The sequence below is a fragment of the Equus przewalskii genome, chromosome 3, assembly GCF_037783145.1.
Source record: "Equus przewalskii isolate Varuska chromosome 3, EquPr2, whole genome shotgun sequence".
NCBI classification, from domain to species: domain Eukaryota; kingdom Metazoa; phylum Chordata; class Mammalia; order Perissodactyla; family Equidae; genus Equus; species Equus przewalskii.
In genome coordinates this window covers 93,289,370-93,433,548 of record NC_091833.1, presented here as the reverse complement: position 1 = coordinate 93,433,548, position 144,179 = coordinate 93,289,370, and positions in this window count along the sequence as shown.

Below are 144,179 nucleotides of genomic sequence, written 5' to 3'. Positions count from 1 at the left end.
TCATTCACCATTTTGTTGGTTTTATTTAGCTTTTAATTTCTATGAATACCTTTCTAGATTGTCAGGACACTGATGCATTTTGAAAAAGAGGAAAGCAGTCTCTGATGGCCAAGAATTGTCTTAGCATTGTCAGTTAGATGTTTCTAGGGGTTGCCTAGTCTCTCTCAGCAAGGCCAGTGTTTCTCCTGTGGAACATAAACGATTTCACAGAAGACCATCAGGTGGGTTCTCTCTACGATCATAATGGATCAACAGAAGGTCATGTCCATAGTTTAATATTTTATGAACTTAACAAAAAAGAGACACTTACCAAACCACGAAAATGATAAAATATCCTTCTAAGCTGGCTAATATGAATGACTTGCTACTTCTTTACCAATTATAGCTTTAGACTTGCTTCATTCCTCCCACCATCTAGATAATATTTACTAAGATGCCCAATCATAGAATCATCCTCATATTCTGACAGCATATAATTTAGAGCAAACATATTTAAATTGTCAATGCCCTCCTATATATATGTGTGTATATGTATATATGTGTGTGTATACACACACATATATATATATATATATACATGTGTATATATTATATAATATATATAAAATTTGGTCATTTGACTATTTCTAGACACTTTGGATGTTGTGGCCTTCTACCTTATCCTAAAGCTGTTTATGAATATGTCTTATTTCCTCTAATAATATTTAAGCTTCCAGAAAGCCCCAGAAATTTTAAAAATTTATGTCATTTTTAGTATATTGCATTTACATGTCTGTGGATTTTTTCATTCATTCACCAAATACTAATTAAGTGCTTTTATGTTTAGGGGTATCATACAATCAATATTTGATGAATAAATGAAAGTAGTCCTGAGTAAATTAGTGCTTAGATTTTGGGTGAGAGATGAGCTCTATCATCTGTCTTCTTTTGCTTAATTCTTCCAGACACCAGTGGCACATATGATAAGTGATGGGATAGTGACCAGGAAAGAATATTTTTCTTTCTGCAAAAACCATTGCCACGTGTCATATACAAACTCTTAAATTTTGACAAAATTAAAGCCTTTTCTACCCAATTTCACCAAAATGATCTGGTTTGGATGATATGTTTTAAAAAGGAGGTTACCGATTTATTCACATTCGGGAAGCCATGAGCTCTAAATCTCTCACCCTCTTGAACTGGAAGATGTTCCAGGTGACTGCCATCTACTCCACAATGACAGCTCCTATATGATTTGCTAGTCAGTGGTGTCAGGAGATCCGTACCTAGACTTGGCACAAACGGATTGTGTGATGGGAGTCCTGGGGAACATTTATGACGCTTGTGCTATTGCAACTGCTGTTCTGGGTTTTCTTTTTCCTGTTTCAAAGACTGGCCGTGACAGTGGCAGAGACAGCCAGTGATTTAAGAGTGAAGGATAGTGCTGCTGTAATAGCTGTGGTGTCTGTGATGAATGGAGGCGTAGCAAGCAAGAAGGAAAGAAGATGTGAAATAAGAGAAGAGGGATAGAAAACGACAGATTTAAAGCCTTTCTCCAAAACAGCAGCCAGTTTACCTTGTGAGGTAAAACTACACAATTTTAATTTTGAGAGATTTTATGGACTGTCATGCTAAATTTGTTTGAATTACGGTTTTAAATATAAATCACCATCTACTTAACAATTACACTAGCCTGGGAGGAAATTCTATTTATTCTCTGTTTTTGGACTTCTTGAAATTTTGATTTTTGCTGAAAGAGTGCACAAAATGTTGTTTTTAATAAAGTATGAGGTGCGATATAACACAACATTGTAAACGTTAGCTTTATTGCTCAGTTAAATAAAAATTTGGTACCATATTTTGCTATCATTTAGAAAAATCTTATAAAATGTTGATAAGACAACCATGGATTTTCTAAAATTTGATTATTTAAACAATCAAACATTTACAGAACATATTCTATGTAATCTCTAGAGTGGTGGCTGCTATCAGAAACAAACAAAAAAGAAGCATAAAATATACTTTCACTTCATTAAAATTTTAAAATATTGTTTCAAATCTGAAATTTGGATGCATAACACAAATTATGAACAAAGCAAAGTCAGCATGACATATGGGCCAACAGGGAACACTCATCTGGGATTTCGGTCTAATCAGAAAGGGAAAGAACAATCTAAGCAGCTTTATCATGAATGCTTTAATAAAACACATGGGTCTTCTGATGGGCCAAGAGGATAATTATGAGGATTCCAATTTTCACTCTATGCTGTGTTTACCTAGAATTTAGTCACCTCACATCATGTGTGTAGGATTGGTGGAATGAGTTGCAGAGGATGCAATGTGCATAAGGTATGGGGAATTCCCTAAGAATGAACTCATTCTGGGAAGGATGGACAACAAGGCACCCATGTCTGCTCTGAAAGCGATATCACAGGGTGAAGGGGGAGAGACAATTTTGAATATGGCTGACCTCTCACCTAGATATGATAGATTTGTACTTCTCCGTAAGTAAAATCACAAGATTTCTGTGATACATGAGAGGTACAAAGCAGCACTATTTGGGCTGAGGTGTAAGAGGGTGAGGCACCCTAGAAGCTCTGTGTAGGTGATCGTCTCTTTTTTCATCAGGGAACACAGAACATTAACTAAATCCACAACCTGGGTTACATCTGCAGTGTGGACACTCCAGAGGGAGCAATTTCTGCACAGTGCAGCATCAGCATCAGCAGGAGATGGTACCAGAGCCACTGCCGTGAGTGTGTCACGTTAGCCAGTGTGGGAGCAGGAGCACACAGCTGCAGTGAGTTTGTGGACCTGCACAGTGCTTACAGGCATGGGATGACAATAAGGCAAGGAGCTTAAGTCGCTAAAGAAAGAAAACGTGAATGGCGTATTGGAGCTGAAAACACTATTTTGGGAAATATATACACACATGCAACTTCTTCTAGATAATCTGAGAAATAATTTTTTGGGGAATGTTGAAAGATAAGCGCATGGAAGGACCACATCAGTAGATGCCTTGGTCTGTTCAGGCTGCTATAACAAAATACCTTAAACAGAGTGGCTTATAAACAACAGAAATTTATTTCTCATACTTCTGGAGGCTGGAGAATCCAAGATCTTGGTGCCGGTAGATTCAGTGTCCAGTGAAGACCCACTTCCTGGTTCATAGATGACCATCTTTTTCCTGTGTCCTCACATGACAGAAGGGGTTCTCTAGGGTCTCTTTTATAGGGATACTGATCCCATTTATGAGGACTCTTCCCTCTGTTCCTAATCACTCCCAAAGGCCCCATCTTCTAATACCATCACATTGGGGATTAGGTTTCAACAGATAAATTTGGAGGAGACAGAAATATTCAGCCTAGGGGCCAGCCCAGTGGCACGGCAGTTAAGTGCGCATGTTCCATTTCCACGGCCTGGGGTTCCCCGGTTCGGATCCCAGGTGTGGCCATGGCACCGCTTATCAAGCCATGCTATGACAGGACTCTCATATATAAAACAGAAGAAGATGTTAGCTCAGGACCAATCTTCTTCAGCAAAAAGCGGAGGATTGGTGGCAGATATTAGCTCAGGGCTAATCTTCCTCAAAAAAAAAAAAAAAAGACAGCAAAAGAAATATTCAGCCTATAGTAGTAGAACATGGCAAATCCAGAGAAATACTGTTTTAATAATCACAGAGATTCCATCCTCTCCCTCTGAGAATTGAGACTTTGAGGTCACATGTACAGGAGGGTTTTGTATGGGCAGAAGAGGGTCTTTCCTCTTTTTCGCATAGGCCAGGAAAACATTGTGATTATTGCTCTGAGGAAGAGAATACAGCAAACAGGAAAATCACTTTAAGCCATACATACACTGGATTATTATGAATTCTAATCAGGATTGCTTTTTATAATCCATACATTTGATCAAGTTTTGCCAAAAAGGCTGGTTAGGAGTTTATAGATTCTTAGTTGAAGTTTTAACAGTCCAAAATAATGCCACGTGATAAAGTTTTATTATTTATTTTTTGGTTAAGTTGTTTCCCACAGCTTGTCTTGTGAAGCAAGTAATATGCTTGGTGAGAACAGATGTGTATTTGTAGCAACAGAGTGTTTAGTGCTTAAGAAAATGAACTCTAGAATTGAATCTTGGTTTTTCAGCTTGCAAGTTATGTAACTTTAGGCAAAACTGTCGACCTGTAAGAACCTCCGTTGCCACGCGTAAAAATATAATGAATAATAATGAGTAATAATAATAATGCCATCTATTTCTCATTGTTGCTGGAGGATTAAATGTGTAATATCTGTAAAGAACTTGGCAGAGTGTTTTCTGCATATTAACTATTTACTAAATGCAAACTCCACGGGTGTGCACTTGGGGCCATTTGAAACATATTTCCTGCTGATCTAATTTGATGACAGAGAAATCTTCAATGTAGCTCTATAACTTAACATCATTTATAATTAAAATTTACCCACAAGTAGTATTTATATTTTAGCTTACTTAATAAAAATAACAAATCTGGTTAAAAAAGAAAATATTTGCACATAACTCTAAAAGTTCAATAGTACTCGTAAATCCTGACTCTGAAATTATAAAATGTAAACACTTTCACGTATTAGTTATTTAATATATCAACATAAAAAGTTACAGAAATAGGGGCTGGGCTGGTGGCGTAGCAGTTAAGTTTATGCGCTCTGCTTTGGTGGTCCAGGTTTCGCCGGTTTGGATACCAGGTGCAGACCTAACACTACTTATCAAGCCATGATGTGGCAGGCACCCCACATATAAAATAGAGGAAGATCTATTAGGGCCAATCTTCCTCAAAAAAAAAATCAGAAATAACTAAAAACTACAATGAGCCTCTACATAAGTTTTAAAAGTCAAAGCTATGTGTTTGGAAAAATAAAATCTCTACCATTCCAGGATTTTAGTCTAAAAAGCCTCTTGTGGATGTCAATGATCTATAAAAAGATTTTCAGATATTCATGGAATTCATCCAGAATCTGCCAGGAAATCAAGAAGATAAATTCAGATTTGATCATTTGTGCTGTGTATATGCATATTGAAGGGATGCACAATTGTTGGCCAATACTTGTAGCAAAGCAAATGAGGTTTCTCTTGTAAAATAACTGAGCAAAGTAAAAACTATGTGAAGTTAATATTATCAATGTAGAGAGCCATATGATTTCTTTTTAAATCCCTAGTATATAAGCACTCATTGTTTTAATCAATTACTTATTACGACTACTGTGGGCAAATTACTCTGGAAGTGGGAGTATATAAATATCACTTAATAGTTTTAAAATTTAAAATAACCTAGAAAAAAGTTACTATGGGCTGAATTACGTCCTTCCAAAATTAATATGTTGAAGCCCTAGGCCCCAGTACCTCAGAATATGCCTGTATTTGAAGATAGGGCCTTTTGTTTGTTTGTTTGTTTCAAAGATTGGCACCTGAGCTAACAACTATTGCCAATCTTCTTCTATTTTTTTTCTGCTTTATTTCCCCAAATCCCCCCTCATACATAGTTGTATATCTTAGTTGCATGTCCTTCTAGTTGTGGCATGTGGGATGCTGCCTCAAGTGGTCTGACGAGCGGTGCCATGTCCGCACCCAGGATCCAAACCAGCGAAACCCTGGGCCGTGGCAGCAGAGCGTGTGAACTTAACCCCTCGGCCCTGGGGCCGGCCCCAGATAGGGCCTTTAAAGAGGTGATTAAGTTAAAAATGAGGCCATTAGGGCATGCCCTAATCCAATCTGACTGATGTCCTTATAAGAAGAGGAAATACAGACATGTAAAAAGACACCAGGGGCATGTGGGACAGAGGAAAGACCAAAGGAGGACACAGGATAAGGTAGTTATCTGTAAGGCAAGGAGAGAGGCCTCATAAGAAACCAAATCTGCCAACACCTTGCTCTTGGACTTCCAGCCTCCAGAACTGGGAAAAACTAAGTTTCTGTTGTTTGAGCTAACTAGTCTATGATACGGTTTTGTCATGGCAGCCCCAGCAAACTAATACAAAAGTATACCCCCTTCTAAAATAGTTTAGGGACTAGAATTAATAGACTTCTTCATCTCTGAGTCCTTACCATAAACTGTGGTTAATATCTGTAAAACATTTCATAATACATTGCATTTTTCAGTGTTATAATTGTTTAATCTACCTAACTTTCCAAGTAGATTATAGACTACTTGAGGACAAAAAATAATATATTATGCATTTCCATACTTTACATATGTGGCATAGATTTATGCTTCATTGTAGGAGATAGACAACTGCCTGTTAAGTGAATGTTTGGCTTAGTTCTAGAGGGGAAACCATAAAAGAATTATATAGATGCATCTAGATATTATTATTATTATATATTATTATTATATTATATATTATTATATATTATAATATATTATTATATTATAATTATATATATTAATTATATAGATGCTATAATGTATCATCATTAAGATGTTAATAAAAGCAAAGAAAACTTTGAAAGGGGTACGAGTTTGGGCTAATTCATTGAGTTGAGTTTGGGTATATTAAGTAAGAGTTCTTGGTGCGCATATACATTAAAAATTATTTAATGCAAGAAAAGTGGGATGAGGAGTCAAGAGAATAGAAATGGATGAGTAAAAATCAGAGTGACCAAGATTTACAAAAATAGTGAAATCATGTAAATAGATGGTATTTCATAGGAAATAAGGAATGAGGAGTAAGAACAGAACCTTGAGAATGATGCATATTAAAAAGTGGGTATAAGAGAACGTACCAGTGAAGAAGTTGAAAAGGAGCACAGAAGAAATACCTAGATAGAAAAACCCAATACCATAGAGAAAAAAACATTTAAGGAATAGATATTAAAACTTGTCAAATACTGAATAGAAAGTAACAGAGATGAAGATTGAAATAATAACAAATAATTATGAGGTGAAATAATAATAAAAATAGTAGTGAGACAGATATAAAAGTCTACAAACAAAAGGAGAAAGAGTATATGCTACTGTTGCTCATTGATATAGAGTTCTTCTCTTCCTCCAGGCAAACAAAAGTCTACCCTTTCCTGCGACTTATAAATGAATGAGATCAAGTGAATAATGCTGACTAAAGAAATGTGAGGGAAAATGAAATATTACATTTTGACTGATATATTTAATTACTGCAGAAAGCCACTCTATGTATTCTCCTACTGCATTGACAAGGAGAGCCACATGATCTAAGAAGGGGCTCTGAGTGACTTTGTGGACCAGGATTCCACTATCTTGATTGATACAATGAGCCATGAAGAAATTGAAATGGTTAACCTACTAATCTTTTAGGTGTTTTCTGATGGATGACTAGTAAAGAGGAGAATAGTAGTTTGCGAGGTAAGCAAAATGAATGCAATAGTTTTGAATTGAGTGGCATAACATTTTTATAGCTAAAGAGAATGGATAAGTGAAGCCACTGATTGAAAATATGAGAGGCTTAATGAATAAAAGAAATATTCAGAGAAGATGATACAAGATTCTCAGTTTCTTGGGAAATTGTATGTATAATACTCTTAGCTGAGTTTACCTCAGACTTCTGGATAAGGGTTAAGTACCAAGGTTGGCCAAGCGGTAAACTATGCAAAGAATAAGTGAAGAATGAAGGCATAGCTCAAATTGTACCTACTGCACCCAGGATGGGTAACAAGATTAATGTTGACACGGATGATAGTGGGGCAATATCGAAGTGTTGAGAATCTCTAAACATAATTAGCCATTCTTATTGTTAAGCTTAAGCAAAGTTTAGATGTAGCCCAGAAGGATTGGTTAATTTCCTCTGCGAATATCAGAGAAGGATGAAGGCTGGTGATAACATTCTCATAAGTATTTAGATGAGAAACAGGATTTTGATCAGGAGACCAATTTGGGAAGACATTTCAAGTAGAGAGGACCAACGTGGAAGCAATACATCATCAGGTGTTTCATAAATATAGGAAATATAGAATAATAAAGTAATGAAGAACTAAGGAAAATTAGGCAAATTCCAAATCTCTATTCTTTGTTTTCCTTGCTTAGGAGCTGTACTTCATGCTAGAGGGGAGATGATTCTGTTAGGTCTATTAAACAATATAGGACCATAATATATCTTCCATTCTAAGAAGATTATATCACCAAATGACTAATACAATTTATATTCCAGAGAAAAGAATCAAAGTCTGCATATCTTACAGACTGCTACATGGTTCAATTTTTTTATTTGTTTTGTGGGGTTGTAATAATAATTTGTGGAGTGCTATTGGTGTGCTAACATTGCAGTTTCAAAATTCCCAACCTTTTTGCTTGACCCGTCAAAGGCTCATTTAAGTGTTGTCATTGATCCGTCATGTCCATTCTGCAAAGTAGATACAAAAAGAACAATTGTTCTCAGTCTCTTTTGTGTGAAGGAAACAGGGATGTCAACAATTTAAATAAGGAAGAGACTATTTAAATAGAGCTACAAAAGTAACCAATGTGGAAAAACGACATATGTATCAGGCTTCAAACCATTTTTGATGTTTTCTACTAATTAAAGGGACCCATTCCAGCTACAGAGAAAAAATATTTCAATATGATCATATTTAAACTTTTGATACTTTACCTTTGTGCTTATCTTTAAAATTGTAATCATCTTTATGGTTCTACTTTGACTCTGCTCCAAATTTACTATAGCAACTTATTTTGTGATGCCTCAACTTTTGGCACAATGTTCTAAACAATTCTAAGGGATGACTAATGTAATCACTTCCAATAACTGCTCAAGTGACAAAATTCTGGCATTTGCTTAAGAAAACTTCCAAAATAAGCTCATTTGCCATTATGAGAGAAAGTTTCTACTTAGTCAACTCTGATTATGGTTGCTTCCTTATTTTTAATTTCACACTATCTTGGCATTAACTTAACCATCAATCATCTCTCATCTGTATTCCTACAGTGTTTTCTCTATCCCTTCATTACAGCAATTGTCTCACTGTTGTGATTATTCTATCTCCTCCAAGATGCTCCTCAAGGAGAATGATTATGTTTTAATCTCAATAACTATATTTAATAAGATTTCAATACATTTTATTTGAACAAAATTTCCATTAAGGGCAATAAAAGCGAAACTAATTTTCTAAAATGCTAAGCTGCCTAAATTGAGATACCAGTCAACAAAAGCTATTGTCATCGGTTATATCTAAAATATTTCTGGAAAAAATCCTAAAATTTCCTCTGTCGAGAGGGGTATAATCTTCAGCAGTGATCTTGGATTGTAGGGCAAATATTGTATTAGATAAGATGAAGATGTAAATATGAAAATAATGCTGTGTATGTGTAGAGAGCATTTTACAGTGTATACAAATTTTTCACACATTTGGTTTTTGAAACATCCATATATAGCAAGTAGGACTGGCATTATTATCCTCCTATTTCAGAGGAGAAAACTAAAAGACTAAAACTTTGTTATTTTTCCTAAGGATACCCAAAAACTAAATGGCACGGGGATATTAACTCAGGTTTCCTAGCTCCAAGTTTGCATTCTTTCTACTAAATCATTACATAAATTCAACAGGCAAAGACTCATACAGTGAAAAATATCCGTATTAAACCAGTAAAACTACAGTGAATAAAGGCAGAAACTATATATTAAGACGATTGATAAAATAACAAAAAGATAGTTTCTAAAGAGAATTTAAGTATGAAGCGAAATTTTAAATGAGCCAAGTAACAATCTTGTAATATGGAATAAAACTCTGCTTATATTGCTATGAAGAACTGAAGAAATCAAAATAATTACCTACAAATTTAATTTATGTAAACCACAAAATTTAAGAAATATCCCTATGTATAGTCATGAGATAAAATGCTATGTTCATTTATTTGAAATTATGATCAAGGGGGAAAAGGCACAGTCCACTGTTATCAAATGCACCTCTAACGCCTTTCAAGGTCTGAATTTTCTTTAGAAGAGAATGCAACACAGAGGTCAAGCATGGAAGGGTCAGAAATAACAGGAAAGTTAAACACCATTTACTTCCCTATGAAGAAAATTTGTAGCTAGACTAGTGATGCAGTACTTACATTATGCTGACATACAGGCTCTTAAGTCTTATGTTGAAAGCTGGGTACAGGAAAATAATAATGTGCAATTGTGCATAGTTTTGAAGGATGGTGGTAGCATCAGTGTTACATTGTCCTTGCTGACTAAATCACTCTTGTTTATTGGAATCCACTTTAGAGGCAAAATTTTTGCAGAACTCTGGAGTTGAACCTAATGGATGAAGTTTTTATATTGCCTTTGGGATGCTATTCTACAGAGGCAGCATTTGAGGTCTTGCATTTGTATCAAATTAATGTCAAGGTTGTTTGCAAAGTTCGTCCTGTTCTGAAAAATTCTGTTAACCAAAGCCAAAGAATTTCTTTACAATTCAACTTGCTTTTTTATTTCTCTTTAACTTTCATTTTTCTCATAAAAGCTGACAAAACAAAATAGATGCATATATTTGTATAATAACCAAGGTTTTCGATTCAGAAGACTAGACTTCAATCCAAATTTTGCCACTTACCATCTAAATAGCCATATGCAAGTTACTTATGCTACTTCATCTGTCAGTTTTCTAAAAGAATAAAAAATATGAAATTAAAACCTACTACTTAGGGTGAATACTAATTAGTATAATGGTTTCCAAGAAAACAAAGGCATGCCTGGTAAATATGTGGTACTGATTATACATTTGTGGAAGATTTTACTATTTGCTTCTCCAAAAATTATACCTCCTTTCTTCAGAAGGCTCTGCTTCACGAATTAGAATTGGACCCAATTATCAGCTCCATCCCTTTGTAGCCAGGGATGATCCATTAAATGAGTTACAGCAGAAGATAAGTCGTGTTTTCCTTATTATAGGCCATATCTTTTTTCCATGCTATGTCATTTTTACTTGGGATGGAAAACAGATCCATTGAGTGAAATAAAAAAGATAGAACGTGCTTAAGACATTAGGAGGTTCAGGTGATAATTAGAAAATATTTGGTTCTTTGACATCATTGCGTTTCTGCCCCTTCGGTCCTAAAATGCTTTTCTCTGGAGATTTTTATTACAAAACATAAGACAAATAAATGACTATTTGGTTAAGGCATTCTATCAGGTATTCTATAGCATGCAAATAAACACAATCCTCATTGAAGTAAGGTTTGATAGATACATTAATGCATTTTCTTAGAGTCAGTTCTGCTATTTAAGATTTTACCTTATATAATGTTATGACTATTATACTCTAATTGGATAAAGATGATTCATTTAAAGATTATTTTTGAAGTGACTTATTGACTTTATAAGAAACAATAAAAGCTAATTGGTAAATAAAATAGAAAATAGATTGAGTGCCCACTAAGTCCAAGGTGCACTGTACTTTAAATGAATGTCAACAAAGTTTTATGTAAATCTCATAGTGATCACAAGAAAAAATCTCTAGTAGATTCACAAAAGATAAAGAAGAGAGCATTAGACCATACCACTACAGAAAACCACAAATTCACAAAGGAAGGCAGCAACAGGGTCAAATAGGAACAAGGGAACTACAAAATAGCCAGGAAGCAGTTAAAAAATGGCATTAGTAAGTCCTTACCTATCAACAACTACTCTAAACGTAAATGGATTCAATTCTACAATCAAAAGGCATAAAGTGGCCAGAAGGATTAACAAAACAAGACCCAACTATATGCTGCCTACAAGTACCTCACTTCAGCTTTAATGAAACATATAGGCTTAAAGTGAAGGGGTGGAAAAAGATATCCCATGCAAGAGGAAATCAAAAAGGAGCAGAGGAAGCTATACTTATATCAGACTAAGTAGACTTTGAGCCAAAAACAGTAATAAGAGACAATGAAGGTCACTAATGATGATAAAGTGATCAATACATCAAGTAGATATAACAGTCATAAATATATACACATCCAACATTGGACCATCTAAATATATTAAACAAATACTAACAAATCTAAAGAAAGAAAAAGACAACAATACAATAATAGTAGGGGACTTCAAAACCACACTTTCAGCAATGAATAGAGCACCCAGATGAAAGATGAACAATAGAACATTGGACTTGAACCACTCTTTAGACCGAGTGGACCTAAAAGACAAATATAGAAAATTATATCCAACAGAGGCAGGATACACATTCCTCTCAAGTGCACACAGAACGTTCTCCAGAATAGATTATATGATAGGCCACAAAACGAGTCTTAGAAAATTTAAAGATTGAAATCATACCAAATACCTTTTCTGACCACAATGGTCTGAAACTAAAATTCAATAACTGGAGGAAAGCTAGAAAATTTATAAATATGCACTAATTAAACAGCATACTCCTGGGTCAAATGAGTCAAAGAAAAAATTCAAAAGAGAAATCAAAAAATATCTTGAAACAAATGAAAATGGAAAAACAACATACCAAGCTATGGTAAAACTGCAACTGCAAAAGTAGTTCTAAGCGGGAAGCGTATAGTGATCAATCACTATTAAAAACAGAGAAAGACTTCAAACAGCTTAACTTTACACTTCAAGGAATTAGAAAAAGAATAAAATAAGCCCAAAGCCAGCAGAAGGAAGGAAATAGCAAATATCAGAGCAGAAAGGAATGAAATAGAGACCAGAAAAATAATAGAAAAGATCAATAAAATGGTTCATATTCTGAAAAGATAAAATTGACAAGCATTTAGCCAGAATAAGAAAAAAGCCAAAATCAGAAATCAAAAAGAAGACATTAAAACTAATATCATAAAAATATATGGGATCATAAGAAGTGACTACAAACAATTAATGTAAACAAATTGGATAACCTAGAAAAAATAGATAGATTACTAGAAACATATAACTTATGCTGAATCATGAAAAAATAGAAAATATGAAGAGACCAATAATGAGTAAAAAGATTCAATTTGTAATCAAGAAGCTCCCAACAAAGTAAAGCCCAGGACCAGATGGTTTCACTAGTGAATTCTACCAAACATTTAAAGAAGAATTAATGCCAATTCTTCTCAAACTCTTCTAAAAAATTGAAGACAAAGAAATACTCCCAAACTCATTTTATGAAGCCAGCATTATCTGATATCAAAGTCACGTAAAGATACTACAAGATAAGAAAACTACAGATATATCCCTGATAAATATAGATGCAAAATTTCTAACATAATATTATCTAATGAAACTGAACAGCACACTAAAAGATCATACACTATGATCAAGTGGGTTTTCTCACTGAGATGCAAGGATAGTTCAACATACCCAAATCAATAAATGTGAAACACCACACTAGCAATCTGAAGGATAGAAATCATTTGATCTCAAAAGATGCAGAAAAAATGCTTCCTTTCATGATAAAAATTGTCAACAAATTCAGTATAGAAGGAACATATCACAACATAAAAAAGACGATATATGACAAACCTACAGCTAACATCAAACTCAACAGTGAAAGGCTGCAAGCTTCTCCTCTAAGATCAGAAACAAGACAAGTGTGACCATTCTCACCACTCTTGTTCAACATAATATTAGAAGTCCTAGCCAGAATAATCAAATAAGACAAAAAAATAAAATGTAAGAGGCATCCAAATGGGAAAAGAAAAGCTAAAATTGTCTTTGTTTGCAGGTGATATATTATATGTAGAAAATCCTGAAGACTCCACGAAAAAACTGCTAGAACTAATCAGCAAAGTCAATAAAGTGGCAGAATACAAAATCGACACTGAGAAGTCAGTTGTGTTCCTACACGCTAAAAATAAAATATCTGAAAAAGAAAGAAATAAAATAATCCCATTTACAACAGCATCAAAAACAATAAAATACTTAGGAATGAATTTAACCAAGGAGGTGAAATATCTGTACACGAAAATCTACAAGATTTTCATGAAAGAAATTGAATAAGATACAAACAAATTGAAAGATATCCTGTGTTCATGGAATGGGAGAGTTAATATTGTTAAAATGCCAACACTACCCAAAGCCATTTATAGATGCAGTGCAATCCCTACCAAAATTCTAATGGCATTTTTTACAGAAAGAGAAAAAACAATTCTAAAAGTTTTATGGAACCACAAAATACCCTGAATAGTCAAAGCAATCCTGAGAAAGAAGACAAAAGTCTGAAGCATCACACTTCAAGCTATACTACAAAGATATAGTAATCAAAATAGTATGGTACTGGCATAAAAACAAACACATAGACTGATGCAACAGAATGGAGAGCCCAGAAATAAACCCTCATATTATATGGTCAAATAATATTTGACAAAGGAGCCAAGGATGCTCAATTGGGAAAGCGTAGTCTCTTCAATAAATGGTGTTGAGAAAACTGGATAGCAACATGCAGAAACATGAAGTTGGATCTCCATCTTACAACACTCAGAAAAATTAACTGGAAGTGGATTAAAGAGTTAAACATAAGAACTGAAGCCATAAAACTCCTAGAAGCAAAAAGAAGGAAAAAACTCCTTGACATTGGTCTTGGCAACAATTTTTTGGATATGACACCACAAGCATAGCCATAAAAGCAAAGACCAATAAGAAGGACTACATCAAACTCAAAAGCTTCTTTACAACAAAAGAAACAATCAACAAAATGAAAAGGCAACCCACAGAATGGGAGAAAATATTTGCAAACCATGTATCTGATATGGGGTTAATATCTAAAATATACTAAAAAAAATTCAAAACTCAATAACGAAAACAGTAATAATTTGATATACTAAAAAAACTCAAAACTCAATAACAAAAACAGTAAGAATTTGATTAAAAATGGGCAGAGGAACTGAATAGACATTTTTCCACAGAAGACATACAAATTGCCAAACCGACACATAAAAAGGTGCTCGATATCACTAATCATCCTGGAAATGCATATCAAAACTACAATAAGGTATCACTTCATACCTATTAGAATGGCTGTTATCAAAACACAAGTGATAACCAGTGTTGTCGAGCGTGTAGAGAAAGGGCAATCCTTGGACATTGTTAGTGAGAAGATAAAATGATGCAGACACTATGAAAAATTGTATGGAGGTTTATTAAAAATTTAAAAATAAAACTACCATATGATCTAGCAATCCTACTTTTGGTTATATATCCACAGGAAATGAAGATAGTATATTGAAGAGATATATGAACTCCTATATTTTTTGCATCATTTGCAATAGCCAAGATATAGAAACAATGTAAGTTTTTGTTAACTAATGAATGGATTAAAAAGATGTGACACACACACACACACACACACACACACACTGGAATATTATTAAACCATGAGAAAAAAGGAAATCCTGCCATTTGTGACAACATGGATAGATCTTGAGAGCATTATGCTAAATAAAATGTCAGACAAAAAAAGACAGATACTGCATAGCATCACTTATAAGTGGAATCTAAAGAAGTCAGACTCATCGAAACAGTGTAGAATGGTGGTTGCCAGAGACTGGGAGATGGGGAAAATGGGGAGATGTTGGTCAAAGGGTACAAGCCTCCACTTAGAAGAAGAAGTTCTGGGGATCTAATGAACAAGATTATGATTATAATTAACAATAATGTGCTATAAACTTGAATGTTTCTTTTTTTTTTTCCTGAGGAAGATTAGCCCTGGACTAACATCTGTGCCCATCTTCCTCTGCTTTATATGTGGGATGCCTACCACAGCATGGCTTGCCACGTGGTGCCATGTCCGCACCTGGAATCCGAACCGGCGAACCCAAGACCACTGAGAAGTGGAATGTGCACACTTAACTGCTGTGCCACCGGGCCGGTCCCGAACTTGAACGTTTCTAAGAGAGTAGATCTTAAATGTTCTCACCACAAAAAAGAAATGGTAATTATATGACATGATGGAGATGTTAGCTAATGCTAAAGTAGTAATCATTTTGCAGTATATGTGTATCAAATCGACATGCTGTACGTCTTAAACTTACACAATGTTACATGTCAATTATATCTCAATAAAACTGGAAAAAAGAATGAATGCTGGGTAAAATAGGTAAGGCATTCAAGATAGTAAAACAATATGGCTTAAAAAGAAAAAAGAAAGAAAGAGACAATTGACTGTAAATAGAAAGAGGCTTTCACTACTGATTTCTCATTTGAATCATCTGAGGAATTTTTTCTTAAAAACATATCAGAATCTTAAAAAAAAATTATATCAGAATCTCTAGAGGTTTAGCCTGGACAACATCTTGAGAAACATTGCGCCTAGGGCTAGATACTCCTAATCAAATGTTAAATAGGAAAAAATTGTACTTTTCCAGTGTGAAACCTATGAAAAACGTAGAGTTCAGAGTTGTTAATTGTAGGCATTTTTATATTTTTGCAAAACATAATTAAAATTTTGTTTAATTTTCACATTTTTCCTAAGCATACTAATTCATTGAAGGACTAATTATTTTCTTCTGTTGATCTGTATTGCAAAAAACAATTATTTCAACGTCTACTGGTTTTCAGTTATCTGTTTCCACTAGAGGACATGAATGTGTGTGTGTGTGAGTGTTCTAATAGGCTGCATCTTTTGATGTCTAATATATGTGAAATTCTCTCTACATAGCAACAAAAATCTGGTTAATGGCAACTATTTTGTGTTAGTGTTTTAAATGTTATATAATCTATATAGTAAAAAATGTCTTTTATTTTAAATAAACAACCAGATAAATTCTGCAAGTAAAATTTCTACCATCTTAGTGTATCTCTTGAACAAACAGTGTGAAATATATGCAGGTCTATACATAAGTTTATATTGTTTAGTTTGGGTACTGCTCAATATAACTAAACCAATAACAAGTTTGCATACAAAGACTCTGCACCCTAAAATCCTAGGATATGCTGAGTACACATTTATATGGGTTTAGCTTGACACTGGTACGTCTAGTGAACTCCTAGCCCATTTCTCTGAGAAGCAGTAAAAGCAAGACAAGCTCGTGTGACCATTTATTACAAACAGGATTTGAATATAGGGATGGGAAAGGGCATCCAGACCAGCTTTTAAATCCATTTTAATACAAATCTGGGAAGTGTGGTTTTAGCCTGTATTCAGTAGAGATTCTTCAAAGAATTTTGAAGAATGGAATGAAATCTACATTTTAGCAAGATTAATTTGGCAGTGCTATACTAGATGAATTGGCAGGAATAACAATTTAGAGACAAAACAGCAGTTAGGAAGCTATTACTGAGGTTTGAGTTAAATGTAGTGGTAAAGAGTTAGAGAAAAAGCAATCAAATATTACAACTAAAGAAATACATTATATTTCAGTATGATTTCAGAAAAGACACGGACATCAAAAATTACTCTAAAGTTCTAATTCCAAGTAGTCAAGAGAATGTTGATGAATGTTAAAAAAGGAAGAACAGGGAAAAGATAAAACACTTGAATTTACAGTATAAGCCATTGAAGATGTATAGCAGAACTAGAATAAGCGGGGAACCTAGATAAAAAACCCATGTAAACAATTCTAAATTCCTCCTTAGAGACAGTAGTTCAATGGAAGATTTTCTAGAATAACACTGATTGCCATTTGTTAGTTGTTACAAAGGGCCTTTCTTAGTTAAACTGAAACCATCTCCCCAGCTAGACAATTTGCCAGGTTCAATTTGTTGCCTTTGTGTCCAAGAAGGACCGTTTGATGCATCATCAATGTACTCTTCACAGCCCCTTTCTGGTTCTCTCATTGATCTGGGATAATGCCAAGGAGAATCAAGAAATACTAAGATTTTTCTATGAATTATATTTTACTGTGGATCTTTTCATAAGAAAGGGCTGGGTATATCTACCTCACTCTTCCCTGAGATTGACCAACACAGACTTGATATTTCAATGATATGCTTTCTATGTGATTATTTTCTAGAAGTTTTTTGTTAATCTGTCCCTTATACTAAACTATTTACTTACTTAACCGATGAATAAGACGGATTTAGAAGACAAATGAGAATTATTCACCACAGTTATTTTGGCTCAACAGCATTAAAAAAAAGTTTACATTCTATTTGAAACTTATGGATAATTATTCATAGAATCATAGCTAAAATTTCAAGTAAAATAAAAGATTGTAAAATCCAGACCTCCTACTTTCAGAAATTCCAAATATGATTATTATTCTATTTTTGGATGAGTCTATTAACACACAGATAAGTTAAATCATTTATATACAGTTACATAGCCAGATTTTAGCAGAACGAGAACTAGATCCTTATGATTTAATTTTCCTTTTCACTGTTTCTTCCTTTATTCCAAATGCCCTTCAATAGTTATTGCAATAATTGTTGTAGACAGGAAATGCTATGTTTTGGATTTATAATGATAAGGGAGAATGATCAACATAAGGAACATAAATTGAATAATAATTAAAAGTTAGTCTTGTGTCCTTGGCAAGAAGCACCAAAAGAACACTATAATTAATCGCAGCTGTTTTCACATAGCAGTTGTGCAGTTTCCCTTTCTTACCAGGAGTTGCTGAATCAGGCTATGCAGCAAAGTTGATGTATACCTTCCGTGGAAATGAGACGTTTTAGATGCACTGTTCTAGGATGCCAGGATGGATGACAGTGTGAGATATAATCCTTTCCTGTTTAATGCAACCCAAACAAATCTACATTCTAGAAGTCATTTGATTTCTCCCTTCTATAGTGCTATTAGATAGCAACTAGCTCTCTGGGAACTCCACTCATGCTGAGATTGCACTAGCTAGTGATTACACTGCTGAATCAGTCTGTAATCAATCTTGCGTCCTACTGATCTTTGGAGTTTTTCTTTTGATCACCAACTAATGGGAAACACAGCATGCTAAAGAATAATATAGTTTCATCTAATTGTAGCTCCATTGAAAAGGCCTCTGGGTACACTTGTATTCACCTTTCAATGAAAGTGTTCATAATGCAGTCAATTTCTAAAGTCAAAACAGATAATTATTATAAAGTTAGCTTGATTTATTTGGAGTATGAATGCACCATTTAAAAAATTTATGAGTTCTCAAAACAAATGCAGTTTTATAAGATAAAAATGTGCTTTTCTTCTCTTCTATTTTTCTATTTATGGTCAATTCAGACACAGGCATAAATACTTTAATAAGTAGCCAGATGGACTTCATAATTAAGAGATGCTTTCTCAAACTTGTAGATGTAGTAAAGAAACATATACATAACATGAATTTAAAGGGCAATGAAAGTTCTTTTACCGGGCGCAGAGAATATTTCCTAATAGGCAGAGTTTGAGAGAAAAATATGATCAGAAATCTCAGTTTTCAGCTGCTAGCAAAAGATACATATGTGTGTACGTGAAGGTATGTGAAGCAATAATTCAGGCCACACAGAAACTGAAAAGATAGGTATTTGAAAACAGATGGAGGTAAACCCACAAGGTAAGAATTTGTATTCTTACAATATTGCCAATAAGTATTTCAAGAAGGCAGCTTGATTTTGACAGACTGCAAAATTACCCATATTTACATCTGCTTTAGTTTGTGTTTTGCAGAAAAGCAGAACCTGAGAAAGTGACTTGAATGCATAAGGTCATTTGAAGGTTTGTTCTAGAGAACTAGGGTGAAGATGAGGGAACATGGAGAGTGAGACACGGAATGAAGAAAAGAAAATATATTCAGCATCCACAAATCATCAATGTGATACACCCCATAAACAAAATGAAGGGTAAAAATAATATAATCATTTCAATAGATGCAGAAAAAGTATTTGGAAAAACTCAAAATTCATTATGATAAAAACTCTCAACAAGCCCAGGCTACATTCATAGTCAGTTGTGGAAAGTGGAAAGCTTCTCCTCAAAGATCAGGAACAAGACAAGGATTCCCACTCTCACTACCTTACTCAAATTGGTATTGGAATTCCTTGCCAGAGTAATTAGGCAAGAAAAAGAAATGAACAGCATCTAAATTGGAGAAAAAAAGTAAAACTTTCACTCTTTGCAGATGACATGATATTATGTATAAAAAACCCTAAAGACTCCACCCAAAAACTGTTAGAACTAATAAATGAATTCAGTAAAACTGCAGGATACAAAGTCAATATACAGACATCTGTTGCATTTCCATACACTAATAATAAACTATCAGAAAGAAAAATTAAGACAACAACTCCATTTACAACTGCATCAAACAGGGTAAAATACCTAGGAATAAATTTAACCAAGGAATTGAAAGACCTGTACACCAAAATCTATAAGACATTGATGAAAGAAATTGAGGACACAAGTAAGTGGAAAGATATTCTGTTCTCATGGATTGGAAGAATTAATATTGTTAAAATGTCCATACTACCCAAAGCAATCTACAGAGTCAATACAATCCCTATCAAAATTCCAATGACATTTTTCACAAAAACAGAACAAACAGTCCTAAAATTGGCATGGAACTACAAAAGACCCCAAATAGCTAAAGCAATATTGAAAGAAAAAACAGCTGTAGGCATCATACTTCCTGATTTCAAACTTTATTACAAAGCTATCATAATCAAAACAGTATGATATTGCCGTAAAAACAGACACATAGATCAATGGAACAGAATAGAGAGCCCAGTAATAATCCCACACATATATGGTCAATTAATTTATGACAGAGGAGCCAAGAACACACCATGGGGGAAGGATAGTCTCTTCAATAAATGATGCTGGGAAAACTAGACAGTCACATGCACAAGAATGGAACTAGGCCCCTATCTTGCACCATACACAACAAATAACTCAAAATGGATTAACAACTTGAATGTAAGACCTGAAACCATAAAAATCCTAGAAGAAAACATAGGTTGTAAGCTCTTTGACATTGGTCTTGGAAATGAATTTTTGGATTTGACACCAGAAACAAAGGCAACAAAAAGCAAAAAATAAGACTACGTCAAACAAAAATGCTTCTGCACAGCAAAAGAAACCATTGGCAAAATGAAAAGGCAACCTATGGAATGGAGGAAAATATTTGCAAATCATATATCTGATAATGGGTCAATATCCAAAATATATAAAGAACTCATACAACTCAATAGTAAAAAAGTCAAACAATTCAATTAAAAAATGGGTAGAGAAACTGAATAGACAATTTTCCAAAGAAGACATCCAGGTAGCCACAGAAACATGAAAAGATGCTCAACATCACTAATCATCAGGGAAATGCAAATCAAAACCACAATAAGCTATCACTTCACATCTCTCAGAATAGTTATTATCAAAAAGACAAGAAATAAACGTTAGTGAGATTGTGGAGAAAAGAGAACTCTTGTGCAGTGTTGGTGGAAAGGTAAATTGGTACAGTCCCTATGGAAAACAGTATTAAAGTTCCCCCCAAAATTAAAGAGGCCAGCCCAGTGGCATAGTGGTTAAGTTCATGTGCTCTGATTCGGCAGCCTGGGGTTCGCTGGTTCACATCCTGGGTGTGGACCTATGCACTGCTTATCAAGCCATGCTACGGCAGCAATCCACATATAAAACAGAAGATAGGCATGGATATTAGCTCAGGGCCAATATTCCTCAGGAAAAAGAGGAGGATTGGCAGTAGATGTTAGATCAGGCCTAATCTTCCTAAAAAATAAATAAATAGATCAATAAAAAATAGGGCCATCCCCACAGCCCAGTGGTAAATTTTGGTGTGCTCCACTTTGGCAGCCTGGGTTCAGTTCCCAGGTACAAACTTACACCACTCATCAGTGACCATGCTGTGGCAGTGACCCACATACAAATAGAGGAAGACTGGCACAGATGTTAGAGAAAATCTTCCTCAGCAAAAAAAATAAATAAATAAAAATAGAACTACCATATGATCCAGCAATTCCTCTTCTCAGTATTTATCTGAAGGAAATGAAAACACTAACTCAAAAAGATATATGTTCCTCTATGTTCACTACAGCATTATTTATAATAGCCAAGATATGGAAGCAACCTAAGTGCCCATCATGGATAAATATATGGTGTATAGATCTGATGCAATATTATTCAGTCATAATAAAAAAGGAAATCTTGCCACTTGCAACAACATGGATGGACCTTGAGAATTTTATACAAAATTAAATAAGTTACAAAGACAAATGTCATAGGATCTCACTTATATGTGGAATCTTAAGAAAAAAAGTCAAGACAAAAATGAACTCATAGATACAGAGAACAGATTAGTTCTATAGTTGCCAGAAGCACGAGGTGAGGGTAAGCAAAATGGGTGAAGGTGGTGAAAAGATAAAAATTTCCAGTTATAAAATAAATGTCATGGGGATGTAATGTACAGCATGGTGACTATAGTTAATAGTACTATACTGTATATATGAAAGTTGCTAAAGACTAAATCTTAAAAGTACTCACACAATACAAACAAAATTGTAATTACGTGTGGTGATGGTTGTTAACCAGACATTGTGGTGATCATTTCACAAAATATACAAATATTGAACCATTATGTTGTACACTTGAAACTAAAAAATAGAAAAGAAAACATTAAAGTTCTTAAACCAGTTACCGTTGGGAGCAGCTGAGTCTTTTCCAGCATGTTTTGATGAACCATCTAATGTGCCTCAGAATTCTTCTTTGAAGGATGAGAAACTAAGGCATTTACCTATTACTTCATGTCTTTCAGGAGAGGTTTTCCCAGGGTGTAACTGAAAAGCTCAGAGCTTTGACCAAATCTCTGGGTACAAAAGCTGAAAGAAGAGACAGAGGGTGCTTGAGAAGGGACACTGCTTCTCTACACAGGTTCTGTCAACCACAACTACAAAAGTACAGATGAGTCAAGTGAGTGTGGCACAGAACACCTAAAATTTTCTGACAAAATCTGATGGTTTTTAAATTTGTGAATTGGTCAGATATATTTTACTTCTCTCTGATCTTAAGACTCCCTTTCTGAGATAGAAATGGAGATCATGTGATTCAATTTCACAAGGCTCTGGGAAGAATTGGAATGAAATGATGCATGTGCATGTCTCTGGAGTCTGGAAAGCCCTAAGGCAGAGGGTAAGCACCATCTGCAAAGAGGTGGACGGTGGCTGTCTTGGTCCATTAGGGTTGCTATCTTACAATATCATAAACTAGGTGGCTTCTATACAATAGAAATTTATTTCTTATTCTTCTGGAAGCTGGGAAGTCCCAGATCAAGACACCAGCAGATTTTGTTTCTGGTGAGAGCCTGCTCCTGGTTCATAGATGGTGCCTTGCTGTATTTTCACATTGTGGAAGGGGCAAGAGAGCTCTTTTATAAGGGCATTAGTTTCATTCATGAAGGCTCCACCTACATGATCTAATCACCTCCAAAATATCTCATGTCCAGATACCATCACACTGGGCATTAAATTTCAATGGAAGAATTTGGAGGTGACACAAACACTCAGCTCATTGCAGAGATTTTCTTAGTGTAAATCTGAAAGCTGGTAAAATCTATATAGTTATTGTGATCGGGACACCGGAATGCAGATTGAAGTGGTAGCGGGATCATCAGTCACATGTTATTTCTGCCACCTACTATTATTTTTATAACAGCTTTATTGAGATATAATGTATACGCAATGAAATTTACCCTTTTAAAATGCAAATTCAGTGGTTTTTACTATATTCATAGAGTTGTGCAATCATTACCACTAATTTTAAAATATTTTCATCACCCCAAAAAGAAACCACATATCCGTTAGCAGTCACTCTCCATTTTTCCCTCCCTCCATCTCCTAGAAAATACTACTTTCTATATAGATTTGTCAGTTTGTGACATTTCATGTTAATGGAATAATTTAATGTGTGATCATTTTTTACTAGCTTCTTTTACTTAGCATAATGTTTTCCAGGCTTACCCATGCTGTAGCATTCATTTTCATTGACAAATAGTACTCTACGTTGTGTATGCACCAAATTTCATTTATCCATTCATCTATTCAATTAGACATATCCATTATCCATTGAATACAAATGGACATTTGCATTGTTTCTACTTTTTGGCTATTACAAAATGCTGCTATAAGCACCTGTGTAAAAGTTTTTCCATGGACGCATGTTTTAATTTCTCTTTGGTATATATCTAGAATTGAAATAACTGCATCATAGGACAACAATATGTTTAACATTTCGTGGAATGACTGAACTGTTTTTCAGAGTAGCTGCATCATTTTACAACCTCACTAGCAATGAATTATGGTTCTCATTTCTCCACATCCTTGAAAATAGTTGTTACTGTTCATCTTTTATGATTGTAATCATCTTAGTGGGGTAAAGTGGGCTTGTGAGTTTGATTTGTATTCCTCTATTAGCTCCTAATGTTAAGCATCTTTTGATGTGCTTAATGGTTATTTATATATAATCTTCGGTGAAATGTCTATTCGTTTTTTTACTTCTTTTTTATTATTGAGTTGTGAGGTTTTTTTTATATTGTATATACAAGCCCCTTATCAGATATATGATTTGAAACTATTTTCTCCCATTGTGTAGATTGTCTTTTTTTATTCTATCATTTTCAGCACAAAAATTTTTAATTTTGAAGAAGTCCAATTTATCTAGGTTTTTTTCTTGCCACTTGTGATTTTGGCATAATATCTCTGAAGTCATTGCCTAATCCAAGTTCCCACTAATTTCCTCCTGTTTTCTTCCAAGAATTTTTTGATTGTAGCACTTCAATTTAGATCTGTGATCCAATTTGAATTAATTACTTGTGTGCTATGAGGTAGGGCCCCAGCACCACTCATTTGCATGTGAATATCTAGGTATCCCAGCAACATTTTCCTAAAATGCTATTCTTTGTCCATTGGACTATCTTGGCATGCTCTGGAAAATGTGAGAGTTTATTTCTGGACTTTAGATTCTCTTCCATTGAGTTATATGTGTATCCTTATGTGAGCTCCACACAATCTTGTTTAGTTTAGCTCTGTAGTAAATGTTGAAGTAAAGAAGTATGAGAACTCAAAATTTGTTCCCCCTTTTCAAGATTGTTTTGGCTATTCTGGGTCCCTTGCATTTCCATATGCATTTTAGGATTGGCTTCCTAATTTCTGGAAAAAAAAATGGTAGCTGGTGTTCTGCCAGATTAAATTAAAAGTGAGGATCAATTTGAAGAATACTATCATAGTAACCAAATTATGTCCGGTAGATCTTTCCATTTATTTAGGTCTTCTAAATTTCTTTCAATAATATTTTGTAGTCTTTAAAGTATAAGTCTTTCCCTTTTTTCTAAAATATATTTATAAGTATTTTGTTGTTTTTAATATTATTGTATGTTCAATCGATTTCTTAATTTAATTTCAAATTGTACATTGCTAGTATACAGAAATGCAACTAAGTTTTGTATGTTCATCTTTTTATCTTGTAACCTACCTGAGCTTGTCTATTAGTTTGATTTTTTTGATATGTGAATTCTTTTAGAGTTTCTATATATAAGATCAGGTCACCGAAGAATAGAGAGAGTTTTACGTCTTCCCAATCTGGATATATTTTATTTTTCCTGCTTAATTGCAGTCCCTTTCAAGAAACTTCAGGCCAATGTTGAATGGAAGTGGTGTGAGTGGACAGCCTTATTCTGTTCCTGATCTCAGGGGGAAAGCTTTCTATCTTTCATCATTAAGTATGACATTAGCTATGAGTTTTTGTTAGATGCCTTCTATCTGCTTGAAGAATTTCCCTTGCATTTCTAGTTAGTTGAGTGTATTTATTATAAAAAGGTGTTAGATTTTGTCAAATGTTTGTCCATGGCTATCGAGACGATCATGTGTTTTTGACCTTTATTCTATTAATATGCATAGCACATTGGTGGTTTTCATATAATGAAACAACCTTGTATTCCTGGGATAAATCCCAGTAGGTCATTGTGTATGATCCTTTTTAAATGTTGCTGGGTTGGGTTTACTAGTATTATGTTGAGGATCTTGGCATTTATGTTTTCTTTACTTGTGATGTCTTTGTATGAGTTTGATATTGGGATATACTGGCCTCATGAATGAGTTGGGAAGTGTTTAATCTTATTCTATTTTCTAGAAGAGTTTGGTAAGGATTGGTGTTAATTCTTCTTTACATATATAGTACAATTCAGCAGTGAAGCCATCTGGTCCTGAGCTATTTTTTGTAGAAATTTTTTATTAGCAGTTCAATCTCTTTATTTGGTCTATTTATATTTTCTCTTTGTTTTTAGTCACTTTTGGTATTTTGTGTCCTAGTAATTTGTCCATTTCATTTAGCGCATATAATTTATAGACATAGAGTTACTTATGGTATTCTTTTATAATCCTTTTTATTTTTTTAAGGTTGGTAGTGATGTCCATTCTTTCACTCTTGATTTTAGCAATGTACGTATTCCTTTTTTTTTCATAGCCAGGGTAACAAAACATTTTTCAATATGGTTGCTCAATATTTTCAAGGGATCAATTGATTGATTCTTGTCATTTTATTCCTTATTTTATTTACTTCCCCTATAATATTTTTTATTTTCCCCCTTCTGCTTGTTTTGTGTTCAGGTAGCTTTTATTTTGCTATATTCTTAAGACAGAAGGTTAGGTTACTGATTTAAGACTCTTTTTCTTTTTAATTTAGACATGTAGAGCTATCAATTTCTCTCTAAACACTGTTTTAGCCACTTTTCGTAAGTTTTGGTATGTTATGTTTTTGTTCTCAAATTTTTAAAAATTTCTCAGGTAATTTTCTAATTTCCTCATGATATCTTCTGTGACCCATTTGTTATATTTGAGTGCATTATTTAATTCTCACATATTTATGACTATCCCAAATTTCCCTCTGTTACTGATTTGTAATTTTATTTCATTCTTTTCAGAGAACATGCTCTCATTCTCTCTTTTTTTTTTTTTTGCTAAAGAGGATTTGCCCTGAGCTAACATCTGTTGCCAATCCTCCTCTATTTTGTATGTGGGTCACCATCACTGTATGGCCACTGAGGAATGGTATAGGTCCACACCCAGGAACCAAACCTGGGCCATCAAAGCAGAGCACACCTAACTCAACCACTAGGCATGGGGCTGGCCCCCTGGAACATTCTTTTTATAATTTATAATTTTTATAATTTAAATTTATAGAGGCTTATGTTATAGTCATATTTGACCATACATGTTCTGGCATGTACAATGTCTCATGTACATTTTAGAACAACGTGTATTTTACTATTGTTGGGTGCAGTGCTCTATAGATGTTTATCAGGACTACTTTGTTTATTATGTTATAAAAGTCTTCTATTCATTTATTGAGCTTCTGCCTACTTGTTTTATCCATTATTGAAAATGGAGTGTTGAAGTGTCTGACTATTGTTGAATTATCTATTTCCTCCTTTAGTCAGCTTTACTTTATAAATTTTGGAACTCTGTTGTTGTATGCATACATATTTGTTATTGTCTCCCTGAGAGTTTGCCTCTTTTACCATTATAAAACATCCTTCTTTACCTCTAGTAACGTTTTTTTTCTCTCACTGCATTCTGTTTGATATTAGTATAACCAGTCCAGCTATTTTTTGGCTACTATATGCATGGTATACCTTTCATATTCTTTTGACTTATTTGATTCTTTGAATTTAGAGTATCTCCTATCCACAGTACATGGTTGAATCGTGTCTTTCTAATGCATTCTGCCAATCTCTATCTTTTGAAGTTGTACTTATATATATTTAATGTAATTACTGATAATGTAGGACCTATGTCTGCCATTTTGCTATTTGTTTTCAATACATTGGTGTTTTCCTATTGTTCTGTTGCTGCCTTATGTCTTAAGTAGATATATTCTATTTCACAATTTCCCTTGCCATTTATCTTATAGTTTGCTTATAATTATTTTCTTATTGGTTTCCTCAGAGACTACTATTAACACCTTAAAATAATCCAATATCCATTAATACGAACATAATTTCAATTATGATGATTTAATTATACCAAAAACTTCACTTCAATATAACTCTCCTCACGTCTTCCTCCTTTATGCTATAATCTTATACAAATTATATCTTTATACATTATAAACATTAACGTAGTTCTATAATGATTAATTTATGCCATTTTTCTTTTAAAATAAGATATGAAAATAAAAATGTTACCAACAAAAATAGATTTTACTGTTTTTCATATTTATCTATGTAGTTACCTTTATTTCTTCATATGGATTCAAGTTACTTCTGAAGTCCTTTCATTTCAGCCTGAAGAATTATCTTGACTATTGTATTTTTGTAGGGCAGGGTGATAGCAATGAATTTTTTCAGTTTTCTGATAATGTTTCTTTTATTTTTAAAGAATAATTGTGCTGGATATGGTCATCTAGGTTGACAGTCTTTTCCTTTCAGCACTTTGAATATGTTACCTATTGCCTTTGGCCTCAATGGTTTCTGATTAGAAGTCAGCTATTAATCTATTAAGAATTCCTTGCATGTGATGAGGTATTTTTCTCTTGCTACTTTCAAGAGAATCTCTTATTCTTTGGTTTTTGAAAATCTTACTATGATATGCCTGGATGTGGATGTTTTTGAGTTTATCCTACTTGGATTTTTTGTGCTTCTTGGATATGTAGATTAATGTTTCAGTTTGGGAAGTTTTCAACCACTAATTCTTCAAATATTCTTTCTGCTCCTTTCTCTTTCTCCTTTCCTTGTATGACTCCCATTATGCGCAGGTTGATATGCTTAATGATGTCCCCCAGGTCTCTGGAGCTCTGCTTATTTTTCTTCATTCTTTTCGTTCTGCTCCAAAACCAGAAAAATAACAATTGTTCTATCTTCAAGTTACCTGATGCTTTCTTCTGACTGCTCAAATCTGCTGTTGAGCCTCTCAAGTAAGTTTTACATTTCAATTACTTTCCATTTTAACTCCAGAATTTCTTATTGGTTCTTTATAATCTATTACTTTATTGATCTTCTCTACCTGGTATTGCATTGTTTATTAACTTTCCTTTGTTTATCCCTTTGGCCATGGTTTCCTTTACTTCTCTGAACACATTTATGATAGCTGATGTTAAGTTTTGCCTTTTAAAACTATATTTGAACTTTATGCATAAAAGTTTCCATTAACTGCTTTTTTCAGTCTTATGGGCTATTCTTTCCTTTCTCTTTGGGTGTTTCAATACATTTTAAATAATATAATGTGGCAACTCTGGACATAAAATTCACCATTCCCCTCAGAATTTGTTATTGCTTACTGTTTGTTCCTATTGTTATTATTGTTGCTGCTTCTGTTGGCTTATTTAGTGACTTTTCTAGACTAATTTTGTAATCTGTATTCTTTGTTATGTGTGACCACTAAAGTCCGTCTGCTTGGTTAGCTAAATGTTCACCTGACGATTGAAAATATATTTCTGTAATTGCCTTGAACCTGTAAGTCTCCCAATCTTTGCTGAGGAGGCTCCTTGTGTTTGTTTGTGTATGCCTTCAGTATTGGGCACTTTACCAGTCTGTCTTAACCTTTAGTTCCTGCTTTACTTGTGTCTCAAGTTCAGCCAGAGGTGACCGATTAGGACTTTTTCAGATCTGTACTGGGCATATGCACATCCCTGCACACATGGCCTTCTATCAAGGGATTTAGCAGAGATCTTCAAAGTACCCATAGACACTTATTGTCTAGCCTTTTAAAATTTTTGGCCAGCCTCATGCTTTCCCCAACAGGTATTGCTGCCTCAGCTAGCCATGTTAAGCAATTGCTGCTCGTTGTTTTCAGTAAATGCCTCAAGATAGGGATAGCTTAATGAGAAAATATTTAAATCAAGCTGAATTCAAACAATTCTTATGAATGGTACTGTTTCAAGGATCTGCCAACAGGTAAAGTCTTGACAATTTCCTGGGAATGGGGTTTTTGGAGAGCTCCAAAACTGTTCTTTCCTTCAGTCCTATGCCACTGGTTGTCTCAGCTATTGTGGTTCCAAGACTGCTGATTTTCATAGCTACCATAGAACTGAGGAGAGGGTTGGGAGTAGGGAAAGTTAAAACACCACATAGTCATTGTTCTAAGATTTGGCCATCTTACTTTAATAAATGCTGAAAGAATTACCACAAGCCTTCAGTTAATTTCCAGAATTGTGAAAAAGTTTGTTTTGACATTTTTGCTATTGTCCTCATTGCTTTTATGGATGAGCAGATTTTCAAAGGTCCTTATTCTGTCATTTCAGATGTGCTTCTCACTCATGTCACTTATAATTTATGTGACCTTAAAGTTTTTATATAGAATCTTGAAATTCAATTTATATGAAATCAGAATTGTACCACTTGTTTTACATTTTTTTCCATAGGATTATGAGGATAAAACTAATACTTGGCATTTTTCTGTGCCATAGTAAAATAAAAACAATAACTATATTACACACCATGTATTAGGTGCTATGCTAGGTGCTTCATATTTAATATTAAAACCTCCAAATAAACATACAAGGTAGGTATTTCCCCCATTTTAGATATAAGAAAATTTAGACTCAAAGCGATATGAACCATGCATCAAAATCATGCATCTAATAAGAGCCAAAAGCAAGAACACAAACTTATGACTAGTTACTTGCTTTTCAGGACAAGTTACTCTATAAAACACAATGTTAAATAAAACTGAAGAAGAGGAAAAGAAGGATGATGATAATCTATTATCCTTTCTTTCTACTATGAAAATTACATTAAAACAATAATCATTACATCTCAGTAAAGCATAGAGAGAATTTTATACAGTTCATTCTTTATAAATATCATTTGTTAACTAAAGGTAAGACACAGTAATCTTATAAAATGTTCACTAGTGACAAGGTGGTGACAGTTTAATTTGGAGCATTATTATAAATTGCATAATGTGTAATTCCTACAATTGTGCATAACAATTGTATTGTTCAGTGGAAACTTTTCAGAATAGCAGTATATTTTCTTTAACAAAAGTGGTTAAATTGTTACAATGTTTGTGCCACATTTATATAGTTTATCTTGCTAAGCAGCAGTGAATTTGATAGAAATATAGATTGGCGATAGCCAAATAGCCCAACCTTCTCTACTGGTGGTTGCTGTGCTCAATTCTCTGTGATTCTCTTCATAGCCGTGGTAGATGGAATGGCCTGCTACTTTTAAAGATCTTTGTTTCATTACCTTTTACTTGATTTTTGTATTACTGGTACCCACTTATCATTAGTTAATTAAGCAATCAAACAGTTATTGAGTACCTATTTTATGCCAGAGAAATTCTGGAAAAGTACAGAATACATTTTACCTCATGAAAAGCCTTGATAATTTAAAGATGGCAAATGTATGTATCATCAAACAAGATTTTTTTAAGCTAAAAATCTTCTCATTCTTTCAGTTTTTCCTTGTATAGGAGCATCTCCAGCCAGCTCACAGTCCTGGCTACCTGTTTGTTTCTGTATTTCTGTTTATCAAAGACTCTTATAATTTGGTGCTAATCACATCTTAATTTGTAGAGATTGCCACTAAGCCAGGAGAATTAGCTCTCTTTCAAATAGTTTTAGTTTTGTTTGTTTTGCTTTGCTTATATTTGAGGATATAAGATTTATTAGAGAATCAGATTTGGAAAATGAGACTCTGAATTCAGTGTACCTAGGTTCCATCCAATATCCGTCACTTACTAGTTCTGTGACCTTGGAGTGGTTACTTTACTGCCTGAGCATTTATTTGGAGAATGGAACTCAGAGAGATGAAGAGAGAGGCAAAGAAACAGTTATGATAATATGGCAAGAGTCCAAGGAGATAAGATGGGTGCCTTAATGAATGTAATGCTTTATTAAGCAAATAATAATAGCCACATTTTCTGCTAGGTGCCAATGACACAAAATTAGATAAGTCATGGTCCTTGCATGCATGTAATTCACAGTCTATGGTGGCAGAAAGATACATAAAAAACTACCTATAAGCCAAGTTGTTAATTGCCATAATACGGGTGTCCTAGGAACACAAAATTGATTCCATTATTCCATATGTGTCCTGACCAACACAGTCCAATGGGGATATTATTTCCCATTATCTAGGCAATTAACTTCTATTATGAATCTTAAGATTGTATTACCTTTGTTAACTACACTTCACTGATGGCTCTAATTAAGCAAAAGGAAAGAAGTGGATTGATTTGTGCCAATTACATTTTTATTATTTAAGTCTGTGGTAGCATTGGATGATTTTTATCTTTACTTAATACTTTGATGAATTTAGTTTTTCAGTGAGTATTTGCCATAAGTTTACATTAAATTTAACAACATGTACATATTTTTGGTAAGCTTTGGGATAGTTGGAAAATGTGTTCTGATAATTTTTGGCTTTCAAAGTCTCCTGCGGCCCTGTAAGAACATTATTGAGTCTGTTCTTTAATGACTTTTCTAATAGATGGTCTCGCGATCTGCTCTTTGGTGTTAGGGTTAATTCAATGCTTAGAGCAAATACAAGGAAACATATATGTAAATTCAGCAATCCTGAAAAGTTCTGAGACCCTTTAATTTAATTATCCTGGTAAAAGTATGGATTTTTCAATATAAAGTGAAAGAAAAAACAAGATTTGAAGTCAAACAAATATAAATTTGAATCTCAGAACTGACACTTATTATAGCAGGGTGTGAAAAAGTTATTTTTTAGGGTGTGAGTCTCTTCATGCATAAAATGATGTAATGCTTACTTTATAATGTTATTGTGAAGGTTAAATTTGAAAACATAAAAATCTTACACTTAGTTTCTGGTTTTTGATAAATGATCAGTAACTGTATATTATTAGTATTACTACCTTTACTGTCATATGTTATATAGGGTATTGTTTATTAATTGGCAATTAGTTTTAATTTCATAATATTTTTATTTGAACCATGTTTACTGCTACCATTATTAGCTTTAAAATGATATAGTTTCCAATATTATAAAACACATTTTTAAAATATAATATAAAACAAAATAGAGGATATTAGTAATAAGCAATAGAATATATTTAATATATATTTTCTACTGAAAGTTGCAAAGAGCTTTCTTATTTTTAGAAACAAATGTTTGTTGGCAAATTTATCTACAGAAAGAACAAATATACGGTAAGTCTAAAATAAATTATTTTTTGAAGTTCTAAATGCAAAGGGTGAAAATATGAAGCAATTCTATGGGAAAAGCATACGTAGAAAATCAATATAAATTGGTTACCCTTTGGGGTTTCAATTTCTTTATATGTTAATTGGATAACACCAGCTCAATTAATGGATCAAATTAAGCTTATCATGTAAAGGCTCTGCAAATGTCAGTTGTTGTATCTGAAGGCTTACTATAGAGAAACATGGAAAAAAGAAATTAATTCTTGATGTCACTTACTCTTTAGTAATTTTTAATTTTGAACTTAACTATTATATTAAAGACCCATAAGTTACAGCATTTGCAGGGCATATTTATTGCTTTATTTACCTCCTAAGCACCTTCTAGAAACTACACTTCTCAGCCTCATTATCCCAAAAGTATGCATACATCCACTATCCACATGGTGTTAGTGACAGCTGCCATGTTGGGGCAATGTGACCATCACTTTCAGTTGTTTGATCAAAGCCAGGTTTTCTGATACAAATTGGCCCTATGAGAGTGTATCCCTGGTAACTATAAGTGTGGATCTTGTATTTAGGAGCTGAGTCATGTTAATGACAATATTCCCAAAAGAGAATCCAACAACACCTACTATTTAGCTTGTCATACTCCTCCTTGTATGCCACGAGATAGTTCAGTATTCTTTTAATAATTTTCCCACTCTCACCCCATCCCCACTTTTCCTTGTTTGTTTCTTTTGTTTAGGCAAACTAGAGAAAGCTCTTGCTATTTGAAAACAAATAAACACTGAAGTGGATATATTAGGCAACTGTCAAGTCAACTTCTTAGGCTCCTTAATCCATACGTAAGGTTATTATCATAATCAAGGCCAAGTAGAATCCAGTGGAGAGTATTTTCTTTCAAGTCTATATCTGTAGCAGAAGCTGCAAAATGTAAGCCACCATCAGGCATGAACTCGATAGGCATGGTGATTCCTATCAACATCTGCAATCAATCATCAACAGTGCCAAAAGCCTAATAGGTGTTGAAGATTGATGGAGGATTGATCCCTCTAACTTCAATCTGATAATAAGTCCAATGCTACCTAACATTTCAGGTTGAGTTTCTGACACTATGACTGTGTTACTATCTTCTCTATAGCAATAGTAGTTGCTTTTGCGAGGGAGAACACATCCATGTAAATGTCAGGATGAACATTTCCTTGCTTCAGTATCTCCTCAGAGTATCTTTATAATTTATAATTCAATGTAATTATAATTTATATTTCAAAAGCAAATCAGAGTGATTGTATCACTTCTAAAACTTCCCACGGTGAGTTCACAAAATATATTCTGTATGTACCACAATTGCTGCTCCATGAGTAAGTAGTTAAGCCTCTCATAGAATATTTATGATAAATTTATAATGGCTCATACATTATTTTAACCTTCACTTATTGAGCTTTGAATATGTGAGAGGCATTATCCAAGGTTATTAACATATTATCTTATTTAATCATAATAACAATTCTATTATGAAAATATCCTTCCCATTTTACATTTACAAAGAGTGAGGCATAGAGAAGCTAAATACATTTCTTCTGTTTCTCACAACTACTCAGCGATTGACTATGGATTCAAATCTGGATTTTACAAAATCTATGCTGCATAATTAAAATGTTTTTTAAGGAAAAAGTAACATAAACTTCAAATACAGCAACTCAAAAAATAAGATATTATTTTTTAAAAACGAAAATAAGCCTAGACTCAGATAGTTTAGGGTTACTGCAAGGCCTACAAGTGCCATCCGGGTCTGAAGTACTCCTTCTGCTCACTTAGAACTTTGAGAAGCAGTTTAGTTAGAGCATGAGAGTACAGGTCTGGGGTCCGACCTCTTGGGTTCATTCTCCATCTCCATCACAAATTTGCTATATGACCTCGAGCAACTTACTTAATCTCCTTTTGATTTGTTTTTCTGCTCTCAATTATAGACATAATAACAGTACCTAACTTATAAGATTTTTAGGAGAATTAGAATACAGTCTAACTGTCGTGGACACTCTACAGAAATAGGATGGGCCCCTCCACCCAAAATTTGTTTCTGATGTCAATATTTATAATGCTTTACATCAAGAAAGTATGAAAATGTTTATTTCTCACATAATGATGCTCTCTGAGAGAACAGGGCAGACTCCAAAGCAGGTCCAAAAAGGATTTGAGAGAGCAGGAAAAGGAGATGGCTTGGATTTGACTATAGTTAGGGGGTGGGATCGTGACAAGAGTTCCTAGGCACAAAGAGGCAGTGGTTTACACGGTTTGAACTTCCTGTCAGCAACAAACGAAAGAATACCTGACTTTCTTATCAGCTATCGCAAGACGCGAGGCAGCAGGTGCAGAGGAACTGGTACAGCTTGAAAGCTGTCATCAGTCAAGCAGCAAAAGTGAAGTGAGATTTTCTATTACAATTCAGTCCTCATGTTTGACTAAGACAGAAGTATGCCATGTTTTATCTAATTGAATTTAAATTCATTTTTTTTTAATTTTTATTTTTTTCAGATGTACATCCTATTTCGAATTCTGTATACATTACATCATGTTCACCACCCGAACACTAATTATAGTGCATCCCCTCACATGAAACCCTAATCACCCCTTTTGCCCTCCCCCCACCCCCTTTCCCATGGTAACCACCAGTCCAATCTCCAATGCTATGTGTTTTTTTTTGTTGTTTTTATCTTCTACTTATGAGTGAGATCATATGGTATTTGACTTTCTCCCTCTGACTTATTTCACTCAGCATAATACCCTCAAGGTCCATCCGTATTGTCACAAATGGCCAGATTTCGTCATTTCTTATGGCTGAGTAGTAGTCCATCGTGTATAAATACCACATCTTCTTTATCCATTCGTCCCTTGATGGGCACCTAGGTTGCTTCCAAGTTTTGGCTATTGTGTATAATGCTACAATGAACATAGGGGTGCAAGTATCTTTATGCCTTTGTGTTTTCAAGTTCTTTGGATAAATACCCAGGAGTGGAATAGCTGGATCATATGGTAGATCTATCCTTAATTTTCTGAGGATACTCCAAACTGCTTTCCATAGTGGCTGCACCAGTTTGCACTGCCACCAGCAGAGAAAAAGGGTTCCCTTCTCTCCACACCCTCTCCAACATTTGTTGTTTCCTGTCTTGTTAATTATAGCCATTCTGACTGGAGTGAGGTGATACCTCATTGTGGTTTTGATTTGCATTTCCCTGATAGCTAATGATGTTGAGCATCTTTTCATATGACTGTTGGCCATTGAGTAAGCCATTATGGCATTCTTTGAGGCAAGTAGCTTGAGTCCACTAAAAGAAGTGAAAATGCTCTTGAATACCCTGTTTAAGAGATCTGCATTGTATATTTCTTGGACTGAAATGTGTGCCTCAGTCACTACTAATAATGCCTGGAACTCTGAAGTGGATAAGGAATATCTGGATGAGACCTTGTACTGTGTCTTTAGTATGTGTGGAAACATATATGACCTTGCTTTATATTTTGGGTAACCATGAGGTAAAAGATTCCCAGAAGTTCTTTATCCCAAAGGGTGAAACCTTGGATAAATAATTCTTGCCATCACTGACCAGATCAGGTGACCAGGCCATTGGCAATGTCCCATTATTCTAAGCGTGTGCAGATGGGGATGATTTTTAGCCAGGGTAAAATGTTAGAATGCTAAATGCTAAATGCTAAAATGACTATTTAAGGATGGGTTAATTTTGTTTACTCTTGAGTCCTGTCACCAATGAGTGATGTCCTAGTGGAGGGATGGAAAACAGCAACTCTCCAGCAAGCTTCATCGCATGCAATGGTGACACTATTGCCTGTAAAGCATATCAACTCTTTTTGCTGTTCACTGCAGGAGGAATGATAGGAAGTTGCTAAAGCCTCTCTTGTGAAGGAGTCTTGGGGCGCATTAATAGGAGTGTTCTTGTTGTCCTACAATTTGGACAGATTCTAATAATTTTTATCATTGGGAGCCCCATTTAGTCTGGACTAATTTGTGAGTAACATGATAACAGACTTAAGTAAAATTTGTAAACAAGGAATATTTTGCCTTCAGAAGCCAGAAAGGCTTAAAATATGCTTACCTTGCTTTAATGTTGTGGGTACTAAGAAGGTCAATAGCTGTGCCTTTACAGTGTCAGAGATGCAGGGGCCCCTGGTCGAAAAAACAATTTTTGAGGATTTTACTGGGGTGGCGGGGTTTTTACTATGTGTACTATGTGTAGGATAATGGTCCATCTCCTTTACTCTTCTCTGAGTATCCATATGTCTTTAATGAGTATGTCAAATGAATCTCCTTGGAGGAGGATGTCATCAATGTAATGTTATGCCTTTACTACAGAAGAAAATTGAATGTAATTAAGATCTTGCCTGCACAGATTGAGTGTGATGGCAAGGCTGTGGAGATAACCCAGCAGGGTACAGGTGTATTGTGCCTTTTAGAAGGGGAAGGCAAACTGCGGCTGAGAGGCTGTTGAAATAGGCACAGAACAGAACATATTGACCAGATCTATGACTGCAGAGAATTTATCATTTACTGATTGGACTAAGTCAGACATTTCCATAATATTAGGTGTGAGGGTCTTAATGGTTGGGACCACAGCATTATGGTTGTGTAATCTACTATGAGGTGCCGTTCTATCTTTCTGAGTTTAAGAACAAGCCAAATTTGTTTTTCAAATGGAGAAGCAGTGTGCATAATCACGTCTTCTCTAAATAAGTCTTGTATAATGGGTTTCAATCTTTGCAGATACTGTTCTAATTTATATTGAGCTATACTAACCATCTTAATCAAGGATAGAAGTTCAGGGAGGCCCTTTTTGTCAAACTAGTTATAAGTGCAAAAGACGTAATTTAAGTTTAATTTATTATTCATTGGGTCAGAGTATTCATGCCTATACAGGATATTTTAAGGCAATAGGTGCTATGACTATGGTGAATTTAGACAAGGCAATAGTTCTCATGCATAAGGTAAAGCATACCTATTTTTGTCCTGTACATTATGTTTGCTGACTCTCCTAAGAATATAGGGGGGTACCTAGTTTAAATGTAATGGAATCCCCAAGGTTAACGCTAAATTAAGACCTAGTATTGATTAAGTCTATTGAAGTTTTCTAAGTGGTGCTTTTCAGCGTATGTTAAAGTTAATTTAGAACCTATGTTCGAGAGATACAAAAGTCAACCAATCCCTTTTTATCTTTGTCACAAATTCTTTTTACAAATATTTGAATTTCCAGTTGGATCAAAGTGTGAACCTCTATTCAGGTTTTGTTTCCTCTGCTATATCCAGGTGTTTTGTTTGTTTGTTCTGGATATACTTCAAGGGTGTCCTCTCTACTCTGCTCATACTTACAGATTTATTCCTCTAGAACATCTCAAATCAGTATCATTCAGATTTGGGGCCTCCCCCATGACATTAGTCACTTTATAGGGTTTAGGTACCCAAGTCTTAGGTTGAGTTTGAATTAACCTCTTGGCTGTGCATTGGGAGTGCATGGGGTATTTTTCCCTGAAACTCTAAGGATCAGGATCTTTTTCATGACAGAGATATAGGCAGCATCTGCAAAGGCATTTTATAGGATCCTAGTGAGTCCCTTGTTTTTAGTGACCATCCGATGGCCTTTTATATCATATACAGGGTATTAGGCTTTCTCCCGTGCATGCTACAGATGTGGGCCAACACCTGATTGAGACAGAACTCATTCATGGTCACAGGGTGAGAGTTATTCCCCTGAGCATAGCATCCATGGTAGCTTTTGTTGGAATCAAGAAGTCAAATCATTTCAATCTGCAATACACAGACATGCAGAGACACATGACCTAAAGCCACTTCAAAGAGAGCCCAAACCCCTACCCCTGCCCCTAAACATCTGTTATTGAAACTGATTTAACTCAGTTAAATCTATAACAGAGGCTCAGTAGAACTCAACAACTGCAGCACTAAGCAGCAAAAGCAAGATTTCCAGCAGGCAGCAGCTCAAAGCTCAAGTTGGCCAGCAGGCAGCAACACAATTCAAAGAGCATGCTAGCCAGCAGGCAGCAAAGCAAATTAGGAAGCTAAAGCAAAAGAAGAAAGACTCCTGGTGGTCGTGATCTTCACCTAGATAACCTGCTCACAGAGCCAATGGTTGAGGTTACCCCATAGAGGCAAAAGGGACATCCCATCCAAAATTTGGATTGGATATGGAGACTGATGACATCACACATGTGCCAAGAGGGTATAAAAAAGTTTTATGAGGCTTTCTGGGGACAGCAAGGCAGGCTCCCAAGTAGGTCTGAAAATGGCTTGAGAGAATAGGTGAAGAGTGGATTGCCTTTTCTTGTGGACAAAGAGATGGGCTGGAGTCAGATTTCCTGTGCATGCATGGGCTGTGGCTTACGTGGTTTGAACTGCCCTTTGGTGCCACAGTGGAGCACTGGGATTTCTTATCACCTTTTCTTGATGTGGCCTGAAGAGGAAGAAAGAACAGAGGGACTTGAAAGCTATCAGCAGTCAAATATTAAAATTTGAGTCAAACTCTTTATTACACTAACATATTATTTTTAAACAAATGTTAAATGATTTTTATTATCCTTAGAGTATTAAATTCCATATTATATTTATCACTCCATAATCACAAGAGGGCTGCTGAAATTGCAGGAATCACACAAACGTCCCTAGCAGAAGGAAGGGGAAAAGACCCGGGTTGTCACACATTGCATCTACCCTTTCATCAAGTAAGAAAAAATTTTCCCAAGATCCCCTACTGCAGCTTTTCCCTTAAATAGCATTGAATAAAACTCAATGACATGGCCATCCCTACTGCAAAGAAGACTGAGAAAGCTAGTATTTCTAACTTTGAACACAATGAGGGGTGGTGTAGAAAAGAAGGGAGTAATGACTATTGGCAGGTAGTTAGCTGACTATGACAGGTATGTTGTTTTCTAAACCTTTCTGCAAAGTGGTTTGCACAATAGTTAGACCCACAGTGGCAGGTGTTGTGAATTGTTTTACTGTAGCGCACATCCTATCCCCTGCTGTTAAAAGTTGACAGCGTCCATCACATACAAATAGCTAAGAAATTTACAGTGATTGCTGCCTTGACAATATGTGTCTTGTCCTATACATGTGGAAAAAGGGGAGGAGTCAGGAGAAGACGCACTAATTACGCTGGAAACTCACTAAAATTTCTTCTTATGCCCCTGTTTGAAGGGCTGATAGATGAACGAGCAGTTTTTAAAAGATCATTGTATGGCCTCCTATGTAGCTTGTCTTTTTAAAAAGACAGAAATGGAAAGGCTTGACCCTGAGTACTAAGCATACCTTATTTCTGACTCTCTAGCAGACATAAATTATCTTTCTCACCCATTCCTAAAGGTCAAATAATCACTCATAGGAAATTTTTAAAAAGCATATTTCTTTCCTGTCATACAAGAAAATAACGAGGAGAGGAAAGAGCATTGTGTATTTTAAAGAACCAGAAGAAAAGCTGTCCACATTTGGATATCACAATTGTACATCTCAGTGCCTTTCTTTTCATACTTAAGAAACATAATGCCCCTGAAAAGGAAAAGAAGAAATTCAAGCTATTAAACACATGTTCTTTTCTCTGAGCCTCTGCATTGATTAATGCCCTGAGCTCACACAGCTGTAAAGTTATGCCGATGTCCTCTTTAGACTGTGCCTCACAGGACTCTGCTCAGAAAGGGAGAGAGAGGCTTGGCAAGTCAGGAGTAAATGAGATATCTCATTTGCATTGAAATACAGAGAGGACCAAAGGAAAAGGCCGCTTCTTCTTTGCCAAGTGCATTTCCTCCTTCATAATATACTGATGGTATAACGGAGCTGGACATGCCACAATCATTTGCTTTCGGCCTTGCTTTCTCTAATGTTTTCCTATGCCTTTTATTTCAAAAACAAATGACACACTGAATTCTTATCCACTCAGGAAACTATTAGACTCCCATGCAATTTTCTTTTTTATGCTGAAAACAGGATCTTATTTCTTGCTTGGGATTATTTTATTCTGGTTAGTGTATCCACATGATTGAAAACAACCTTGTAAATAAAAGATCCCAAAATTACTATATGATAAAAATGTTTTATCACCCCTTCTCCCAACAGATAGTACAGAGATAGTCAAATATGTTAAATTAGATATTCTTTACTACTTGGCCTAAAGCATTATTTACCAGAGGCTAATGGTTATTGGAGAATTGTTCAAAATTAGTCTTACTTTCTGACAATATGAAATAATCTGATTCTTTTTAAAATTGTTCAGGTGGACCATACTTATTATGAAAACATTACAATAACAGGCATGTTTGTTCTCATTTTCCTATAACATTCTTACTTAAAAACTAGAACAACCCACAGAATACCTCCCCTGTACATTTCCCTGCTCAGGGAGAATATTATTATTTCACTTAATGTCCACATATATGAAATTAATTTTCTCAGTTGGCTAGACTTCTTAAGAATGGCACTGAAGTGGATGGATATTTCCAGAATCTGCAGACAGCATTCCTTAAACCGGGTTACCACAAGCCTGACACCATAGGGAATGCACAAGATGACATCTGAAAAGCTAAACAGTGTCCTTTCTCACCTGGATCTCTTGCGCTGTTGGATCCACTCCCGCTTGCTAGGACTATGTAGAAGGTTAATTCACGTCCTGCTGTTTCTAGGTCAGGCTAGTCTGCTCTTGCCTAGATCCTACACACACAGACATTTCATCAGTTAATTCCTTCTCCTCCTGAGGATTGCTCAAGGACCTGCACCACTGCATGTCACACTATTAGGTCACTATAATAAAGGAAGTGCTAATTTAATTTATTATTGGAGAATATAAACTTAAATACAAGAAACATCATAAGGAAGACACCTCTAGTAAGAAAATAATTTATATTGCAAGCTTTTAGTTCAAGTCAACCCATAAACAGCATTAAGTACATGGGACTATTTGACCCAAGAGTACAAAGCAATAACTTATTAATAACAGGGAAACATTTAAAATTAGATTATAATTCATTTCCACCACTAACATTTTTAAACTTTTTACTGCTTGTTAAAAATTTTTGAAGGATTCCTTTACACATTTTATAATGAATTTTATTTTATCCTTTTACTTAGCCTGATTCATTTGCTTACAAATTTCTGGTCTTTAAAAAAATCTCTGCTTCTTTGCATAAGCAAACTTTGGGAAAAAATGTCTATCCTTACTGCCTCCACTTCTTTAGCTTTGAGTCCTTCCTCACTGCGGGACTACACCTCTCTCAGTCTTACCAGTCTTATCGCTAAAACAGTTTTTTTAAATACCTGGTGGCAGAGCTACTGTGAGAGTGAAAAGTCCCTTGTATGAAGTACTATAACAAGGACTTTTGGGGCCAGCCCTGTGGCTGAGTGGTTAAGTTCACGCCTTCTGCTGTGGCAGCCTGGGGTTCACCGGTTCAGATCCTGGGTGCAGACCTAGCACCACTCATCAAGCCATGCTGTGGTGGCATGTGTTAATATTGTGGTGTCACGTGTGATGGATGTGTTAATTAACCTTATCAGGGTAATCATTTTACAGTAAATAAATGTATCAAATCATCATGCTGTACACCTTAAACTTACACAATGTTATATGTCAATTATGTCTCAATAAAGTTAGAAAAGAAAAAGTGGATGCCCTGCAACGTGAGCAACCATTAAAATGTGGGAATAGAAATAGTGCGATTATAAAATGACTCTAGAGGTCTCTAATATATTTAACTCTATGGTCTTAAGTGTCAAGCCAATAAAACATGCCCAAATTTCCTTGTACTATGTCTCTCACTTCTTTGAATTTTTAGCTTCTTTCATATTGCTCTTATGTATAAAAATTACCAACCGCATACCAATTCAAGGTGAAGTAGGAGGTAAAACCACAAAGAAGGATAAGATCCAAAGGGAAAGAGATTAAAGAAAAGATAAAGGCAGTCTCTCAAAGACTGCTAATAGTAAAGTTTAAACAACCTCTGAATTCCCAGGAAGCATTATTTTGAGGGAAAATTTGGTAAGAATAATTTGCAAGAAATTTATGATGTTATTTTAGAGTATTTTTCTCCCTGGAAGAGGAAAATCAAAGTAAAATACTACACTTTTAGATCCTTTTGCTCAGCTTCGATGGAAAGAAAACACTTACTTTGCATTAGGTAGACTATTTCTGTATTTATAAAAGCCTAAGACAAAATTCTGGAAGATATTTTATTGAAAAAAATGCACATAATATTTTTGTTGTTTTAAAACAATCTTCATATTTGGAACTTAGATTCATAGAATAGATTCTAAATGACAATTGTATCTTGTGCTATAATTGTCTCATGTCTTGGCCATTTATGCGTTTGCTAAATATTTATTGCCAATGCTTTTTTGGACTAATTACATTAACAGAGTCAAAGGTGCCAGAATTCTAGTCTAGTCAAGTGAAATAAACTGAAGTAGACCTTGGCTCCCTAATTGGAGTTACCAGGACTTTTAAGAATTGAAAATGAAAGTAACTTTTCTCAGAAGCGTGGTAGCACAGGAGAAGGAAACTTACCAGATAATTTAGTGAGAAAGAGGATATTTGAAAATAAGATCAAGCACACAAATAATAAAAAATCAGTTCAAGAATAAAATCATTTGAGAGAGAAGTAACTTAGGAAAGATTTTCCTTCTAAACAGGAAATTTTCCTTCTAGAACTCTGTTATTTTATCATTAGGAGACTGAGTTAATAGGATTAAATTTCAACTTCCCAAAAACATGGCTATGAACCAAAAACATGGCTATGAACCAGTGGTCAAGGTGAAGACAGGTAATTGGTAGGATCACACTAGACTGAATTAATAAATGGTTGCCCCACGTGTTTCTATTCTGTGTGGTTTAAGCTCAGACTAAGCTGAAGCACAGCCAACTTGGAGGATAAGCATAACTTAGAGACATAGATAGAGTGATTAACATACAGACAGCTATGTATTGATCTAGAAACCTTTCCAAGTAGAGGCTATTAGGCCTAAAGAAATTGTCAAGAAAACCAGTTCAAATGCCCAGAGACCCAACTTCAATGATGTAGCAAGTATTGATATCCTAAGGACTGAAATCACACCAATACCCATACTGAACTAAAAATATAAATTAGCAGTGGGAGTATTCACTTTGATAGGTTAAAAAAAAAAAAATAAGAAAGAAATGCAAACAGCAATAGGCCTAGCAAACACTTGATCATTAGCAGAAGTTTTCTCAGCAGTACCATTCTCTAATCAAAAGGATATGGGTTTATAAAACCTTCTTAGTACTGATTGTTCTCGAGAGTATAACATACCTTTAAACTACTATTAAGCATTTTCAGGACTTAGATGTCATTGAACATGCATTGACCGGGCTCCCTGCCTGTCATTTTTTCCATAGTGGTTACAGATTCATGAGGTTCCCCAAGTAGCTCATGGCTGATCCTTTTGCACACTATATGGTATGAGTTTTCTAAATATTTTTCAGATTGTCATTTGAAAAACTGTTACTCATTTCTGCCTGTAAAGCAAGTCAATTCAATATAAACTCACTGATTGCAAATGAAAATGCAAAGAATCTCAAAGCTGTTTAACAGAAGTCTTTTGAATATCGCAATTTATTTAACATTCAGCAAGTATTTACTCAGAGTCAGTTATCAGTCAGAAATGGGGTTAAATGCTATAGACATGACCACGAGCTAAAGACATAAAATCTCTTCCCTCAAGGATTTTGTCATGGAGAAATTGATGTAAACAGGCAAATGTGGCTTACAAATGTGGAAGAATTAATCTATCAGTGTTTATTTTAACTGAGTATACTAAGAATGAGGCATTTTACAGATGGAAGTGCCACACTATTGGTACTCCTTAAGCCAAAAATACATACACCCTTGCGTATTCTAATATCAATTTTGATGTTTACATAAAGTTTTCAATTTTCAAATCTTTGGACATATAATCTTATCTTCGTACCATAATTGTCTTTTTACTAAGTATGGACCTGTAGATAGTGGGGAAGAAATGCTTGCTGATGGCTATAAAGTAAAATTTTCAACTATAAAAACAAAACTTCTTCTAATATTAAAAGATTTTAGAGTTTATTCCAAATGGTCTTAACAATATTACAAAACTTACACACTGCTTTAGAAAGTGAGGGAATAACAATCACAAAGGTTTCTGAGGACGACTAGGTTTTAGAGGAGAATTGTCAGCCACTGCTTCGTTGATTTCAATTCGCTTTCCTTTCAGAATGAGAAATTATAATGCATCACCACCAATCAGCACACCTGATTATGGATGTAAGTTACACAGCCTAAAAAAAAACACCTGCTTCCTGGGCAAGTACCAGACAGCTGTGGGCAAAACTGGAACTAAGTAGTCCTGTGCCGGCAACAAAGATTTCAGAAATCTCCCATCCCTAAAACCTCCCCATCTGTAACGCATTCCTTAAATGGCATCTTTATTATGCCCACACAATCAAAATCCAGGACTTCAGATATATATTATAGAGATTTAGGATATATTAAATATCTATATACAGTATAATCAATTATTCAGCTTTTTTCTGACAGGGCTCTCATTTTAGTCCAAAGGTGACGATAAAGAGAAGGAACTGAGTGATATGCAAAAACTGAACTACCCAATAGCTAGGATACAAATATGCAAGTATAAGCATACCCCAGAAAAGTAAAAACAAAGGAAAGTATAAAACCCAGAAATAAAACAGATATCAGTATGTATGTGTTCGTGCATGTTTTGGATAAGGTTCAAATTTTATTTTATGATGTAGTGTTATCTTCATTTCAAATTACCTATAAGGTATTTATAATTTTTCCAAGGCATAAAATTACTAAAGCTTTTAATTCAGCCCAGATGTTATTTCTTCCCTTCTCCAACATAATTGGTTCTCCTCTTCTGGGCAGAGTCCTATGTCAAACCACTTCAGATACAATTGCGGTGTTTGGGTTCACCCCGTATATAATTGTCTTTGGCTCAAGCATAAACTTCTTATGAAATCTGTCTAGGTAGGAAAGGTTGACTTGCTTAACATAACAGAAATGGGGTAAAATATCTATCACAAGGGAGAGAGAATTTTAGCTATGTTTCTCAGAAAGAGGCAATGTAACAGAAACTGTAGGCAAGATAATCTCCAGGTTACTACCTTCAATTAGTGCACTTGCAGAAAGGTTGAATTGTTTTGGATAGATAATTGGATGCCCTATAAAAATCTCTCGATTCTATCATTTTGATTATAAAGATGACAGCTGGGATGGAATACAAAACTCTTCTGAAAGTTTTAATTTGCTTAAATACTTTTGGTACAGAACATACAGTAATTTATCTTTTTTCCCCAAAATACATGTTCTCTTAATAAAAGGATGCTACTATTGATAGGTTTTAGCATCTATAAGTGAGCATGACCTCAAAGATCAACAAGGGGCCAACAGATCTTTTTCTGTTGTGCATACATAAAGATTTTACAACAAGAATTAAAACAAAGCCAGATGTTTCACTGAGGATGCATAAACTATCTGTACAATCCAAATAAAGCATTGTGTTCTTTGTTAAAAGCAAGACCTTCATGTTAAAACCTACTATCAAACATTTCAAGGCTTAAAAATATGACTTTTTATGTTTTCTTTGGCCATCTGAATGTCTCTTTTTAGTACCTTATCTCAAGGCTTAATAACGGATTTCAACATGAAGAAGACCCAAAAGTCATAACATTTATGTATATCGCCCATCCCAATTGCATGTTTCATTGAAGTGTGATGAAGACAAAGCAGTTTAAGATAAATGGGAGGTGATGGCAGCATTAGAGAAAGAAGAAGTGAAATGCGTAAGTAAAAAATGACTGGGTAACCAAAAATGAGAGAGATCTTGGCAATCTCCTACAACTATCACATTGACTTTCTTTGTCAACTGAACTTCTCATTTTACTACTCACTTCATTCCCATGAAGATTTTTCTCAGAAAAACTAAACAAGATTACTTCCCTTTGGAAACCATGGTTATAAGATCTTTAGTGATCTGAATGAAATCCGAGTCATTAAATACAATTTAAGTATTATGGTTATACCTGAAATATAAATATTTATAAGAAATTTAGAGTTTGAAATATCATTATAAACATGTTAATCTCCAAAAAGAATAATCTGAAATGTCTCTCTTTTGTAACTACAAGATGCTAGGTAAATAATGTAAAATACACTTTCCTTTGTAGCAGTGATATGTAGTAAATATCTTGTAGTTGTATAATTTAAAAAACATATTTTCCATGACCAATCGCAGCAATACTTCCACACCATTCCAAAAGTGTCTATGCACCTTGTCATATAAAACAATTCTTTCTTCTAGGATAAAAATATAGTTATTTCTAACATTTCACTTTAAGTGATTAAGTTTTATCTGGCATTTTGAGATGAGTTTAGATGCTAGATCAATTAGGATAAGCAAAGAAGTAATATTCCTATATTTGTACTGTATATAACCTAGTTATGAAATGCAAAGATAAAAGTAAGCTATAATCCTGACTAGAACAATGCATTTGTTGGTGGTGATGATTCCTTAACCTTTACACAAATGCAAACTTGCAAGGGGTCTGAGAAAATTAAGTATATTTAAATGTATGTGCTTCAGCTAAATCAATGCTGCTAAGCTGTTAAATAAAATGTTTTCATGCACTTCTTTCTTAGTTAACTGTATAACTTTTCTCTTCTAACAATTTGTAACATCTCTGGTACACTGTTAAATGAAAATGGCAACAACGGATATTCCTGCCTTCTTGCTGGTTAAATGGGGTTACAAATCTTGTCTCACAAGGTTGTTTTAGCATAGAATAAGATGATGCACATGAAGTCCTTTACATAAAGCCTGCGCTTATTGAGTACCTCAATACCTGGTAAGCATTATTATTATTTTATACAGATTAGTATATTGAAAATATGTTTAATTACATTTCTAAAATTCCTCTCCTTTCTTTTCAAGAGCGCCACCCTCTGCTTAAGAAGTTACCTTTCCATACTCCATATCTTTCTAGTGGATCTGCCAGGCACAATATCCATCCTAGCATCCCCACAGACACAAGTATGAGAAAGTGACCCAGGCCTCCATAAATAGAGATGTGACTATATTTCAATTGATCTAAATGTTGGAAAATGACACAGCACATTTACCCAAATGCCATCTATGTGATCATAATGCAGATATTGAGGAAATGAGTTTGCTTTTCAAATGAAATTATTATGTCTGTATGGTTTGGGCCAGGATTTGCTAGTGGCCATTTTTTCCCTCTAATAGGGAAAAAAAAATGCTTTTAGAGTCAACTATGATCAATGAATTTTTGAGTTCAGAGTTTTAAAAGGACTGAGGTGTCAGAGATATAATGCTGGAAACTGGAAAAAAATAGAAGTTTGCAGTTAAGTTTCAAGCAAAGATCCGGAGTATGATTATGGGGAGTGAATGACTGAGATGAGGAGACAATGAGATCATTTAAGAAGAGGCATTTGATACATTTAGGGACAAGAGAATGGGAGGGATCATATTTATAGATATTAAAATTGACAAAGAATTAGGTTATGAGTAGTGTTAGAGTGACAATGAGTCAGGAACCGGACTCTTCCCGAGTATGGCTATGGCGCCATGAAGAGGAGGTGGAATAGCTTCATGGCCTGAGAGTCAAAGCTGGGAGTTTTCAGAGGGAGAGTGGCCTGGAAGTGGCACTGAAAAGCCAGGAGGTCACTTCCTATACTTCCACTGACAGAAAAGTTGTAGAGGAAACATGCCACCACTTGAGAAGCCTGCAGATAAAATACTGTTTTTAGGGAAGAGTCAGATTTCAGTAAAGAAAGAAGGTAAATGATATTATTTTTAGTCGAAAAAACATTTTTTTTTTGTCTCTAGATGATCAATTTTAGAGGATACAGAGGAAAAGTTCTAGGAAATCTGGACAAGGAGTGGGGCAGGAAAATCCTTCTGAAACTTGTGCAGAGAGGAGAGAAGGCAGAGAGATTGCTTATCTTACCCAGAGTGTGCCAAGGTCACCCTTTATTCAGTCTAGAAGAGCATACTAACATTAAATGTACGAGTCTATTAAAGATATTATGTACATTCTATACTTTGTTTAAAAATTCATGGGCCAGCCCTAGTGGCCTAGTGGTTAAGCTCAATGTGCTCTACTTTGGTGGCCCAGGTTCAGTTCTCAGGCCTGGACCTACACTACTCGTCTGCCAGTGGCCATGCTGTGGCAGTGGCTCACTTACAAAAAGAGGAAGATTGAGTGCAGATGTTAGCTCAGGGTGAATCTTCCTCAGCAAGAAAAGAAAAATGTCATGGACATTTTGATAACACAGAATTGTCCCAATTATTTTTAATATACTGACTACATTGTTCTGATAGTTTCAAGTTGAAAAATTAAAGTAACTTTTAATGAAAAATCTATTTTTAACACCAGTCTTTTAGCCTTGAGATCATTCCATGGTAAGCAAATGTAGTAATATTTTAGTAGTATTTTTATATCTTTCCAGATATACCCATATATGTTCTGCTCACACATACACATTTTTTCACCCTTAAAATAAAGTTACCATATTGTACACATTGTTCTTCATATTAATTTTTTCATTTAACAAAATATAGAGTCTTTTACTTCCTTCTGATGGATGTTTGGTTCCATTGCATTATGTCCCATTTTATTAAACTTGTCTACTAAAAACGAATTGTTGGGTTGTTTTGTTCCCAGTCTCTTACAATTGCAAATCATTTTGCAATGTATAACCTCTCATAAACATAACTAATCAAGTGTTTCTGATGACTAAATTCCCAGAAATGAGGTTTCTGAATCAAAAAGTCAAAGAAAAAATGTAATTTTAATTATGAGAGATATTATGAAATTTCCTTTCATGAAGTTGTATCAACCTACATCTACAAATAGTGGTAATTTGTTTTCAGATTACTATTTTCATAATGAGTTTCTTTCTCATTTCTATTAACAATTGGGCAGTATCTTTGGTACAATGTTAAAAAATGACAACAGTAAATATTCTTGTCACTTTGCTGACTTAATGGGAACACCTCTATTTTTCCCCCCTTGAGCCTATATGGGTTTCTGAAGTGGAAATTTTTTTAAGGGTTAGAAGATATCCCATATATACATTTGTAGTTCTTGAAAATGAAGTTTTAATGAATGCACTTTTAACAACTTTGCTAAAATTGAAAATATTTTCTTCTTAAATTAATATGAGGAAATGTCTTGATAGATTTCCTAATATTGCACTATCCTTGCATTCCTGGATTAATCAAAATCATCACTCTTCCCGAAAACTAAGATGAAAAAACAAAAATATTAAAAACTTCTTTCTCATAGGATAATAACGTTGTCTGGACTTTTTATCTCACGTGGAACCTGTTTCAGTAAACTACATTTTGCTATAGTTTTAGATTTATGAGTATTAATGCTACATTATATGGTTCATAGGTATAAATAACACCTTAATTTTAATTTATGAATTAACATTTTTAAGTGGTCTTCTGTATCACTTGATGATTTGGGTTCACTTTTTTTAACTTTTTGATTATTACGATTAGCAGCTTCATTCTTTTTTAATTTATATCTTCAGGTATAATTTTATTGTTACTTTTATTCTCAAACAGCAATATTCACTTTGTTTACCTGTGTCTTTTACATAGAGCATAGTCACATATTTTGCTTTTAATTCAATTGAATTATGTTAGCAGATATTTTTTACCCAATTGTATTCGTTGATACAACAGATGGCTATTGGTTCTGTAATACTGTATTTGTTTTGCTTTCTGTATATATTTTTAAGTAATTTTATTGTTTCTGCATTTTTGCTTTGAGTGTGGTGTGTTTGTGTTAGTATTTTTTGCTTTAGTAATTAATTATATAACCTTATATTTGATACCCCAAATCTTCCACTTGTTAAAAAAAGTTTTATTTCCTAATATGGATGTTTATGTTCCATTTTCCTTCATGTCTTCCACTTTTTCCACTAATTATTTAGTGTCAATTATATTATCATTTTTAGTGTTTATATTTTAAAAATAGTATTTTTAGATCATTTATTTTCTTGATCACATATAATATCTCTTAACCCAATGAGGAGATCAGACAATTTTCTCCATCCTCCATCTTATTTTCCTATATCCATCAAGAAAATTAAAATTATATTTTCATTCTAGGCAAACATTTGTTTCTGTCTGGATTCTGATCTTATATGTTACCCAAAGTCCTTTTCCTTCGTATTTTATTCAAAATATATTTTTTTACTATGTTGTGATATACAGGAAAGAAAGTAGACTATTCACTTTCAACACAACCTCAAAGCAAAAATCTGCAAATCACCTTGAAAATTTTTTATGACACTGCTAATAAGACAACTAAATCTGCTAGTTTTAAAACAAAACAATTTTTTATATTGCAATTACTTTCCATGTCAAAGGTGAATAGGGATGAACATGGAAATCCTTTTCAACTTTAACTAATTTCATTTTAAACAGTAAGTAAAGATAGAAAAAAATATGTAATTCTACAGTCATTAAGATAGTAATTGAAAGATACTGTGTTCACTTTATATTGCTGCTGTGACAAATTACCACAAATTTAGGGACTTAAAACAATACAAATTTATTATCTTAAAGTTTTGTAGATAAAAATTCTGGCATGGATCCCACTGACTTAAAATCAAGGTGACTGCAGGGTTGTTTTCTTTTCTGGGGCTCTAGGAGAGAAGCTGTTTCCTTGCCTTGTACAAAATCTACAGGCCTCTCATTTTCCTTGGATCATGGCTCCTTCCTCCATCTTCAAAGCCAACAATCTTGGGTTGAGTCCTCCTTGTACCGTCCTTTCTGAGGTTCTCTTTTGTCTCCCTCTTCCACATTTAAGGACCCTTGTGATTACCTTGAGCTCACCCAGGTAATCCAGGATAATCTCATATTTTAAAGTCAGCTGATTAATAACCTTAATTTCATCTGCAAACTTAATTCCTCTCCAGCCCCTAGTTTGTCATGTAACATAACGTATTCACAGGCTCCATGGATTAAGATGTGGATGTCATTGGCCTTTATTCTGCCTACCACATATATCCTCCACCGTTTATCATAAAAAGTCAGTTTTAGTTGTTTCTCATCAACTGACTAGTCCTGTGGCCAAATACAAATGATTTAATCTTTCTGAATATATTTTTCCTTATGAGGAAAATGAATGTTTTATTTGATGAACTCTGTCTTCATTTATTGCTTTGAATTTAGTGACTTTGTCCTTTTAAAGCCATTAATTTAAGTATTGCGTATAATTTTATAATTGAAAAATTTATCCTTGCCAATATCCTACCTTTCAAACAATTAAAATGCAATGATGAGGAAAATAATCAGTTTCTTTTAAGGACCTTACTTATGGATGAGATAGAAAAGCAGAAAGTCTTTGGGGAAAAAAAAACACAACAGAATCTGTTTTTAATAATCCTACCTTCTCAAGCTAAGGAAATAATTAGAAATGCTGGCAAAAATGCTCCTTACAGAAAATTACGCAATGACCAAATTTTTGAAGATCATTCAATGACATCTTATAATGTAAGGTTTTCTAAAAATGAAAGATACTAATCTTTTCTTTAATATTGTTAATTCTGTTTAATTTATTTAAAAATGCTTATAAAACAACATAAAAGGAATCAAATTAAATACAAATAAGTAATAAATACAATTTACTCTTTGGGATGTCTTATATATGATATTCATGTATTTTTTTCTTTTAACTTCTCTGTGTTTTCCCATTTCCTATAATGATATAAAAATTAATGCATCTATAAAGAAGTAATTTTTTAAAATTAGAAGGTTTGGAAGATATATAATAAAGAAATTGGTAGGACATATCCCCATGCATAATTAACACGTAACCCACAAATAACTAGAGATACTTTCTTAACACAACATTGTAGTCCATCTGTCATATCAGTAACTACAAAATCTCCGAAACGACGAACAAGACACTTCACCATTTTGAACCACACATGCACAACTTGATTATTTGTTACTCCAAAAACACCAAGTCTTGACCTCATAAGTGACTCCAGTGCAATGACCCTTGGAATTTCCTCTTATTCACTAGCCACTTTCTATCTTTTTTGTATTCTCTGCAGAGTTTAGGTTCTGTGGGTCCATCATTTTTATCACTTTCGTGCCAATATACAGGCCTGCCAAATGTCTTTGCCCCTTTAAATTAAATTTCCATTATGCCCCTCTGGCTAAAACCCAATCCTGATTGATTCAAACACTGAAATTCCACAGCTCCATCAAGCCTGCTGAATACTGCAAGGGGAAAAAAATGACCTGTTTATTTCTAACACCACAATATTTTCAGGGCCATTGGCCCCAGTTCTAGCTTGCAATTCTATAGACCAATGGAACAGTATTTCCCTACAAGACACTTCTTCCAGTTTGTCATGAAAATAATTGGAAATATTATCCCCTTTCTTCAAATTTCCAACTAGGGCCCTATCTACTATCTCACACTTAATAAATCACTTTACTTCTTACTTACTGGATAACATAGAAGCCATAATGAAGACAACAACAGCACTCTAAACTCGAATTTCCTTCATCCATAGAAATAAATAGAGATATCCACATCCGCTCACAAACACACACACACACACACTTCCGTCTTTCAGAATGTTGCTGAAATACCCATTTCTTCTAGTAGCGTCTTTCTACTTCTCTACCACTTTATGAGTTCATATTTCTTTTATTCCTTTACTATAATTATTTGGGGATTTTGTAGTTAGAAAATAAGTTTGTGTGTCTGCTTACTGTGATTTTGAGCTTTAAACAAAAAGCATTTGAATATACGAAGAATAGAGAAATCAACATACCCCCATATTCCCATCACCCACCATTAACAATGATACACATTCCATAATACTTGTTTCATCCATCCTCCCCTTTTTGGTTCAGTATTTTAAAGCAGTTCCAGGCCATGATATCATCTCCTGATCAAATACTCCAAAATGCATCTAATAATAGAGAGTTTTTTATAACTGTAATACTATCATCATATTTAACACAATTAACAAAAATACTTGAATATCACCTAGCACCGAGTTAAATTTTTCTAAGTGAGTTATTCAAATCAGAATATAAAAACACTCATTTTATTTGTTTGCTATGTATCCTATATATCTTTTAACCTAAAATGTTTGTCTTCCCATTCTCCATTTATTTTTACACTGACATTAGCTTTTTGAAGAAATGAGGTCAGTTTCCCCAAGATGTCTGGTATTATGGTGTTAACTGATGAGTTCCTAGAGGTATGGCTTTTCTTGTTCCTATTCTTCCCATGTTTTCCCTACACTGGAAGTATAAAGGCTTGTTTAGATTTAGATTCAATTTTGGGGGCAAAAGTATTTCATAGATAGGCTGCATATTTCACATTATTTCACAGCATAAAGCACATATCTCCAATTGTCTCATTTTTTTGTCTTCAGTTGAAAATGGGTTACCTCTGCCAAGAACACATCTCGGAAATTTCCTGAGCACCATGCCCAAAATGGCAGAATTCTATTGGCTTATAAAATGTAAATAAAATTACTCTTTCAGAAAGTAATTTTAAAAAATTACAATATGGCTTTTTATTAACAACTATTTGGATTTTTCAGCCTGATAAACTTTCTTTTGTGTTATTGCCATAGTAGGAACAGTAAGGTTGTACATGCACATCTCTGTTCCACATCATTTCCTTTGAGAAATGATTTTGACTTTTATCAAGAGAACTTAGCTATTTCTACACTTAACCTGTTGGCTAAATTTTCAAACTAGATTTCAAAGTAAAAAATGATTGTTTTGGTTCACATGACTTCCTCAAATGAAATCACGTATTTTTTTGAAAACATACCTTTATAATTTACTTATTTATGACACAAATAGTTTTACATAATTGAGTCCTGAAAAGACCTCACAATATACACAGTGGCTTTTCTTACCCTTTTCCTTTGTAAATGTCTTAAAATTCTTAGAAATTGTAGTATTTTACAAAAATAAATGTCTCAGGTAATCCAGATATTCCTCTTGTGTTTCTACTATTCACCTCCTCAAAACAAAACAAAAACAGAAACAAAATAAAACACCAGTAATCCATAGAAGTGGAGCTTTTCTTCATTTCTTTCTTTGCCTTAGTTTTGAGGTAAACTTAACCTCATCTCTCAGTCACTAACAATAGAAACAAAACAAAAGGCACATGCATAGCTGCTAAGACACTTCTATATATATTCTAAGAGTTAAAAATCTACAACCTCACCTTTTCATTCCAATTGCTCTTTCAGAACCACGCACTGTCACAACTGAAGATTTTAAAGATTTTTCTCTCAAACCTCCTTGTTACACAGATGAGAAAAATGTGGCCAAGAGCAGGTGAGTGGCTTTTCTGAGGGTTAAATGCTAATTACAGGCACAGCTGGTACCAGAATAACTGTGTCCTAATATCCAATATACTATTATCCTAATTACTTACATTCTTTGCTGCTTTTAGTCCTACATGCTTTGTAGTTATTAGACCTAAGATGGGGATGACTGAAGCAAATTGCCTTAAACGTAAAAGGCCACCAATAGCATTTAGTGAATTAATTTGCTTCCGCTATTTAGTCAGTAAAAAACATAACTATATGTAAGTATCCTCCCAAGGACTGTGTTCTGTCGAGAGTTCTATGAATAGTGGTTTCACAGCAAACTCATCTCCCACTTTTTAATTGTAACAACATTTGGCTACCAGAGAATTATTAACATAGCAATTATTTTTATTTTTTATAAGGTTATGGTATTCATGTTTTAAGTTTCTTTATATATTTCTTTTTAACTATCAGGATATCTTTGGAAATTAGAAGACAAAAATACATAGAAGGATAAAATACTGCCCATAAACTCAAAAACCTAGAAACAAACAACATTTAATAGATAGTAATATCTACCTGCTATCTCCATGTAAAACATCAACTTTCACAACTGCTTTTATACAATACTCTGTTATAATAGTATATTTCTCTTCAACATAAATTATTCCTAAGCTTATGTTTAATTGCTACAAAGGATTCAAAGTATCTAGTGCTTAGAATAAATTTCTTAGTCTAAAATGATATTAATTTCCGTCTCTGTGCATGGAAATACCATTACAGAGTGTATAACTATGTAAACACTCTTCAAAAGGTTTGAAACATTGCTTTCCATAAACCATGACAAATTCTATCTATAGATGTAGTGTAAAAAAAAGTGAGAAATTCCCTAAACACTAAACAATGTTATTATTTGTGTCCTTCAAATTTCATGGGTAACAAATGTCAATCTAGTGTTGTTTAATTTACACTCTTTTAAATATCAGTGAGAGAAAACAGCAAAATATACTTTTCACAATACTTAATTATTGGATAAAATCCTCAAATTAAAAGGCCTATTTTAAATATGCTTCATAGTAATATCTTTGTCTATCCTATCTCTCATTTTATGACATGGAAAAATTTTAATGGCAAAACCAAGATGATCCTATGGTTTGTGTTTTTTTTTGAGGAAGATTAGCCCTGAAATAACATCCGTTGCCAATCCTCCTATGTTTTCTGAAGAAGACTGGCCCTGAGCTAACATCCGTGCACATCTTCCTCTATTTTATATGTGGGACGCCTGTCATAGCATGGCTTGCCAAGTGGTGTGTAGGTCCACACCCTGGATCCGAATCGGTGAACCCTGGGCCACGTGCCAAAGAGGAATGTGTGAATTTAACTGCTGTACCACCAGGCTGCCCCTCTATGGTATTTTTATGTGTAATACAAACTTAAACTTTTATACAGACATGAAGTTGTTGCGTAATTCAATTTGAAACTGAATCATTAATGCATATAGTTGTTTAAAGTTGACATGAGATGTATATGCGTATATTTGTTTACCTAGAATAAACAGATAATAGTGCATGACTACCAAAATAAATTCATACGCATTGTAGTCTGACAAACACAACAAGAGTAGAAATGAGAACCCCATGACTCAATTCAGTTGCCAACAAGGAAGAAAGTTGCAGGGGATGGTTGCTTAAAGGCAGACTCAGGGGAAGTCTGGTGTGCACAAAGTTTATTAGGGATCAACACTTGTGCCATGGAAGGTAGGGAAGCAGAACTGGGCAGAAAGTGCAGTCAAGCTGTGCAGCAAACCCCATGATAGCCTCAGCTGACCCCTCAAAGGGCTGTGGACCTAAAGTGTCGATCATAATTGTCTTGTGTTGGGCCAAAATAAAAGGGCATTTGTACCCCTGCCTTGAATAGTCCACCCTGGGAAGGGTAGGATCTTTGTCGAAGTGGCTCTCTGCAACTGCAGATACTCTCAAGAGTGGCTGGTAGCTGAGATGTCTCAATCAGACAACATTCTCAAACTCAGGAAACAAGTGCTAGCTAGAAGGGGAATGTAGACAACACAACTTGATGTATGGCATAAGGGCTCCAGATGATGTTAGAGAAGCTAGTCATGTCAGAAACGGGGAAAATGGTAGAAAATCAATTGTTATTAGATATTGGTTCAAATTCTCCAACTCAAGTCCAACCAATGACCGTTCAGATCACAGAAATTTAAATGAGCCTGGTGCCACTTTATCAGTTGCTCTACAATCTTTATTAACTTTTTCATTTGGTTGCAGTTACAAAATTGCTGTGGTTATATTTTCTTCTGCCAAATCCATGACCTCAGTATCATCACGGAAAAACATCAGACAAACCTAAATTGAATGGCAGTCTGCAAAATATTTGACCTGCACTCCTCAAAACTGTCAAGATCATGAAAGACAAGAAAAAGACTGAGAAACTATCACAGATTGGAGGGGACTAAAAAGACATGATGAATAGAAGCAATGTGGTACCTCCCCTGGATTGGATACGGAAACAGAATAAACAACATTACTAAAGAAAGTAATAAAATATGAATGGAATCCACAGTTAACTTAATAGTATTGTAATGTTAATTTCTAAAGTTTTGATAAATGTACCTGTTGGAGGAGGTCATTCAGAGGACATGACTGCCGGTTGACCCTCCAGCTGGACCCAGGCAATTGGAGGCTCCTCACCTCTGTCCTTGGAATGTACATCCTGCTCACTGCTTCCACAGTGAAGCCATTTTCAAGGACACAGCCTTGAGAAATCAATGTGTTGTTGAGACCATCTAGGTGGGATATGTGATGGATTAAGGCCTCTACATAAACTTTTAAGATTCTAGGAAGAGGATCTGGAGATCTATCCATCTTGCAGCTACCCAAGACAAGCCTCAGACAGAAGTTCCCTTGATTATTAAACCTGCCACCTACAAATCTGGAGTGGCCTGCCTCTTTCTTTGGTCTCTCCTTGCCCTCTGTGTATGGAGGCCAATTTCTACCCACCAGTACCATGCGGTGTAAATTATTGTCTTTGAGAGGGGAAAGCGACAGGTAAATGTTATACAGGAACTCCTGTACTGTCTTTGCTATCCTTCTGTAAATCTACAGTCATTTCAAAGTAGGAGCATTAAAAATCTACACAATCGTTAAAATTGCTTCCAGTACATTTTAGATCTCATTTTTGTTCTTGTTGTTTGTTTGAGTAATTATATATACCAACACTTGTTTTTAAAGTTAACAGTGGAAAACAAATTCACAAGAGATGTCCTATTAAAAAAATCACCCTTAGTCCTTGTGCCCTGAGATTGCTCTATCCTTTTAGGAGTTCAGTAAGTGAATCCCCTCTCATTCTCTCTCTCTCTTTCTCTCTCTCTCTTTCTCTCTCACACACACATACACACACAGACACACACACACACACATTTACATTGAGACCTATGCCATTTATATCTCATCTAAAAAAGTACATGTTTATAGTAATAATTGAGCATTTTTGTAGGAAATAATAAGAATTCTGAAGTACACTTTGATGAGTTTCCACTTAAAACTAGTTTTCTTAAAAAGAGCAATTCCCCTCCACACTCATATTAATTTTTCCTTCCAGTGATACTGGATGTTTTAGCTGGATATGGCTGTTCAATTAAAGTCTGCATTTGCCAGCTTCTGATTCCCCTAGGCATGGCCAAAATATAGAGAATATCTACTTCATTACTTTATGGAAAGAGACAGACCTGCATTTTCCGGTCTTTCCTCTCATCACTGACAGGAATGTTGAGATTATGACTGGGCTAGAGAAGCCACCTTAGACTATGAGAAGAACACTGCCAAGTGTGGATAGTATAATAAATGATGGATGTAAACTGCATCCTTGGATGACTTTCTATCCACCCTTTATGTGATGGATTTCTATCTTATTTGTCGTTGTAGTTTGTGTTAACTCTTTAAATGAGTCTAAGATTATCCTTGTTAATAGCCTCATTTACTATTAGAAAGTTAAAAAAATTATGTTTCCACAAATTAAATGTCACTGAGTTGTACAAGTCAGTGTTACATTGAAATGTATTCTTATAGATTAATTTAAATGTCTATATGTGACCGCTAAATCAGTTGCAATTATTTTTCCAGTGATGGATCACTGTTTTAATTAAAATTTTTCTTTTTGCGATCCATAATATTGGAGTGAAAAGGTGGAGTACATTTAAATGATTTAAATCAGTTTTGTCAGTCTTATTTTATAACATGTGGTGTGAAAATATAGTTGTGTATCTTTTCTGTAATAAAATGCCTTCAAATGTTTGTCCTTAATTTTTTTATTTGTGTGTATGTTTTAATCCTTTAGACTTTGTAGAGATATGAAGTATAATGCTATATTTGTATCTATTTCCATAAGATAAATTAGATTTAGATATAGATAACTTCAGACATGTCACCAGGATTATATTATATAGAATAAATTAGCATTAAAATTCTATGTGAAGCCACATGAAACTAAAATAAAATATAATCATCTTCACATCTAATACATCAGGCTTAACTACTGAAATGTGTATGTTATATAAATACTTCTTTGACCCTAAAAAATCACTTTGGGTTAAAGGAAATATTAAAAACATGGCTTCACGAATTACAAGAATTTACTAAGTAGAATGTAATAAATATTAGCTCAAATGTATCCCTTTTTTCCACTGTGTGGAGAAATGCTTTTGGGTTGCATTGTTGAACATTACCTTTTGTTCTTCTGTTTTCTTTAATTAGTTAAAGAATTTTCCTTTGTGGTTACAAAATCGCTGTCTCTTATTGTGAAATACTAGAGAATTATATTAAAGGGTTGAGTGTTGAAGCAAGCTTTCAACTAAACTTCACAATTTAAAATTTTTCTTTGTCAGGCTTAGTCTTTTAAACAAAACCCACAAAACAAACTAAGTAAAATGTTCTAATCATAAGCATTCAACAGCTCAAAACTAGCCTGTCCACAAGATTACTTAACAACCTAGTGAAGTTCATTAATGATACCCTGCTGAATTTGGGAGGCAGTCTAAGGTAATTTGAGGTTGATAGAACAGTTGTCTCCAAACTTAGTAAACAATATGTCTGGAGGAAGATGAAACTTTACAAGGGATGTATGGACATAGATGGATTTAAGGAATCAAAATCCAGATCCTCAGTTTCTACATGTACTCTTCGTTCAAAGATGTACTCTTCTTGCAAATTTAAATGCTACCAGGAGTCATTCTGGTTCTTAGGTCCTACTTTTCTTTTCATTTTCACAGAAATGAATGAAAGAAAGCAAAGAAAGAGAGAGAGAGAGAGAGGGAAGAAGGGAAAGAGAGAATGATAAATTACATGAGACTCTCATGCATTCCAAATTTTATGATGGCAAATTTATCACTAGAATGTTCTTGTAGACAATTCAAATTCTTGATGTAACAATCATCTTAATTCCAGTCATCAACAGGATGTCTTTCCCACTTTCATGCCCAACACTGTTGAAGGGTGTACTTGGCATTAGAAACTGGCATTGACCATTTTCAGATACTTTCTGAATTTTGGTAAGTTCTACAATGAGATAGGAGTGATGCATTTTGTGTAATGACCTCATGTCTTCATCCCATGACAACTGTAAAATGTTCATTGCTTCTGAGTAAAGAATCTGTTGAAGTTTAAATAAAGGAAATGGTCAAAATTAATCTGGCACTTTATCCCATCCAAGCAATAAATTGTTGGTAAAGCTCTGTGCCTTTTCTATCTATCTATCTATAATCTATGTATTTGTCTATCATCTATCATTTATCCTAGAAGTAATTATATTTTTAAAAATCACAATTATTTTTAAGAATATAGTTTTGCTTTGCTGAGTCCACTCTTGATATATCTGGCTTTTCTAATTATATGTTGTATAATTTCCATACAAATAATGTACAAAATCTCCAATCTAAAAGTTTTGATAAAATATATTTAAAACACATATGTACAATGAAATTGTCAAGAATATTTATTGCAATGTGCATAGAAATTAACAACTCTATTTTCCAACTATTTCCATATTTTCTAGCAGCATCAGGTTAAACAATCACATCTCTAAATGCAACAATTAAAATAAAGTGTCTAAGTGAAACATTAAAATAAATGAAGTGTCAGTAAATCCATTTTGGAACACTTTTCAGAAATTTTGAAAATGAACAACCCAATGACCTGGTTGCCAATTAATACGTAGGCTTGGTAGTTTTCAATTCTTTGCTCTCTATAAAATTGAAGGAGGACTTCAATAGAGTTGACAGGAAATGTATAAGCCACTGCAAATAATTTTTAGTCATTGACCCAAATGTGATTTTTTGTCATATAATTCAGATGAAGTTCCCAAAAAAATGAAATTTGTTTACTAATACACATTCTATTCTTATGTAATTATTTATGTGAATAAAGTTTCTGAGTATTTACAACTGTGAAGTTAAAAACTAGGTTTATAATTGATCCTACAGCCTGTGTCATTTTTGAGTAAGTTATAGTCATCTTCATATACAGAAACTAATTTTCAAAACACCCCATCCAATTTGTTAACGTGCATTTCCAAAATTCTAACTTTTTATGTTTAATAATTGCTCATAAAAATATATGATTTTAATGTCTTTTTTAAACAAGTATGTACTTTTACTGATTAAAATTGAGAATATATTTTTAATCATGATAGCCTTATGATCACAGCAATATTTTTTTAAATAAGTTCACATTATACTATTTTTATGTGGAGAGTATGATTTGGAGTGCAGCAAATACTTTCATGCATGAAATATTACATCAGGATGAAAATGTGGAGAGAGCAGAATAGAAATACAATGCTATAGAAATTACTCCTTCAAATATTTAAACTTATGATGAAAAATTTTGGCTGTCAACTTTAAAAAAAATTAAGAAGGACTTACAGAGTATTTAAAATTTATTTTAGGGTGGCACAAAGAGAAATTTGAAAATACCTTGTTAAGGCAGATCAAGGCAAACATACCTCCAAAAGACTCTGGGGAGGGTGCAAGATGGCTGTATTATATTATTATTTTATTTTGTTTCAAATATTAAGGCAGATAATAAAGAAATATATTTTCTATTCATAAAAATTATCAAGATATGAATTTGGGATAGGCATCTCATTTTTAACAAACCTGAAAAATCTGCAATTGATTTAAAAATTGTCAAAAATGTAGAGCGAGAAAATTTGGTTGGACATTAATTAGAAATGTTAAAAGTAATCTCAAATCCAAACATTGTGAGTTATTTCCTAAGATTATCTGTTGCTTTATTTATGTGTATTACAAAAACAACACCTTGTCATTACAGAAAAAAAGAAAATAAATAGAAGCAAAAGAACAGAAAGAACACCTGTTACTCTATCCAAGCGATGGAAATCCTTCAGACTAGAATCCTCTAGATAAATAGCATAGCTAAGTGGTTATAAACACAGGTTCTTGATTTCAAATCTTCCATCCTTTTTAAAAAAATAACTGCAATATTACTTAACCCCTTGTTTTCTCACCTGTAAAATGGGGTGGTTAACACTACGTACCTCACACAGTTGTAGAACTGAGTTAATGCTTATCAAAACTTGGAAAAGTAGGTGGCACATACTAAGCAATCAAAAAAACGTCGCAGTTTTGTCTATATGTGAATGATGAAAATAATAAGAATACTAAGAAGTTTTCACATATGGAGGTGCATAGGGAAGCCATCCTGGTTTAACCCTGATTTGGCCTTAAACTTGTTTTTCCCAGAGGAGCCTGCCTTCTGGTCCTCCAGACATACATTGTACATCTGCTTCACGCATTTTCCCAAAGCTCTCTTTAAAGATAGAGATGAATATCTCCCTTTCTTTGATGCCAGTACTTCGTTGAAGATAAGCTTTTCTTCCTAGAGAACTAAGGTCAAATTGACCTGCTGTGTTTGTGCTAAAGTGAAGCAAAACATCTCCTTGTGACTTTGGGAAAAACATTTATTCCTGTCATGCTTGAAGCATGCTCTTTGCTCTGAAATGGTGTATAACCATGCTGTAAACCATGCTTCTCTGGGGTGCTTTCTTCCCTGGTGGAGATAGCACTTCCAGGCTAGTCCTCAGTATTGGCTCAATAAATATCACTCTATCTTTCTTATCCAATGATTGGTTATTGATTATTTGTGTCAACAATATGTATATGTGAATGTGTATGTATATGTACATATATGTAAAATTTTAATATATAAGAGTTTTTCCACAAATCACCTATTTTTAATCTTCTAAACTTTTTCGTGTAAATCTCCTCTACATAATGCAAAGTATTAATAATCAGATGAACAAGAAAAGTAAAAACTAATGTGGAAACCAAGATTTCTGAAAGTAATGCCAAAATGCTTAGACTGATTCAAGACTAACTCACGATTCCCTAGAACTAATGGGGGGAAAAATGAGTGATTTGTGGGAATATTTTTTAACCAAATTTCAATTTAAGCAGACTATAACCATATCATTTGCTGTATTTAACTCACAATAATTTGCAAATAAATTGGGGGAAAAAAGCTTCAAGGAAAGGCTATATTCCTGAAAGATGACAATGAATTAAGCCATCCATCTAAAGTATTTAAATAATTCTTAATAATTTAGAATTAAACCAAATTTAATACTTGAGAATAAAATATCCATTCATATACAGTAACAGGAGCCCTACCCCAAGAATTCAGATCCTACACAAATAAAGATTTCTATCAATCCATTGAGTAAGAAACCTCATCTAGGGTAAGGAGACCATGAGTTAGTGCAGAAGGAGGCACTGGTACCTACAACAGTGAACTACCTGAGCAGCTAAAAAAGATGTGACCATACCTCCTATGGTTTATGACACTTAATCTTCCCACTTCTTTTCCCTTCTACCTTATATTAAGAACAATGATCCTGGCTATCGTTTTAGGTTTTAGGTAGGAATACATCTCAGCTGATATCAATCTGCAATGATAGTTAGCTGGTTGAACTCTGTGTGAGCTCAGTGTAGGAGAAAAGTTTTCATCCAGATAGAAAGAATGGCTGCTGATGAGTAAACTATGTGGACAATATCAGAAAGCTTCGAGAGCATATACTCTTCTACCTAAGCTCTCTGCCCCCGGAGGGTGTCATATACAAGCTACCATGAATAAACACCCTAGCCATCATTACAGCTAGATTTGGCCAAAGAAAGCAAAATGAGGGAGGAGAATAAAGTCAGTGCATTTGATACTCTTGCTTTTTTCTTTCAGAATTACTTCTTGTCGGGTTTCAGCTCTAAGATAGGAATTCCTCTCAAGTCAGCCCTACCAGATTTTCTCCTAACATATTCCAGTAATTGCTCTCTACATTTTGTCCCTCTTGTAAGAGACTAAGAGTGGTAACAGTTCTGATATACTAGGAGTTTCCCTAAACCCTGACAAGTCTTTAGAAATAGGTCTATATTAAACTCTCTCTTCAAATTATGATAATTTAAGTGCCATCTATTTCTTTCTGGGGTCTTGGCTGATTCAATACCTTTATTCCATACTCTTGATCTGCCAATCCTCCTGGCTATTTGCCTGTTTAATTCCTACTCCTTATTAGAAGTTTTAAACTCACCCCATCGCTGAGTGGTTAAGTTCGTGCACTTTCCTTCGGCAGCTCAGGATTTCACCGGTTCGGTTCCTGGGCGCAGACAAGGCACCACTCATCAGGCCATGCTGAGGTGGCATCCCACATGCCACAACTAGAAGGACCTACAGCTAAAATATATAACTATGTATTGGGGGACTTTGGGGTGAAGAAGAAGAAGGAAAAGAAAAAAGGCAAGATAGGCAACAGATGTTAGCTCACGTGCCAATCTTTAAAAAAAAATGTTAAAACGTCTTGCCTAATCCTCATGTGAGACCATGGCCCTTATTGAGCAAACGCTGAGTACTTTATGCTTCTTGTTCTTAACGCTTAACACAATTAAACAATTTTAATTACACAAAATACAATTAAATTTAATTTAAATGAATTTAATTACACAAAATACAATTAAACACAACTAAATAATTTTGTAGTTCTTCATTATCCTCACTTTGTTCTAGAATTAAAGTTTCCATTAGGAAAAGAAATAACCTTGTATGTTCACTACACCTGTCACATTGCCTTGTCAGAGTAGACACTGAATAAGTATGAATTGGATGAATGAGTGATTTCTCCAATTAGTGGATGGATGAATTAATGAAGAGTAGACTAATACATTTTCTTGTATTTAATTAAATTTAAATTCTTAGAGCAATAACGTTGATGATTGGGGAAAAGTTGAATGACTTTTTTTTTTTCCTTTGGGGAAGATTAGCCCTGAGCTAACTACTGCCACTCCTCCTCTTTTCGCTAAGGAAGACAGGTCCTGAGCTATCCGTGCCCATCTTCCTCTACTATATACGTGGGATGCCTACCACAGCATGGCTTGCCACGTGGTGCCATGTCCGCACCCGGGATCCAAACCAGTGAACCCTGGGCCGCCGAAGCGGAACGTGTGCACTTAACCGCTGTGCCACTGGGCTGGCCCCTGAATGACTTCTGATCAGTAGTGAAAGTACTAATTTACTTTGTAAAACCAACAACCCAAGTTAGGTGATCTTTGAAAAAGGTGTATCATATTACAGAAATTCTTCTTATGCTCGAAATTCTTAAAAGTCCTTTTATAATTTTATGAATAAATACCCTCACGGTGCACACAGGGCGTTCCATCATCTGGTCTCTGGCTACCTGTCTGAAGGTGTTTTATTCGCCCCCTCCTGAACTACCCAAGAGTCCAGTGAAGTTCTTGCTCTTCCTTTTACATACCTAGTTATTTCTCTTCCCAAAGCTTTTGAAATTGCTATTAATGCCAACTAGAAAATTGTTCTTCTAACAACCTTATAGAGCTGGTTTCATGCTGCTGTTTGCGTTCTCTGGAGAGCAGGCTTTGAGACAATAAATGCAGGATCAGCACTTGTGGAATGGAAAGGAAGAAGCAGGATTGGGCAGAGAGATATAGGGAGACTGCCACACTCTCAACGAATGCCTCGTCTAACCCCGTGGAGAGTTCAAAAACTGGAATTGTCCTTGAACAATCCCCCTGTTGAGCAGTTATTGATTCAAGCCTCCTTTAAAGAAGATGTGACCTTGGCTGAGGCCACTCACTTCAGTTGGGGCAAATCCCAAGAGACACAACAGCCAGTACTCCCAGGACTTGGGAGAATAAATCTGTCCGTCCTTTAGGCAGACCTGGGAGACAGATCACAGCATCTACTACACTCCATCACCTCATAGTCTCTGCCCAAATATTATCTTTCAGAAATGTACGCCATTACTACAACGGGTTTTATTTTATCTTGCCTTAATTTTTTTATTGTAGTACTTACCACTGCCAGACTGTGTAACAGATATTTATTTGTTTACTCATGTGTTGTATGTTTCTCCCTTAAAATATAAATCCCAAGGGATTGAGACTTTGTCTATAGTATGTTTTTTTATTTTAGGAAGATTAGCCCTGACCTAACATCTGCTGCCAATCCTCCTCTTTTTGCTGAGGAAAACTGGCCCTGAGCTAACATCTGTGCCTATCTTTCTCTACTTTATACGTGGGACCCCTGCCACAGCATGGCTTGCCAAGCAGTACCATATTCACACCCGGATCCAAACTGGCAAACCCTGGGCTGCTGAGGCAGAACGTGCACACTTAACCACTCCGCCACCGGGTCAGCCCCTGTCTATGATGTTTACTGCTTTAACCCCATGGCATAGAATAATGCCTGGTGAAAATACAACTGACCAGTTCTTTGTTTGGGGTTTTTTTATAGTTTTTTTTTAAGTACTAAAATAGTGAGTTTTTCCTTTGCATCATTCTTGCAAACACACACACTGAAATATACCTTTCCTTTAACTGACATAGTTATGTTGAGACAAAACAATCGGCCTGATTATTTTACTAACACAGTATTTTCTGAAGGTTATTTCTTTTTCAAATATCATGTCTATTAACTATTAGGATTCCAGTGTGTAGTTGAAAAGCACTTTTAACATGTACATCTAAAAGTGTGAGTTTCATAATTTTTTACACACTTCTAAAGCACATGATATTTGCCAAAATTATCATGTAATTTCATGAGATGTTATACATGGGAGGAAGATTAATTAATCGAGCATTTTGACACATAAAAAAATCAAACTTTCGGATTCCATTAGAACCCCAAGAAGAAAGCTTCTAAGGCTGAGAAAGGCAGTCAGTGTATTCACAGAGGAACATTTTAGTTTTCCTCCCTCACCGAAGATCCACTTAATTATTAAGTACATAATGTAAGTGTATAGTTAGGCTGCTAAATATGGTTTTTTTTTATTTTTTGGATAACAGAAAAATAAATTAGGATCCCTTGGACCAGACTTTCCTGAAATACTAGCCATGTGTCACTAGTATTTTAGATTGACCTTCTACTTGTATCTTTTATCTACTAGTGGCTATCACGAGTAACAACAAATAGGACTCATGGAAAGTATGAGTCTCAAATTAATCATTTTTTTTTTTTTAAAGATTTTATTTTTTGCTTTTTCTCCCCAAAGCCCCCCGGTACATAGTTGTGTATTCTTCGTTGTGGGTTCTTCTAGTTGTGGCATGTGGGATGCTGCCTCAGCGTGGTCTGATGAGCAGTGCCATGTCCGTGCCCAGCATTCGAACCAACGAAACACTGGGCCGCCTGCAGCGGAGCGCGCGAACTTAACCACTCCGCCACGGGGCCAGCCCCTCAAATTAATCATTTTTGCCTATGAGTCTCATATTCTAGAATAAAGTGAGACAAGGAACTTAAAAACATTATATCTAAGAAACATATCTTTATTAAAATAACACAAATACTCATAAACATTTTCTTTTTACATGCTGAATTATGCTTCTCACATGTTCTGAACATCATAAAGAGAAAACCATATGTGTTTTATAACAAGTCTTTTTCATTATTTACTAGTGTTAGAAATATAATCCAACATATGTCACCGTCAACACACCAGAAAGGGAAAAGTTGAAGAGAAAGCAGATTAACCAGCTGCATACAGTTATTAAGAACATTCTTATTGGTGATTTCAGAAATATCACAAATAATTATACTAGCTTGTTTATTAGAACAAACAATAGCAAAATTGAGGAGTTAATTTAAAAAAGGTTTTTATTGGCACATAGTTTCCAAATGAGGAACATTGCGTACATGTAAAAGTATGTTAGGTGGACAAAAATGGGGTAAGAAATGTAATTGATATCTAATCATAGAATTAGGGGCTAAATTATAGAAAGTTAAATTGGTATCTAAATAGGAAGCACTCATTATTTGCTCTCAAATCGTTTTTAATTCAACTTTTTCACCACAGTTACGAAATTAATACAAATAAAGCATTATTAAATTCAAAATGCCAATTGTCTGAGTATTTGCTTGTAATGTTTTTCTTTTCACAATTTTAAAATTTGGTGTCAGACAGTAATAAAGATTAAAATAAAGTCGATATATTTCACTTACAGTGCAAGCTGATGTTTCTTTTTTAATGATCCATGAAGTTTATGTTTGCAAGAAAAGCCTATATGACTTGCATGATAACATGTCAAATATTATCTACACAATAAGAACCACTTTTTCAGAAATTTAATAACAAGATAACTTTCAACAAACTGACTTTATAAAGACTGAACAAATGGTTAATTGACTGAGGCTTTTATTTGAAGCCAGTGATTGTGTTGTTACACAGAAGGGTCAGCAAGCTTTTTCTGTAAAGGGTCAGATTGTAAATATTTGGGGGTTTGCAGGCTATAAGGTTTCTGTGCAACCAGCAAGTGTTGAAAGCAACCACAGCCATTGCATAAATAGAAGAGCTAGCTGTGCTCCAAAAATGTTTATTTACAAAAACAGGCAGAGGCAAATCTTGATCTAATACCATTCTCCAATAAAAGGAATCAAGGTTCTTTCTGAGAAATGGCTATCTTAGGACTAGACAGAAAATGAACAAGATGAGCCTAGAACATTCAGTTGCCCCAAAAAGTAAAGAACTACTAAACACACACACACACTCACACACGCAATGAAGGGAATATGTCAAAGGAACTCTGGAGGCAACTAAAGAGCACCCAATGGGCAAAGTGGCACAATTTGAACAACAAAATTAAATAGCATTGGAATATCCCTCCAAATATAAAATAAATATTCATGAGCCTATACTAATATAAAAATTGATTGAATAAATAAATAAATGGTGGAGGGAAAACAAATCTTCCATGCAGAATTCTAAAAATTAATGTAGATACTATAATCCCAAGGAGATAGAGGGCATAAATCCCTGCTTCTCGCAGTGACCGTGCACAGTGACCTCGGTTCATTCCTTCTCATTTTTCTTAAACAGGAACTGAGAAACAGGTAATAGCTAAAGAGAATTTTCAGCAATTTATATATTCAAAATGCCCTTTTTAGTTTTTCAGAATATATGCATTAGATCATTTACTCCCTTTTTCAAAAATAAAATCATTGAAAAGTTGGTAATTAGTGGACTGTAAATATTATAGCTATTTTTCCTTCTCTCAAGTCAAAATTCATTGCTTCTATTGTTAAATCTACATATAGGCTTTACTCACATGGTGGTTTTAATATGTATATATTTATTTTTGGTGCCCTTCAGCATTATTGGTTGAAAATGATAAAATCATATTGATATTGATAGGCCATTTCCTTATATCATCTTACTTTATATTTCGATTTACTAACAGGATCGTAAATTATATTATAAAATTTTCTAAGCATGATATGTTTGCATGTTGTTAAAACATATGTTGGTAGTCCATATTATGAACTTTATCTCATAGCACTTTATATTGTATTATAATCAGAATGAACATTACACACTATTTACAGTTTCTTTTCCAGTTTTACCATTGGCAACATTTATTTTGGATTAAATTACATGTTGTTGGCTATATTAACACTTTTTGTGAGGCAATCATAATTCGAGGTATTTTAACATAATTTTACGATATATATCTGGATTTATGTAGTGACCTTTTTGAATGTTACACTGCCTTTGTTGAAACATTTTAGTTTTAACTCCATAATCTGGGATTATCTCTTCCAATTTAAGGCTATTGAATAATAAGCATAATTGAAAGATTCATTTGTTAATGAAATGTCCTCACAGTTTCAATTCTAATTTTTGTATTAGTATTCTTTTAATATTTTAGTACTTTTCTTAATAACTATTTGTTTAGTTTTAAATTCCAAACAAATTTCTTCTCGGAATTGCTTTCACTATTGCTAGGTAAAAATTGAAACACAGTTAATATTAAAATTATGTATGCCTTTTTATGATCATTAAAGATATACCAAATTAAAATTTTAAACTTCCTTAACTTATACAAAACAGCACTATTTATATATGCAAATGTGTTTATTTTATAGGTTGTGATTCCTCCTAAATGTTTATATTCTTCAATGATCAGTATTGCTACACATGTCCTTCCAAATTCATGTCTTCCAATGAGATTATGACCTTGACCAAGAATGTGAAACTAGTAACTGTGGAAGATACACTCATTTGAGTTCACATATAATGTAAAACATGGCCAGGGTCAAATAATGTCATTACAGTATTGAAGCTGGCAAATCCAATCATAAAAATTGAAGTTCACTGGAAAATTCAAAGCTAAGTCTGTGCAACAAAAGACAAAGCAAATAAGTTAAATTCGGTCACATAGTTGGTTCAGATTAATAGCTATAAACAGTATTTGAGAAGTTTGTTTCAAGACTCTGGGACCTTAAAAGGTTCAGGTTACAACTCTGCTGATCTTATATTCATATCTGCCATCTGTTAGTTATACCTTACTGTTAAATATAGCTGCCATTGTATTTAGTAAGCGTTTAGATATACTGAAATTTAAGTGCAAATATTTGAGATTAATGTCCTTTTGCTATACATAGTCATCATTCAGTTTAGTGCACTGCTATAAAAAAGATGTAGTAAACGATTTGGAAAAATGTAACGTATCTTCTGTGGACTTGCTCAATAACGAGTTCTACTGAAATTAAAATTAATGGTGGCACTCGAACTTCTTATGTATCTATTTAGATGTAGAACTTCTCCAATATTACCTATAAATGCTATGATATGATCCAAGAAATCAGCACTGTAATCACACTAAGCCAATTACAATAATATTTTTCATAACAATACAATTGGAAAGAGACATTCAAGGTGAACAGATAATACCACATATTTTTAGAAGATTAAATAGAGTTAGATTTTGAGGGATATTTAATAGCAGCTAAAGACAAGAGTAAAAACTGAGTGCATATCTTTGGGTTCCTAAAAAGCAAAGTAAGTTTCTTATACTATGTAAAATCGGCTCAGAATATAAATATTTTCTAAACAAGTCTCTAGACCAATTAAGTGTCAGAATCACACATAAAACAAAGTCAAAAAGATTTTTGAGATAGGTGCTAAAATCTGATTATAGAGTTAAATTAAGTTATACCAAAGACTTTTTGGTAATTGTGTCAACAATGATAATGTCACTGTGGTAATGTAAACAAACAACAAATAAAAAGTAAGCATAATATTTTAGAGATACTTACAGAGATGTATGTGTGATATGATATGATAGGCTGGATTTTTAAAAAAAATAACACAGCAAAGGGCCAAAAAAGGAAAAAAAATCAAACAACTAAAAAGGAATTTGTTGAAGTGTATATTCCCAAGAGCCAGTCTCTGAGATGGAGATGAGTATGTTTAATGTTTATTGGGTGCAGTCTTGGGATCCACAAATTCCCAGACAATAAAAGCCTCTCCTCTCTAGGACCAAGAAAAAATAATTACAGATTGCCATTTTCTTCTTTGTCCAGAACATCAAAATGAATTTCTCTTTATTTCTTTTAAGTATCTGGTAATGAGTGCTGAATGCCTTTGAAATACAGAGGTGAACTCAGAAAAACTCACATGGACTGCCTGTAAATTATTCAACAGTCCAGAAAATACTCTTTTATAATTATTTTGTTGGAAAAAGTTGCTAATATTTTAATTAACATGTTAATACTCATGTGACCATCTCTGTCATTTGCAATTTGGAAATGATTAGATTTTAAGCTAGTTTGCTGGGTTTAATGATTTCTTACATGGGTCCATTATTTTCAACTATGGACCAGATCCAATCCTGACCCTTGCTACTTCATAAATGGCCCATAATCAGAACTCTATCACCAGCACTTCACAGTGAGCTAAAAATGCAGGATAAAACTTGGTACTATGACATAATTTTTAAACCAGGAAATTGTACACTTTCCAAAAGAAGAATGAGGAATACGAGGAGAAATAGGAAGAGGAGAAAATAGCAAGGAGGAAAAAATGTAGGAAAAGAAGATACTTTGATGAAGGCGTCACAGCGTTAATATTGCAGCGCTGTTTTTGTACGAGGCTTCTGAATGAGTCTCAGCTGACATTTAGACACGTCTAGGTTCACAGAACCAGAAAATCCGGATATCTGTATCTATAGATATACATATATCCCTATCTATATACTTAATTTGATTTAAATGAGGAAAAAGATGTATGAAAAGGCCAATGCAAGGGAAGGCATGTGGTGTTTATCACCAGCTCCATGAAGGATGTCTGTGGGAACACTGGCATGCTGAAATAACGCAGCTGGGAGCAGAGTCAGCAAAAGTTGGTATAAAATATAATGTGATCTCATTTTTACCTACATGCTAGTAAAGCCTAAAGAAAATCAGTTTTCATTTATCCTCAAGATACAGTAGCAAGTTGAATCCTTTCACTGTGTTCATTGAAAGGACAGGATATAATTAAGTTGCCCTTAAATCTTGCACTTTTGATATTTTTATATTTTGCATCCAAAAACAATTCCAAGTAAGAGTACATTCTTACATTGCTGATATTATTAAAGTAACTTTAGCTTTTGTCTTTCTACCTCTTCTCTCTCTTTCTTTTGTGTTTTAGAGGCAGTTTCCCTGATACCTATATGGACTTCTAGTCGTTTCGTTTCTTGCTTTAGGTCAATACTTATTTAATGATTTTTTCTTTTGGCCAGATTTTCCTCTTCCACTTCAATTTTGAAAGTAAGGAGTTACATTTTGCTGGGACCTTCATTTTTCTTTATGCCTCTAGAGGCTTTCTTTGGTGTACTAACCTGCACTTGGTCCTTTTGCCTTTTCTGACAGTTAACAACAACATAGTCACTCTGACTGGGGTACAAAAAGCATCATTTTGAAAATATGATCACTGTAACAGCCCTGAGCTAAGTCTACTCTGCTGCATCCATCTCTTACCTGGCTAACTAGCATAGTACCCTGTCCTGACTGATTCCTCCATCTCCATCACATATATATAAAAAGTAGTATGTGATCTCTTCCATTCTCACTCTTTATCTGGTCTTTAGCTTTTCCCATTCTACTGAATTTTTTTTTCATTATATTTTTCTATTATTCTATCAAGTTCTCTTTACCTTAGCTTACTCTTTGGCTGCTTTTTTATTTTCCATTATTTTTTCTACCTTTTAGCTCTTCAGTCTAGCCTCTGAATGACTGATACATAATTCTTGTAGCAACAGCATTCACTTAACAGTATTTAAATCTTAATCACTTTTTTCCTCTCACTAGTTTTGCTTAAATTTATTAGTAAAGTATTCAGAACAGCCCTGAGTAAACATGGAGAGTTTCTCTAGATTTCAATGAATAATACATGAGAATATTTATTCAAACTTTGTCTATTGTAACCATAAACTCATTCTAAGGAAAAAAAAATGGTCGTGAGGGATTAGCATTTAAAGTCTAAGATAGCTGTTATTTGGGCACAAATTGTATGATTTCCATAAGATCAAATCAACCAAAAAACAACTGATTAAGTATACATTAAAATAAATGGCTTACTACAGATATATTCATTTTGTTCATAGAAGTTATTGTGTATAATCTTCTTTATAATAATATATACAAATATATTTTGCACTTGCTTCAATTTATGTACTTGGTATGTCCTTTACATATATTTTCTCACTAAATTCTCACAAAAATCTGTAATGTTGATAAGATGATTTCTAATTTTCAAAGGAGGAATCTAAACCTTATAGAAAATGGATATTAGACAAAATTATTAAACAAGTAAGTGGAAAAATTGGAATTTAGTTAATTCTATGTGAATGATAAGATCCTGTATCACAAACATCACAAATGTCTACACAGGAGGTAGTCGTGAGAGTTATTTAAAGTAAAATACCAAAAATTTGTTTCAAATATCCCATTAGAAATTTCAATATAAAGAATGTCATTGGCAATCTTAAAATATGAATATTGTTTGTAGCATTTTACAATTTTCTGTGCAAAGTAATGGCAATTTTCTTTGATATTAAAATTGCATATATTCATCCAATGTGTAGAAATTAATGATGTAATTATAAATGGTTTATATGAGTCTAAGGTCTACTTACTTTGTTTCCCTTGTCCTAAATTGAATTGACTTTTTATTATATTTCTGAGGTCCTTATTTTTGCTTTTCTTGTATTATTGGCTTCATATAAACAGAGCATATTATCTATTCATATAAGAAATTGATAATATTTTTTGAAAAAGAAGAACAAAGCTGGAGGTATCACATTCCCTGATTTCAAACTTTATTACAAAGCTACAGTAATCAGAACTGTATGATACTGGCACAAAAATAGATACATAGATCAATAGAACAGAATAAAAAGCCCATAAATAAACTCATATTTACATGGCAATTAATCTGCAGAAAAAGTGGCAAGAATATACAATGGGGCAAAGACAGTCATTTCAATAAATGGTGCTGAGAAAACTGGAGAGCTATATGCAAAAGAATGAACTATATGCAAAATATACACCATATACCATATCAATTACACCATAAATAAAATTAAACTCAAAATGCATTAAAGACTTAAATGTAAGATCTGAAACCATAAAACTTCTGGAAGAAAATATAGGCAGTAAGCTCTTTGACATTGGTCTTAGTAATCTGTTTTGGATATGTCTGCTCAGGCAAAGGTAACAAAAGTAAAAAAATAAACATATGTGCCTACATCAAACTAAAAAGCTATTGCACAGCGGTGAAGGAAACCATCAATAAAACAAAAAGAGAACCAACTGAATGCAAGAAGACATTTGCAAATGATATGTCCAATAAGGAGTTAGTATCCAAATCTATAAAGAACTCATACAACTCAATATCAAACAAACGAACAATTCAACTAAAACATGGGCACAGGACCTGAAAAGACATTTTTCCACAGAAGACAAACAGAAGGCCAATAGACACATGAAAAGATGCTCAAGATCACTAATCAGCAGGGAAATGCAAATCAAAACCGCAATGAAATATCACTTCACGGCTGTCAGAAAGGCTATCATCAAAGACTACAAATAACAAGTGTTGGTGAGGATGTGGACAAAAGGGAACCTTTGTACAGTATTGGAGGGAATGTAAATTGGTGTAGCCACTATGGAAAACAATATGGAGCTTCCTCAAAAAACTGAAAATAGAACTACCATATAATCCAGCAATTTCACTTATGAATATTTATCTGAAGAAAACAAGAACAGTAATTTGAAAAGATATATGCAGCCCTATGTTTATTCCAGCATTTTTTACAATAACCAAGATATGGAAACAATCTAAGTGTTCATTGATAGGTGAATGGATAAAGAAGACGTATTACTCACCCATATGAAATCTCACCATTTGCAATAATGTGGATGGACCTAGAGAGTATTATGCTAAGTACAATACCAGAGAGAGAAAGATAAATACTGTATGATTTCACTTACATGTGGAATTTAAAAAACAAAACAAACGAGCAAAGAAAAATAAACAGAAACAAACTCATAGATACAAAGAAAACACTAGTGGCCACCAAGGATGGGGATCGGGGAAATGGGCAAAGTAGATAAAGGGGATTAAGAGGTACAAACTTCCTGTTATAAAACAAGTCACAGGGATGTAATGTACAGCATAGGGAATATAGTCAATAATATTATAATAGATTTGTATAGTGACAGATGGTTACTACACTTGTGGTGAGCATTTCATAATGCATATAAATGTAGAATCACTATTTTGTACACATGAAACCAATATACTATGGTATGTCAACTGTACTTCAACAAGAATATTAAGAAAAAAATTAATCTATAGTCAATATACTTAAAATATTATGAACATTTTATTTAGATACTACCTAGCCATATATTTTTCTCTCAACAAATGAAACAGACTATGAATTTTTTTTTAGTTCACACTTGTCTTATGAGAATTTAAAGGTAAATTTTTTAAATTCACATTTGTTTTATGAGAAACAGACAAAATTTAAAAGATAATTTTAAAGATTTATGTGTACTTATTTTTGCTTTATGAAAACATAAATAGAACGAATAAACAATTTACATTAAAAGTAATACAAATAGAGGGATTTAAAATGTCTATTTTATACACTACAAGAAGTGTATAGAAAGTATAATTCCAGCTTAACAACCGCTGAATTTCCAAATGTTCTTTTTTAAAGAGCACATAGCATTGTTTCATTCAAGTAATTGTGACTTTTATTTCTCTACCCCATTTGTAAAACTCCGTATATATAATAACCTTTTCATAAATTAAATACAGCATTTTCAAACAAAAGATTTCAAAGACTTTTATGAACTATAATTCAAGAGTGAAGCATTTAAGCTGGTAATTTAATGACGTTATCAAAATGGAAACTCTTGAATAATGAAAAACCTAATAACAGGAAATAAAATGAGTGTTTTGGGAACTAGAGAGCCACAATGATCAGGATTAAACCCAGTCCTGGTCAAGCCATTCATCAGACATGTGATCTTGGATAAGTTCTTTATCCTATCAGCACTCTTGTTGACTTCTCTGTCAGACATGTTAGTAATAATAGTTAGCTCAGAATGTGGTTATAGTATTAAAATATTATAAGATCATAAAATAAAACACAGAAAAATGGCTTAAAGTATGTATTGATAAAAATTCCTATTTCTTAACACTTTACTACAGTTAATATTATTTGACACACATGGAGTCTAAAAATATAGAAGACCTCGAACTTTAATCCAATATTAATTATACCCTATAGCCATTTATTCTTTCATTCAATCAGTCAATCCTATTTATTGAGAAACACCTCTGTGCTGGACTCTGAGTCAGTTACTGAAACACGATAGGAAAATGCTCACATCCTTAGTATTCCTACAACCTGATGTAGTTAACTTTCCTTGACTTCAATTTTGTTTTACATGAAACAAGAGATTTGTGTTCATCAGTTCAAAGGTTCATGTTGTCCAACCAATAATGATAATGAGGAAAGCTGAGCATGCGCAGATTGAGGCAAACTGGGAGAAACTGCAGGGCACAGGCAGATTCTCAATGGGCCGGGTACTGCTGTGCCTGGAAGGCTGATGGGTCACACTCAAATGACTTTGAAACCTGGCTCTGTTCTCTACTCCTTGTGTATTCTTGGGCAAGTTAGTTCTCTTCAATCCTCAGGTGATAATAATTCCCCTACCTGATAGAACTGCAGTAAAAATTAAAAGAAACAATTTCTACAAGGGGTTTGTCACCATGAGTGAAAAACAGAAGTTCTCTCTAAGTGATAGCTATTACGATGAGGAGGAGGAGGAGGAGGATGGAGGGACATGGATCCGGTCTTGCTATGGTTTCATATTTTCCAGGACAATTTACTAGGATAATAATATTTACATAAAATATCCTCATTTTTAACATTGACTACAAGCACCAAATGTGAAATAAAAATCGGTTTGCTATTGCCAGTGGTCCACTAGCTTGCAACCTGCTCATTAGATGATCTTGATGGCTTTTTAGCTCAAATACTTGGTCTTCATACGTGTAGGGCCTGGGCCTTTCTTGCTCTGCAGAAACCCCCAGGTCCATTGTAACCATGTGTCCTTCTGGCTCCCTTCTGGGCAGGCAGCCCAGCTACCGGGATTTGTAACGATCTGGGCCTGACCAGCCTGGATCCTCCCTTATTCCACGAGAAGAGTACCGTGTTTTACAGGGACACAGAGCCCCTCCATGTGAGCTACTGTTCCTGGGAAAGCTGGTCATACCAAGGACAGCCCTTTGGCCAGCATGCACCCTTTGTTCCTCCGCCTGCTTAAGCAAGCTTTTCTCAGGGGTTGGTTGCGGGCGTACACATACCTCCGTGCAGCCAGCCGCCACTGGATACTCTCCCATAAGTAGGGCTCAATAAACGTATGTGTCTCGTTCACAGTCTCCGGGTGGTTTCTTCAGTCTCTCGGCACAATACCCCACTGCCCTAGCCCAGCTGGGCTTGTGGCGGAACAATGTGGTATTCACCTAGAATGAAAAAGTGCATTTATCAATAGATCATTGTGGAAACAATCAAGTCACTTAGGAAACCCAATGAAAAGGACGTCACCTCCTTTGAAAGAATAACAGAATCACATGCTAACTTTCTCCAAATGACCTACATATTGATTCAAATATTTTTGTCCGATTCTATACCATGGATTGAGAATAGGAAACAGACACTACATGTGTGTAAACTTGTCACTGAAGCTGCCCTGGGTCATTCGAGCACTGCTCTCATATTTTGATAATCCAGTGACATTTTCCTACAAGTTTAGTCAAGATCCAGTGATCTTTTGTCCACCTAATCATTCTGTAAAAAAAAACCTAACATTACTTAATAAATATTTTCCGTTGTCTAGAACTAGGGACTTAAACTTTTTTTGAATTGTCCTTCATTCTACTTTCTCTCATCTACGTAATTAAATATTATTTCTTCATAGTGGTAATGGTCCGGTTCCTGAATATTCTTTAAATACATTTCACATTATTACCATAAATAGTAATTTAGTCTAGTCCAACATATAGTATAATAGATAAGAAGGCATGTCGTATAGTATAGAGAAAAATCATATTGGAACATCTTTCCTCATTAAAAAAATATTTCAGTTAGAATAACAATAGTGTTAAATTGATAGGTTGAGATTTAAATCCATTCAGAGGCAGAGATTTTCCCGTATTTACTCTAATTGCATCTATGAAAGAAGATCATCAATTTGGGACATTTGCAATAAATTTTACTTTCCGATGCTAAAATTGTTAGTACTAAAGTATTATAGCATAACACTTTAGTACTATAATAGTAAGGTTAGTAAACTGTAGGAAAAAAAATACCAAAGTAAAATCACTCTATTCAAGGCAGCAATACTGAGAAATGGATTTTGGACGGCAAAGTGAGAGTGCATTTGACGGTAACACGAAAAGGTTGAAAATGGAGAGATTTTTTCATCATAGCAATATTGGCTTAGTAGCTTTGTGTTTATGTGTGTGTGTTTAATAATATAATTGTTATTAGTTTATTGCACTGTGCTTCAAAGTTTTCAAAGTCAATTCACGTTTATCATATATACTTGTTACATCAAATGCACATGTGAATACTTATTCCATTTTACAGATGAGTAATCTAAAACTCAAAAAGCTATTGGCTGATTGTTGTATATATGTTTAGTTGTGTTCCTGCCTTCTTCCTCCTAGTCTGTTACTATTTTTATTGGACAATATTTTAGCTAAATTATTTCTAAAGCAATCATCATATGGAGCATATAGAAATATACCTACATATATAAATAAATATACAGACAACTATAAATTATATATTTATATATACACTTGTGTGTTTTTACGTATATATATCTACCTGTCTATTTATGTATCTATCTACTGCGAGAGAGAGAATTAGAGATGAGGCAGAGGGCAAAAATTTTGTTCACATATTGAACAAGATTTTTTTTCTTGGAAGTCAATACCTGGCCCAGGATAGGTTTGAAATAAAGAGACAGATACCTATATAGATAAATAAATAATTTAAAATTAATAACTTTATCCATAGCAGTTATAAGAGTAGTCATTTTAAAATAATTAATATTTTCCTTTAAACACTAATCGATTAATACATATACAAGTTTACCTAAGGAGGCATCACTGTGGTCAGGCTTTAAAAAGAAAAGTTTCAGAGACAAGGAAGGTTTGGATTTATCTGTGAAGGTATAATTTGGAAGAAAATAAACGGTAATATTTTTAAGGGATAACAATTGTCTGAATGAAGCCACATAGGTGGAAAAGCTCAGGATTTTTTTCCAAAGAAAGTTGTCAGTATTTTTTGAGTATGGAAGCAGGGAGAGATGTGAGACTAGGCTTAAGCATAGTTTTGAAGGGTCATTAATCCAAGTTAGAGTTTAGACGTTATTTCACCCACAATGAAGAATCATTAGGGGGAGGGAAATGACAACTTGAAGCAGTGTTTAAGCTGGCTGCCTGTGCAGGATGCATTAAAGTGGGAGAAACTCTCAGCTGGGACTCTAGTCACCAAGAAGCAATAGGTGGAAGACAAAAGCCTACCTGGGGTACTTAGAAATATTTGTGTCAGGGGGTATAGGTCAGGGGTAGAACATTTGACTGCAGAAATATTTGTGTGGATGTTTGCATGTATGCGCATGTCTGTGTGTGTGTGTTTATTTGTGTTCATTAATGATCTGGTAATTTTCCAAAGTCACAGTATTTCCCAGACTTAAGCCAACCAATCACCAGTCTATTAACATATATATATATATATATATATATATATATATATATATATATTTTATTTTTGACAATTTCATGAGTTTATAGCTTGTGTTTGGAAAACAAAGTAGTCTTGCCCTAAATAGATTATGGATATAGCTGATCTGTGTAACAACTTAGCAACAATGAAGTGGCTTATGCACAAGGGTACCACTTTTTCCCAAGTTTTAGTGACATAATTTTTACTTAAGAAAAAATGGCCTGATTGCACACTTAGGTGGTGGTAGTTATGGAGGAACAAGCAAGTAACAGATCTTTACATCTACAGATCAGTGAGAATACCATGGGTTTTGTAGATACAGAGATCTGGTTTGAATCCAGGCCTTCTTATCAGAGTGGCCAGGAGCAAGTTCCTTAACCTTGCTCAGAACTGTTTCTTCGTCACCACTCTTCATGGTGCTAAGACTGATGTGATAATAACATATAGGTATATTTTGTAGAATGCCTAGGAGATGGTAAGTATGCAGTTAAGAAGGAGCAAATGATTGCTAGTAATAATCTTAGACGCCTTGTTGGAAAACTTCCTCCAAGCAAGGAAAATCACATGTATGGAAGCATGAATACTGGCAAACAGTGACATATAGCAAGAATTAGAATTTTACTTTAGTAGAGTTCGAGCCTAAGGAATCTAAAAAGTGATAGATATGTTGGGAGCAAATCACAATAATTCTTATATGCTTATTTGCATTTTATGCTATGTATATTGAGAAAGAATTGAGCTCTCAAGCAAGACAAATGATAACAGAAAATTATTAAAAGCTATGTAAGAAGGAATGAGAAATAAAAAAGATAATAAACATATTTAAGGAAGCGGGAACAGTGATGTTCAGTGATCCTTTCGGTGTGTAATCATTGTAGTCCATCTCTACCTCAGCCTCTCAGCAATATTCAATATAGTTATCAGTCTTTCCTCTTAGAAATAGTCACATTTCTAGACTTCTAAGAAGCTACATTCTTCCAAGTTTCCTCCTCTTTTATAGGGTGTTTTTGCCAAAATGTATCAATATACTAAACCAGTCTGGGTCTATTTAAAATGTCAGTTTGCTTCCAGAAAGACGTGATGACCTAAAATGTCATCCCTAATTAGATAGGTATTATCAGAGACTCTGCAATTTATCCACTCAAAATTTTTACCAAGGCTAAAAAGCAGTCAATTTACCTCTTAATGCTCATATACGTTCAAGCTTTGCAGAAGGACTAAGAATGGCTTCTCATCCCTCACATCTTGCCTCCCGTCTAATCAAAGCATTTTCTAATTCAAATTGCATTGAGTGGTGCACATCAGATGAGCTCATCTAGTCACTGAATGAGGGAAGCATCCCACTGAGGCCTGAGCTGAGGAACCACTTACAGCTTTTAACTATCAAGCTGTTTTCAACCTATTTATTTTCCATGACATCAATTATCATTTTCACAAGACTAGTTTCTCAACAGTTTCTTTTCCTGGTGAGGCTGCACAAAAGGAAAAAAAAAATAATCTTTCTCAGATAAATAAATCTCAATATCTAACCCCTATCACATTCCCAAACAACCATCCTACATAAATTCACTCACATATAATATTACAAAATATAGTATACCAGTATGAAGTAGAATTTTAAACTTTTGCTTGCTTTATGAATAAAAATGCTGGGACTTTAACTAGATATGGACAAAGACAGATACCTTCTTGGTGTAGTCCTTCATTACCTGTTTTGACAACTGGCGTTCATTTGGTGGTTAGAAGACCACTCTCAGAACCTGTTTCTGCTTAGTTCCTCGATATTGGGTTAATTCTTAGTATACATTCCTTTTTCCCAAATAATTGGAGTAGCATAAAAAACAGTTTAAAACAATTTTCTGTTTCTCAGGGATTTATTAAAAACAAGAGTTACACTGAAGGAAAATCCAATCCAATTTTAAATTTGAATCTGAAGTTCATGAACATTCCAGCAGTTTCTCCAGATACCCACAATTCAAAGCCACATGCCTTGTGCTAGAAATTCTTTAATTATATTTAAAATAAATAAAGAAATCACATTTTGGTTCTAATTAAACTTAACATTCACTTTTCTTTATGGGAATTCAACTCCCCTTCCCCAAATAATAATGGCAACAGGTCTCAGGAATATTATTTATACTGTATGGTATTGATATCCTTTCAATGAATGTGTGAATAGAGATGAACATCTGAACAAGTCTTGAAAGACTAATTATTCTCTCTTGGGAATCTGGAATTTTGATGATGAGATGGAAAGATGGATTCTACATAAGACATATAAATATGCAATGTCAATTATCAGAACTAGAGAAGCAAAGAAAGTTACTCTCCTAGTGCAATGAATAAAGCCGATGCTTGGAGAGAAGCACAGACTAAAGAACCCTGATTTCTTCATAACGTCCAGAATAATTGAACGACCTCATCAACAAACTCTATAGGGGAAGGATTAGTGGGTAAAATGCAAAAGATATCTCTATGTGTGTGCGTGTGTGTGTGTGTGTGGGATTCATTCGCAGACATTAATTGAAAATTTTTATGTAACCAGTCCCAAGGTTTCAATGATAAGGAATTAGAGTTACCGTTTTCAAGAAAGTTCCAGGTAAAATTTACTGGTTCACACTGGAAGGTGATTATAAAATATTTAATCAAGAAGATGACCTGCAAAGAGAATGAAAACTAACTAACTACTTTTAAATAGGGAATTTGTATATGTGCTACTCAGTACGATGTGATTTTATTCAATATTCGCATCTAGAGATCCAGTTCATTATTAAGCAATTTCTAATAATTAAATACCTGAAAAGACTGTCCTTTCCCTCACTGAAAGGTCTTGGCACTCTTGATGCAGTAGATATTTTCTTGTTCTTATGGTTATTGTTTTTTTTCCATTAAAATTTCAATGCTTATCTCTGGAGGAAAGGTTCTAAGTTGGTTGACTAAAATATAAAATACAATGAAAACACTAGACCATGATTTTATTTTAGAATATAAGTGCATATGTACAAAAAAGAAGACGATCCACAAGGGTGATGATTTGCACAAGGAGCTAAAGTGGAGTATGATAATGCATATCTAATAATTGAACCAATGACCTAATGACTTAGTTGTTTTCCATTATGAAGCATTATGGAATGATGTTATTTAATTATTGATGAAATCACATTCTGTTCAAAAGGAGCACAGTAACCACTATGAATAACCAATATATTCCGTATTCATGTATATTCTGCAACAAGTATTTTGGGAAATTTATAAATGTTGTCCATAAAGATAAAATAACTCAAACCACAAGGACATAATTAAGAGTTGTAATACGTGTGGAAAAACAAGTATGTTTTACCTTGTTACTGGGATTCTTATAAATCCAGTCACAATGTTGATAATAATAATATGCCCACAAAAAAAGCGGAAGCAGCGACAGGAAATTTATCCATTTAAACAGAGTATATATCAATGACCTTTAATGTTGGAAAACAATACCATGGCCTCTGTGCATGACAATAGATACCCTTTTTACAGCAGGGTGGAAATATTGATGAATTAGTGTACAAACCAATACTTAGCCTACGTGTATTATATATTCAAAGGAGGGGTTTTTTGCTAAATAAAAATTACTTTGTGACTTAGAAAAGGTAAATACCACATGACAATTCATCTTCCATCCATTCAAAGAGAATAGTGGAGATTAAAAACTATGCAATTTTGATTCAGTATTGAAGTCAATTTTGAAAACTGTAATATGAATGACCTACTTTGTATAATTTTTGAGCAATCAATGAAAAGAAATGAGCAGGAATTAAAGGATTATGCATTTCCATTCTAAGTTTGACTGTATGTCAAGGAAAAGATGAGAAAAAGGGCTATGATTTTGTATATTTGTTTGTTTTAATTAGGGATATGAAAATATTTCTTTGTGATACTGATAATATCAAAAAGACAACTTCTGTGACTCTAACAGCTTTATCAAGTGAATACCATGGTAAAATTTTTCAATATCTTTAATAGCTTTTACTTAATAGGCATAATTTATCATATTTTATATGTAGGCTAAGAAATTTTTCAAAATAAACTTTAATATTTAGTACCAGAGAATAGGATATTTTATGATAATAATTGCATTTGTATTGTGATAGATTTAATTCTTCCAGGAAGAAAATGAAGAAAATACATATGTAACTTTTTAAAAATAAAATAGTCACCATTCTACACAATACCAAAGTTATTAAATAGATTAAATGCCTTTGAAGACCCCTCCACAATTCCAAGTTTCCTTCAGACCCTAAGGATTCCACTATACTATCTTCCAGTTCACTAATTCTTTCACAAGCAATGTATAATCACTTATTTTTATATAATTTTCAGTAAAAGACATCCCTTACATTTTTAACTCAGTATTTGGTTATTTTCTGCTTAATTTTTTTATTGTTTATAAATTCCTACACATAATTTTAATTTTTAAATATGTGACTATGGTCATTTTATTACCATTGTCTAATAATGCAATAATATGAAGTATTTGTTTCCGTATTTGTTTTTTGTGCAGGTTCCCACTCACTTTTTATTCTTATTTTTTATATGTATCTTTTTTGACTATAACTTTCTTGTAACTTTATTGCAATTGTTAGTATTGGACCTTCCAGTTGGCAGCAAGTTGCAAAGGAATTAATTTTCCGTATAGCACCCGTGGAGTATTCTTCATATTCCCACTTACATTAGGGCTTCTCGCTTAAGTGGTAAGAAACTTCCTTGATAACCCGCTGTGGATGGTCTCTTCTTGGACCTCATCTCCTATCTGTGATGTCTTAAACAACTGATTACAAGTTCAAAGAGTTTGGGAGACCTCAGGTGAAAGCCTGGCTGCAGGGAAACACTATTATAGCCTGACTCCCTCTCCACTCAGGTCTCTGGCATTCTTATCAGATAACTCATGATTTTAAAGAGATATATTTTATATTTTATTCAGAATTATTTATTGTTTCAGCACAGGGGCTAATCCAGGTAACTAGCCTGCCATATTAGCAGAAATGGTTGTACAAGTGCTTGTTTGTCTGTTTGTTTATTCTAAGACTGATAATGTTTCAAATGGTTTAATGAATGAGACTTTCATTATTCCTTACTGGTAATTGTTTTCTTTACTCATTACAGAAAGAAATTAAAGACTGTTATTATTATTGAGAATTGCTAAATCCATATTCAAATTCTGAAATAAAAACTGACAAAATATTCTCTAAAGATAAAGGAATCCAGGAGTATATTAGGAATTTACTCTTTGTCAACCTGCCAGGTTGAATAAAAATGTTCAGCCTTGGAATATGCTATGCCTCTGGTCTTAGTGTATGATTTAACCTTAATCCTTAGGAATGACTTAATCCATAATTCCTCACTGCATATTTTATTTCCCAAACCAAAAACTTCCTACTGTTCCTGGATATTTATAATTCTTTGATAGGCATTTTTGATTTATACAGATAAAGAATAAGAAAAACTGAACTGATGGTGTATGTAACTTGATTGACAGCTTAAGCCATTTACCGTGGAGCAAGTCATGGAAGCTTAGGCGGAAGACTACAAATCTCATCATCTCTCACTGTGTCTTTTTAAAAAAAAGTATTTTAAAAATTTGATATATTAGATTTTATTTCAGTTAATAATATTTCTGAGTATTCAATGATATAGTTTACATTTGGTAGGTCAAGTGTAGCAATGTCGATGTTGATAATTTGAAAACTTTCCTTTAAGACAACACGTGTGTTCTCCTGAGTGGATGAGTGGCTATGAGAGGAAACCCCAGTATGTTTATGTATTCAGTCTTAGACTTTACAAGACTTCTTTGAAATGGCAGTATTTGATCCATGAATTTAATGTTTTAGATAAATTCTAACTCTACATGTATATCTTAAATATGTAATTAATTTTATTTATGTATAGGATGGAAATTTTGTCTTAGATATTTTTAAAATCAGGCTGAACTGAATGCAGCAGGAGCCTCCATAACTTATAGAAAACTGTACCTCACCAACAATATTTTCTTAGAAGGCTTTGACTTCGAGGAAGTTGACTGGCTCAGGGATTTATTAGCCCACTAATAATGTCAGAACAACTCCTGACATTCACTTAGAGAGGAAGCTATTCAGAAAAGCTGCTTTCTGGGAAGTGAACACTATGGCTTTTCCTAATGCGCTCCCACTCCTACACCCACATAGTTTCTCTGTATTATTTCAGAGATGAAATTAGTCCTATTGTCAAGAGTTGGTAACTAAAGTGCCTTTGTTATTCAGTGTTTATATTACACCCAAACAACAATGATCAAAGATTAACTAAAGGTCAAGGCGCACTGAGTTTAAAAACAAGCAAACACACACATGAAACTGGCAATTAAGGTTAAAATCACACAATAAGTGTCAAAATTCCTTCTTAGTGATGAAGTATATACTGCAACTGAATGTAAAAATCAAAGGTGATAGTGACAGAAATTAATTTTGTTCATATCATGAGCATTTATAGCGGACATAGCACCAGGCAAGTTCACAGAGTTGCAAAAATTGAAAACACAAAAGACTTATTAAGGCCATCAAGTTCATCTCACACCCAGTGAAAGCTTGTTTAGAGCAAGAATGATGGATGGTTCTTATTCTTAGTCTTCTCTAGTTTGCAATATTTGGAGAAGAAAGGCTTTTTCTCTTCATCATTTCAATTCAGCACAGTCCCAACCTAACACATCACTTTCAACACATACACGCCCCATGTGTATATCTGGAGCTTCACCAAAAGAAATGCCTTTCCTCAAGCATAGTCAATTTTGTCTTTGTTGGGCCTTTGCATAACTTTTCATACTGTTGAAATGGGCTCCCCATATTTTCCGTAGCATTTCCTCCAATTTTTCTAGGTCATCACAAGACCATCACTTTAATGAAACATTTCCTCATTTGTTTAATTTTTTTTTTTAATTTTGACTTTTTAGTTTGTGAACTTTTTATTTTGAAGTAATTTTAATACAGAAAATTTTCAAAAATAGTAAGGAAACATCCTTTATATCCTTCTTCTATTTTCCCCAATGTTAGTATTTTAAATAACCATAATAAAATTATCAAAAGGAGGAAATTATCATTATAATACTATTTTTAAAACTGCAAACTATTCAAATGTTGCCAGTTTTTCCATTATTCTCAGATCGAATACCTGTACTTATATATATGAGACTTGAATTCTTGGAAGAAATTATGGCTAGAGATCATTTATTTGGGAGTCATAAACATATTTAAAGCCATGGTCTTGAAGGAGACAACCTAGCAAGTAATTGCAGACAGAAAACATGATATCAAAATAGTAATCACTGGAGGTATCCATCATTTAGAAATTGAGAAGATGAGAATTCACCAAAGAGACTGAAAAGAACTATCCAGTGAATGCTGAGGTTAATATATCAACTACAGAGAGAATATTGATGATCCAAGAAAGGATTGTTAACTGTGGGAAAGAAGTCTTTGAGTAGAAAATATGGGATTTGATTCTATGCATACAAAGCAAAAGTAGGATGTTTGATCCTTTTAAAAGAAGCCAAAGCTTTGTTTATGGGTACAGACCCAGGTATCCAGTGAGTAATAGTTTTGGTAACCTGTGGAAATTCTCTTCTGTTAGCTTATTTTTTTGCAATGAAATTTTTAAAAAGCAAGATTACCAGCTGAGAATGAGGACTGGGAAGGAGGTTGTGAAAATAAGGGTACTTAATACAGTTTTAATCATCAAGGCTCAAATCTCAGAGGCTTAACACAGGGAAAGGGCATTTCTTACTCACCAGTTGTCTGGATAGTCTTGTGTAAGCTCATCTGCTGGGTAGATCTCTTCCAAGAGGTTCTTAGATCCGTCCTCCCTCCAATATTTGGCTCCATAGACTTCATTATGGGGTTATGGGGCTTCATCCAGATTGCAGGAAGGGTCAGTAGTGGGAGTATGGAGAAGGAATATAGATAATTCTTGTTTTTTTTAAGTTATGCTTTTTTTAAAAAAAAAATTTTGGTAAGGAAAAATGGCCCCAAGCTAACATCTGTTGGCAATCTTCTTTTTCTTTTTTTTTCCTCCCCAAAGCCCCATATACTTGTATATCCTAGTTTATGTCCTTCTAATTCTTCTATGTGAGAACCCACCACAGCATGGCCTGATGAACAATATGTAGGTCCATGCCCAGGATCCAAACCAGCAAACTCCAGGTTGCTGATGTGGAGCATGCAAACTTAACCACTGTGCCACCAGACCAGCCCCAGGAACATAAATTCTTAGCTATTTTGATCTTCAAGTGATTCATAATCTGTACTCACATTTCAATGCAAAGAATGAGTCACTCATTTCTGCTCAACTGTGATAAGGTCAAGCAATATAGTTTAGCTCTCTAACCAGGAGTAAGAAATGGCTTTTGTGAGCATCTAGCTCATCTCTGCTAGAGTAGGGTAGAAGGTTTGAGGAGAAAAAAGGGATAACATTATTTTAAGTCACTAGGAGAATAAAAATTATTAGATATAGGAAAACTACTGAGCAGAGCAAAAGTCTCCCTTCAGCTTTGTAGTTTGAAAGTGAGAGTATTTAAAATGGTTTGATATTTAAAGTTATGGTCATGGCTTTAAAATTAGAGTAGTCAGTGTGGTTGCAATGTTTCTGCCTGTGGGCAATAGGAAGAGAGTTGGATTTAAACATACCAGAGTTTTGCCTGGGAGTTTCAAGAGAAGGAGGCAAGAAAATTGAGGGAATAGCAAACGGATGATTATAAAATTTATTATGGAATCCAAGCTTCATAGGAAAGAATTTACAATAAAAACCCCATGAGTAACAATGAAAAGATTGTAGAGTCAACAGACTGATGGTCCCACTGAGAATAAAAAAAATAATAATAATTGTTTGAGGTGCCAGCCCAGTGGCATAGTGTTTAAGTTCTCACACTCCACTTCAGTAGCCCTGGGTTCATGGGTTTGGATCCCAAGTGCAGACCTACACATTGCTCATCAAGCCATGCTGTGGCAGTGTCCCACATACAAAATAGAGAAAGAATGGTACAGATGTTAGCTCAAAGACAATCTTCCTCAAGTTAAAATAGGAAGATTGGCAACACATGTTATTATAGTCAATCTTCCTCACTAAGAAAAAATAAATAATAGGTTTGAGTCAGGGATCAGAGAGAAAGAGATAGAAATGCAGGAGTTGTGGTCAGGTAGTGAAGAGCTTATATAACTGCATGTGACAGTGAGAGAGGAGTAAAGGAGAGGATCAGTGGAGGTGAAGAGATTGGAAGCATCTTCTACAGGAATATTGAAATAATTATGAATTATGACAGGAGAAATAGAGAGAGTGGTAGTAATTTGGCGCCCAAATTTTCAAGTTGCGAAGAATAGACTTGGCAGCTGCAGATGACCACGTGATTTTCAAAGGATTTGGTTGTTTTATAGACTAGAGAGGGTCATCTGGAAGTGATAAAGAAGGGTGAGGAAGATGCCTATTTTGTCTCTAGGTTGCGAGATGTTTGAGAAAAAAACACCCATTCTTAGAGCACTGCAAGGAAAGCTTAGACTCAGGCACAGCAACTACTTTGTTGACAGCAAGTGGTGAAGGAACGCTGTAAATAAGGAAGTTTACTGATGAAGCATGAATTTCAATGGAAAAATGAAAGATTGGTTATTGTCCAGAGGAGTTAAATTGGGTCATCTGAGGGGATTTAGAGAGTTATTTCAGGATGAGAGCCTTGTTGATGAGGGATGATATTAGGAAAGTAATTAGTTTCAGCAGCTTTGATCAGTTGACTATTATTTTATACCTTTTCCCAGCTATCCCTGGAGCATGCTCTCTTTGGTTAGGCAGTGGTTTAATCTCACAAAGCTACACACATAGACACATACATACACACACACACACACAGACAACAAACAAAGGAGACATGACCTGGAATATAAATTACACGAATAATACTTGAGAGCCCAGAATGTAAATTAATAAAAATGTCAAATGCATCATAAAAGCCAAAATATTTTAATAACAAAAGGGAAGAAATTTAGTTTCTGTAAGTAATAGAGAGGTTTCTTTGTGTGTGTTTTTGTTTTTGTCACTGGTTTTATTGTGAATGAAGATAAATTATTATCTAAAATCACTTTAGTCCTTTTCCTGTAATTATAATCATCAGTATTTGGAAATACTAAGGAATCTTCACAATGATTTAAAACTATGATTTAAAATTTTAGGAAATTATAATGTTCTTTTTAATTTTACTAACAGCTACCATTGCTCCAAAGAAAGACAACCATGTTTCAAATAAATGAAGGACTGATATCATGCGACACGGAACCAGAGTTTTAATTAATGCTTGTGCTAACTGATTTTTACTATTTGGGATGCTGAAATACTATATGATAATTAGGTAAAAATGTTAATAAAATATGCATGTTTTATTAAGATTTAAATTACCTAATACTTACAGAATGGTTGTAGGCTCTGCTGGCAGTAATCACGGCCAGTTCTGTTCCCTTTCCAGGAGCAGGAGGTTGTGCTAAAATGCTTGTTTTGAAAATACAAATTGGTTCCAACTTGACTGATATAGTAGGAAACTGAGCAAAATGAGAATTTTGTATTTGCTTATGTGCAAACTCGTCACAAGAAACATTAGGTGAACACAGAAAACTGTCCCCAGCTGCATCGTGCCACGTAGAAATTGCACAAACTGCACAGGCCTTCTAGCATCTCTGCCAGCTACCTCAGCTGGCTGCGTGTGCTGGAACTTTCCATGCTATTTCAGACAACCTTCTTCTACCACTTCACAATCTCCTCAAGGTGTCATCATTCTAATGCTCACTTCTGCAAGGAAACTATAGATCTCTCTCACGGAAAGTGCCATTGTTTCTTGTGGTATTTATAAAACAGCTACTATTTTTATTTGGTTCCTTTTTTAAAAAGTTATGTGTCACTGAAGAAGTTTTTAAGTGCTGTTTCTCCAAGTCCACTTCTCTCTTTAAGTCCTCTGGTTTGTGCTTCGTGATTATATATGGTGTGGTAATGTTTAGGAAGAATTGACTTTACTGGAAATTTCACTCCTCAGCCTCCTTTCAGTGGGATAGGCAGGATCATGTGGCTTATTTTGGTCTATTATGAGCAGAAGTAACAGGTAACTTGTGGAATAAAGTATAGGATCACAGGCACACAACCCTCCCTGCCTTATACTGAATCATTGACATGGGACATCAAGTGATCCAGACAGTGCAGCTGCAGGAGAGTGGAATCACTGTCAAATAGATCATTGTGTCTCTGAAGGATAGTTCCCTTCAAGAAATTTTGGACCAGCATCTGACTTTATATAAAAAATAAATAAATACTTATAATGCTAAGCCACTGAGATTCTGAGGTTGTCTCTTATTGGAGCATTATTTATAGAATATTGACTTCTACAGAAGTTAAAATCAATTGTATGAGTTTGGGGTAGAAAGTGTTTTACCATAGACCTATTTGGGGGTTTTTAATATTCATCTTTATTAATCTTACCTTGAATATATATGGAGTGCTCTGTATCAGAAGTGTTCTGTAGTTCTTAACTAAATACATCACAGTAAATATTAAGGGTCTCCTCCACCCTGCCCTCTCTCCGCCCTAGTCCTTACTCTCAGAGAGCCAAGCCAATCATCCTATGCAAATGACCAGACAATTTCTAGATAAGGGATGAGGAAAAATGACCTCCCTTTGCCAATAAAGAAAAAGAAGCAGCTGTCTCTGTCTCCTCCTTAGAGTCTACTCCCTACTCCAGCTGTTTGGTATGTAAATAAATCTCTCCAGGAGCCGGATAGCCCCTAGTTCCTCTGCTTTGTGCACTTAGAGATGTCTCTAACTTTCCTGGCTTCATTGTTCCTCGAAATGCAGATACCCATAAAGATAGCAGCTCCAGTCTTCTGGGCACTTTGGGAGTTTAACTGAGGAGCCTACTCTGGGATGTAAGCATAGTCCCTCTCCTAGAGATAAGAGAAGTTTTATTATCCCTTTGGATAAAAGCGATTAACTTTTAGACAAATGGCTACAAATAGAATTCTCATAGTTTGTGAAGAATCTTAAGAGGCTGAGGCTTTTTACAGAAAACACTGAGAAATACAGGAAAGTTTTATTTCCCCATACTTATCCATGCAATAAAGAAGATATCTCCTTTTCTATTGTCAGTTGACAGATCACTACAGTTAATTTTAGGGTCCAAATTTAGGGTTCAAATCACTACATGCTTCTTACAAAGTTGACATATTGTGTTTTTATTGAGATGAAATTAGATAATTTTGTGTTCCAGGTGAAAACAAACACCATTAAGAAATTATATTTAAATTTTCAAAGAAAAACTTCCAGTTTCTGACTTAATAGTAGCTAACACTATTCAAACACTGGGTCAGGTACTATTTTAAGGGCTGTATTGTATTTATTTATTTCCCACAATCCGATAAGGTAAGTGCTATTAAAAGTCCCATTTTAGGGCCCGGCCTTGTGGCATAGCCATTAAGCTTGTGCACTCCACTTTGGTAGCCCGGATTTTGCCGGTTTGGATCCCAGGTGCAGAACTACTCACCACTTATCAAGCCATGCTGTGGCAGGTGACCACATGTAAAGTAGAAGAAGTAATGGGCATGGATGTTAGCTCAGGGCCAATCTTACTCAGCAAAAAGAGGGGGATTGGTGGCAGATGTTAGATCAGGGCTAATCTGCCAAAAAAATAAAAGTGCCACTTTATGTGTAAGGAAATTGAGGCATAGAGAAATCAAGAAATTTTGCTAAGGTCACACAATAGATATGTAGTTGCAATCTGATCCTAAGTTGAATAGAAGACTCCATTCTCTTAATTGTTATACTCTGCTACTCAATTCAGTGAGGTAGCACGATACCATACCCATCCAACCCAGGAGATTTCATTGAAATGAGGTGGAGGATAATGGATCAGTTGAATTAACAACAATTTTGAGAGTGACAAATAAAAGCAAGAACAAAATTTAAATATATAGACGTGAAACAAACAAAGAAAAAGTTAAGACAGGCACCTAAAAAAATTATAACACTACTTTTAATAATAGTGGTAGAAAACATGACTTTGGATGCCTGAAATAGCTGACAAAAGTATTCAATATAATAAATGTAAATGTTTTAAACTCATTGTTAAAAAGATAGAGACTCAAAGCTTGGGATATATCAAACAAGATCTGGTAATATGATTTGTATAAGAGAAAAAATTAAGAATAAATGGTTCATCAGTATCTAAACTCAAAAGATGAAAGAAATGCATCAGGTACATATTATGTGAAAGAATGCTCTGGTGGAATTTTTAAATCAGAAAATCTAGAATATAAAAAGAGAAAATCCTCAAATGGACAAGGAGGTACACTATTTGCCATCAATAGGAAAAATAAGTTAAGAAGAGATAATCACCATGAAAATATATGCCCCTAATAAAATATCCCCAAAATATATCAAGCAACAGCAGACCACTCAGAGAGAGAAGTACACATATGTAATTGCAAATTTTAACATAGCACTCTCAGTAATGAATATACGAAGCTGATAAAAACAAGTAATTAAGAATATTTGAATAATTGTATTAATTACTTTGAAGTAATTAATGTCCATCTATGGTAAGTCTGTGTTTGTGTTCTTCTCAATAAGAAATGATCAAGACTTAGATTTTTCCAACCAGTAATATTGCTGCCAAGCAAAGTTCACCTAAAGTGCTATCATCTTATAACTAGGGAACGCCTAATGATTTATTGCATGTGAGACCTAAGAAACAATGACAATATTTTCACTTTCAAGTCAGTCTGAATAATCACAATGGAAGAAATGGAGTAAGGGCTTTAGAATTAGGCCCCCTCGTGAGATATTTTTCAATAGTAAAAGAAGGCATTATGTACCTAGGACGATCAAAATAACAAGAATGTCAAAATATTTGAGAATGACATATAGCTCCTGATAAAATTAGTTATTTGTATAATAATTATGTATTTGGTTCTGAAATGCCTGAGTAGTAAATGAGAGATTTTCATTTTAAGGGTTAATATTGTTGGAGTGCTTCAAACTCTCAAATGAAAGATATATAAAAATAACAACTGGCATTATAACTTTTAACCCCACGGAATTTGGGTATATTGCATTCCTCCACAAAAAATAAATATGACAAATATTTTATTTTTATCATAAAAATGTTGCTTCACTTCTGTAGTTTTAAACTGTTATTGTTTATATGCAGGGTAATAAACATGGTTGATGTTTCTTCCTTATTTTTGACTTCTTTTCAACTTGGCTCCAGTTAACCTTTGCAACTTGTTCAATGAGAAACTCCAGTGAACTGTATCACCATACACAATTAATGGTTGAGTGGTCTATAATAAATGAAAATGCCACCACTGCTTAGCAATTAGCTTATGGATCATCTCCAACCACTTAGAACCTCTTCCATCTGCAGCATTTAAACATGCTGGGTGATTTAAATTATACTTAAAGCGAACAGCAATATTCAATTACTAGTGGGTTCATTGTGGGGAATTGTCACTGTTATGATTAACAGCCCTTATGAAAAACAATTAATTCGGTGTCTCGTTGCTAGGTCAACTATAAAAGCTGATTCCCTTGAGGAAAGAATTATGTTTATTAGTACATACTCTTTTATAATGCTTTGATCTAAAACATTAACATGATCCCTTTAAGAAAAAGTTGCAGAACTAAAGTGTGAAAATATATCTCCAACATTAACCTAGAGGAAAAAACAGAACCTAGTCATTTATTTTTCTTGGTAAAAGAACATAGTGACAGGTAAAAGAGAAATAAAAGCTTCAATTTACACAGAAATCAGGTATATTCTCTCATATTTTAAATCTGTCTTTGGGAACTCAATTATTCACATTCCAGGGAGGAATAGCAGTTAGACAAAGACATTTGACTTCTTATAGAAGAGTTTAAGTACCGAGGAGAGACGTTTTGCTTCAAATGCTGTAGCATAAACACAAATACCTATTTCATCTGATTAAACCAGTGAGTTAAAAAGAAACAAAGCAACACAGCCTTGTTTCAGCAAATGTTATCAATAGGTATCTAAAAGAACTGTTCTTGACTAATTTATAATCCCTTCGATGAGGTGAGAGAAAACACCACTCCATTCTTTTGAAAATCACTGTCTGCTCATATTTACAGTCTTCCCCAAATGATTTAAGATTTAATATCATTCTGCTCTATGAAGCACTTGGAATCGAGGGGTCAATGAGTTGGACACTGATGGTTTTATGGTGGTTGTGTTTGTTACATTTATATTTTAATTTCTTGTATTCGTAGGCAGTTATACTTACATGCATTCCTAATGGGTCTATTTGGACGGTCTTCACCTCTTTTCTAGTCTGTATGTATTTTCGAAAATTATTGTTAAATTTGTTACTTAATCCTTTACAATACACCTCCATCATGACTCATCTTTTTGTTCCCATTAATTAAATTTTTACTTGGGTCCATACAAAAGTTTCTTACGTCCTGAATTTTTTATTGCTCTGGGTTTGTCATGTGTCTTGACAAAAAAAGAAAGAAATTTTTTAAATTCATAGAACTACAGAATTGGAAAGAAACTTAAAGGATATTGGATTTAACTGTTCATTATATAAATGACTATTGGATACCACTATTGAGCAATTTCGTGATTGTAGTTTTCACGTAGCGGGTTGTTGTCTGTCTTCCTCTTATCAAAAAATCTAATCTGAAAATATGCCAGAGTCTTGTCTTCTGTGCACCAACCTCACCCTGTATATGTTTTTATTTTGCCTTTCCACATTGCATTGTAATAATAGCTATGAATGATTCTGAATTTCATTATGAGAGCTTAAGGATAGTAACAGTTCTTTATTCATCTTTATGTCCCTATATTTATATAGTATATGGTCTACAAATATTTGCTAAATGAATAAATGAGTGAAGTAATAACTGATATGTTGTTCATTTTATTCAGCAAATGTACTGAGAACACAGGATTGTGTTAGGAGATGTATACACAGTGATAAACAAAATAACATAGTTGAGTAGCACTGTCTACGGATAATATTGGGGCATTGAAAAATCCATGTCAGCATGACATAATAAGAAACCTGAATTACTCTTTGGCCAATTAGTCTGGCCCAAATCCAAAAACAGCTTCTCGGGAATTTGCTGGTGGATGCAAATCAATCAGAGATGGATTTAAGTAATTTACAGAGAAGGATAAAAAACTAAAACAGAGAAAAAAATACCTACCACTATCCCTAATTTATAGAGAGTTTTATGGTTTATAAAATATGTTTGGGAATGATATCTTGTTGATGCTCAGAAGAACTTTATAAAAATAGCTTTGGTTTTATTATACCCGTTTTACAGTCAAAGAAAGTAATTCTCAAAAATTTAAGGGACTTCCACAAACTGATGCAGAAATTTGAACCAAGGAAATTCCATGGCCTTCCTTTTCAGAGTATGGTCTTTGGATCAGCGACGTGGACATTATCTAGAGCTTTATTGGAAATGTAGAATTTTAGACTGCAGATATACAGAGTCAAATTCTGCCTTTAAACACTTTCTCAGGTGATATATATGCATGTATAATATAACGTTTGAGAAGCGCTAGTCTAGCTCTCTCCATGTGTCATACCTACCGTTACATTAACAAACTAGGCATTGTGTAAAATGCTGTGGCATTTCTAGAAATAGCAGAGACTGAGGGGTAAAATACAAACCTGCACATATACAGCCTAGTGAGCAGAAATTATGGTAAATATTTGGGAGTGTTTGTTTTACTTGTTTTGCACAGAAAGAAGTTTTGGGGCAGAATAAGAGGCTTCAAAGTGAATGGCACAAGATTATGTAGTAAAAAGTTAAGGTTCAATGTTTTGGTGAGTTGAGTATATAAAACTGAGGCTAGGATTCTAAGCATAGGTGATTCGTGAACTCTTTTAAAGATGCTGAATGCACCTTTCTTCCTTTCTGTTACCACAGTGCCCAGCAAGTTATATTTGTTTGAAGAGAATTTCCTAATTGTGACAATTAATTAAAAATACAAAAATCAAACAGACAGTATCATTGTATAGCATTCATTAGGAATTGTACACGAATGCCAGATTACATTAGAATGTGTGTCATGCTACAGAGAGAATACACTGAAGTGTGTGAGCTCATTGATGAAGCTCTGGGGGATTTTTTGTCATTTATGTTGACTATTTTTTTTCCATGTTAATCCTTAATGTCAATATTGGATAAGATGTCAGAAGAATATTCTACATGAGAAAATGTGAATAAATATAGAAACATTTACTTTTGTTGGAGTTGCCCTATACTACATGTTTTCCAAAATGAGGCCTAAAAATGTATGAAGTAAGGACAACAAAGAAATTCCCTGCCTGAACTCAAACAAATGACTGAATCCTGTGGAAGGTGGATAAAAGTTTACTTTAATTCCATCTGAGTGGAAAAAAACATTCAGAGATCTTAAATCTCTCAATGTGTAGATAAGCGGCTCCTCTTCTGGCTGCAAGTTCAAACTAAACATTTCTCTGCCCCTTAGAGACTCATTCATCCTTGATATTGATAGATTGTACTGAAATCCATACTGAAAATTCAGTTCTCAAACAGAATACAGGTTCTCAAAAGACAAAAGTTCTGAGCACTTCAAATAATACCGAAGCTTCTGTATACTACTGTCATCAATTTTTAATGGACTAATGTTGAAATAATCAATGCACAAATATTTAATGAGCTAACAAATACCTGGTGACTAGATCTACCGGGGGTTTAAAAAGAAATGTGTCATGAGACACCTGTTTCAAAAGAAAGACAGAATGATATGGTAAAATTCATTTTACTGGGTTAGCTTTCACCTTTTCAGTGTGGAAAAGTGGGAAATTTAGCAACAATCCCATGTCTCTTTTAAAATGAGGATTACACCATTCTTTTCTTTTACTCACTTCCTCAACAAATATTTATTGGATGAACAGGACAAATAAAATCTTCACTTCAATGGAGGGTCATCAGTTTAATGGAATTTAAATAAATAAACCATATACTATCTTCTAGCAATTAGTGCTAAGAGGGAATTAAATAAAAATAAACTGATAAATAGAGACTCAGAGATTACTGACAATTATTTATATATGAAAGCTAGGGAAACTATCTCTGAGGAGATAAGGTTTGAGCTAGGAAGTAAAAGATGATAAAGCATTAATTACTAGAAGAGCCAGGAAACAATATCCAAGATACATAAGATAACCCTTTTCAGGGCTGTGAGGATTATGATACATAAACACACACACACACACACACACTCCCATTAGGTACCATTTATTCAGTGTCAGGTAGTTAGTCTTTACTTAGAAGTTTATATTTTACATGTGATATTAATTATCTCATATATTTTTTAAAACAACCCTGAGAGCTACATTTATTATTTCCATGTGACAATTTGACATATGAGAAAACAGAATTAAGAGAATTTAGGTAATTTAGCAGACATTATGCAAATAAATGATTGAACTAGACAGACCATTGATCCTAGGTCTGTCTAAACACCAAGAGCCTCTATTTCCCTTATCAGACAAGTTTCAAACATGCGTTGTATAAATTGTAAGTGCTATGGGAAAGTGGAAGGAAGACAGTTTAATTCAATTCATCCAAATACTTCTCCAAGTTAATCAAGTTATTTATGAGATATTTCCTTTTAGCTTTAAGAATTATAAACAGGAAGCTGTATATCAAACTAAAATAATAATTAGACATTATTTTGTTATTTGCAGTATGTTTAATTCCCCATTATATTTATTAAATCCTAAGGATAATTTTTAATCATTCCATTATATTTTAAATATTTTTTCTCTTTAAAGAAAAAAGAATTTAAAAGCGAACACAATATTGACAAGAAACTGTGGTATTGATTGTATATCACTTTACATATGAGAAGATTGTCAAACAACGTCACAGCATGCATTAATGAAAAAATCTGATTGTCACTTAATCACAGGACATAAAGAAATGGCACGCCCTCTATTGCGAAATAAACATACATGATGAACTAATGTGGGTGGGTGAATGCCAGTAGAGTGAACCGAGTGTCTATAAAAATCTTACTGATATTTTTAAAGTTGATTATAGTTTAATTAATGAGATTGATACTGCCAAATATTCAATAGACATCATCAAAAAAATGAAAAGTATGTAGAATTCTAAAATACACACGTTTTCAAATAAATAGAGAAGACAAAAGAAAATCAGGCCTCTAGCTAAGTTTAGACTCTATGTAGAAGTAATTTTCACAAAAAGATTCCTGTCCACTGATTTTTATTATTTCACAATAGCAAGATGTCAAAATGGATGTTATGGAAATACCAATTAGCTGTTGAACCATATTTATTTGCTTGGAAGGGGTGGCAAATAGGATGTAGTCCATTTTTTTAACTCTAAGAAAATATAATAAAAGATATGAATATGTATCGATCAGTCTATAATATTATGGCTCATAGAAGTCCCTAAATGAATATTGGACAATTATTTGCCATTAAGGAGGAAATAATTTACTTATCTCAATAAAATTACTTAATATCATGGATAAAATGTTAAAAAATAATACATATTTGCTTTTAAGCCTCAGTATTTTGTGTCAACATTTTTAAATAGTTTATGGTTTTTGCAATATCACACTATCATGTAGGAAACACTAAGAAGGTGCCATTAACTTCAGATAATTGATCATTATATCTTAAAGAAAAAGTGTGATAAAATTAAATATAATTTTTATAAAAGAAAACAAAGGAACCATGAAATGTCCCTACTTACTTTGGAAACATGAGGAGAATGAGGGAAGGTTTGGAAGAGAGACCTATAAAAGGAGGTCTATAAGACGGGTTGTACTGATATTATGCTTGGCTGAGGGGAGAGACTCAGAACAGCTAAAACAAATATTTCATCTATCATTATAGAATCGTGCAACATAGGCTTTTTTTCTCTTGGGATTTTCAGGAAAAAAAGATTAAAATATTCATAATTTTTGATTTTACTGTGGGGGCTTTGGACCTAGATATAGAATTCTCTACTGGTTTTTGGAAATTAAAGTTATTACCTGCATAATATTTTTTTCTTTACTCAAATCATATCCAACCTTTTTTTTTTTTTTACCATAGTCAAGCTATATTCAATATCATTTTAGATGTGTTATTTTCAACAATAGACTCCTGGAATTTTATTGTGACTTAAGGCAGCAATGTAGCACAGTTTATTGATTTTTACTACATGCAGAATATACATTTACACTCTATTCATTAACCTTACAAAGATATTTGACTTAATGAGAAACACTTGGAAATGTTTGTTGCTGCATTTATTATCAACATATGAAAAAACAGCTATCATCCAGTGGCAGGACTCACCAAACCCAATTGATTGCTTGAAATGAGGCAGAACATCAATTGTAATATTTTATTCCAAGAACATAAATTACTTCATTTGGAAAGAAAATACGTCTACATTCTAGAATGAATCTGTATTAACCAGGTCTTTTATTTTCTGCATTTATGCTTTGACATTTGAGGTCCTGCTGACCCTGGGACGACTACCCCTCCCAAGGTTAGCCACTTCTAGAGACAATAAACTCAGTCCTGAGAGCACGTTCAAATGCAAACCAACCAGCGCAGAGCCTCTGTGACCAACTACCTCTATACCTATCCACCTTCTTTATCACGCTCTCACACTCTGGGTACATCCACCCGCCAGAGGACAGTCCCTGGGTCAACCAGAGGACAGTCCCTATGCTCTAGAACCCAGCAAATTATTCAAACTAGTCAATCCTAAACATGCTTACCCTGTCTTATTTATTCCTTTCCATGGAAATGACAATACGGTCTCTTCTTACAATTAATCCTTTCTCTCTGACTCCTGGCTGATCTCAATGCTTCCCTGTGTGACACCCCTAAAATGTAGATTACCCCGTCATCTTGGGATCTGTGAACATAAGAAATTGTTTTTTCAACAGTAGTCATCTCCTGATCTGTCGGTCTTATCATACCTCAATAGTAATAAAACCTATATTAAAACAGTATCATAATTTTACTTCTCAGACTAGAAAAAGTACATTACTATATTTTTCAGCTTACATAGGTCTTGAGTTACCAAAGTTGTGTTGATACTGCTGTGTTTTAATAGAAACATTTTAAGAATTTTTTTTTTCTTTATGGAGTGCAAAAAAGCTGAGTGAAAGATAAACGCTAAAATTGTTCATTTCAAATTAAGGTAGAATGGCACAATGCACTACAACATGAAGTCAAGAACCCTGATCCTATTAAATAATCACAAACCATTTTCTTTTCTTGTAGGAAAATCATGCAAATATGTAGAGAACTTTAGATACTAGAAATCTAAGCTCATCCTGTAGGCAATTATATAACTTCCAGTAAGCTCTGTGGTAGGTTGACCATCTGCTATCCACTTACAATTGTTTTGAACACTGACTATGTGTGCCCAGCGTTGCAGTAGGTACTCTAGAAATAAAGCTGAATAAAATAAAGCCTCTATTCCTCTAGGATTCTCTTCTCTATGGCAACCATGGCAGTTTTGGATGTATAATATTCTGAAAACAATGGCAACTTGACCAAAGGAAACAAATATGGATTTAATGTCTCCCAAGTGATTCAACAAAATAGCAATATACTTGATGTGCACAAATGCCATCAGATCACCACTAAGTTAGAGAAAAGGGCAAATCAGCTTCTCTGTCCACACAAAGTAATATATGAGCAAGACATGTCAGAATTATTCTAATCTTTCAGAATGTATTATGGGTCATAAAATATATAGCTTGAACTCAATTTCCAATAGCATGGTGAATTGAGGAGATACACATATCCATCATCCCAACTAAACATAATATAAATGATGAAAAACATATAAAAATTATTGTACACATTTAAATATTTTATACACGTAATAAAACTATGTATATTATGCATGTCCATGACTAAAATAAAGACATGGAAGCCCCTATTGATTAGATATGAAATGAAAACTCAAAACCAAAGTAATAAACTACACAACTCAGTGGGTTACAGGAGTTGGACAAAAATATAATATCCAGGTAGATAAAAAAAGTCAGCATTTCAGTACACCTATGTATTAAAAATTACTTCTGGAAATATTAATTATTAAAGTCAGATTCAATACATCAGGTAAAAAAATTAGACAGAGATGAAGATAGAATTAATGAACTAGATACATCTGAAAGAGAAAATGTTACCCAGAGGGCAGAGAAATAAAAAATATGAATGCATGCTTAAGAGACATGAGGAAATATAGAGGAGAGAATGACAATGTCCACTCTATGACTAATTGGTGTTCAAGCAGAAAAAAATTAGGAGAGGCAATATTCAAAAGAATGAACATACTTGATAATTTTTCAGAATTAAACATAGAAATGAGTTTACATTTTGAATGAATATCAAGAAGAAATAAATGAAAACAAATCTATATTACGGCAAGATGCATCAAACACAACCAGAAAATAAGGCATATTAAGGGAAAAAAGTGAAAAAAAATTAATGGCAATCAAATTGACAGAATTTTTTATTACCAACCATAGGGTCTAAAACACACTGAAATAAGGACCTACAGAGTGCTGAAAAGTGTGAATAGGGTAGGCGTGGTTGTGAGAAAAGTTAGAGGAAAAAAAACAGTGCCCTAGAATTCTCTACATGCAATATTGTCATGCAAAATTGGCGAAGGAACAAATATATTAGTTTCAGATTAAAAGAAGACTGAGAAAGCCTGCTTTATTAGTCAGGATTCTTCAGTGAAATATAACCAATATGATTATTATTTATTTAGCTTTGCATTGTTTAGTTTTGTTTGAGAGAGAGATATATTCAGGAAGTAGCTCACACAATTGTAGGGGCTGGCAAATTCCAAATCCATAGGGCAGGCTAGCAAGTTTGAGACCCAGGTAAGAGTTGATGTTGCAGTTTCAGTCCAAAGTAGGTCTGTGGAAAGAACTCCTTTTTTATTGGGGGTTCTCAGTCTTTTATCTTAAGGCTTTTGAGAGATTAGATGAGGTCCATTTGCATTATGAAAGATAATACTATCATGTGCCACATAACAATGTTTTGGTCCATGAGTGACCATATGTACAATGGTGGTCCTGTATAGCCTGGGGGGGAAGTAGGCTACACCATCTAGGTTTTCATAAGTACGCTCTATGAAGTTTGCACAGTGACAAATTGCCTAATGATGCACTTCTCAGAACATATCTCCGTCGTTAAAGCAAAGCACAACTGTATATTTTACTTAAAGTCTTAAACGTTAATCACCAAAAATGCCTTCCCAGCACATCTAGACTGGTGTTGGACCAAAAATTGGCTACCATGGCCTACACAAGATGACACACAAAATTAACCATCACACTTCCTATTCACAGACTCTGGCTAAAAAAAAAAAAAAACTTTTAAAGAATTTTCTTCAAAAAGGATACTGAAATTTTTATGCTAAACAGTGCCTAGAATTGATATTATCAAACGAATTTAGATAATCTTGAATAATAATTTGTAAAGCTGTATCTTCTCTTCCTGAAAAGAGCATCCAACACGAAGACAAAAAGTTTACCCTTTATGATTCAGAGATAGAAACAGAGTGAATTGACTCCTCCATGTTTTCCCTTTACCTCATATGGTAAAAAACTTACATTTCAGGATTTTCTTTCCACAATCTGTGAGTTTCATTTCTGGATTTGTTTCGGATCTTCTTACTCACCATAACATGGAACAGTTCTCGTTACTGAGATCCTGCTATTAACCGAAGCTCAGTGTTAAATCCCTTTACATGTTTACTAATACTTACTTCTCGTAATAAACTCACAAGGCTATGTTAGGCTAGATTTCCATATCTGTATTTTGAGTTGAAAGCTATCAAGACAATATAGGAAAGAAGTCCTATGCCTTTCTTTACCTTTCAAGAAATATAGTCTTACTGTACACTAAAATATTGCTTTCTGTGGGATTAGGCATCAGAATTATCCATGTTTAATAACTGCACAACTAATTGTTTTTATAAACGAAAGAAGGTTATCAGAGAATCTTCATAGACAGAAGTATTTTATGATTTGACTAAACCTTTTATCTATTTGCATTTCTTGCTCTTTTTCTCAGCAAAAGTGATGTTCTTCATGCATTGTGGATCTTATCCCTTTCTGCTTGATTTCAGAGGTTTTTTCCCTCTCTCTCACTTATCTGAAACTTTTCTCTTTGTTTAAACACTTTCCTGAGAGTTTCTGTCTGCTCTGCTACTTACCATCTGGTGGAAAGTGAAGAGAAGGAGGACATCATTAGACCTAAAATAAAATGCATAATAGAGAAAAATATAAATGGAAATTTGGAATGAGGTATTGTATTAACGATACACAAGCAGAATGCTAAAGATCTAAATTTCTCATATATTTTCTTGACCCTCTTTCTGCAAATCATGGGGAAAACAAAGAAAAGAAAGAAGGAAAGAAAATGAACTGAAGATACACTATTTATTTTTTTCTTTGAAGCTGTCTAAAACACAGATTTAAGACAACTTACAAGCAAAATTTAATTCTCTACAAATTAATATTCATTTATTAGTATTCTGTAATATAAAGCAAAACCTCTTTTTTAAAATTCAATAATTTGCCTTTGAGGATAGACCTTAAGATATATTGGAATATTAATAGAATGCCTTAGAATTAGGAATGCAATAATTATTCTATGCTTTGGCCATCACAGTGATTTTAAAATACTTTTCATAAGTCTATTGGTTTTTGTTCATTAAGAAAATAAATAAACATGTCTTGACTTTGTTATTGTTATAAGAAAACTGAATCTTCTAGCTATTAAGGATTACATAAAAATGTTATCTTTGCCAAGTAAATGCAAATTTCCTAATAAGATTATACTCACAAGAAATAAACTAGAATTTCTATTTTTTGATATTATATGTGGAAGTTAAAAATCATAGTTTTAGTATGAAACTTTACTTATTAACAAAACAGAGGATTATTTATAAGAGTAGGACCTGTGGTGAGTTTTACAGCACCACATACATATTACTTAGGCTTATAACCTGGCCTAAGAAAGACCACATCTAACTGAAATAATTCACTGGGTGGTTACTCTTACTAGGTCTTAGAAATATTCACTTTTTTCACAGGAAATCATTTATGAAAGTGGCTAATAATGTCTTGCAAGACCTCGTTAATTCTGAACTCATAAGACAAATTCATGAATTTTAAGGAAAAGTACCTGTGAGCTCTAATTGGTATTTTGTATGGTAAACAACATTATGTTATATTCATTTTTCCTCCTGGACCACTAAGCATTCATACTTCTAATATCCATGAAGACATTTATCTTTGTTTGGAATTAACTAGATGTTTCTATGCTTTGGAATAAAATGATGCTAAGCACAGCAAAGTGTTCGTGTTTATTGTAATCATATGGTTTTTAAAGTCACCAAACATAGAATTTTTGCTATCACTGCTGTGGAGGATATTTTTGTATTTTCATCATGAATTATAGTATTTTGTCTTACATTCAGCTTATTCTTTTTATTATTTTGTGTAAGTCAATATATAACCCAAAGAGCATATATAAAACTCAAGGATTCAAAGGCAGATGAGGTCTCTAGAACCAACCTAGAAACTTCCTCTAGCTCTAAAGTGATTCCAAGTAAGTAACTGATACATATGGAATGTTTCAATGGTTGTTGCTTATTATTATGTTCACTTAAATTTAACCCTGAACACTCTGGATACAGGTACTCTCAGGATAATAGGAGAAATGTCAAGAGATACTAAATCCCCAGAACACACGTGACATACCTTACTGAAATACATCTTTTACTGTGAATTGTTTTTAAATAAGCTTTGTAATTTGCAAGTTATTTAAAAACATCACTGTTAGATCCCACTTTCTCTTCCAACATGTAAAAAGCTTGTAAATCATCATTTCTAATCTCACAACAAGAAAGAAAACTGAACAAATTGAAATACACAGGTTTTCTTAGAACCATCAGAGAAGTGAGGTCACAGGACAAGCTGCCACACTGTAAACTGGAGAAACAGGTGAATTCAGGGAATACAGATCAGTTTATCTGAAGCAGAAGTTGCTGGACCCTCTGAATAGTAACTTTAAGGAACTGCTGGAAGCTGAGTGTGGACTGGCTTGAGAGTTAAAAATTTCTGGTTGTGCAGCCTAAGGTTTTACCTCCAAGAACCCCACCAAATTCTCCCAATGAAGATCAGAGAAAAACTCTATTTCATTTAGACAGAGAAAGTGAAAAAGAAAACATTTTGAAATATACCCATGGAAAATGTAACCATTTTGAAATAAACACAAAGAGTTCTCTACAACAAAGGCCTGCTCAGAAAGAGAAAAGACTTCATCAGAGTTTATCCAACTTGGGGGAAAGGAAATTACCCAACTCCAGCCCCTTCTATCCTTTTCATCTCAACGAAGGAGGAAGAGGAAAGCTAAGAAGCACTTGTGAAAGTCACAGGACAGCGGCCCAGATCAGTTAAAAGAATGAAACCAAATCATGGGTTTATTAAATGCTTCCCCTCCCCCAATACCTTAACACCATATCAACAGGGCTCCTGTATAATAACAGGGCAACACAGCTGAAAGTTCTTCAAGGCATAGACTCTACTTAAGAAGGAGTTTCCAGGGAAAAGCAAAAACAACAAGAAAGCCAGAAAAGGACATTGAAAGGAAGCAAAGCTTCTGAAACCTACAGTTCCAGCAAATAGTATATATAGCCTAACTTCCTAACAACCTTCCTCAAGCAGACAGAGGAAGATTGGCAACAGACGTTAGCTTGGGAGCAACCTTTTCACACACACAAAAAAAGATCATGTAAGCTTCCAGTTATACAATAAATAAGCCATGGGAATGTAATGTACAGCATAGAGAATATAGTCAATAATGAGGGAATAACTTTGTATGATGACAGGTGGTAACTAGACTTATGGTGGTGATCATTTTGTAACTTATATAAATATCGAACCACCATAATCTACACTGGAAACTAGTAGGATATTTTATGTCAGTTATACTTCAATTAAAAAAAAAAAGACTTTCCTTTTTTTTCTATCTTCTATCCATCACACATGCACACAAACATCCACAAAAGCAACATATATTTTATTTTTTAAAGAGAACATTATTTGATCTTGGAAATTATTTAAATATTTAGTAGCATTTTCTAGAAATGTAGGGCAAAATCAAAATAAGGGAAAAATATATGGGGATTACTACATGCCTAACGAAAACCAAATCACTACTTTTGTTTTCCCCTACTTAATATATTTGCATAATACTTGGCAGATATAAGCAATACATCATCCAATTTTAATTTATTTTGATGCCAGTGATTTCAGAGTTGCATCAAATCCTTTCGGAGTGGCATGTCCATATAATTATTTAATGCTTTATAGTTTATAATTTCTCCATCAGTGAAGCTAATGTGATGAAAAGAAAGAAAAAGCAAGGGGCCAGCCCGGTGGTGCAGCGGTTAAGTCCGCACGTTCTGCTTCTCGTTGGCCTGAGTTTGCCAGTTTGGATCCCGGGTGCGGACATGGAACCACTTGGCAAAAGCCATGCTGTGGTAGGAGTCCCACATATAAAGTAGAGGAAGATGAGCATGGATGTTAGCTCAGGGCCAGTCTTCCTCAGCAAAAGAGGAGGATTGGCAGTAGTTAGCTCAGGGCTAATCTTCCTCAAAAAAAACAGAAGAGTTAAGAAAGAAAAAGTAAGAATAATCAACTTCAACACTGTCATATTTACAAAGGCCATAATATAGTAGAGGTGCTTTCAATTTAAATTTCCATCTTAATGTTGCTCTGTGCTCCAATATACAGAAATTCATCTTCCACATAAACAGTTTGGAACCTGGCAGTCAAAAACCAATACATGTTTTGAAATGCTTGTATTTTAATATTGTCCCATGGGCATTAACATTTTTCAATTTAAGTTTATTGAAAATAAAGATTTCAATTCATTAAGGAAGATGAAAGTACAAACTAGTCAGGCTGATAAGTATACTCAAACAGTATATGAAAACATATTTACTTTCTGCATTCAGCAGAAACACTGAATAATGGACACTGTTTAATTCTCTTGCTCAGTTCTGTGGATGCTGGGAAATGTTTAACGGTTGAGAATTTCCAATCACATTTCGATTTGCCTTACGGTAAATTAGAGGCTACCACTAAATAAGAGTGTAAAGGAAAATAACTGTTTTTGTAGTTGTTTGGTTGATCTGTTTTACTGTGTTTTGCTAGGAAGGTCGAAAAGGGTTTTCTATTACAAAGCACGTTTTACAGAAAATAATGAAAGTCAACCATAATGTTACTAAGAATTTATTGAACAGCTTTTTTGTTGCCTATCCTTATGTATTGTGTATAAAAACTGAATTATTTTGTTCTCTATTCCATTGTATCCTTGTGTGGCCAGACTTGAGTGTTATATGCCCAAATGGAGTACATTTGTCCTTTGAGGGTACAAATATATTTTTAGATAATGGGATCAAGTGCACAGTGGTTAAAAGCTCGGTTCTGGAGTGAGACAGACCTGAGTAAAATCCAGGGTCTTCTATCTGAAAAGTTTTCTTTTGAAAACACTTTCAAATCTTTGAAAAATTAGGAAATGTTTCTTAGCCTCACTTAGTCTGGGGTTTTATGTTTGTAAAATATGTATAAAATAATATATGCATCATAGAAGAATAGGACATAGGAGCTGCTAAGATCTTTCTTGAAAGGGCCAAATGGCAAACATTTTAGGCTTTGCAGGCCATCAGTTTCTATCGCAACTACCCAATCTGCCATTGGAGTGCAAAAATGCATAATCAATTAGGTATGATTGTGGTCCAATAAAAAAGTTTATTTATAAAAACAGGCAGTAGACCAGATTGTCCCATGAGGCATGGTTTGCCAACCCACGTCTATAGAAAGAGATTGTTTATAATTATGACACCCACCTCCCAAACATATACATACCATAAAAAAGGAAAACTGAAACCCCCACAAAAGCTCAGAAAAGTAGACTATGTAACAGAGAGTGGGGAAGGAACTACTACAAGCTCAAAGAAATAGCATGAGCAAAATCAAAGGCAAGAAACAATTAGAAAAATAGATTTGAAATACACAGCATAGATAGCTTTAATAATTATAGCATATCTACAAATATCTACAAAGCAAATAAGCAAAAGCTATTTTCAGTAGTAAAATCAGCAAATTACTTAAACAGACATTTCACAGAAAATGAAAAATGAGTGCCCTTAAACATATGGAAAATGTTCAGTTCAGTTCTCTACAAGGAGACTTTAGTTTGTTAATTTATCAATTTATTAGTATAAACAAATTGTTTTAAAATGAAAATACATTATATGTGTGTTATATATATATAGTCAATCAGTTTTACAAAATGCTAAAGGTTAATTATACCTTTTGTAGGCCAGGCTATGGACAAATAGTCACTTTGATTTACTGTTGATTGAAAAATAAATTTGCACAAAATCCTGTGGAGGGCAGTTGGGAATGTCTACCAACTATACTTCTAAAACTTTATCCCACAGGTATACTAGATAGTATGTGTAAAACGATGTATACACCAGGTGAGTCTTTATGTGGTATTTTCTTTTTTTGGTAATAGCAAAAGTTTAGCAATAGGAATGCGTTCAATAAACTATGGTATATTCATACACGGCAACACAATCATCTTAAAAACTAAAAATGTTTCCTATGTATTGATATGAATAAATTTCCAATATATATTATTAACTTCAAAGATGAAGAAGAACATGTATGGAATATGATTTTCCTTTGGAAAAAAATAGTATATATTTACATTTTAGGGGCTGGCCCCGTGGCTGAGTGGTTAAGTTTGTGTGCAATTCTTCTGGGGCCCATGGTTTAGCCAGTTCGGATCCTGGGTGCAGACATGGCATCGCTCATCAAGTCACACTGAGGCGGCGTCCCACAGAAGCACAACCAGAGGCACTCACAACTAGAACTAGTACATAGTACAACTATGTACTGGGAGGCTTTGGGGAGAAAAATTAAAAAACAAAAAAAGAAGATTAGCAACAGTTGTTAGCCCAGGTGCCAATCTTACAAAAAAAAAAAAATTATATTTACATTTTAAAATTTTCTAAAAATACACATAATTGATAATTGGCAGCAAATACAAGATCAGGGCAGAAGACATTACTCTTCACAGATTACCTTCTAATTCTCATTAAGTTCAAATGGTAGATGGGGTATCAGTAGTGACTCTACTCCTCACTGATCTATTTTAATACTTATTAAATTTGAATTATGTAAATATATAACCTACTCAAATATAAAATTAATAAAAAATGAAAGTATGGGGGCCAGCCCAGTGGCATAGTGGTTAAGTTTGTGTGCTGTTTCAAGGGCCTGGGGTTCACAGGTTCAGATCCCAGGCTTGGACCTACACACTGCTCATGAATCCGTGCTGTGGAAGCATCCCACATACAAAATAGAGGGAGATTGGCATGGATGTTAGCTCAGCAACAATCTTCCTCAAGCAAAAAGGAGGACTGTCAACAGATGTTAGCTCAGGGACAATCTTCCTCACACACACAAAAATACTAATAATAAAATAAATAAATAAATAAAAATGAAAGTATATACATGCATACAGATTTTATCAACATCTATAGTTAATTATTTATTCACATCCATGTTTAAGATTATGTCTTAGACATGGATGTGAACAAATAAAGAAATTGAGATATTGATAAGTTACAATCTCTAAATAGAACAATTACAAATTCTAGTGTACTGGAAATTTTCTCATATATTGCTTTTCAGCAAACAATACCTTTAAAAAAATTAGCTGCTATCTTCTCACAGAAAGCCTGACTTTGTAAGTGGAGTTGATAAGAGAAGACAGATTTTATTCCATTAATTGGGCACCACAATTACACCACTGGTGGCAAGTTTTTCAGTCTACATCCTCGGCTGGAAAATGCCCAGTTTATTTGACCACTAAATAATAAATGCAGTTATTTAAGTTTTAGAATGCCTAGGTTACAAAGAAAATGTACAAAGAATGTATTTTTTGCCAATGCTGTTAATTACTTGAAATTGTATTAAATAAAAAAAAAAAAGCATGATGTTTACCATCTCTTTAATCACTGCAAAAAATAACGAACCTTTGTGGTGGAGAGAATATGGACCGATATTCCAGAACAGTAAATAAAATCTTGGTCTCCATCACTTGGAAGGTGCTGACTGACTTTCCTAATTTATTTTAATAATTCATATCATATGGAAAATATTCCCTTTGTCGCAGAGCCACAGTCAGATTTAAATATATGAGAGACATAGAAGTGCTTGTCCCCACACTATGCTCTCTGCCAGCATTCATTAATATTAGTTGACTCTGGATCAGTGTCTATATAAACATAAAAATGGCTTTTTTATAAATCACTCTACATGTTATAGTTACTACCCAATCAGAAACCAAGATTGTATAACTCAAGAGATTATTTGGGCAGTCTTCTTTGACAGAATCCTTTACTTTAAGTGAATGTATTTCATTAAGTTATATCCATTTTTATTCCTTTCCAAAACATGTTTTGAGAAATAGTGTGAACACATCCCACATCTCATTTTTGAGCTAAAAGGCAGTTATTGACTAGGCACAGTGACTTGAGATTGCAAAGCACCCACAAATGAAACTTGTTTATACTCTTACCAGGAACAATAGCCTTACATTTTAAGTATTTTCTGCCCCTTGAAATACAACTTGTTCCTGAAATTCTTAATCGTAAATATCTGTACGGTTTGCTAAAAGCAATGACTACAGTAGCAACCACCTCAATGAGTAAGGCTTTTTTTGTCCTAAATCAGAAAACAAGTTAGGTAAATGCCCAGTTTTATTCTCCATCTACTCCCACCACCTTATAATTTGTATCTATTAGATATGAATATATGACCTATATAAATATTTGCCTCTATATAATATAATTACATAGAGCCAATATAAATATAAATATATGCCTTTAATATTTTACCAATATAAAAAGGAATGACTGTCAGTGCTAAGGAAAAAAAAAAAATCAAATTCTGACAATTTACCAAAATTAAACACAGGCAATAAGGACTAATCAATTAAAGCTGCATATTACTGGCAAGTGAATAGAATTAGTGGGAAAAGAGATTAACTTTATAAACACACCTAAATACGTCTTCCAAGTTAGGATATGTTTCATGTTTACCTAATATGTGGGAATAAATGGGCTTGGGATGACTATCGATATTGTGGGAAAAAAATTAGTCAAATCTATAACTGATCAGATGAAGCAAAACTTCAAAAATACTCAAGTAGTTCAATTAAAAACAGGGAATCATAACAGACCAGAAGAAAAGTTTGGAGACTTCACTTATACTCACAGAGTGAGGAAAAATCCCAAAGCCGTAAAGAAAAGACTGAAATATTCATTCAATATCTATAGATAGATATTGGATAAATATAGATATATACTTGGAGAAATAGATAAAAAAGGGTTACTACAATTACCACATACAAAGGCTCATATCCCTAACATATAAAGAGCTTTTACAAATTGATTAAAAAAAAAAGAAAATGAGGGGCGAGTCCAGCGGTGGAGTGGTTAAGTCCAGCCTCTCTGCTTTGGCAGCCCAGGGTTTGTAGGTTTAGATCCTGGGCATGGACTTAGCACTGCTCATCAAGCCATGCTGTGGCAATATCCTACATAAAGTAGAGGAAGATTGACACAGATGATAGCTCAGTGACAGTCTTCTTCACCAAAAAGAAAAAAGAAAGAAATGAAAAGAAAATGAGAAAAGAGTTATGAAATGATAATTTTCAAGTAAGGAAAGATCCGTTAAACTTAGAAAAAAGTACTTAATATTCCTCAGAATAAGACAAATACACTTAAAAAGTACTGTTATAAGACAAACTGAGGCATGTTAAAAATTTTAAGAGTTTCCTCAAGCAAAAATCACTTCAAATCAGGCAGTGCCAAACCAGAAGTCATTAGGAGTGCTATGCAGACGGGAGCTCCAGGAAAGATAGTGATTGGTTGTCCTTAGGTTTGGATTTTGTAACCTTGAGGCATTTCCAGGCTTAGATTTTGGTTTGCTTAGGTCTGCCACCACAGCATTAGAGCCACTTCAGTCTAATGGCCTCCTTATTCCATTAATTTAACAGTACATCGAGAGACTGCTTTTCACCTGTCAGCTTTGTAAAAGCCAAACGTTCAATAACACCTTAGGTTGGTGAAAGTGTGGAGAAACAGGCTGTTTGGAACATAAATTGGAAACCAGTGGAGGAAATTTGATGTCATTCAAACATATACAGTAATTTTTATTGTATATACATGTGTGTATATCTATATCTCTGTCTATACCCAGGGACAGGTCTCGATCTAGAACCTACAAACCCTCTAACTCAGTAATTCCACTACTGAGAATTGAATCTAGAGACACCAGATACACATTACGCATTCAGGAAGGGATAGAGACGCACAGGATTGAGTGACCAGTGTTCACGTTTGTTCACAGCAGCATTGTTCACAGTAATGGAAGCCTGCAACAACTTAAATGCACATCGGTAGGTACCTATGAAATAAATTGCAGCACATCTTTAAAATCAAACAATTTTTAAAACATTACATGTAAACATATAGACACAAATAAATGAAGATTGAAGAAGCTTTTTATGGACAGATAGGTAGGGACCACCAAAATATAGTAAGCGAAAAAAGCAAGATGTGCAACAAATGATATGCTATCCTATGTTTTACATAAAAAAGTAAAAGCATAAACATATATTTTTGTTGTTCAAAAAATATTAAACAAGAAAGTAATATAAGTGCTTATCTCTGGGGGTGGGATTCTCAGATGGAGGGTCAGGACCCAGGAGGATGGAGAACAGACATAGAAGCAAAAGTCTTTATACTTTCACCTGTTAGCTTTTCTGAATCATGTGGTTGTATTATCTACTAAAAGACAATTTAGAGAAAAGAAAAACAAAAATAAACCCAACCGTATAGCTGGTTCAGCGGCTGTAAGTCATTAGCTGCAGAACAACCTGGAAGCTTTAGTTGTTGCCCGAGACTGTTATTTGCACCTTTGCAGGTCCAGTTGCATGACAATGGCTGGCCTGAGGGGCTTTACGTCTCTTCCTCTTTCTTGACCATTTTTCCCTGGAGCCTTTTCTCAGCTAATGTATGAGAATTTAAACTTCTTCAGGCACAGTCTCTATAGATAGAAACAAAGAAGTGTTAACCAATTTTTTTGAGCAGCATTTTAAGGTTAATTAGGATCCATTTAGCATTCAGTCCATTGGACTGTGGCTCCCTCCAAACACTGGGCATCCAACAGGTAGAGAAAGAGAAACAATGTTCACAAACGTTATCTAACTTAATATTCAAACAATTCCTGAACTGAATTATCACTCCAAAAATGGAGGTAAGAAGAGAAGATCCTACAAGTTAAATTGTGTGAAGCCACGGAATAAGTAAGTGATTCAGGTTGAGTGCTAAACTACATTATTGACTTCTTTCTCCAGGAAACCATGCTGCTAGTACAGAAGTCTTTACACAGGAACTCTCTCTTTAATGGATTAAGTTGATATTATTAATCACTCACAGTCCTAGATGCTGATTTTCTGCTGCTATGGAAATAAATGAAGACCAAACAAATGAGAACAGGCAAAGGCAATTCATTTAAAGCTTGCTATAGCGAGGATGTCAGCCATCATTACTTGTTTTTGGTAGACTCAACGGCAGGCAGAGGAATGGGAAAGCTTTATGGTGAAAACAGGGAAGGCTTCCAGGTTGCTCAAATTGGAGATTGTTGGCACGGGGAAGCTGGACCAGGGCATCCTAGAAATTAATTGGGGGAACATGTTTGTGTATCTCTGGTTGGTTCTAGTTGGAAGCAGGGCAAAAAATTAGGGAAGCTGTCAGCTACTGAAAAGGTTGGTGCAGAGGTTGTGGGTCAGAGTCTCCTGTTATAAATGGACTGGCGTTTGTCCCTTTGTACATTCAGTTTCTCCCTGCGCTTAGGGAGGGCACTCTCCACTGGGGGAAACATGACCTAGACCTCCTTAACGTTCCCCTCAGCCGGACTAAACTTTAGACAATTTTCTTCCTGACTCTAGGCCTCTCACTTCCATTTCTTAAAGCATTTATTTTAGAAAATTTATAATTGTAAATTCTCTCTCTGCTCCTTTGGATCTAAATCTTTTAAAAGCCTCTTGCCAGCTTTACAGCCCAGGACTGTCTTTCTCAAGAACCTGGAAGCCATCCCTCTGAAATGAAATCACCAAGGAAGATAGTGCCCCATCTCCCAGTCTCTGTGGGAGGGTAGGAGCCTAGTTCTAACTTCCTTGTTCCAAATTGTAAAACTACCTTCCGTTAAGAAGAGAAAGTTTAGTTTTCCTTTGAGTAAGGCCAATTAGCAAACACACAGCCTCTGTGATCAACTCCAGCTTAAAAATTCTGCCACCCTTTGTTTCAGTGGAGTTGAGTTCAGACTTCTATTTCACTAGCCTTGAAGAAAGTCTTCCTTACCTGTTTAACTTCATCTGGTGCAAGTTTTGCTTTGTCACATACGTCATAACTTCCGTATTTTAAAGAATAAAGTAAATAGGTAAAAGTGGAAAGTAGAAAGACTAAAGAAAAAATAAAATTTAACTCAACAACACATAAAGGAACATTGGCTAGACCCCTTAATTAGCAAATTGAGTCTTATTTCTGTAACTTTTTATCTAAAAAAGATAAGTAAATAAACTTTACTTGAAAACACACAAAAAATTCAATGATTAAAATGAGAATTTAATGTAGGAGCACAAAAACCTCAGACTAATGAGTGAAAGATGAGCTAGATAGGGTCTTTTGGGCTAAGTAACTTCAGCTTTTTTTTTTGGCATCTTTCCCAAAAAACTTGTGGTCATTTTGAGGCGTTCCTGACAGCTGTTATCACAGGACACTTTTTTCTAGGTGTAATTTTGTTTAAGATTACAGTAGTTTCTCTAACTTTGGCCACTATCCATAATTCTCTTAACCCAATCACCAACAGAGTAGGTAGGGTTAACAGTTGGCCCATACACTGTGGGGTGAGTTTTGAGATGGCTGCCAACACAAACAAAAATAAATCATTAGCTGGTCTAAAATTGAACATCTGAATATTGGTTGCACATTTGTAGTAACATTTTGTCGACTAGGTTTACATAATTATCCTCTACAACCTCTAGAAAAGTCTTTAATTTGGGATTTTATGTAGCCATTTAAATAGTTAAGGGCTACTCAATCATGCCACCTTTTATGCTAACAAAAACTACATAGAGAGAGAAATTACCAATATGGAATTATTAACAAGCATTCCTATATCGGAAGAGAATGGTGATATGATCAGCCACAAACATCTGCCTGATCTGATTTGACTTCTTTTTCTTTGTTGGGCTTCCAGGTTTAGTGCCATCTCCATCTCCTCACTCAGTTAATGCTAAGTGCTCTTCATGACTCACAAAGCCTGACATCAGAACGGGCACATCCTTCTTTTAGGAATTTAACATCAATAGCAGAAAGAGTTTTGTCTTTTTTGTTTATATCATAAAAATCATAATTTGAGTAGAGACTCTTCATCAAATGTTTCAGTATCCATAATTATCTATCTTATTAATTGTACTAAACTATCAGTGATCTGGTTCCATTTAATATACTCTGCAAAATGTTTGTCATTGCTATCCATTTCCCAGAGGATGATTTCTCTGTTTCTATTCTGTTTCCTTAAAACTGCTGCAGTGCGAGAGATTATGTTTCTTAGCTTTTGAGGGAAAGACAGAAGTTTCCAGAATGCTTATAATCTAGAAAAAACTCTCTCTTAATAAGACAGCCAAATTTTACTGAGTGCTTACTCATGTCAGGAAATTTGCACTGGCTTCAAAACATACAATTTTACTTTTTATAATCCTGTGATACAGATATTATGTGATATAATACTTATACAATAATATTTATTATACTTATAATAATATTTATAAGTATACAACAATAATACTTATGTTCCTCAAGTGAGGAACCAAGCCGCAGAACCCATATCCATTATGGTTATTCAATATTGACTCGCCATTCCACTGACCTCTCAGGAAGTAATATCATTCACCTCTGTGGCTGCAACTAGAGTGGAATATGATCCTAGTTCATGACAGCCGTGGTCTAGATACATTTTTAAGTATATGTGTTCGATATTCAAGCTCTCAATGTAATACAGTTGTTGGAAAGACAGTCATGTTATTATACAATATGATCAATATTATAATACGATATGTACATTAAATGTTATAAGAGGACCAAGTTAGACAGATCCCTCTCAGCAAAAAATAAATAAAACAAATTAAAAGCTAACTAATGCTATATATATGTGCCATTTATATATATAGTGATTTTGAATCACTATAAACCACTAATTGTTCTAAATGAAAATATACAGTCTAGACCCCATCCCTCTCATTATTTTGAGTGGCTTTTCATATCTGAGTATTACTTTGGCATTTTATCTCCTTATATCATATCATATTATGATTGATTTCCCTCCAAAGACCTACCTAGATCCACAGAGAACATAGAGATTAAAAAAAAAAGACAGCACATTTTAATGTATTGATAAAATAGGACATATGCACTGTCCTGATTGTTTTAAATCTGTCTAAATGAAACATGCAGCATCACAAAACCTGCATCATCTCGAAACTTACGTTAAGAAGATGTGCAAATAGAACTGGTATTTTCCGCTGTATGCACTTATCTCAAGCTCCTTGAACTCAGTTTCTGGTGAAATTACATCTTGTCTTAGGGAGTAAAAAGGTCTTTGTTGTTCTTCTTTGTCTCATGACCTCATTCTTCTCTATAGAAGACTTAGGGTTGATGATCATACCCTTAAAAGAAACAGCATTTATTAAACCTTTTGTTCACGGTCCAGGTCTGAGAATCATACTTAGGAAGGCTTGGATTTTAGGGAAGGAAGCAAGATTGACTTAGGCAAAGCTGAGCAGTAATTGGCAAGTAACAGTCAACCTATATAGACAGGGCCAAGATGAGTGAAAGATTTAAGAGAGAAAATTGCAACTTGCTGGCCTTAATGATGAATGTTTAGATGTTGGCAAAGAGACAGACACTGAAAAATTCATGTAAGTAAAAACAAAACTGTTACAGTTGTGTAAAATTTGGGGCAAACATATAGAGAATGGATTTCACATCCAATGTGTGCCTTAGAGAGTTGATTGTTCTCTTAATTGCTCACTAAGATGACTGCAGTTCAAGTTCTTGTGCTGATAATATAGAATAGTGCTCTGCAGATTGTCTCGTACTTGAAAACATTACATTGGAAATGGAGATAATATAAATATTTTAATGTTTAATATTATGCTATCTCTTTTTATTAATCTTTTCACTGGAAACAGTCTCATTATGTGTTTACCATATTTTTCTAATGCTGTGCAATGAATATGAATGACTTTTTTAACAGGAAAAATACATGCTACTACAAAGTAGCTAATATATACTTAAATTGAAACCTGCTGGATGAAGCAAATACTGAAAATGAAAGCATTAAAATAACTTTCTTATTTGGGTAATCTAAAACATGACTAGCTCAAAGTGAAGTTAATTTGGTGATGGTCCACGTTTTTTGTCCCAAATACTAATTTTTATCTGTGTGCCTGAATATATAGAATTGTGATAAATATGCACTATTATTATTGTTGAAAAGTTCTACATCTTTATTCAGTAAAATATTGTGGGACTAATCACAAATTTTTTAAAAGCTATGGAGTAAAAAAATGACTAAATGAACAGCTGAGCAACTGAACAAATGAATGAATAATGTATTCTAGCTGTGAATACCTGACTTGAAAATAAATTGTGCCATGAATGGGTAGTGCAGAAAGAAATCTTCCAAATAATCAAATGAATTTAGGATCTCTTTGTGACTGATCTCTGTTATTCTAAAGTGAGAAATACCCCTTTAACTCCCACAGAAAGCCATCACGCCTTACGTAGTTCTTAAAGTTTGGGAAAATGCTGCATCTTTTGGCATGCCACACAGCTTTTAGTGTACTTTATGGCATATGGACAGAATTGATAAAGTCATTAAGTCAGATTCATAAATTCACAGAGTTTTGAAGCCAAAAGTGTTCTTTAGAGATCATTTAATCAAACTCTCCTGATCTATTGGATCAGAGAACAGGGGCATAAATGCTGAGAATATTTCCCCAGTTTGCACAAGAACTTAGCATTGGAGCTCTGTTTAGAATCCTGGACTATTCCTACTCAACTCTTGGCCCCTACAGTATACTAAGTCTTTTCCTTAAGGACACACAGAAACACAGTGGCAGAATAAAATATATATAAACTTTTAGCATTTTGATTAAAAGTGAGAATTTAATCAATGCAGTGTTTAATCAAACAAATAAACCATAAAAAAATGGAAAAAAAATAATATCTGGTGTGGAATTACTAGACTTTGTTGTATGTGTATTAACAAATATATTACCCTATATTCAATCCACTAACACTTTCATTTTGAATTTTTTGTAACCCATAACTAAAATTGAGATACATCAGTCAGAAAAAATGTAATAAAAGGACAACAAAATCTAACAAATGATAATAATATTGAGAACTGCAGAACTTTTAGCAAAAATGACCATGTTCAAACTTCTGCTCTAAGAGACTTGACAGAAGTCTCTCGTGGCTTCTAGCAGCTTGAAGCCTTATGCCTTGGACGGCCTCAAGGCCTCTTAATATGCCTGCTTGACACAGCTCAATGCTACCAGGAAAATCTACTATTTATTGCAGCAAAACTTATTGACAGCCAGATAGTTCCCTGAACCCCCTCTTAGAGCAGTTACTTTAGAAATCTTGCAATTTTAAATCCTCTCTCTGTCCATGAGGTGTAAGTCTACCACCCAAAACTGTTTCTTCAAGGACCTGAGAGCTGACTCTTTAAATGCAAACATTTGGGGAGATAACTCTCAGACTCTTTCTCCCAGTCCCTGTGGGAGGTTAAGGGCCTAACACCAGTAGGTGCCTTGCTTTAACTTACACCGCTGCCTTCGGTCATGAAGATAGAGGAAGTTTATTTCTCCTCTGAGTAAGCTCCAGTTAACAAATGCAGGTGGCCTAGTCACATGGACTAACCCCCATATCTTTCCCCTACTACACACCTTGAAGTCTCCAGCCTTTTGTTTTATAGCTTTCAGTTCAATTCACACTGGCTCCTCTTCCCTATTGCAATTCTATTACGGAATAAAAGCTATCCTTACCACTTTAACTAGTGTCCGTTTGTGTCTATCATTGACAATATGTTACTAGGAGGCCAGAGCTGACAGATTGGAAATACTTTCCAAACATGCCTCAGATCATGGGTGCCTGAGTGAGGTCACCTCACTGTAACTAATTTAGGGGTAATATCAAAGTCTATACTACAATATGATGCCATCCACTGGAACTTCATTTCACACCATATTTTGAGATTAAATATTTAATATATGAATGTTTGGTTGCAGAGTGGCTTCAGTATAGATAGAGGACTCTATCGCTGATGCTGAAGATAGATGGGTTGACTCCCCAATGCTGTCCAAAGGATTTTAATAAAAAAATGAATTCTTCCTAACTTTAAGGCAGATGTTACATATTCTAAGTCTTCAAAGTTCTGGTGTATTAAATGTGTGAAGTCTATCTTATAAATGATGGAAGTCCAGGAAACTATAACTAACCAGAATATGTAAGTATTTCAACGTTATTCAAATTTAGAATAATAAAATAATCCTGACTAATATTCAAGTTAATTTTGAGCCTTAGATGTCTACTTTTTCAGCTATGGTGAAGGCAAATATTGTATTATATGCATGAAAAATATTAACAATTTGGGGTAAGTTTATTTATAAGCCTATTGAATTTCATGATATGTCTTTTGTATATTTATAAATTGATTTTTCTTTTAATTAAAGATTCAATTGATTTGTTTAAAAGAAAGGCAACTTTTTGTATCTAGTGTGTTAAAAACTTAGCTTCTAATATAGGATACATTTGAAGAAATTATTTGTTACTTTATTTTAATTATATTTTAACATAATCAAATTGCAAAGTTTTAAAAATTATTTCACTGGGTTTTCACAGGTATGCGAAAGTTATGAACATATCAGATACTGGACATAAGAGAGCCTGGTACAATTTGAAAGTTGTGAATATGTCCAATATAAAGCCAGCAACAATAAAACTGTTTACTAAAATTGTACTCTCAGAAATTTAATTCATTTAACTAATACCAAAATAAAACCATATTTTATATTTTAGACATTAATTCAGCTTCAGTCTCTCCACCTTTGGTATAAAGCAGTTCACACAGATGTATTTTTCTAACAGTTAGGAACAAGGAATTGTGAGGTTTGTATACATTTTTTTTTGTCAGAAAGGAACAAGTTTTGAACTCCAAGGTTGTACCAGAAAACCCGACGTCAGGAGAAAGACTGCCAACATTTAAGAGAGAGACTATGTGAACCAAACACAGAAAGGAGCCAAAGACAAATGATCTACTTGATAATTTCCCAATGAAAAGTCTGAGATATAAACTTGGCCTTGTTATCTACACTAAACAATATCAACAGAATGGCTAGGAAACTTGAGGTTCATGGTAACTTCACACCAATTAATGTGAAGTATTTATTGAGTGCCTATGGTAGTCAAGGTCTCGGGCTTTGCACAAAGACTGAAAAGAAGGTATTAGAGAAGCTAGAACATTTACACAAATAAGTAGGATGAAGGAGCATATGTGAGTAATTAGTTTTCTTATTTTTATTTCTAAGTCCATCCATTTTCTTTCTCCCACGTGGAACATTCAGAAATATTGAAGAAAAGTATCAGAACTTTGGTGAACAGGTTGAACAGTTACTCATTCTTAACGGGAGCTGTGGAAGTGGTACATTTTAGACACTTTTTAAGGGAGTGTTGAGATGTAAAATTTTTAAGAACCTGACAAAAAAATATAAAGGAAAAAGTGTGAAAGAAATATGATATAGCAAGCAGAGAGGTCCACAGAAGATGGCATTCTGTCTATTTGTATCTTCAGACCTTAAATCTTACTGCTGGACCCTCTCAATCTTGTGCCTCCTGATAGATGACTTTGTCTGCCATCTATGCGTTGCTTCTTGGTATTGAGTACCCAAAAAACTGCCTCATATGCATGTGCTTTAAAGCATTCAGATGTTTAAAAAAAGAAGCAGCAAAATGAAAAAAAAAAAAGCATGTTATCTGAAAGAATAGCAGGGTGATTCTGCATGTGGTTTATGCTTCTTAAGGCGATGTGACCCTGTCCCATTCTACCCCCCTACCTCGCAGAGATAGATTCATCTCCCTTGGAAGCAGTGGCGGGTAACACGCTGTAATGTGGGTAGCTGTGGAACCGTTAGAAGCCAGGAATGAGGAAAATGCTGGGACTCAAGGGACACCTAGGTTCTGGCCAGACTCATATTTAGATCACCCAAGCAAATATTGAAGTGATACAAAGGCTTCAGTGAATAATGTTATCAAACTGAAAAATTCAGTATGCCTCTATATAGATGCCTAGCTTCTAAACAATGGCGTTTAAAGAGGAAGAGAACAGTTTGGTGGGTTTTGGGGAAGAAAAGATTTGTAAAATATTCAAATAATAGGAATAGTGGTTAACTTTTATTTTATTTTATTTACTTAGTTTAATTTAATTTAATTTAATTTAATTTTAAAGATTGGCACCTGAGCTAACCTCTGTTACCAATCTTCTTCTTTTTCTTTTTTTCTTCTTCTCCTCCCCAAAGCCCCCCAGTACATAGTTGCATATTCTACTTGTAGGTCCTTCTGGTTCTGCTATGTGAGATGCCACCTCAGCATGGCTTGATGAGTGGTGCTAGGTCCGCACCCAGGATCTGAACCGGGAAAACCCTGGGCCACTGAAGCAGAGGGCCCCAACTTAACCACTCGGCCAGGAGCCCAGCCCTCAACAGTTAACTTTAGAGAGGCTTGTTCATGAATAATTTGCTTCAAAAAAAGAATTCAGGATACTGGAAATAAGTTACTGGAGAAATGCAATTATCATATGCAATTAAACAACATAATGTGACAGAGCTGAAGGTGGCTTTCACCATTTATGGGAACTCTCAGGTTAAAATACTGAGGCAAAAGCTGAATGAACATTTATTCAATTCACGACCAAATTAATATGTATAGAACCAATGCACCCTAAAAATAATCACACCAAATTAACATCTAATGATTTAAAATCAAGGGGTGGCTTTTAAATAGAAAAATCTGCATTCAATTACTAAAATGGAACGCATCTAGTTGACTTAGTTATTTTCTACTGAATTACACTGTGTATAGTATTTTCTGTCTCAAATTGACTCACAGAATCAAGAAAACCAATGCTATGAATGAAAAGATGTAGAGAAACAAAGCCATTATTATTTCATCAATAGAAGTTCAAAATGATAGAGCAAATAAAACTAGCTTTAGTAGGATGAACTATTGATATAATTACGGTCTGGTAAAAATGGATGCAATCAAGGTATTAATAAACTTTATTTGTTTGATTCACATGACTAATGTTTGCACCACAGGATTTCTTTCTTTCTTTCTTTCTTTCTTTCTTTCTTTCTTTCTTTCTTCCTTTCTTTCTTTCTTTCTTTCTTCTTTCTTGGAAAAATAAAATGTTCCAACATTACTTAAAATATGTAAATGAAAAAAGATGAAACCTATATGATGACTCATTGTTTATTTTTATACCTAAAATAATAACAAACACAATACTTAGATGTGTGCTGTTCACCACTATCGCCAATAGTCACATGTGGCAACTGAGCCCTTAAAAGGGGATTAGTCCAAATTATGATATGCTAGAAGTGTAAAATATATATGATATGCTTGAAATGCACAAGACATCAAAGAAGAAAAAAAGACTATAAACTATCATTGATTTCCATACTGAGTGCATGCAGAAGGATATTTTGGCCATATTGGGTTAAATAAATATATTATTAGATCAATATTACCTATTTCATTTTACCTCTTTAAATGTGGCTAATAGAGAATTTTAAACTACATATATGGCTCACATTATATTTCTACTGGACATCATTGCTTTATAGTGCTCGGATATTAGCTAAGATACGTTAGCAGAAATGGAAAAGATTGTTATTCTAGAGTCAATTTGATGTGATTTAGGACATAGATCTAATCTGATGTTTAGAAATCTTTAATAATATAGCAAAACATATGGACAATAGTTTGTATAAGAAATTGTTTTGAAGTTACCTAAAAGGAAAGATGAACTGAGCATTATATTTAAAAAATTTACATAAAGTATGACTAGTAGATACTACCAAAATTAGGAACGAGATTTGGATTTTGGCATTTGAAGTTTAAGTGAAGTAAAGAGTTTTGTGTAAATATTGATGATTTCAACATCTATGAAGCAAATACTTTCCAAACCTGCCTTCCTAATCTCGTTCCCTTTCTCCTTCAGTGATCTGTGCTCTCCCTTCACTTCAGCCCACTACCTTAGTCATAGCTCATACTTTTTCTCTACACTAATTTCAGTACTCTCCCCCTATAATCTCAGTTCCGTACATTCTGCTTTCTGACTACCTTCTCCTAGTGTCCCTTCAGTACTGCAACCCCAACAGTCATCCAACACACTGGAAACCATAATCATGGATCTTATGACCCTTCTGTAGGCACCAGCTTCATTTCTTCACCTTATACAACTCAAAGTTCATGATAAATCATTAAAATCACCTTTCTATTACTGATCTTCTTTCCCAAAGCAGTGAGGAAAGCAAAGCTTTCTCCAAGCCTCCACTGTAATAATAATCCTTTATCTGGAAAGCAGTATTATCCAGAGCTTTAGTGATGGACACCCAGAGGAGAGGTACCGATTTTCAACATGATTTATTTCAAGGTAATAGTAAGGGAGTTGTCAAATAGCAAGTGCTCAAATAATTAATAAGTGAATGAGAGAATGAGAGAACAAGCAACAGAGAGTTTCTCTCCTTATCTCACCAAATAACTTTCCCTTGTATTAATATGCAAAACAATACATAACCAATTTCTACTTGATTTTGTTTTCAAGAATTGCTTTTTCTTTCAAGAATCTGTCTATTTTTAATCACAAATAGAAAAGTTTCCATTAATAGAAAGTAATCATTAATTTAAAATAGCTTGTAAGAAAAATGATATATGAAGTTGACTTACTATTTATACCACTTTTAATTAAACAATTGTCTCACAAATATTTCATTTAATTTATTGAATTGACCATTTTCTTGAATTGACCTCAATTTTATGAATTTCATGAAAGTGTTTTTATTATCATTACTCACTCATGGGGTTCTCCTTTTGAAAGAAAGATTTTACTTACATATGTTTGAATTTGTTTCCCTTTGCTAAATAGAACTTTTTAAAGAAATCACCGTTATTGACATATAATTTTCACATTACTCCCAGCACTGAGTGGAAAATATGACTTCCTTCTTGCCACATGGTTCATAACGAGTTTCATAAATTAAACATGAAAGTCCTTGAGTCTCTTAATGTAAGAATTTTCTTAGATGTGAGAAATTATCTTTTGCAGTTTCTTGATTCCCATTTGTTACAATAAATTCAACAAAGTATTATATATGTATGCATATTTATTGGAAGATTGCCATTGATTATTTCAAAGGTGGTTTAAAAGCACATCATTTTAGATTGGGGACATAGCTTTAATATCATTTTGTGTGTCATATAACACCTGTGGAAACTGTCACCTAATGTGTCCAAAAGCTTGCTCATTAAGTAGCACAAGTAATGCTGAGTGTTACATCCCATAAACTAAACCAATGTTCTTTCACTGACAATTTGTTGTAACAAGGATCTTCCTCAGTCAAGTATTTTCTTTTAAAAAGTTCTTAAATAGCTTTCTTTTAGAACACATAAGTCCAAGCGCTGAGAGGAGTTAGCATATTCTTTCATTCAGCGTAATTAAACTAGTGTTTAGAGAGCGGTTCTGTAGGAGCTTTAACAGGCCAAGTGCTGAGAAGGAAGGAAACCACTCTGATCATCTGGCTCCTTCTCTCAAGAAGCTTCTAACCTGATTTGGCCAGGAAGAAGGACAGCTTTACGATTAGCCTGTGACTCCAAAAATTAAAATAAACTGGTTATATTTAGTAACGAGTAAACAATTTGCCTTGAAATCCTTCATTCAACAAGCGCTTTGAGACTATTCATCCACTGAGTTTTGAAGAGAGACTCAAATTCAGTGCGGTGCAGTAGAAAGAAAAAAATTTAGAATTAGGCAGACATAAGTTTAAATCACTTCCTGCAATTTGGTGTCTGGCTGTGGGCAGGATTTACCTTTTTTTCAGTCTTGGTTTCTTAATTTTTAAAGTGTAAATGAAGATCACTCTTTCAGGATCGCTGTAAGAATTATACACTAGGCTTACACGTGCCTGGCGCAGGGCTGGGAAGACATTTGGCACTGAAGATGTGGTAAATCTTTCTCTGGTGTCACGTTTAGGCAGTAACAGATGTCTGTTATAGTTCTTTGACACCCAGGTGAAACTTAAAATAGAAAAAAAAGAGAAATAGATATTGCTTCCAAAACCTAATCAAATTGTACCAACTAATTACTCAACGTTTGAGTGTTTGAGAGAACTAGGATAAAAACAACATCCTAAGTAGTTCAGATTGAGGAGAAAAAAAATGCCTTCTTCAAGGGATTCTCAATGTCTTCCTTACTACTTAAAGAATTAAATATAAATCCCTAGAAGTCACAGAATTGCAAAGGTATAAAAGACTTCAGCAATTACATAATACAAATTTCTTGTTTTACAGCTGAGGAAGCCAAGGTCAAGAGCACTTCGAATAATTACTACAGTCAACATAGCAAGTGAATCGAAGACTTGCAAATTTACTCACTCTCTGCCGAGACCTCTTATAAGACAACAAACCACCTCCCCTTGAAATTACACACACTCGAACGTAGACATGCAATAAACCAGAAAAGAAAAAAGAGCAGGGATAGTACCAAAAGCCAAAATAAGAAGCTTAAAAAGAACTTACAGGTAAAACATAGGTAGCTATAAACTCCATATTGCTCTATTTATCTTTACTACTCTTTCCCAATGGAATTTACATAATATTCATCCTAATTGTTTGATTAAGATCATTCTACTTTTGAGAAGTTATTTACTCATTTATTAATGTGATTTTTTCAGATGATTTATTTAGTAACTGCAATTATTTATGCTTATTACATAATCAAGAACCATTATTCCCTACTGACAGAAATCTCTGAAATGCCAGTGATAACCAGCCTCTTTGCAGCAGTCTTAAAACAATGATTTGCTGTGCATGTACACCATATTTGTAATTAAGGTACACATGGAAATCTGGGACATCTTTCTAAATGAGGCACTTTATTCAAAATTTATAAATGTGATACTGAATATCTGTTATGTTGTGATGTATGATAAGGAGTGAAGTTCATATTCATACTCAATTAAAAATAGCATCTAAATTTAAATGTTTTCAAAAATCCCCTTTAACCTACGGCATTTATTTGCAATTAACATAACAATGGGACATTACATCATCAGATAATTCTATTGGTTGAAACATTTTTTTGAGCATTTGTGTGTATTTGACATGAAACCTTTTAAAACATTTTGCCAGATTTAATTTTTTATTTTGTTTATGTTTTAGAGCAGTTTTAGGTTCACAACAGAATTAAGTAGAAGGTACAGAGATTTCCCATATAGGCCCTGCTCCCAGGAATGCATAGACTCTGCCATTATCAACATACTCCACCGGAGTGATGCATTTGTTACAACTGATAAACCTACAAAGACACATCATTATCACCCATAGTCTGTGGTTTATTTTAGGGTTCACTCTTGGTGATGTTTTTCTATGGGTTTGGACAAATGTATAATGACATATATCCACCATTACAATATCGTTCCAATTTTAGTATATGTGCTGGCAAAGTGAGCATTCCACCATCACAATATCATACAGGGTATTTTCACTCTCTTAAAATCCTCTGTGCTCAAATTATTCATTCTTCCTTCCCTCCTAACCTCTGGCAATCACTAATCTTTATACTGTCTCCACAGATTTGCCTTTTCTAGAAGGTCATATAGTTAGAATCATACAGTATATAATCTTTCTCTTGGTAATATACATTTCAGTTTCCTCCATGTTTTGCACATCTTGATAGCCCATGTTTTTTAGTGCTGAATAATATTCCATTATTTGGATGTACCTCCATTTACTTATCCATTCACCTACTGAAGTCATCTTGGTTGCTTCCAAGTTTTGGCAATCATGAGTAAAGCTGCTATCAATATTCATATGCAGGCTTTTGTGTGGAAATGAGTTTTCGATTCCTTTGAGTAAATATCAAGGAACACAATTGCTAGAACATACAGTAAGAGTACGTTTAGTTTCATAATAAACTTCTAAATAAAATAACTTGGGCTTATTAAGGGAGCCAAAAATTGCATCTTTTGAAGAGAATAAAATATTTGTTTTGTTCTCTCATGTTGAAAAACAAATACACAACAGAAAGTGAGATATCTGCTCTCTAGAGAGGATGAACTTTTTTAGTTGATAAAAAATACGTGATCTCCTGTCAACCTTATGCCAACAATGAAATTACCTGGTATTAAAATTGCATGTTATTCTTTTTCTGATATAAATTGTTTGAATGGTCTCATGAATTAAATAATATTCAGCAGAAAATCACCTAAAGAAAATACATTTCAGGGGCCAGCCCCATGGCAAAGTGGTTAAGTTCCTACACTTTGTTTTGGCAGCCCAGGGTTTTGCCAATTTGGATCCTGGACCTAGCACTGCTCACCAGACCACTTTGAGGCAGCATCCCACAGAGCAGTACCAGAAGAACCTACAACTAGAACATACAACTATGTATTGGGGGCCTTGGGAGAAGACAAGAGAAAAAGAGAAGATTGGCAACAGATGTTAGCTCAGAGCCAATCTTTAAAAAGAACCAAAAACTACATCAACTTCTTTGTGCTTAGTCTACTTAAACTTATCCCTTTCTATTTAATTTGTATGCTCTGAAAATTGAGTTTTAATAGAAAATTATAAAACATATGATGTATTAATAAACATCCCACTAATACTTAATCCTCTACTCAGCTAAAAAGATGAAGTTTTAAGCATTATGAAACAATTATAAAATTTTCAACAAACGCAAAATGACCTTAAGCAATATTGTTGAAATACCAACCATCTTTGTAGCTGGACCTGGCCAGAAAAGGTCAAAGGGCATGACAATAATAACTTGTATGTAAAAAAACCAATAAGACATAATTCCTGATAAAATAATCAAGAAATTGCACCATAATATCCCTATTTCTTAAGGTAATCAATTTATGAGGAAAATATATGTTGAAAAATATTATTAGTTGCTAGTGTCTCTCAGAATTCAGAAAATAACTTGCTTTTTACCCATAGTTTGCACTAAAATCCCAGATTCTAAATTCTCAATAGACTTTCAAGAGACAAGAAACTTGAGAAGGTGAAGGCTGGGAGTAAACAATACATGCAATCACCACTGTTCTGGAAGAGCTGAAGTAAACTCAGAAACCTGGAAGACATTTCACAGAGGGCATCTTAGGAGGGTAAGATGTAGCCTCTCGAATGAATGGAGTCATAGGCCATGTTTTCTTAGACTGAATATTTCTCAGTAATGTTCATTGAAAGTATTATAGCTCAAAATATCTTGATTCAGAGCCTTGGATTCACAAAAGTGGTTGTTACTCAAGATATTTTTGCTGAGTTTATAGCATGTGATATTTTTTGTGAGACATGCTATAAATCCTACAGTTATTCATCAGATTATCAGATATATGGAAGGATAAAGTATATTATAGAGTGTGGAGAAGTACAGAGAAGAGATATGTCGTAAAAGAGGTAGAATGTTGACTTTCTCTTAAAGGATGAATAGAAGGTAAAAGTGAGCCACCATTGCAGAAGAAAACTCTTGGTCAGCGTGAGAAATTAATAAATAATAAACTATATGCATATGACTTAAATCTACTATTTGGAAAGGGAGAATCTCCAGCAGGGAGAAAGATTTAGATATACCTCAAAATCAAACTATTGAAATCATGTTTGAAGAGATCATTTCAAAGATTTTGGGAGATTTAATTATTTACTTTGTGAGGAAGATTAACCCTGAGCTAACATCCATTGGCAATACTCCTATTTTTTTTTTTTCACTTGAGGAAGATTATCCCTGAGGTAATATCTGCACCTATCTTCCTCTACTGTGTATGTGGGATGCTTCCACAGCGTGGCTGATCAGTGGACTAGGTCCATGCCTGTGATCTGAACCTGTGAACCCGGGCCACTGAACTAGAGAGCGTGCAACTTTAACCACTTGGCCAGAGTGCTAGCCCCTGGGAGATTTATTTTTAACTAGTCCTTTAATGTAAGTCTCAATTATTTTTGAAGTATTTGAAGTGCTAATTATGAAGATATTATTTGGTTTGTGTAGAGTAGTGGTGAAGTGGTACATATTGAAGTAAGTTTTGGCCAACTTATGAAAACCCTTAATGCCTGGGGAATCTTTGTTTTAAACTATCTTCAATGAGTTTCTATTGAAGGATTTGACCACGCCTATGGTAGGATTAAAGTGAAATTTGAAATTTAGTTCAAAGACTAACCTGTCAGAGACATCTATGTTAAGTGACAATGGTTAGCAACTTGGGGAATTAAAAACAAAAATGAAAACAGTTTAATTGGACTCTGAACACCTGTGGTTGGAGTCTGGTCTGTCAATGTGCTATATGGTCTAATTACTTAAACTACCCTTTGTATTGAGATTATCTTTCTAGCTATATTACAATGTTAGCAACAAATGGAACAATATATCAGAGTGCCCTCTCTAAAGTGTATGTTCTTATATAAATATCATATATAGTTTTATGGAGGTGGAGAATATATGGATGGGGATTTAAAAGATAAGTTTATTACAGGGACCATATCAATAAAACTTGATTATGTAAAGGGAGAAGGAGGAAAGAAAGATGGAAGGAATATTAGCAAATTTATCCTCAGATGTAAAATAAGGATATATAGTTAATACAGTTGCTTAATCATCCCTGACTACTAAATGTAATGTAATCTGAGTTCAAGATCTTATATAAAAGTAAATGAGATTACTATTTCCATCAATATAGTGAGGGGATTACTATGGTCTGGCCGTAATCGGAGATTTTAAGAAAATAACTTTTTAGAAGGAAAAAAAAAATGATTTGGACTGCCCTGTTAAGAAGGCAGAGTGATTGGCTGGTCACCTTGGACCCTTTAGCTCATTTGACTTGCTTACTCATTCTCAATTCAACTTGGCCTCTTTATGCAAATTTCCTTGATTCACCTTTATTTTTCTCCAGTAATGTTCATTTCACTGAAAAAAACATCTTTTTTTTTTTTTAAAGGGAATTATGAAGAACTTTCTGATGCCTTAAGGATAAATTTAAATTGCAAAGAAGATCTTGGAAAAGTGGCAATGTACAACAAAAAAGAAGATGAAATGTTACAAGACTAACAAAAGGATAAAGTCTCTTAAGTTTTGCTTGGTAGCTATGGGTACTTTTTGTTCTCAAAATAGGAAATACCTTGACAGTGAAGAGGGATGCTTGGGAAGCGGGGCAGGGTGGGGGATGGGGGCATGGAGAAGTGCTCCGAGAGGAAGGGCTTAAACTGGATGGTCATTCTGACTCACTGCTACCTTAATATCACTATTTTAGTGGGTCAACAAGGTCAGCAAAAAGAGGGCTATCCAATTTTATAATAGACTAGTATAAAATTATAGAACCGTGGCTGTTGACATACAATGAATATAATTGCAAAGTTTGCACTTCATCCTTAATTTCAAAAAGCATGTAATGATCATAATCTGTGAATTTAGAACTTCTTATTTAGTAAGCCTATCATTAAAAACATATCTTAAAGATTATAAATATATTACATGTATATAGACATATAAATATATGTGTATATATATCATACAAATATACAAAATAGAGCAAATTATAGTCTTAAAGTGCTAAATCTATAAACATATAAAAAGATGACTATGTTCATTTTTTAAAAATTTTCAGAGTTAAAAATAGCAATGATTAATATTTGTGCTCATCAATTCAGCACTGAAGACTACAATTTGCTCTGATAAAATATCATCTACTTTAGCAATCAATATTTACATGACCATAATACGTAAGGAAAGGAAAACATATTTTGTTACATAAATAGTATTAGAGATAAAAAATATAAAATCATTAAGGAGAGCAAAAATTATCTACTTATGGAAAACATGAAAGAAATTTGGGGCCAAGTGCTGCATGTAACAGACTAACGCAGCAATCCCATTGGATAATCAAAACCATCTTGTAGTCAATTGAATACGCCAAATTCATTTTTTAGGAATTATGTAGCCTCCCTTTCTGTTGTGAATGAAGGAACAAATCAGATAATTGCTTGGTGGTTTGTTTCACTTTGCTTGAACAGGCAAAAGATATGCAAATATGAAGCCACTATGTACAACTACAAAGTAAATTATATTCCTGGTTAAATATTTCATATGTCTTTAGTAGCAAAATATTATAAGCATTAACTCAGGGAAAAAACACATATTTTGCCATCTAAGCAATAAAAGGATAATAGTGCTGAATCCTGAGAATTTTCTAGGTTTGTCATTGTGAAGGATTCTTCACTGGGCGAAAAAGAATACATGTATTTGGCACAATCATTTAAATATATTAACCAGATATCAAGAATAAATGATATATTTTCTGAATGGCATTGATATTTAAGCAATGAACATACAATATTTTGGAGATGATGATAGTAGTTATTACACCAGAAGTGATAGCTATTTTTTGCTTTCATGGAATCTTATTTGTGGCAGCAGCAACGCATCATTTTAAGTTTCCTGTGGTAACCGTAGTGAAATACACTCAACATCCCAGCTCTGGGCTTCAAGAAACATCAGGCAGGAGGGTTCTTCAGTCTACCCTATCTTCTCAAAATCATTTACTCAACCCAGTATTTCCCAACATATAATTCTTTTTTTAATACTTTTTGATGAGGAAGATTGGCCCTGAGCTAACATCTGTTGCCAATCTTCCTCTTTCTTTTCTCCTCAAAGCCCCAGTACCTAGTTGTATATCCTAGTTGTAAGTCATTCCAGTTTGTCTATGTGAGATACCACCATAGCAGAGCTTGATGAGCACTGTGTAGGTCCATGCCGAGGATCCAAATTGGTGAACCCTGGGCCGCCAAAGTGGAGCACACGATCTTAATCACTCTGCCACAGGGCTGGCCCCCTTCAACATATAATTCTTTACAATGCTCCACAAAAAGAAGAAAAAACCAATTCATAACAATTTGAGCGTTATTCATCTTCCATCCCCCTTTTGGGAATCTAAGCACACACACACCCCCATCTACCTATAGAAACAGTTATTTATAGTTATAACTATAACTATATATCTATAACTGTTATGGTTATATTGGTATGGTTATATACAACTGTTATGGTTACATCTATAGTTACGGTTATATGCATGATTTGTAGTAAACAAACCTCCTATATTTTATTTTATCCCAAATTCTCAAGCTCTTTTGCTAATATATTCTCTTTCTGCTACCCTAAAAGTGCATGTAGAACTTGGGTAAATGTTCAAGTAAACATTAATTACAGCTGGTGAATCCTCAACAATGAGGAAAACAACCTTTTACTTTAGGTCAAAATCAACTACAGCTGCCGTACTTGGGGAAAATCTTCCTGAGAGATGGAGGTGGTGTTAGGAGAAGGTAGTAGGCTTTAGGGAAATTCAGTTTTCTTTAGCAGCTTAGAAGATCACACCCTGCTCCTCAAATCCTAGAACTCTGTACATAGTGGTGCTCAATAAATTTAGTTAATGTCATTAAAGTAATTTAATTTAAGGAAACAAATTTAATCTCCTGAATATAAGGGATAATATGTAGAACTAATCTTAAAGAATGTATCTTTCTCCAAAGATTTTAAATGTAAGCATGTATCCTACAGAGATGAGTTGGATTAAGATCACAGACTATAAAAAATCTCAGTAGGGCCAGCCGGTGGTGTGGTTAAGTTTGCACGCTCTGCTTTGATGACCTGGGGTTAGCCAGTTCTGATCCCTGGCATAGATTTACGCACCGCTTATCAAGCCATGCTGTGGCAGGTGCCCCACATATAAAGTAGAGGAAGATGGGCACAGACGTTAGCTCAGGCCTAATCTTCCTCAAAAAAAAAACTTAGGAGAAAGATTTATTTCACTTTAACATAAAGCCTATATCTAATATGTTACATTTCTAACTTTACAAATCATAAAAAGTATGCACATAGAAGTCCATTCTCCAGAATGGTTACTTGTGAAGTCATTCCATCATTCTACATGAAACTGAAGCCCTGTAGTTTGCCTGGCATTAAAAGCAGCAGTGAGAGGCTGCCCACTATTGTGCCCCCAAGTTAACTGAGAGGGGTGCCCCTTGAATAGCAACATTACTCAACTTCGTCACAGTTCTGGGGTTGCTTACATCATTTCAGAAAATATATCTGTTTTAGACTTCGTCACATGAATAATTTCCTCAACAATTGTAGAATCTCAAGATCTGACTATACAAGAATCCTTAATTATAAGCCTAAATATTAATCTGTGTACATATTTTAGGAGAAAATCATTCCCTTACCTGTATTAATGCCTCCCCTTCAAAAACAGATGGCATTTTAGATTTACGCTTCCATTTCATAAAGATATATTATAGACGTCATTCTTATTTATAAAAGGTTTCCCTTACAGCTCGGCGTGTACTCTTCTCTTGGCTGAACTGAATAGATGTTGATGAACAAAGATGTTGGCTTCAGGGCAACTGAGATCAATCTCATTACACAATATTGTTAAGAAAGCTGTTCGTTTTATACAGGGCAACCGTTATATGTGACATTCAGTAGGCAAAAGGTTAAATACATATTGTAAATTTTTTTTAAATAAAATTGTTTCAAATTAAAATAGATTCATGAGAGACTATGAGCTGTCATGAATAAAAAAAGATAGAAAATTTTATAGGCAATTTGCGCTTTAGTTTAATTTACTTCCCTATATTGAATTTCCAAGATAGAATAAATGATATTTTTAGCAAATTTAAAGTAAAACATTAACTCTATCACAGCATTCTTGCTGGAGATTAACTTTCATTGCTTCCATTGTGTAAACAGTTCTGAAGGATATAAAATTATCGTGGCTTTTATCAAAACATGATTGCAATAGAATATAATAATTTAAAAAAATCGGAAGCAATTTTAAAGCAGCTTTAAAAACACTGACTTTTTGTGAGAATATGTATGTTCACTAAGTTGTCAAGTTGTAAAATATGGAATTACCTAGGTAAATTATTTCCTGGCAATCAGGAAAAGATTCTCACCAAAATTATGCCGATTACCTGTTTACATAGACCAGCTTTATGTTGACCAGATGAAGCAAAAATCAATTTGACTCTGATTTTAACTTTATTGATAGAATTTGAATGTTACTACATCTCCATGAAAATCTAATGTATTCTGAACACACAAAATACAATGTACGATATATTGCATAATATTATGCTGAAATCTAATGTACTAATATGTACATAATGGATAATGTATATGAAAACATAATGAATTAGTATACATTGAATATTATTTTAGGAGCATATAATATATTAAGGGTACCTTAATTTTGGAATTGATGTTTTTAAATAAAATGAAAGCATTTACACTTAAAAGAAAAATCTTGTTGAGGATGAGCATTTGGCATCTATCTCATAGGTTGCATTTAAACCGCTGCATCACACCTGCTTTTGGCACCTGGCATCAGTTTCTTTGTAAACTACAAATACCTATCATTTTTAAACAAGCTAAAAGAAATGATTTATTAAGCATGATGAAATTGTATTCTGTATCTTGATTCATCACAAAATTATAGGTATGTCAATACAAATTTGATGTTGGGAGCTCAAAAGGTTTAAATGCCGTAAGCTATTTTCTTGATGTTAAGAAAGAATAAGTATCCAGGTGTGGTGATATTTTCAGTTAATGTTTCTGCAGAGGCAATTAAAGGCTTAGCAGACTATGACAAAGACTTAATCATATGTTAGGTCCCAAAGAACTAATCTAAATCTCTCCTCAAGGAAGTTTGTTAAAGTCAGTTCAAGTGTGAACTAGTGTTCAAAACTGAGATTTGCTATCTGGGCTGTATTTATCATCAGTTTTTCTTAAGTTCATCAAGCCCTTCTCCATCCATGCAGGCATTTGACAGATATAGGTCATATATGCTAATGTAATGTGCAAGTTAATCCATTTAGGCAAACCAAATAGCAATTTCTTGCATGTGACGCAAGTTCATTTACAGTCTAAATACCTTTTTTGTTCTCACTGAACTGCATAGTGAAAATGCAAAATTCTGTTTTGGCTTGATATTTCCCATGGAAGTCCTTATAGAAGGGAACACATTACTAGAGATTAAAAAGGTTTAGATTCATTTGAGATAAAATTTGATATTAATATATTCATTTAGAAGACATTTAAAATGTTGGTTTTATGTTGGATTGCTAGAAAATAGCAGACAGGTCAATTGGACTCAATCCTCTGAAAGTTCTCTATGGACAGGATACATCACATATTAAGTAGCAGATATTTAACCAATTTGTGCTGAATAAAAGAACTAGGTAAACTGAAATTTAATACCATTTTAACAGCCAACTATGTGATGACAGAGATCCTGATTATTCAGAGTAATATTGCAAAGCTCAGTTAATTTATTAGAATTTTTTATTACTTCGTATAAAACTACATGCTTTTGGGAAAAAAATGTTTAGTTTACTGAATTTTTCAGTTTGGAATTAAATGTTTGACATCATGTGACTATACTGGCATAACAGTATAATTAGGCATTAGAGTTTTATAAAGCATGAGACTCTGAAATTAAAAAGAGGAGATAAAAATCAATGGTCATTTCTGTTGGAGGAATTTAGTAATGATTGGAAATTTTAGTCCTGTCTCCCACTCTAGAGAGCATCATTGGAGTAACGGTTCCCTAAAGGCAAAGTATTATGAGAAGTATATCCAACTTGGATCCTAATTCTCGCCAGAGCTCTTCTATTAACAAAATGTCGGAGAGCGGGTAAGTGAGTGGACATTTCTCTGCCTTTTCTTCATTTTTACTTGAAGAAAGGTATATTGCATGAATTCGCAAATAATATGATGGAGATCAGTGTTTCCAAAAGTTTTATGTTAACGTTAAGTCCTGAGAGGTGCTCTATAAAAAAAATGTTTGTCCTCAACGAGTTTGGGAGACCCTATATGCTATCCCACTTGAAGATTAAAATAAGTATTAGCATATTAAGGGCTCATTGAAGTTACTCGGTACATTGTTGAAATGCACTTGGGAAGTACTAATGTAGATAAATACGCAAAGAACGCAGCTTTTTGGTCAATATTGTTATAATATTTATTAAGAAATCATTAGTATTCTAATCTTTTTTAAAGTAGATGTCCCATAAACAGCTACCAATTTATAATTATTCACATAGCAAAGTATCACCTTGAGGCTATATCTTAAATAAAGTCCAGTGGGGAGTACCTCTTGACTTATCTGAATCTCACCTAGACAGCTTGGAGACCTCCCGTAGTTAAGCAACTGTAACAGCTTGCAGACCTCCTGCATAAAATAAAACAAAATATCCAGAGGGCTGTAAAAAAGCAAAATGCTGTAAGTCTGTGGACTTCTTTCCATTTCTGTTTTATTTATACTGTTTATAAAAGTAAATTACTTGTTTGAAGCACCACTCTTGAAGCTGCCTCCATCTCTGTGGGGAAGCACTCCTCTGCATCCTCTTTTATCGGTGTTGGTTGATCTTTAGCTCCGGGGATGAGATCTGCAAGGTTAAAAAGCTTTGCTCTCTAAGAGGAGAGTCAATCTGATTTGAGAATAGAGAGAGACCTTCTAGTAAGAATCAAACCCGGTGGAATTTGCTTCTTTTAAAATGGAACACCGAATAGTGTACCCAGGGCAGCTGCATCTCTGTAAATAGCTGGATAATGCTGTCCTTTATGTTTCAGCTCTGAAGAATAATTACAAAGATAACATCTAACAGGAGTTTGGAACCATTTTGCCATCAGAGAGAAAGTTTACTTCTTTTCTAGTCTTTTTGTTTTCCACTTTCAGTTTGGTGAAGAAACAAAAATGCTGTTTATTTTTTTTTTTTAATTTATTTTTAATTTTTTTTTTTTTAAGATTTTATTTTTTCCTTTTTCTCCCCAAAGCCCCCCAGTACATAGTTGTGTATTCTTCGTTGTGGGTTCTTCTAGTTGTGGCATGTGGGACGCTGCCTCAGCGTGGTCTGATGAGCAGTGCCATGTCCGCGCCCAGGACTCGAACTAACGAAACACTGGGCCGCCTGCAGCGGAGCGTGCGAACCTAACCACTCGGCCACGGGGCCAGCCCCAAAAATGCTGTTTATTTTAATGTTGTTTTAAGACAAGAGAATAATTCATTTTAAATTTCAGATTTAAAAAATTTTAGATTCATTTTCCTGAATCTATTTCTCTTACATGAGGAGAACACATATCATATTTTCTAATCACCATTTTAGTTGGGTCATCAGAAACAAAATGTCATATTTTCTCCTAATGCATATAACTGATTTTTATCTCATATTTATTTATTCCATATATGTTATGTGATTGATAACACTGAAACAGTAATTTTTAGCCTTGTTGGGAAATTCTTTTGAGAAGTGGATGAAAGCTATGATCATTCTTCTCAAGGAAAAAAATATACTTAAAACCCAATTCAATGAGTTACCAAGACCTCAGATTAAGAAAGGAGGAGGGGAGGAAGAGAGAGAGTGGCACTAATCCTATTTGCTCCATTCTCTTTCTTTTTCTCTTTATTTCTTTGCTAGATAGGGGATAGATGATAGAATAGACAGATGATGAATGCACACATACATATATACTGTCTGTCCATACTTACACATTTTTCTAATTAACATTTATAATGTTAATTATAAGTACATAATAGAAAATGTCTCAGGCCACCTGATTGTTTTAAACAAAAGAATTCAACACCCTTAGCCAATCATTAGTATGAGTGAATTTGTGAAATTGATAGTTTTAATGGCAAAATTCTTTCCCATATGACCCAATTTCTTCATGTTTTCATTTATTTCTTTTTGTATATCCTATTTTATCCCACAAAGATTTAATGCAGAATGGACCAGATTGGAGAAAAAGAAAACATATCTTGAAAGATTTCATTAAAAGGCACACATTCTCAAACATTATTCTTAGAAAAAAGTTACCAATTAAATCTTTGCACATTTATACTGCTTATAAAAGAAAATTACTTGTTGAATTACTACCCTTAAAGCTGGCTGGTTGTCTATGAGACGTAGTCCTGTGAGTCTTCTTTTATTGGAAGTAGTTTAGTGTTAGCTGGAGCGTCTCATTTAGAGGTGGCCTTAGAAATAGAGACAAGGGCAGGTCAAATCCTTTTCAAAGGGAAGCACAATGGAAGGGATGGTGTTACAGCTTTCTATCAGTCAAATATTTTGCATAGCTAAGTATCACCCTCAACCATCACCTGTGAGTAGTCCACATGCACATATAGATGTGAGGTCACCTGACTCTCTTCCTCTTCTGTGCTATGATCTTTCTCTTGTCCTTATCTTCCTCCTCTTTTTCCAACTCCTAATTTCTGCCTAATCAAAGCCAACTGTTTATTAATCTCAGTTCAATCTGGGACACTCTGTGAAGGCTTTCTCTACCAATCCAAAAACTCAGGTCATAACTTTCAACCTCTTTTCTATATTTCTATGTAATAATTTTAAAATCTCATTCTTCACATCTAAGTACATACATTAACATATTTTTAAAGCAATTTTTCTGAGTGTGGATCTTGTCTAGTCAATGACACTATAATGTTTACCAGGGACTATGAGCATTATAGCAATGACTTTGAAAATAAAATCTGGGATTCTAATCTGATTCCGTAACTCAGCCACTGCTATCAATTATGGAAACCTATGAAATCAAATTCTCTATTCTATTATCTGTAGTGAGGTTCCAATTAGAAAGAAAGAAATGAATGTGCCAATTTTTATTTTAAACAGTACATTTATATACAAATTTTTACATGTAATATACACTCAAGTACCTAGCAGAGCATTTCCCAATACAATGTCTTGATTAGAACTTGATCCATGCTATAGAGGTATGTCAGATTCTTTCAGGATTGTTTTATTTCCTTCTCTTCAATATTATTGAAAGGTATAGCAAAATATCTTAGATTTTTTTTAAGGATAAGGATACCTCTGAAAAATGTGAAATGTGAATTCAACATATTATACAGAAACAAATTAAAGAAATAATGAGAAATTAGATGTAGGTATCTTTATAAAAATGACCATTTTTTAGAGAAATTTAACGCAAGAATTTATTTGCAGAAAAATTAATAGATAATAAGGTATTAAGAAGGAGGTGTCGATTTCAGATTTTCAGAGATGTATTTAAAAAACTTTAATGAGATATTTATCTTTAAATGATGACTTGGAGAAATTTTCTCTGATAAATGACTCGTGTGGTCTCCTTTATATGATGGATGTAAAGGTTCTTATTGTTCACAAACTAAATATCTCAGATATTTATAAAACACGAACTTTATCACATTCTCAAAGAATAAAAATAGATAAAAATATTTCTTAGAATAAATAGAAATATACATTTCCTACTAAGGTGAATAGCAGTGAAAGAGATGTTATCTCTTTCAGGGGTGTCAGATGTGATGTCTAGCCAGCAGCTTTCTGCCAAATCTACCATATTCCAAGAAATTATCTCTTTCTGTCCACCTACACAGTGCCAAAGAGTTATGTTTGTTCAGCTAAAGTTATTTCCCAAAACAAATCTGATCATATTCATCTGTTTATTCTAGCTTCCTGCTAACTATCCACATATATGTGTAATAGGGTGTTCCTATTACAATTGTCACTTTCTTTCTGTCACAAAGATTGAGTCTTTTTCACCCACCTGCACTCTTGACTCCATTTCCTGTCACCTTCTTCAGAGCCTCTTCCATTAAATATGATTTTACTCTTATCTTTCTCATAGTCTAACCACCCCCAATTTCTTGATTCACTCCTTTTCTTTTTTTGCTGAGAAAGCTTAGCCCTGAGATAACATCTGTTGCCAGTCTTCCTGCACTTTATATGTGGGTTGCCACCACAGCATGGCTGACGAGTGGTGTAGGTCTGTGCCCAGGATCTGAACCCGTGAACCTGGGCCTCCAAAGCAGAGCACACCAAACCTAACCAGTTTGCCACAGGGCCCACCCGCATTCCTTCTCATCTTAAAAATACACTCATACAGCTAGCCCAGTGGCGTAGTGTTGAAGTTCACATCATCCCCATTGGTGGCCCAGGTTCGCAGGTTTGGATGTGGGTAGCGACCTTCACCGCTCAACAGCCATGCTGTAGAGGCAACCTGCATATAAAGTGGAGGAAGATTGGCACAGATGTTAGCTCAGGGATAATCTTCCTCAGCAAAAAACAAAACAAAACAAGACAAAGAAAACACTCATTTTGCCTGTTTGAAAAAAAAGCCTACTCTTGATTCCTTTCTAGCATGTAGCAACTATACCTTTTTTCTCTTTCTTTTCATACTAGACCTCTTGAAATAGTGTTTATACTATCCAGAATTTCTTTCACCTCCCATTTATTCATTATTACTCTGAAACATGTCTTTCCTGCATCATTATATTTCGCTTTAACACATTGCCAATGACATCATAATTGCCAAATTTAATACATACTCCACATCTGATATGACCCCTCTTGAACACTTGACCAATTCGGTCAGCTTGTTAATCTTGAAACTATTTTGACTTGAGCATCACCGGTCTTCCAATTCTTCCAGTGTTCTGCTATCTAATATTATTATCGCCAATATTCCTATTTTAATTCTAACTGTTGATTTATCCCTAAGCGGCTTTTTACTCTTCTAGCCATTTGTATTAGCTTAAGCATGCAATAATCTCTCCAGTTCTACTATTCCACAATCTAGTGGTTTCCATACACTCCTCATTCTTTTTCCTAAATTACATTTACTTATTTCAGTCACCTGTAAAAGCCTCTGTCTGTAACTTGATAGAAATTAGTTTGTTTAATAATTAGAGTGATGAGTATATTATTAGATTGGTGTTATATTTTTCATTTATTGTTCTTTCTTCCAAACACTACGACAAATATTCCTCTTTAAAGTTATTTGAAAATATAATCTCTTCATGGATATTTTCTTGATTTAATGGGGTTAAAGAATCAGATATTTTTTGACTTTGGCATTTAATATAAATTGTCGCTGTTTGCAATTGTAAGCTTCCAGTGATGAAACAGCACAATGGTTGAGTATACTGTACATTTTGTCTGGTTACACCATAAGAGGCTATTTGCTGAAGATGTTTGCAGAGAAGTTGATGATAATCATGGTAAGTCACTGATTAACTCACGCTCTTGCCTCTCTGAACTAGTATCAGATACGTATTTCAGTTTAATAAATTAAAAATAAGGTAAAATTTGAATCATTAGGAATTTAATAAATGCTCTTTTATAATATTTATATAGTCTTAATTGCTTTCAGAGAATGTTATAATAATCCTGGTGATGTATATGAAATAAGATATCTATTTCAAATTAAAGTTCTCAATTAAATTAAGTGAAAACTTTAAGTAATTTTCCTTAGTAGAGGCAAGAATGACTCTTTCTAGAGTGCAGCTTCATTGCCTTGCCCTGAATCTACACCGCACATGCCTGTTATTATGGATCTTCATTTTATCCTCTGAAATATGTAACGAGAAGGTAATTCACCCTTAATGAAATGCCAAGCAGTGTATACCAGAAGGTATTATGAAGAAAAAAAGTGTCATTTCAAATAGGTACACCTACTTTCTAAATGACTAACAGTAGGGAACTTCTAATGCTCAGGTAAATCAGAAAATATGCAAATTGGTTCTTTAAATTCTTT